The sequence below is a fragment of the Ovis aries genome, chromosome 1 (assembly GCF_016772045.2).
Source record: "Ovis aries strain OAR_USU_Benz2616 breed Rambouillet chromosome 1, ARS-UI_Ramb_v3.0, whole genome shotgun sequence".
Taxonomy (NCBI): Eukaryota; Metazoa; Chordata; class Mammalia; order Artiodactyla; family Bovidae; genus Ovis; species Ovis aries.
In genome coordinates, this window is record NC_056054.1 from 92,053,992 (window position 1) to 92,198,170 (window position 144,179).

Sequence of the window (144,179 nt, forward strand, 5' to 3'; positions counted from 1 at the left end):
TTTCTATATTGGGTTACACCACCCCTGTTTTTGTCTAAGAATGTCACTCTTCAGCTGTATCCTGTCAAAAGGACTTTTCAGTGGTCTAAATGCCTTTAGCAAGTTCCATTCTGTAAACCAAAAGTCTGCATTCTCCCTATAACTAATCATTTGCTTGTATTTTTGCCTTGTCTTAATAACTATTTTGCCTGAAAGTCATGGAGACTCTAGAATCACACAGACCCAGGTCTCCATTGCTCCCTCTTACTGCTGTTAAGTCACTTTAGTTGTGTCCGACTCTGTGCGACCCCATAGACAGCAGGCCACCAGGCTCCCCGTCCCTGGGATTCTCCAGGCAAGAACACTGGAGTGGGTTGCCATTTCCTTCTCCAATGCATAAAAGTGAAAAGTGAAAGTGAAGTTGCTCAGTCGTGTCCGACTCTTCACCACCCCATAGACTGCAGCCTACCAGGCTCCTCCGTCCACAGGATTTTCCAGCCAGGAGTACTGGAGTAGGGTGCCATTGTCTTCTCTGACCTCTTACTAGGCATATCCTTATATAGGTTACTAATCTCAGTTTACTTATTTTCCCCAAAATGGGGACAATAATATCTATAAAGTTGTGCAAAGCATTAAATGAAATAATGTCAATGGACCAACATCTAATACAATCTTTGGCTTATAGTAGGGATTTGTTAACTAGTGACCATTGCTATTTATACCTTACAATGAAAATCTCACCCATGTCATTATTTTGTTTGTTTTATTCTCCTGATTTAATGCCTTCAGTAATCAAATTAAGTTCATAACACCAGGTTTCATAGCGATAGGCCATGCGGATTTGGGCCACATTTGTCCTTCGGATATCATTTCCAGCAGGGCCTTCTTCAAGGTAATTGTTGCCCAGAAACCTTGCTTTCTCCTATAAGAAAAAAGGAAACAGAATGATTGTTGTCAGTTTTTTACCCTGATATGGACAATAATTACATCTTCCACAAAGATTCCTTCCTTATATTAGCTGCAGGCAAGAGGCAAACAATAAACCGCTAAGCACACTCATCCAGTGCCTCAATGTGCATGATCTGCTGAGAAATAAGTGTATTTTATCTTCCTTGCCCACAGGTCCTGGCTGGAGAAAGAATAATTCTTTCTAGACCCTGTCCATAGTAACTGCACATGATTCCTGAAATAATTTTTCAACAAGTGTTTCTTCAACTAAGTTTTCAATATTCAGGTTACCAAATTCCAGACTCAGAAGGATAATCAGTCAAAGGCAGGTCTACCTCATGAGAAATTCCACATTGCAGAACACTATTTCTTGCCACTTCACACATATCACAGGTACTCAGCTTGAAGACTTGTGCAGCAATGGCATATTCTTCCATTAGGGGCTCCTTGGGTTATTTATTTAAAGAGGGAAAGAAAAAGGGATGCATTACAAGAAATAACACACATCCTGCACAAAAGAATAGTGAAATATCATTGATTCAACGTCAAAATTCTAGATGGTAAATAACAGTTCAGCAAAATATACTTGTATTGCTCAAAATTCCATATGTGTACCTTGGTGAAGTGGAATTGCATTGGGTCATCTGTAGACAGTGAGATCATTAGCCCTTTCTGGAGGAAATCTAAAAATGGATTTCGGGCGTATTCTAGAAATAAGCTGTTGTTACTTAATGGCGACATAGCGATGGGAATCTGGGCTAAGAAAAACAAGTATTGTAACACAGGACTCTGAAAAGGAAAAGTGGAAAAAAATATTTTAAAATATTGGAAAAGGTATGCAAACTAGAAATTTTAAAACCCCATGATCTACTTCAGGTTTTGGCTTTCAACAAAATTATCACCTATTCTTTAAATCCTGTTGTAAAAAAAAAGAAAAAGAATAGTTTTTAAATATAAATACTATTTAAAATAAATTTATGAGATCAGTTTTCAGAAACGTTGAGTCAAACCAAATTGTTTAAGTTTTAATTGTCTAAGTTAATGGTCCATCTCAGGCAAAAGAATTCACCATGAAACTTTTTTTCTCTACAAGAAAGTTCTGACTCTCAAAAAAGGCATTCGAAACATGCTACAACATGAAATCTGGCAAAAACCAGTTGAAGGTAGGCCAAGCTGCCTCGCATTTATCCCTTGTCAGAGCTCTAAAATGAAAAGTAGAAGATCTGCATTAACCCCTCCCTGACACTGACTAGCTAGGTGATCTTGAGCAAGTTCCTTCACTTCTCCGGACCACTGTAAAATGAAACGCAGTAAATGATCTCAAAAATATTTTTTGCTCTCCTTTATTTTGATCCCAGTGTTGATAATGACTTGTGACAAAATGATAAGGAGGAAAAAGCTATCCCTCTTGCTCCCACATAAAAGTTAAGGTTGAGAAGAGAGCCTCCAACTCACCTTTTTTAAATTCAGGCCATGAGAGATGTTATCTGCTGTCATGAATGCTGTCAAGAGATGAGTGAGAGCTCCAGCTTCCCCACAATGAGGTCGGAACAGAAACGTGTTCATGCCTCGTTCCCTAGGGAGATGGAACTATTATAGGAATCACAGGTGACTGACCAGAACCTGACAACCATTCTGGGCCTAAAGTGATTTACAGAAAATCTGGTAGGAAAAATTAACACTCTGAAAGGGAGTGGGGCATCCAAAGGATTCAGCAAACCAGACAATTCCAATTCATAATCTTTGCTGCTTTGTCTCTCAGTCGTGTCCGACTCTTTACAACCCCATGGACTGTGGCCCACCAGGCTTCCCTGTCCATGGGGGTTTTCCAGGTAAGAATACTGGAGTGGGTTGCCGTTTCTTTCTCCACGGGATCTTCCCAACCCAGAAATTGAACCTGCATCTCCTGCATTGACAGGCAGATTCTTTACCACTGAGCCACCTGGGAAGCCCAAAAACACTTCCTAAAACACAGAGTTTTTGGAAAAAGAGGCAATATAGGATATGAGGTTATGGAGGAAAGTTAAGATTTGATTACTTGAACAGAAACATCTTCAGTTACCACCCAAAGTTTACCAATATCACCATGTCATTTTTTCTGCTACTCACACTTTAGGGGGGAAAGGTTTCCAGAAAACCCCCTTATAATAGTCCTGTATTTCTTCCTTGCTCAGATATACCAAGATGGGCAAAATGTATGCAATTTTATCATAAATTGCACAGTGATAAGTGTAGATTCCTAAACTTCCAAAGAAAAGGAATTGTGAAAGTTACTGAAGACGCCTAAATGTCCATAGGAAAGTGAAGTCGCTCAGTCGTGTCCGACTCTTTGCGACCCCATGGACTGTAGCCTACCAGGCTCCTCCATCCGTGGGATTTTCCAGGCAAGAGTACTGGATTGGATTGCCGTTTCCTTCTCCAGGAGATCTTCCCAACCCAGGGATTGAACCCAGGATTCCCGCATTGCAGGCAGACGCTTTACCATCTGAGCCACTAGGGAAGACTCAAAATGTCCATACCCCTCCCCAGATAAGTAAGGACACTGAAGAAAAAGTCAAGGGAAATAAATTTCTTCTCTGGGCCAACTGGCAGCATCCCTCAACCACCGAGGGTGCAAGTGTATGAGGAAAGAAGCGTGTCAGATAGATTCTCTTTCCAGTTCTCATCTACTTACTTTCTCAGGCTGTTGAGCACCATGATGTTTGCATACATGTAGTAGGTATAGTAAGTGTAAGATGGGTTCTTTTCCATGGTCCACTCCTGGGGTTTAGGGCTCTTGGAGGAGAACATGTGGCCACTGTGTTTAGACTCATCATCTACACTGTCGAAGCCCGTGATCTGTCAGGAAAAATGAACAGGCAATGGGTTTAGTCTGAATGCAGAGACCCGGCCCTCAGACAGACACTTTCAGCTCCCAGAGGCAAGGACCAAATGTCAGAGATAAGCATCAAGAATTCATCATGGCTAGGTACGCAGGCTGGTTCATGTGCAGCTTTAGGAAGGCCCACAGGGTCATACTTACGTGCCTGAGGAAAACACTGAGGTCTGGGTGAGCCTGAGGGTTGATGGTGGCCTCGAACACTGGCATGAAAACATTCTCCAACATCTTTCCAAAATGTGGAAGGAAGTTCTTAGATCGGAACACATCACTAGAGGCAGGAATGAAGAGAATTTAGGAGGAGATGATTTGGGGACTGATAGTTCAAAGCAAAGGCCAAAGACAAGCAAAGGGACAAATGCCGTGTTTAAGAAAAGACCTAGTGTTTCCATCTTAGGTCCACCCTGGTACCTTCTTCTTGGTTACCCATAAAGAAGGATTCAGTTTGGGTTTGACATTTGTTGTTGTTTTGTCTCTAAGTCATGTCTAACTCTTTTGTGACCCCTCAGGACTGTAGCCCACCAGGCTCATCTGTCCATGGGATTTCCCAGGCAAGAATACTAGAGAGGGTTGCCATTTCCTTCTCCAGGGGACCTTAGGTTTGGCATAGGAGGTATAAATTTCTTGCTGGACCACATGCACCTATACTGTATCTTCTACGAACGCTCTGTGGTAAAAAAAAAAAAAAAAAAAAAAAATTAAATCTTCACAGCTAAGGCCAGACAGAGAATGAAGAACATGGGAACTGTGTCATGAAAGGGTCAATGATTTTTTTGTGCGTGGTATACAAGATGGTGAACATGAAATAAATGCTTATCAGGAACACCTCTGATGTGCTGTAGCCAGAGGCAATCTAACAAACTCTTATACAGCACTCAATATTTGCCACCTACTCTTTTGAGTGATCAGAAGTATTAGCTAATTTAATCCTCATAACAACACAATAAATTAGGTACCCTTATGACCCCATTTTAAAGATGATGAAACTAAGGCACAGAGAGGTCATGAAACTTACCAAAGGTCACACAGCTATTAACTGGTAGAGTCGTGATTCAAGTATAGCCAGCCCAGGGCCAGGGCCCACGCTTCTGACCACCACACTTTACTGCCTCTCTGTCTTAATGATATTAGACAGGAAGTTTTACTCCATTCAAAAGGTTACTCTTTGGAGACTTCCCTGGTGTTACAGTGAATGAGAATTCATCTGCCGATGCAAGGGACACAGGTTTAATCCCTAGTCCAGGAAGATTCCACATGCCTTGGGGCAACTAAGTCCATGTGCCACAACTCCTGAGCCCACATGCTGCAACTGCTGAAGACCACATGTTCTAGAACCTGTGCTCTGCCACAAGAGGAGCCATTCCAATGAGAAGCCCATGCACTGCAGCTAGAGGGTAGCCCTTGCTCTCTGCAACTGGAGAAAGCCCACACAGAGCAACGAAGACCCAGAGGAACCAAGAATCAAATAATAAACAATAATTTTTTTAACTGTTCCTTTTTTTTTTTTTTGGTAAAGAGAGAGGATAAAGCTCTACATTGTCACAGGGCACACAGAACACGGAGGCAGATGGCCAGACAATACATCAACACTTAAGTTAGATAGAAGATCAGTGATATGAATATTCCTGAAGGCAATGAGTAATTAGCAGGTGATAATACCATTGATAAATATTCATTGATTATGGAGAACTTGAGCACTCGTAGATGAGATAATCAGCAGACAGTAGTTGAAGTTCTGATACAAGAAAGCTACACCCCAGTACAGATGTGCTTGGGAAAGAAGGAGCTGGACACAGAGAAGAGGACCGAGAGAAAAGAAACGTATAGTAAACTGTACGTAGTTTTTCTCCTAGCTAAGTTTTAATCATTCTTAGTAAGCTATTTTGTGATCTGCATCAAGTGCCCTGTTTAAAAAAACAACCTGGTTAGAAAACTGAACTGAAATGATCTTCCTAACTCCTGTCTGTGATTAAAAGTGCTAAACCTAGAGTGGACAAAACCAGGCACCCACCGGGGACCCAGCAGAGTGCTGTCAACAAAGCTTGTATCTGTCCAGATGTGCTGCCTGGTCTTTGTTCGTGTGGAGGAGGTCAGGGCAGGTGGGATGAGGCAGGCTTTAGGGTTTCCAGTGAGCGGTTACGTACTAGATCCTGGGGACCTGGATCATCCATGTCATGTTGGGGCAGTAGACGCGGTTTTGGACGAACCAGGTGGAGAGTTTGCTCCACTCCTCGGGACTGCGGCCATAGATGGACAGGCGGGGCTCGGCATGCTGGTACTTGGCCTCCACCAAGTCTGCACCTACCTCCTGCAAAGCCAAGAGAGGAGTCCCTCAGGAGTCGATACCTGTGGGGTCTAGGGAGAGGAATCTTAAGGGTCTAGGGACAGGAACCTTCTTAGGACCTCTAGGTCCTAAGGGTCTAGACCTCTAGGTTTAGGGGACCTCTAGAACAGAGGTCATGAGAAAGGAAGTCAGAGGAGAACTATCAAGGTTAAGATTTAAGGAGAGTGAGAGGGGAGGGGCATCTAGTTGCAATGGAAGACTGATGGGACCTGATGGAGTCCACAGAGAGAAAGCGTCGGACTACATATGATGCGATCCCAAGGCACTGCTGCAAACGAATCCACTTTCATGTGACCCTTATCTCCCGAAACACACATCTCCCAACTGCATCTGTCATTTCTGCCTCCTAATGTTCAAGTGTCATGAAGATCAGGGCAGGTTCTGATCCTGACTCTTCTCGAACTTACAACTCCAAAAGTCTAGAAGAACCAGGGCCTTAATCCCAAATCCACACCCTCAGCTTCTCTGTCCTTGGAATCAAGGTCTTCAAAAATCATTACAGTGGATGTTTCACAAGAAATGACCCCATTCATTTGCGTAGTGCCTGACCCAAGTGATAGCACTCTCCCTCCCCCCTCCTTCCTCCTTCCCCTTCTTCTTCCCTGCTTCCTTCCCCCCTTCCTTCCTCCTTCCTTCCCTCTCTTCTTCCCCCTCCCCAAGAATCAGGCCAGGTACCATAGATCTGGCTGGTTCCCCCTCACCTTGATGATAGTGGCAAAATATTCCCCATTAATGTAATTGTCTGTCTTCAGGTAGAGGTCCCGTAGCTCACTTGCTCCTACGGGATTGTATTTGTCATTGAACTTATCAAAACGTTGGAAAGTCTGACGTCCCTGCATCAGAAAACAAGAACACAAGTATATCCTTATCAGAGCTGCCTGGACACAGAGAGTTAGGGAATGACTGCAAGGAACCGGGGCCTGGTATGAGGGGAAGGGCTCAGGCTCCAAGAATGGAATACAGGATAGCTGACAACGAGAGAACCTTGAAATTGTGCATGGGTTCTTTCTGTCAGCGCGGTAAGCCCACATGGTTAAAAGAGCTCTGAGAAGGGAGTGTTTGTAGGAGAAATGCATGTGGGTTCTGAGTATTAGATGAAACTGACGTTATCAACTTACAGCATGAACATCCAGAGAATCAACAGTCAGGTCGTAGGGATGCATTTTTAATTTAGCAAAAAGTTCCTTTAGGGTCAGATTTTTCTCCTTGGCGCTATAGACCACTCTGTCAGCATCAATTTGGTAAGATTTCTTAATAAAGCGCAGTAGATGTTTCTGGTTCATACAAGCAGCTGCATGGATATGAGTGTCCACCTGTGTGTACATTCAGGTCAAAAAAAACCAACAATCCGTAACGCTTCGTTATTCTGCTCTGTTAGAGGCTACAGTGCCCACAAATCCCGCTGTGCTAAGAGAAAGGAGTAAATGATAGGGGTGTGACCGGACAGTTGGTATAGGTGGTCAAGCAAGAATGAACACGAGCACCTTTTTGTGCCCTTGTAAGAATGTGAACGTTTAGGCTGGATGAAATAATATTGCCTGCTTCTCTTGCATATCTGTAACATCCAGTTTACTTCCTGCATTTGATCCACACAAAATTCTTGGGGACAATTTTCTACCCCTGAGACACAGCTAGAAGTGAAGTAGTTGCCAGAGTTTTCAGCCCCAAGAGGAGAAAGGATTGAAATAATGCATTCATGGTACAGAGATGACACTTATGAGTTAGGTATTTTTATAAGAACAATTTTATAAGTGGAAGTTTTGATAGATTAAGCAATGTGCCCAAGCTTATACGGATGACAGAGCCACAATTTGGCCCCAAATCTCTGTTCATATATTTCCTACCCCCACGTCCTTGCAATCATTTAAATGACCAGAGCACGTCTTTGAAATGTTTGTAGTTGACTAGTTTTCCACAAGGTTTGGATCATTTGATATTCACAATCCTCCTGTGAGCTAGATTGAGCAGATGTATTTTCCAATTTTACAAATGAGGGAACCAAAACTCAGAAATATTTCATCACTTCCCCCAATGTTTTACAGTCAGGAAGTAGAAAGAAAAAGACTAGAATGAAGACCTTTTAAATCCTAGAAGAGTGGCTTTTGAGGTTTTGTTTGTTTTTGTTATTTTGGTTGTTGATGACAAGTATAACTTTTATGGCAATAATGTGGTAACCCTGTCTATGTGGAAAACAGTAGGAAAGGCATTTGCATCTTTTAGACATGATCTATTTGCTTTCACTAAATTCCTCTGAATCTGTAGAAATTTTACATTAATCAGAAAAACAGTATCTTTCTTATCCTGTTCACGAAATAATTGCATTAATGTTTTTGTCCAGGAATGATCTCTGAGCAGCAAACATGTTTACCTTTCTGCAGTTGTAAAAATCCCGATGGGGGTTGTTCTTCAGCTCCTTCAACTCATCCATCTCGTTGAGCATCTGATGGACCTGGAACTTGGAGGAGAGAAACTTCAGGCGCCGATGGGTATAGGTCTTACTGTGAAAAATTAAATCACTAATTGTAAAAAATTTCAGACATTTAAGGAACACAGTCAGTTTCAAAACCATCAGTACCCTTATCACCTTTATCACAAACAATTATGTTTGTTTCCAAATGGAACTGACTTATTCTGCATTCATCTAATTTGAAAAGTGTTGGGTTCCAAGGACTTAGTCTTTTCATCAAAGTTGGACATAAATGATAATGAGGGAAGATTTGGGTTCAAATCCTGGCTTAGCCACCTGTGTGACTTTGGGCAAATTACTCAACTCATCAAAGTCTCAGCTTATTAATCTAGAGGTATAAAAAATATCCACCTCATACAATGATTATGAAGAGTGAAAGAAACAATGCATATGAAGCATTTAATGTGTGTTTGAACATAGTAAGCTCTTCATAAATCCTTAGTCTTACTATCAGTAGTAGTAACAGTAGCAGTAGTTTAGGTCTTAACACTTACACAGGTCCTTGGGCAATTAAAGCAAGTAAAAAATTCATATCATCTAAGAAGGTGTCCAGATTTGGGTAAGGAAGTGGCTTGGGCTCATCTTTGCTGGCTGCTTCTTCATTAGGGTAGACGTAAACCACACCGTCCTTCATTTTGAGCTGATAACCCAGGTTTTCTGGGAGGTTATCTGTTCGGAAAGGGTCTTCTCCCTTCTTCATAGGAGGGGTAAAGACTTTTTCAATGAAATACACAATAATATATCAGCATATAGAATGAATGACCACATAAAAATAGCCAAAATTAAATACTATAAGATTTCATTTGTTTGGAATTCTATATGTAATTATCCAAAGCTAAGCTAAAGTTCATTTTTACATTATTTTTCAAATGTGACTAATGTAGTAGTATAAAATAAGCCTAACATTTCATCTAGTGCAAAAATGATTTTCAAGTTCTTTAGAATGCTGTTTAATTTGCTACACTACTTACAAATCATTTTAATTATTTAATAAACTTGTTTATCAAAGACTTCTTGATAGAGTATTTTATTAACATATGAGATGATTGCATAGAAATAAAAATAGAGTTAAAAAGTAGAATTTGGACTTTTCCCTTATTTAAACCGTCTCTATCGGTCTTTATTTAGAATGGCTATTTTTTAATAAACTTAATTTTTTAGAGTGGTTTTAGGTTCACAGCAAAATTGAGCACCAAGTGCAGAGTCCTCATATACCCCTATCCTCACACGTGCATTCCCACTATCAACATTTTCAGTCAGAATGGTACATTTGTTAGAATCAACAAAGCTACACTGACACATTATTATTATCCAAAGTCCAGAGTGTTTACCTTAGGGATCACTCTTGGTAGTGCACATTCTATGAATTTTAACAAATGAATAATAACATGTATCTGCTCTCATAGTATCATGCAAAATAGTCTCCCTGCCCTAAAATCCTTTGTACTCCATCTAGAGTGGTTTTAATACAAATGGAAATATAAAATAAATTCTAAACATAATTCTTATTTACTTATATTTCCCACTTTGTAAAGCAGATGCAATTTTTGCTAAAGGATTTGAGAAGGGATAATGTGCATGAAAGTCCCCTTCTTTCCACTGCTAACAATTTCAACCTCAGAAAGCTGAGGACAAATTCCACATTGTTATAGCCTTTAGAGCACTCCTTTTACTTTCAGCAAGTATGTGTCCAAGACATCAGAAAATCTGCTGTTTGCAAGTGATGACTAAAAGGTCAGAGTAAGAAAAATAATATAGAAAGAAAAAGCTTGCATATTTTCTACACAAAGCTGAGAGATAAGGAACACGAAAGAAATAAAATAGTACATTACTGTGTCAAATATCAACTTTCAAATACTTGCACTTAAATATACTAGAGATATAAAATGTAATTTAGGAGAAACAAAGGTGAGACAAGCAACCTAAATGTCAATATTATAGAAGATGAACAAACCAATCCAGTTATCAAACTGGATACATGTTTAATATGATTTTAATAATAAAAGGAATTAAAGAGAAGAGGTTCTAGAAGTGGAAATCTTTAACAACATAGTTTGATAGTTAAAAAACCTTAAATATTTGCCTCATCTGAAATTTCAGTTCTAGAAGCCTAATCCTAAAGATAAAAAGCAACTGCACAAAGATGATTTATTAATGATAAAGATGCTTATTGTAACCTTGTTGGAAGTAAATTTTTAAAAGTCAGAAATGTAAGTGCTTAAAAACAGGAATTGATTACATAAATTATGATATAATTATACTATGGAAATTATTAAATTGTGAAATTATTGAAATTTGATTATGTTTAAATATGTACTTAATACTAGACAGAAAGTCAAAAATGAGACATGTAAATAAAATGTTACGGAAAGTCAAAACGTGTAGCTTATTTTTATCCAGAGGGAGGCAGGAAATGATCATGTTTGGGCAATACCTTGAAGGATGACATTGGATCTGGATACGGGGACACATAGTAAAAAGTGAAGGGAAGGGCAGTGGGGCACAGGGAACAGCGTGGAGACAGCACAGGCGCAGGAATGTGCTGAACTAAATGGCTTCCGACCAGAACAAAAAGCTCAAAGGCATAAAGAAGGAAGTTTATAAATAGATTGAGTTGGACACGACTGAGCGATTGAACCGAACTGAGTGTGCAAATCCAAAAATAAATAAGTAATAGACAAATAAAAGATAGATACTTTCCAGGCAGTCCAGTTGTTAAGACTCCACACTTGGAGGGGGCATGGATTTGATTCCTGACTGGGGAACTAAGATCCCACATGCTGTGCAACATGGCCAAAAAAAAGTATTTGTTTAATTTAAAAAAAAAAAACAAAAAACAGTACAGAAGAAAGCCAGATGTGGTGTAGGCCTTGATGCCAGTCTAAAGACTGGACTTAACTTTGTTGGAGGAGGCATTAAAGACTTTTGTCAGGAGAAGGATGTGCTTGGATTTGTGTTATAGTAACTGGTACCAAAGTGAGGATGAACTGAGAGAGAACAAGATTAGCATTTAACAGGGTAATTAAGAAGCCACTGCAATGAGCCAGACAAAGAGAAATATGGGCCTAAATTTAGGCTCGGGGAATGGTGAAAAGAGGAGGTTCTGAGAGATATTATACAGACTGAATCAGATAATTGGGCATTTTGGGGCAGAAGAGAGGATGGAGCTGAAGATGATTATGATACTTCAAACTGTTTATACTTATAACCTTAAGTTTATAAACCATGAACTTATGGTTTAGACTTAAAACCATGGGAGCACATTTAATCATTAGTAGTTAAACCTAAGGGCTTTCCTGGTAGCTTGGTGGTAAAGAATCTGCTTGCCAATGCAAGAGACTTGGGTTTGATCCCTGATCCAGGAAGATCTCCTGAAGAAGGAAACAGCAACCCATTCCAATACTCTTGCCTGGGAAATCCCATGGACAAAAGAGCCTGGTGGGCTACAGTCCATGGGGTCACAGAGTTGGACATGACTGAGCGACTGAACAATAACAAGTTAAACCTAAAACTATATTCCAGAAATTATATAAGAAAATTACTTACCTGGATAGAAGTTCTCTTTTTCTACCCAAGCCTCACCGTCAATGTTCCTCAGGTACTTGGAAGGGGTTTTTGGAAACCTCTGAAATGACTTCTGCATATACTTCTCCCGTATACACAATGCCCGATAAAGACCTTTGCAAACCATTTCAAAATCTTCAACTGTAACCTACCAAGAAAATTTCAGAGTAGCACCTATAAAAATTGCAGAATTGGGTAAGGCTTGCCTTTGGCAAGCTCTCCTGGTGAGCTGGCCCTGCTGAGCCTCCCCTGCCCACCCAGCTGCTTCCCACTTGACTTGGACCCTGGGTCTCCCTCCAGGAGCAGGTTCAGAAGTTTTTCTAGCTCTTCTATTTCTACCAAGGCATATCTGTCCTATGAGTCTTTCCTTGAAGTCCCGTGTTTGTTTTTGGTTTTTGTTAGATATAAGCAATCATCCAGCAAATATGATGAAAAGAACCCATTCTAACACGGAAAATACTTCTTCCTGGTGACAAACATTATAAGTATGCACTTCTGAAGATAGTACCTCAATTGAAAGACAAAGTTGGTCAAACTTGAGAACTCAAACCACTTGCTGGTCAGTGTGGGAAATACTGGGGGAGGAATAAGGTGTCACATGGCCGTCAAACCCTGCCATGCACACACTGCCTTCTGTAGCTAGAGACCGACAGAGCATCATCCTGTAAGAACTCATTCTTTGGGATGGTTTCAAAGAAAATTTAATCTGGAATTACAAATAGAAAGATTTTAGAGTAAAAATTTCTTAGAACTGCAGCAAATTTCCTAAACTGGTCTATTTCTCTTGCCCCATACCTGACTCCCGGCCAGGCCTGGCATGCCCAAGAAGTTGTAATTTGAAATCATTGCATGCTCATAATCAGAGCCTGACGACTTTCTGGGACCAACCCCAACATAAGGTTGCCCCTGATGGTTTGATGTCCAGCTATTGATCCTAAACAGTTGAATTCTTTTTAAAGACCTGCTGACCTTAGCCAGGAGATTCTGACAGGGGTACTAGGTCTAAGGGATCTGCTTCCAAGGGCATGTTTGTTTCTTTGCCGTCTAACAGACTACCGATCAGCTCCTTGAGGACAAGAGCTGGATCTTATTCACCTTTGCATCTCAGCACTTAGCGCACAGTGCCTGGCACAGAGAAGGTGCTCAATGAGGACTGATAACATTGAATTGTTGTTTATCTGGGATGAGTGGCCTTGGGAACTCTAATTCCCCCCTTTATCTCTCTGTTCAGTTATGAAGGTGAAGACCATGGTCAGGTACAGACCATGACCAGGTGAAGTGCAGCTCAACAGTTTAGCCACCTTCAGCCAACAGGTGTAGCCACATACTTGGTTCTTTAAAAACTCTAGGCCAAGGTTTCAGGTGCCTTCCAGCTTTTATAGGAGGAGAAGCTACTCCCCAGCTTCTACGAACCTTGTCCTTTTTCTCATCTTCTTTCTTTTCATTCCTGTTTTCATTTCCACTAAGCACATAGGGATCAAGTTTGTCTCTTAATATTGGTGGTTTTATGGAACTTTGGACTCTTCCAAATTGCTACCAAACATTTCATTTCAATTATCTAGCATCTAAAATTTCTGCCACTTGTAGAGCACCCATGTTACCACACAGAAAACAAATAAACAAAAACAGTGTCCGTTTCATTGCTCTGTCACTTTTTTGGTTTATTTTTAATTGGAGGATAACTGTTCTACAATGTTCTGTTGGTTTCTGCCATACATCAGCATGAATCAGCCATTGGTATATGTGTATCTCCTCCCTCTTAAATTCCCCTCCCACCCCACCCCACCCCTTTAGGTTGTCTCAGATTGCTCTGTCACTTTTAAATATCTTGGGACTGACATTAAGTGGGTCAGTTACATGATAAGAGGGCTTAGGACTGGTCATTAAAACTATATTTGGAGCATAGACTGATGGCTAAACAGAAGTTTCACCAATATGATGCTGATTCTGCAAGCTCATGTGGCAAAGATTTATTAATTGAACAACTGTTCTGGACAGGACAGGCAGATCAAGTTGTTTGCAACATGAGTTTACTATCGCTGTGGCATACTAGTATCTGTTTCAAATAGTAATCTACTGTGTAAGCATCTGCAGTGAAATTGGAGAAGACGGTTGGTGGAAGAACAATAACCCCATGAGAATGTTCTAACCCCTCTCTCATCTTCTTTTCTCAGTCTCTCCATGCTTCTTTCCTCTTCTCCCTCTCTTTCTGCTGAGCTGTTTTCTTGGATTGGTTTATGCTACCTGCAGCCCTTCTATCCATCCAAGTTCTGCTCTGGGTACATGTTTCCACCAAGAGCCTCCATGCCTTCCTGAGGCTCCCTGTCTTGCTCTATGATACCTCAGTGAGACTAGATCAGTAGCTACTCTTGTTGGTTCTTTTGCCAAAATTTGTCCACTGTTTTCTGTAACACACAATATGCAGCCACATTCTACTGCATATTCTCATGGGCAAGCAAATGAGATAAAGGAAGAGAAATTATGTGAGATGATCAAACCAAAATAGAAATATGTCATAGCATGTTGTAAACAACAAGATCCTACTGTATAGCATCGGGAACTATATTCAATAACCTGTGATAAACCATAATGGAAAAAAATATATATTCATATATATATTCATAAGTATGTTCATATATATATATATATATGAATCACTTTGCTATACAGCAGAAATTAACACAACATTGTAAATCAGCAATACTTCAGCAAAATTTTCTGGGCTTCCCTGATGGCACAGTGGATAAGAATCCACCTGCCAATGCAGAGGACACGGGTTCGATCCCTGATATGGGAAGATTCTGCATGCCGCAGAGCATCTAAGCCAAAGAGCTGCAACTACTGAGCCCGTGTGCTGCACCTATTGAAGCCCTTGTGCCTAGAGACAGTGCTCCACAAAAGAGAAGCTACAAGGAGAAGTCTGCTCACCACTATGAAGAGTAGCTCCTGCTTGCTGCAACTAGAGAAAAGCTGTGCAAAGCAATGAAGACCCAGCGCATCCAAAAAAAAGTAAAATAAAATATTTCCCGAATTCATAGCATATTGCTATTGGAATGAGATAATGAAGTATAACAAAGGGCAAGTGAGCTAACACCTTCCTCAAAAGGAAGGGGAGGAAGAAAAGAAGCTGAGACAATCAAGCTGAGTATCTCCCAGCAGCTACATCTGGGAGGCAAGAAGCAACTCACCCCAGAGGCATAATCGCCAGTGATCTGCACTCTCTGAAAATCAGGCACAGTCTGGTAGGTGGGAGACGAAGAAATATACTCATCGATGAGGGACAGTTTGGTGGAAGATGTTTCAGTTTGTGGAACGGACAAACTAATAGTCTTCCGTCCGAAGAAGCGCCTTTTTCTGAGTTTGAAATTGAAAAAGAAAAAGATTTCACTTTATCTTCATTGGGAGTTTCATAGTGATAAATTTGATGTTTTATCATTTTGAAACAATTTTATTTTGAAGACAAACAGTGAAAATTCCATGTGGGCTGGGAGTCAGGAATACGATCTAACCAAATGGAAGGAGGTGTCACCTAAGTGTTCCTCTTCTCCTGGGAATAGTGGGCCTTAGGGAATATGCCAGAAGACTCCCAGCACGACACTGTTCTGCACAGTGCAGAACAGCCAGTCTGGGTGTTGCATTAGCACAGGCCGTGTCACTTAGTACCTGTGCCATTTTGTACATGTCCCTTAAATTCTGTGAAGTTGTCTCTCTATCTAAAAAAATGGTGTATTAACGTCTACTCTATAGGAATTCTGTGAGATTTAATGCCTAGAAAATGCTTAGCACAGTACCTGGAACTTTTAAGTTGCTTACTCAATGTTACTTCCTCAAATCAACATGTCTGCATTAAGTTTCTACTTTGGCACATACCCTGTGTTAGGTCTTACAGGGGATACTAAAGGAGGTGGATTACTGTTCTTTCCTTGAGAGTGACAGTGAAAGTCGCCCAGTCATGTCCAACTCTTTGCAACCCCATGGACTATACAGTCCATGGAATTCTCCAGGCCAGAATACTGGAGTGGGCAGCCTTTACCTTCTCCAGGGGATCTTCCCAACCCCGGGATCGAACCCAGGCCTCCTGCATTGCAGGTGGATTCTTTACCAGCTGAGCCACCAGGGAAGCCCGTTCTTTCCTTAAAGACATCAAATGAAGGGAAGGACAGCAGAACAATCTTTCCCAGTGAAGCTGGCTGGGAAGGGGGAGTTGGGTAGTGAGGGGAGTGCTATGAGGAGGGAGTTCCAAGTAAGTGGTCAGTAGTAAGTTTGAAGACTAAACTGTGGCACACAGCAACAGGTAGTGAGTGCTAGAGTGATTCAAATAAGGGAAAATAGAGTTTGCGGAGAGGGATCTGTTCAGGGAAGGTAGTAACTATGGGTCCGTCGCAAGCATAGGATGGGCAGGACATGAGGGCAAAAATAAAGGGCTGTATCCCTGAGGCCTGGAGGTCAGAGTAGCCAGGGAGAAGGATTCTTGTCAGGGAGCACAGCAGTAAGGTTGACTAAGAACAGAGTCTGAAGATGAGTCTCTTGAGTTCCAGTTTCTACACTGATAGTGTGGAAATTGAATGTGTGCACAGCAGCCATCCCCCACTTTGTTTTGGAATAATCACAGTAATCACATGGTAGATCATTTCCTCTTGCTCAGGTGGATGTGTGTGTGATCAGTTGTGTCCAACTCTTTGCAGCCCATGGACTGTAGCCCACCAAGCTCCTCTGTCCATGGAATTTTCCAGGCAAGAATACTGGGGTGGGTTGCCAATTCCTTCTCCAGGGGATCTTCCTAACTCAGGCATCAAACCCAGGTCTCTTATGTCTCCTGCATTGGCAGGCAGATTTTTTACCACTGAGCCACCTGGATAGGGCTTTGGGTGGATAGGGAGGCTTCAGCTAAAGGCAGATGAGGATGAAGGTAGGAAGGCCACTGTTTTCTTCTTTTTTAGTCTTTGTCACTTTGCCCTAGGATATAGTGTGTTTGTGTGTGTGTGTGTCTGGGTGGATGGGGGGATTTTTAGTTCTGGCAGAGTTTTTCCTCCAAGTTGAATCATCATTCAGAGTGAACCATTGGTCTTGACACTTCCCCTTCCATGTGTCCCAGGGTACGAAGCATTCCCCTTACACCGCTTACCTCCTGCCTTCTGTAGGGGTGGACTGAGCCTCCAGATGGAACATGTGAGCAAACATCTCTTGTTGAGAAATTGGGCAGATATCATCCACATCAAAGGGGGAAATCTCGTGGCGGCCTCCCTCATCTTTGACTTCAGAGGCAAACACTTTTTCAGCAAAGCTACGCATTGCATCATCAATAGCTAGAAGAGGTTTTCATGTGTTAGTCTTCAAGCACTTTCTCAGAGCTCATCTAACGGTTTCTGCTACATGTAAGGCACAGTGCTAAGGACTGCCCTGGAGACATGTCTGCCCTGCTCTCTGACAAGTGTGCCAGAAACTTCATGGCGCTTAATACCTATTTTCTCTTTAGTGGGTTTCTGTGTGGGTAGCTAGGAAATTCATTCTCAGAATCACAAGTCAGATACTTACAGCATGCTTTGAAAGTGAAAGTGTTAGTCTCAGTCGTGCCTGACTCTCTGTGACTCCATGTACTGTACCCTGCCAGGCTCCTCTGTCCATGGGATTTCCTAGGCAAGAATACTGGAGTGGGTTGCCATTTCCTCCTCCAGGGAATCTTCCTGACCCAGGGATTGAACCCGCATCTCCTGCATTGCAGGCAGATTCTTTACTGTCTGAGCCATCAGGGAAGCCCACAGCACACTTTAGGAGGGTCCTAAAGATGGGATTGCAGCCATGAAATTAAAAAGATACTTACTCCTTGGAAGAAAAGTTGTGACCAACCTAGATAGCATATCGAAAAGCAGAGACGTTACTTTGCCAACAAACGTCCGTCTAGTCAAGGCTATGGTTTTTCCAGTAGTCATGTATGGATGTGAAAGTTGGACTATAAAGAAAGCTGAGCACTGAAGAATTGATGCTTTTGAACTGTGGTGTTGGAGAAGACTCTTGAGAGTCCCTTGGACTGCAAGGAGATCCAACCAGTCCATTCTAAGGAGATCAGTCCTGGGTGTTCTTTGGAAGGAATGATGCTAAAGCTGAAACTCCAGTACTTTGGCCACCTCATGCGAAGAGTTGACTCATTGGAAAAGACCCTGATGCTGGGAGGGATTGGGGGCAAAAGGAGAAGGGGACGACAGAGGATGAGATGGCTGGATGGCATCACCGACTCGATGGACGTGAGTTTGAGTGAACTCCGGGAGTTGGTGATGGACAAGGAAGCCTGGCATGCTGCAGTTCATGGGGTTGCAAAGAGTTGGACACGACTGAGTGACTGAACTGAACTGAAAGATGGGATTGGGCTCTTATATGATTAGGACCTAAGATCACCTGTTTCTGGTGGGACTAAGTTTGATTTCATAGTAACCTTGCAGCATAGTTCTTCCCATTAGGTTGGTAGAATTTTTCTGATGGTTTTAAAGATGTGGAGGGATTTCCTTGGTGGTCACAGTGGCTAAGACTCTGGGCTCCCAACGCAGGGGGCACAGGTTTGATCCCTCGTCAAGCCACTAAGATCTGCATGCTGCAGGGCATGGACAAATAAACAAGTAAAATAAAGATGTTGTAGGGTTGTTGATCTTTGGTGTTTTCTTACTAAAGAGAGCCAGTGATATCAGTAGTTTTGAGAAATAAATGTGTACTTTACAGCCTTTCTTCCTCCTAAGACAGAAATTGTGTTGCTGTCACACATCACAACCTCATTTTTTTCAAATCCTGACATCTTGGTGATGTCAGGGGAGGGAGTTACTAAAATTTACTGCCCCGTTTTGGGAATCCCATTTCTTGTGGACATGTAGCTTCCATAATAAATGATCTTTGGAATGCCAAGTTTACTTTTACATGTTGTAATTTTCCCATTCTTACAATGGGTGGAAGAATGATCTTTAGCTTGGCAATGAACAACCCCAAGACTTTTAGGAGAAAAGAGAACCAGTTTTATTGTATAGGGTGGTGATGCCATCAAGTATCTGCTTTTCTGTTAAGTGCCATTCTATTTTCCAGATACCCAGTTGTTTCCGTATGAGTAGTCATTACCTCTGATATTGAGCTGGCCCAATAAGATCTCAGGAAAAAACCTTAATGAACTTTCTAGTCAACGCAATAATTATAAAAATCTCTTGGTACTTCCAGAAAAGAGCAGGGAGCAAATAATGAGAATGGCATACAGTTAGATATTTGGAGCAATAGTAGCAGACAAAAACATTCTTTATGTAATAACAAAGCAAACTGCAGGCATAAAGATAGATCCCCCACTCTTGCCCCATTGACATCTATACAAGTCTCCAAAATGACACATTTTCAATTATAACTTAGGTAAGTGTAATGTATTCAAGTACTGTTCTGTACTTACCAACTCCTACACCTTCGTCTGCTTCAGTTTCCGTATCTATAAAGTGGCAATACTATTACCTACAAACCTTACAAGGGTCTTGTGACATCAGGTGAGATAATGTCTATGAAAACGCTTTTTTAAAGCATTTTTTGAAGGAAAATAAAACACCCGATTAAACTGAATGATATGATTCGGTACCATTGATCAGACAGATATTTGGTATTTCGAATTCGCTTTGGGTTATTAAGAAAGTGATCAATGGTATGGCTTAGTATAGGCTGAAGCATACACTGGAAATGATAGTAATTGACTCATAACTTCACCAACTCTAACAGTCAGGTCAGCCAGTTTTCAAACCTGGCTCGTCACAGCAGAGTAACGGAGAAGCCCACTGTGCTGGCTGAACTTCATGCATCTATTTGTCTCATTAAACTCAAGCACTTCCTGAAACTGAAAAGCATCGTTGGATGCTATGCTTACTGTTTTGGCAAGCGCCATGATCCACGAAGGAACAAACAAAACACCAAGTTGATGCATTTGATGGCCTGAGACTGCCTCCCCATCCCACAGCCAACTGTTTCCCAGAAATAGTATCATTCCTCCCGCAGTGTCACAGGCAAGCACATGCACCTCAAGGATCAATGACAAGCAGAAATCAGAAGAGGTTTCATGCACCATGCAGAGCAAATGGAAATAGGCCTGCTGGCTATGATGATGAAGAGGAGGAGGATGAAGACGAGTGTGCAACTGATTTGTCATGATGGGTCAGTGGCAGAGCTTTGGGAGGCCTCAGGAAGTACAGTATGGAAACAGAGCCCCAAGAAGCAAATCCTACTTGCTTGAGATTTGGCTCTTCCAAAACAAGCATCCATTATTTGGGACTGCACACGTCTATTTGTTTCATGTCTTTAAACACTGTTTTCTACTAAGGTTGTATCTCCCTAAGTCACTATAGACAGTCGAAAAGTAGAAACTCTGCTCTCAAGAAGTAGCTTACATTAACACCAAAAATTATACGATTGATATTTCCTTCCACTAAATCAACCAATTGTTTTACCTTCATGTAACACAGCTGAAATTTGATTCCTAATTCAAGAGCTCTGCCTTCCAAAAATACTTTAGGGAGTGGTGGTGATTAGAGAAAGAAAAAGGTGAAACTGATATTTCAAAAGGTGAGTAGATAAGATTGAGTGACAACCTAATTTATGGGCTCCCTTGGGTTTGTATAGATAATCGCGGAGTTCTTTTTTGAGCATGTTTGAGATAATGGAACATCTGAGTGGCAATGTCTTGAGGTTAGGACATCCACATTTAGACAGAGTATAGGTAAGAGGACCCCCAACTCCAGTACTCTTGCCTGGAAAATCCCATGGGTGGAGGAGCCTGCTAGGCTGCAGTCCATGGGGTTGTGAAGAGTCGGACACAACTGAGAGACTTCACTTTCACTTTTCACTTTCATGCATTGGAGAAGGAAATGGCAACCCACTCCAGTGTTCTTGCCTGGAGAATCCCAGGGACGGGGGAGCCTGGTGGCTTGCCGTCTATGGGGTCGCACAGAGTTGGACAAGACTGAAGCAGTTAGCAGCAGCAGCAGCAGCAGGGAAGAGGACCGAAACAAGAGTGGTGAAGCAGAAGGAACCCTGGGCTACAAGTGGGGAAAAGTATCTGTGACAGCTGGGTGGCCTTGGACAAATCATACCATCACTAGGAACCTCAATGCTCATCATCATAAAAGAGGAATGTTAATAACAACAATGTCCACTTCAGAGACTTGTTTAATAAACATTAAACAAGAAACTGCATAGTACTATGCAGAAGTTGGGGATTATTATTATTAACATGGGAAGTGCAAGACTCTTGAGAAAATGAATATCATGCTTGCTTTTTCACCTAACAGGTCCAGAAAAACATGCTTATTTCTCAGCAGTGCTTTATTAATATGTAGGAAAGATGGGTCGTAGGCCTCTCATCTGCCACATCACATCTCAGAGGAACTCAGAGGCATCATGAGTACTATTAGTCGGTCAAAGGACAAGTCTGATTTGAGATGGAAGGTAGTGTACATAAAAAGTTATAATTTTATTTTAAAAATGGGATTTTATGTTATCTGATCACAAAAATTCACCATGAGAGGGTTTACTAAGGCAGGACTCAGTAGATCCCCTTAGCTAATGTCTAAGCGTCTTTTTCAAAAATGTAGGTTTTTGTGGGTTTTTTTTTTGAGTCAGGAAAATCCATGAGTTCATTTGCTATGCTTTGGAAGATCTATGGTCATTATAAATCTTTGTTGGTTTTCAATGATATCATTAATAAACACTGCTGAAAAATATTCATATTTCTGAATTAAAGAATGGTATCCTTAAAATATTGATACTTTGGCAAATGGCAGGGAAAATAGCCCCAGATACTCACGTTTTCCTTCAGCTGTATGAAGTAAAATAGAACAAGATAAAATACGTGAACAACTTTCAGAAATCATGGCTACTAATCAGTGCTTTGGAATAGAAATAGGTAGGTTGGTACAAGGAAGGGGGGTGGTGGGATGTGTTATTAGAGCTCATTCTTCCGTTTTTCTACAACTTGCTGCCATTAGAAAACCCTGGGGATGTAGTCATCATATACTTCTTCATTTTCTTTTCCTTTCTAACTTCTCTCTTTAAATTTATGTTTATAATTTTAAAGAAGTCCGCTTTGTAAAATGTGATTTTTAAAAACATGATCAAGAGGGATGGAAAATCTTATACCATGCTGGTAGCAAGTAAATGAAAATAGATAATTTGGTAAACAAGTAACACCTACCAAGCAGCTATTTCTGAGAATCTATTCTACTGAAATAATCCTTAGTGAGGAAAAAGCTTAGGTACAAATATTATTGTCAGAGCATATTTATACTTAAAAAGTCATAGAGAACCTAGGGATTGGTTAAGAAAATTGGAAATATTATAGAACCATTTAAAGAGATGTTTAGGAAGAGTTTAGAGTACTATGATAAATGATTAAGTTATCATGTGAAGCCAAAAGGACAGGATACAAAGTCACATGTATAATATAATCTCAACTGTGAGTGTGTTTTTTAATTCTTTACACTTGCAAAGAATATAGTTTGAAAGAAAAACACTAACATGTTAAAAGTGTTATCTTTAGATGATGGGGATTTTGGGTTTTAAAAAAATTACTTCTTTTCTAGATTTTCCAATTTCTCTGAATGAGTGTTTATTACTTCTATTTTTCAGTGAAATTTCTTTTATTTCACATGAATCGTGTATTACTTTTATAATGAAAAAGACTTTTATTATTATTTTGAAAATTATTGTGTGTGTAAACCTGGATTGTGAACCATCAGAATATACAGACTGGGTTAAAACTGCTGTTATTCTCAGGATTTTCAGCTAATAATATTGCTAAAGACATTATTTATGACCCTTCTCGGAAGTGTGGCAGCACAGGTTTTGTTTAGACTAACAGATTAGATAATCAATCTCTTACATGGTTTTCCATCAGGATCATCAAGGATGCTACTACATGGCACAGTTTTAGATTACCTCCCTCCTAAAACTAAACACCAGAAACCCTTTGAAAACCTTGTCTTGTCTCTTCCTGAAGTGTATTAATTAAAAATACTATGAACCCCAAATAAAGGATTCCCAGACCTGAAATGATAGTTAAAGGAACGATTGCATATCAAAAGAACTGAACTCTCCAAACACTTCTGCACACCTACCTGGAAGTTTCAACAGAGGCATTGTGCTGGGATCCTGTGTGCTGGGGCAGCACAGCAGAAAGCAAGAGACACGACACTGGAGGGACGACCGACTGACACTGTAAAACACGCTGACGTTCATTTTATTATTCTGCTTTGCCCCTGTAATTTGACCCTTCTCCTCTAAAAGGAGACAGACGAGCTGTAGACCTATTTATAGCTTTAGGCACTGACAGTGAATAACAGGTGAAGCCTTCAGTGTTTACCCTGGGATTTTAGGCAAGATATCTGTGGTAGGCCAAGAATTGCATTGCAATACTCTCTAAATCTTCCTGCGGATTGGATTCTCTCAACACGTAGTGTTCTTCTCTGACTGGACCACTGATGACTATTTTCCACCCTAGCAGAACACAACGAAGTCTTGCAGGATCTGGAAAGTCAAGGTTCTCAGGATTTCAGTCCTGAGAACAGCCATCTGTGGTTGGTGAATATGCTGATACATTCATCAAGCTCTCAACACACACACACACTTTTGTAAGATATATCCCTGACTTAGCAGAAATTCACCTGACAGAATTTACTTAATAAGTGGTAAATTTACTTCATATCTTTAAAAAAAAGTATTTGCTTATTTTTGGTTGCACTGGGTCTTCCCTGCTGTGCACAGACTTTCTTTAGTTGCTGCGAGCAGGGTTACTCTTCATTGCAGTGTAGATTTCTCATTGTGGTGGCTTCTCTTGTTGCGGAGCACCAGCTCTAGGTGCACAGGCTTCAGGAGTTGCAGCTCGTGGGCTCTAGAGCTCAGGCTCAGCAGTTGTGGAGCACTGGTTTTAGTTGCTCCATAGCATCTGGGACCTTCCCAGATCAGGGATTGAACCTGCGAAATCAACCCAGAATACTTACTGGAAGGAGTGATTCTGAAGCTCTAACAATTTGGCCACCTGATGCAAAGAGCCGACTCACTGCAAAAGACCCTGATGCTGGGAAAGACTGGAGGCAGCAGGAGAAGCTGACAACAGAGGATGGCATCACTGACTCAATGGACATGAGTTTGAACAAATTCCAGGAGATGGTAAAGGACAGGGAAGCCTGGCGTGCTGCAGTCCATGAGGTCACAAAGTGTCAGATATGACTCAGTGACTGAACAACAGCCCCTGCGTTGGCTGGTAGATTCTTATCCACTTTACCACCAGGGAAATCCTACTTCAAATCTTATGGAAACACAACTGCAGCCTAGAGTGCTCAGGTACCTTCACTAAATATATTGTTACAAAGAGAACAACCTTCTTACATACAGCATTTTATAGTATCCAAAGCACTTATCAAATATTATCTATCTGATGGTTCTTAAAACCCTGTAAGGCAAGGAGTACCTTACCTTTATTTTGCAAATGAGAAAATTTAGGCTCTGAGGAGAGATGTATTCTGCCCAAAGCATTCCAATTGTTAATGCAAAGCTAAGGCTCTCTGGACCAAAATCTCATGCTCCTTTCATAATAACACAAAGTCCGGGTTACACCTAAATACAGGAAGATCTCATTTTATAGTGCTTTGCTTTACAAATTGTTTTGTGGCAATTCTGCATGGAGCATGTCTACTGGCACCAATTATCCAATAGCATTTGCTCACTTTAAGTCACTGTATCATATTTTGGTAATTAGTTCCAACTTCATTATTATTATTTGTGTTTGGTGATCATTGATTTCTGATGTTACCATTGTAATTGTTTTGGGGCACCATTAACCCACGCTCATATAAAATGAGAACTTAATAAATGTATGTGTTCTGACTGCTCCACTGACGGGCTGGTTCCCATCTCTCTCCCTCTCCTTGGGCCTTGGTATTCTCTGAGACACAACTATATTGAAATTAGGCCACTGAATAACCCTAATGACTTCTAAGTGCTCAAGTAAATGGAAGAGTCCCATGTCTCTTACTTTAAATCAAAAGCTAGAAAAGCTGAAAGCTGATAGGTCAAAAGCCACGGCCTTGTGTGCCAAACAGTTAGTCAAGTTGTGAATGCAAAGGAAAAGTTCTTGAAGCAAATTAAAGGAGCTTCTCCAGTGAACACATGAATGGTAAGAAAGAAAAACAGCTTCATTGCTAATATGTAGAAAGTTTTAGTCTGGATGGAAGATCCAACCAGCCCAACATTTCTTTAAACCAAAGCCTAACCCAAAGTAAGGCCCTTTTTTCAATTCTACAAAGGCTGAGATTTATTAGGAATCTGCAGAAGAAAAGTTTAAAGGTAGCAGAGACTGGTTCATGAGGGTTAAGGGAAAATAGCCGTCTCCATAACATAAAAGCGCAAGGTAAAGCAGTAAATACTGATGAAAAAGCTGCAGCAGGTTATCCAGAAGATATACCTAAGTATTTAATGAAGGTGGCTACATTAAACAGTAGATGTAAATGATATAACCTCCTACCTCTATAGTAGGTAAAATGCTATCAAATAACATCACATGCTACAGAGAAATCATTCCTGAAAGGAAGAGTCAATTGATGCAGCAAACTTCATTAATGTTTTATTTAATTGCCACAGACACTCCAGTCTTCAGCAACCGCCACTCTGATCAGTCAGCAGCCATACCAACATTGAGGCAAATCCTCCAACAACAAAAAGATTAAGACTCACTGAAGGCTCAGGTGATGGTTAGCACTTTTTAGCAATTAAGTATTTTAAACTTAAGATACGTACATTGTTTTTTAGACATAATGCTACTGCACACTTAAGACTATAAGATACTGTAAACCTAACTTTTACACGCACTGCGAAGCCAGAAAGGTTGTGTGACTTGCTTTATGCGATACTCACTTTCTTGTGGTGTTCTGGAACAAAACCTGCAATATCTTTGCGATGTTTACTGCGACAATTACTGTTAGGTAAATAAAGTCCTTTGGTAGACTCAGCAGAATTTATGAAATTGTAACAGTGTGTATTAAAGACAGTAATATCAGTGTGGAACTTCGGATCTGGAACAGAATTGTGGGCCTGAACTGAATAATCTTTTATCTTTGCTTTCCTACTGAAAGCTGGAATAAGCCTCTTTGTCTGCAAAAGAGACCATTTTGTAGCTTCGCTTTTTGGCCATCCTCTGCTTTCAATCAACAACAGTAGAATACATTACAAAGTTGTTACTGAACCAAAATATTTTTTGTTCCTTTTGAACTCTGTGTGTGTGTGACATTTCCACCTGGATTTCCCAACGGAACTGACAAATTGACATATCCAAACCAAACATTCTCCTTCTCAAATCTGCTTCCCCTTCAAATGACTCTTCTCTTTATTTGCTGCCCTCTAATTTTCCCATTTTTTTGTGTGTGACAGATACCCTAGTTGTCTGTTCAAAAATCATTTCTATTTTTTCTTATTAACAAAAGTTAACTAACGTTGACAAGTGTTATCAATGCGCTCAGCCAGTAAACTATATTGCTAGACTTCTTTGCAGTGAGAGTGGCCATGTGACACAGTCTGACCAATAGAAGAGCAGAATTGCTGGGTCGGCTGCCTGGAAAAGCTGTTTAAAAAAATGGCAACTCACACAGGGCAGTGGAGGAAGGGGATGGTGGGATGAATTCAGAGAGTAACTCTGATGTATACACACCACTACGTGTAAAATAGCTAGTGGGTAGGGGCTATAGGGCAGGGAGCACACCTGATGCTCTGTGATGACCTAGAGGGGTGGACGGGGGTAGGTGGGTGGAAAGGAGGTTGAATAGGGAGAGAATATACGTATACATATGGCTGATTCACTGTGTTGTATAGCAGAAAGTAACAACGTGATAAAGCAATTATTCTCCAATAAAAATAAATATTGAAAAAATTAGTAAATAAAAGAGGCCAACTCAGTTGGCATATGTTTTGTCTTTTGCTCTTCTTCTTCCTGCCTATAATAAGAAAATATTAGGGTAGGGTAAGTGCAAATCAACCGTTGTCGTAACACAAATTACAAGCAGGACAAAAGCCACATGTGAAGAACGCTTGAGCAGAAAGAAAGGGACAGAGTGTCCTGAGGCCACCCAAGTAGCCCTGGACTGCCCACTACCAGACTTCTTAACATATGAGAAAAATAAATTTGTTTTACCCACTGATTAGTCAGGGTTCTTTTTTAGCTACTAGCAACCAATGTAATTCTGAGTAACACGAATGACTTCAAATTCAGATGACTGGAATAGGTTCTAATTGTTTTTCCCATCTTCAATCCAGCAAAAATGCTGCCAGACTATACCTTGATGAAACATAATTTTGATCATTATATTTTCAGTTCAAAAACATTTGCTAACTCTTCATTCATTGTTTCAACAAATTTCTTGGGCACTTAAGAAGACCAAATTTAAGTGGTTAATGTAAACAAGACCTCAGTTCCAATTCCATCTCCTCCTCTTACCAGTAGTGTGACCTCAACTTTTGAACCTAACTAGACACTGCGCTGAGCATTGGCATTTAGTGAACAAGAAAGACAAGCCCTCTGCTTATATTCTGGTACACAATACACAATAAGATAATACTTCAGGTAGTAATGGGTGTTGTGAAACAAAATAAGGTGATTTCTAATGATGAGAGATGGTTTTCAGTCAATTCTATCAATATAATGGAGGACAGGAGTAGATCATTTCTCAGAACTGTTCAGATTGGTAGTATAGATTTTTAGATATCTCCAACACTTCTCTTGGAGAAGGCAATGGCACCCCACTCCAGTACTCTTGCCTGAAAAATCCCATGGACGGATTTTGAGCCTGGTAGGCTGCAATCCATGGGGTTGCAAAGAGTCGGACACGACTGAGTGACTTCACTTTCACTTTTCACTTTCATGCATTGGAGAAGGAAATGGCAACCCACTCCAGTGTTCTTGCCTGGAGAATCCCAGGGACGGCAGAGCCTGGTGGGCTGCCGTCTATGGGGTAACACAGAGTTGGACACGACTGAAGCGACTTAGCAGCAGCAGCAACACTTCTCTATCATCAAAGACTCTATCCATATGAATGGAAGAACTTCTTGAGTAGACTTCCCCATGATTACGGAGCGCTAGCAGCAGCAGCAGCAGAGAGAAAACAAGGTTCCTTGAACCTATGGGACCATCTTTGCTATTTCATGCTCTTATTCCATTGGTGCTTCTTCAGATATTTGTTATAAATCCACCTATTTTACAGTCCAGTCCCTTGTTCATAGAATGCACTTTTTAAAACATTTTATTATTTGGTTGCACCAGGTCTTCGTTGCTTTGTGCGGGCTTTCTCTAGTTGTGGTGAGCGGCGGCTGCTCTGTGCTGCAGTGCGAGGGCTTCTCACTTTGGTGGCTTCTCTTGTTGGGGTTCGTGAGCTTTAAGCACTCAGGCTTCAGTAGTTGTAGCATGCTGGCTCAGTAGTTGTAGCTCACAGGCTCTAGACTGCTGGCTCAGTAGTTGTGGCCCAAGTGCTTAGCTGCTCTGCATCCTGTGGAATTTTCCTGGACCAGGGTGGACCAGGGATTGAACTTGTGTCCCCGGCACTGGAGGTGGATTCTTATCCACTGCGCCACCAGAGAAGTCCCAAGGATGTATTCAAGAATTCATGACCCACCTGAGGAACTGTAATAGTTCAGTATGGTTGGGACTAACGAGCCTCAGACTGAAGTCTGAGAAAATCTTAGCCAGCCAAATGGGGAGCTCCCACAAAGACTGCCCACTGTAGGAATTCAGGATTGAGCAGAACCAGTCCAACTCTATACCCTTACCATGCTTGATCACTGACTGCAGAATGGGTGGGTGCTGAGCATGGCTACAAGGTTGCATGTGAAAAGGTGTGGAAACTGGAAGCTGTTCACCAGGGCCTCTTCTTCCACCTGTGTATTTATCTGCTGTACAACGCAGGATGAGAGATCTTAGTTCCCTGACTAGAGATGGAACCCACGCCCCCTGCAGTGGAAGCACAGTCTTAACCATCAGACTGCCAGGCAAGTCCCAGAAAGACATTTAATTTATTTATCAGTATAGACATTGAAAACACCCTGGACAACTTATACAAGTATTCTGTCTGGGCAGTGGAATGATGGCGATTGTTTTTTCTTTTGTCTTATTTGCAATTTCTACCATGAACAAGTATTTTTATCATTAAAAAAATGAATTTAAAACAAAACATAATCTGGTCCTATTATCATGTATAACCCTTAAATAAAAATGTCCAGATGTCCTCTTAAATGAGACAAATCTTTCTACTCATTCTTTTCCTGTAATTAAACTTGCTTTTTCTTCAAGTATTGGTATATAAATGTCTTGTTTAATTTTTTTAGTTTTTTAGCAAAAGAAAACTATTTTATGTCTTTTAGAAATTGTTAATGTGAAATATTTCAGCCAAATTATGGCTACATTGGTTGGAGCTCACTCTTCCCATCATTTAGAACATTATTCCAATGGAAAGCATTCAGAGTACCAAGTAACAGATTTACAGACTATTTTTTAAAGCTGAGATTTCTTGTATTTTATCGAGTTAGAGACACCTGTAATCTGAGGCTCTACAGGGAGGAGGTAACAGACATTTAACAGCTATGTGCACAGCTTTTGTCCAGAAATCCCTTCTTCTATTCTATAGCTGGTTTCCCTCCCTGCTGCAAAACCTGCAGGGAGCTCCCAGCCCTTTCCAACCTGCTCTTCACCTCACCCCCTTCAATGCCCTCACAGGCACTCACGGTTCAGGTGCCGAAGCGTTCTATAAGGCTCAGGGTACCATAGTAAATGTTCAGGATAAGCTTAATCCTTTGTAACATTGCTTCAGTGGCAGCACTTCTGAGTTCCTCACAACTCTGGTTTGGAATATAACAACCCTTTTAACTGTGGACTTTTTTGGTCACCTTTTAAAGGTGTGTAAAAGTTAACTTAAACCTAAGGGATGAGTTTTAGTTTGGAATATAATCAAATTATGAAATTTTATGGTATTTTACTGGATTCAGCCTCATCTCTTTGTCAGTCATAATTTCCTACACGTGCCTAAAAATGAAGAAGTCAAATTTGTAAGATTCATCCTTTTCCATGAGACAAACTGACTTTGTCTTCTGTCTCTCGAATGGAAAGAAAATTCAGCAATTTGCTTTTAACAAAGCAATCAAAGTGTCAACAGTATACTGTGTTCTGTTAGGAGAACGGGAAGCATGCCCTGGGGTCTGTGCAGTAGCAACAATGCTTAGCACTGTTCTGAGGTATTTGTTTTTTTAACATATATTAATGCATTTAATTTTCACAGTAATCTTTTGAGGAAGTATCATTACTTCCATTTTACAGTTGAAGAAATTCAGGTACAAAGACTGACTTGTCCAAGGTCTCATAGTTATTAAGTGGTAGAGGTGGGATTTAAGCTCAGGATTTCTGGCTCCTGAGTCAGGGCTCTTAACCATGGTGTTATATATGGCCTCGCTCTTGCTTAGTTGTGCAATGACCATAACTGTGCCGAGTGTTTGGTTTTGTACCTAGACATGCAGATGTGACTAGTGATTCCAGCTTGACAGATGGTTGTAGGAGGAGACCGGTGAAGTCGAAGGGTGTTTAAACATTTAATTATGAAATGTTCAAATTAAATCTTGAATGGAAGCCTAAAACGAAAAGATGAAAATGCTCATATTGATAAAGAAATGCAAATAGGACAGTAGACAAAATACCACAGTTTACATATTAATCTGGTGAGAGTTTGAAATTTTGATACGTCCCAGAGTTGCCCAAGGTCTGGGATAAAACATGCTTTCATGTGCTGTTGGAAGGAATCTATTCATAAAACCTTATTTGGAACTTCCCTGGTAGTTCAGTGATTAGGAATCTACCGCCAGTGTAGGGGACATGGGTTCGATCTCTGGTCTGGGAAGATCTCACATGCCGAGGAGCAACCAAGCCCACACACCACGACTCCTGAGCTGGGATGCACAAGAGCCTGTGCTCCGCAACAAGAGAAGCCACTGCGATGAGAAGCCCAGGCATCGCAACCAGAGAGTAGCCCCAACTCACCGAAACTAGAGAGCCTGCACTCAACAACAAAGACTCTGCACTGCCAGAAATCAATGATTTTAAAAAGTATTTGGAGGAAAAGTAAGGCTATACGTATTAAAACAAAAAACACAAGTACAAACAACTATTTTGTGGGAATTTGCTCCATGCCTATGCTGGCAAATATATGTTGAATATAATATCTGATATGAGCAAATCATCAAATAAACAGCCTATATATTTGTCAGTAGAGAGGTTATATAAATTATAGTATTATATACTTTTCAAAAGAAAGATGTTGCTATAAATATGCTGACATAGAAAAGGTGTGGAATTTATATTATTAAGTGAAATGAATAAGGTACAGAACTAGATGGTTTGTGAAAAATTACAAAATTTTCACACACAGAGATGACAGTGTGCATATGAATTATGACTCTGTGCATAAGAATCTGTCACTAAAGATGACAGAACAACAATAACAAAACTTTAAAGTGATTAACTTTGTGTAAAGGTTAACTGCAATTCTACATGTGGTTTCTAATCCTTTTCAATTTTTTAAGGCAGATTCTACTACTATTATAAAATTAGTGAAACTACTTGAAAGATGAGGTCATTTCATACCAAATTTCAGGTAAATTAAAAATTGTCATTCTTGATATTTAAGCCTATAAAAATAAAATATCTTGCTAATATGCAAAAACACAAAACCAAAACACCCCAAATCCCAAAATTGATGAAAATGGAGCCTGAGGTGAAGGACAAGGGAGGAAGAGGAGACCCCACCCACTCAGGCTTTCTCAGACATCTCCTTTATGATACTTCAAGGGCTTTGAGCAGCATGGTTTGAAAACTACAGCTGACCCTTGAACAACGCAGGACTTAGGGGCGCCCACTCTGCACGAAGTTGACAACCCACCTATAACCTACAGTCAGCCCTCAGTGTGCATGGTTCCTCTGTATTCTTGACTCAACCAACCTTGGACTGTGCGGTACTGTAGTACTTACTATGGAAAAAAATCTGAGTATAAGGGAAACTAACTGCCCAGTTCAAATGTGTGTTGTTCAAGGGTTATTATCTGGAGTAAATCCATCTATTTTTATGTGATTTACATCAGTATAAAAAGACCATTCCTCTCTCACATGGCTTTTATGGGAGGTTTAACAAGATGCATGTAAGGACACTTTGAAACTGTGAAGCAATATACAATTTCCTTATTTGAGAGCTTTGACTTGAAAAGAAGAGACTCAGGAAGCAATGAAGCTTGAGACAGGTTCTAGTGCCTCTTGGGTAGCCTTGATTATTCTCTAAAAAATTAGGAAGGAGGTGACCTTGGGCAGTGTCATGTGGCAGCTGATCAGCGAGGCTAGACAAGTTGTGTCTCAGGGAACAATGTTCTCCTTTGAAATAATCACCAAATTTCAACTAAGAAATGTTTGTTTTTGAGATCTTTTCTCAATACAAAATGAATGAGGAGACAGTCTACCTGGTTCACTGCTGTACACTCAGAGTAGCGCAGCATCCAGGCACGTAGTAGGTTCAATAAAAACCTGCTAAGTAGATTAGGAAGGAAAACTCACCAAGCCAGTGAAAAACATCACATGGCTGTCTTACAGTGGAACCTGAACTTGGTTCTCTGAGAGGAAATGTCAGAGAATAAGCTATAGAACCAGGCAGCGACAGGGACACAGACCTTGGTAACTTCAGTTCATAGGCTATGCTAGAGTTTCATTTTGGACTTTAACAACGTGCCATTTTCCCCCAGACAAGTATCACACAGAACTCACACATCTCGAGCTCCTATAGAAAGTGTCAACAGTGCCAATTTTATCACATCCACAGGAGCTATTCTTAGAAGACTGCTTTTCCTAACCAGGATAGTATTTCAGCATTCTGCATCTGAAGGCTCTAGCAGGCAACTGCTCAGTTTCAACCACATCCTCCCTGGTTAGGCATGTAGCTGCCTCTATCTTTAGAAACATTTATCATCACCTTAACCCCCAATACTGCAGGCACTATCCCTTGTTTTCTTTATATGACGCCTACAAACCGATGGCAATCTGTATTTATGCTAGTTTTAAGAGATTAAACATTAAATTGAAAACACCTCCCCTCTCCCCGCTATAGGTTAATAAGTAAACTATTTCGGTGCAAATGCCAAGTAAATCATGAATGCAACGTCTCCAGATAAGAATGATTAATTCACTAGGTCTACTTCCAGTTCCCGAATCTGAACCATTGATACTCCCTCTGGCACTGCAAAGGTTATTTATCTGTAGTTTGGAATGTTCTAGGATGCTCCCGGAGTTCCAGTTTTCCTTTACTAAGGTATAAGACCACACTTCATTGCCCAGAGTACAATGGGAGCATTACAAAAGCATACCCTTTCATTTGGGTACTAGACACTGATTCTCTCCATGCTCTCAAGTCATGGGCTGGACATAAAATCCGAAATGTGTCCTAAGTGGTTTTGCAAAATGATCACTAGCATGACCTCCTGGCCCCTTTACATGTATTTATGGATATCAAATAACTCATGCAACTGTTGGCCTTTTAATGACCTTGAGAATTGCTAGTTCTAAGAATAGAAACCTTAAAAGCACAGAGATATAAGGGAGGTCCCCCTATATTCCAAATAAACAAGTTTCCTTAGCTTTTTCATCGTCTGTCTTTTCCATAGCTTCATTTTGCTTAGCAAACAGCAGCTCTCATCAGTAAGACAATATTCTTTCCTCTTTCTCAGTTATCTGGGGGTCAAATATTAGAACAAAACATCTGATGTGAGGCATAGGTCACTGACTCAGGGGGAAATCTGTTTTAGATATACCAAGTCTATGATTCTGTTTGGCATATACATTTTACAATCTAAAGTATTTATACTCATCCCAGTAGCTAGAAACATTATTCTGTTGCTTAAATTTGGTTCCCATAAGATTAAATCAGTCAAATACTAATGATCCACATCTCTGCCCTTAAATAAAAAAAGTGAAAATAAATTTGATGTCTTTGGTAGAACAAACCAAGGTCCTCATAATCACTGTATTCCGGTATTGACTGAAAAAGTCTAGATTTGAAATCACTCTTTTATATCTCCTAAATTAGGACTGGGAAATCTGTGATATCCTTATTCAACTTCCCTATTTTGCAAAATGAGGAAACTACTGGCTAGAGGAGCAAAATTATAGTTGGAACCCATGTTCTCTGGCTCTCAAAACTACACCAAGACTCAAGCCTGAAACCTCAGAATCTGCAATCCGATTTCTTAGAATTTATCCTAAGGAAAAACCGGAAGATGTGCCCAAGGGTATGTGTGCAGTGATGTTTATCTCAGCACTATTTATAATAGCTTCCCCAACACACTGCCCCCCCAAAACCAGAAATGACTTAACAATCCATCAACAGACAACTAGGTAAATCAATTATAGTTCATTCATATAGCGGAATCTTACACAACCATCAAAAATAGCGCGCACCTTACGGGAAAGGAATCCAAAGGGAGTGGATATATGTACACGTATAGCTGATTCATTTTGCTACACAGCAGAAACTAACACGACATTGTAAAGCAACTATATTCCAATTAAAAAAAAAACAACCACCTACCAACATTGGTAGACTGTGCAACAGCACAAAGACAGATCAAAAGATCCAATGGTAGTTTCTAGCATTTCATGTTAATGTGTGAGAATCTGACATACAGCTATGAATCATACTTGACATACTAAAGCAGGCTCTGACTTATTTTATACTGACAAAATCAGGAACTCAGACCTTCCAATATAGTCCAAACATCACATCCAAAGTCTGAATTTAATATTAACTTTCAATAAAGGCACATCAGTGGCAAAAACAATTATGACTAAGCAAAGAACTTCCAGTTTTTATTTTTTAAACATTTAACAAGGAAACATTCAACCAAATTTTAAAAAATTAGGATGGATTAATTTACAATAAAATAGTCAACTTAAAATACCAGCCCTTTCATTTAGGGCCAAGGAGGCCAATAGTTTCTGTTTGAACAGCAGAACTGCACAATAGACATTTTTACTTTTATTTGATGGCACAGAAATATAAAAGTCATACAGCTTTCACTGAGCTCCTCCCTTCCCCCCAGAGAATTCATACAATTGCTTCTTAGGTCAGTACTCAGGCCTTTAAAAATTATCAGTTATATTTTGAAATATATCTACAATTACTCTGAAAATGAGAACACTTTTAAAAACAATTCTTTTAAGAAACACCTTAAAATAATATCGTGGCACATTAGGTTTCTTAAAGAAACAGCAAAAATGAAAAATAATGTTTAAGAATTATAGTCCCTTGTTTATAGAAACCACCCAAATAAAATAGTTTCTCTAATTAGTTATCCTTGCTTCTTATAATTTATTAGCAGAGATGAATTACAAGAAGCAGAATGCACCCTTTTTTGGTTCTTGGTTGTAGCTGCCAGCTTAAGAGTTCATGACTGTAAATGTAAAGCAAAATATAACCATGCTCACCAATTCTGGAATGGAAAAAAACCAAAGTATCTCTTTAAAGTGTTTCTCTATCCTTGCTTTCAAGTCAAGACAAAAAATTCACAGCAGTTTAAAGGATGATGAAAGACTAAACAGGGGGCCCACTACAATACATACCTAGGATCATTTCACCTATTACACTCCTGAAGTGAACACTGTAACAAGTATGATATTACCAAGTAGCATTCTGTAGTAAGCTGTTGGAACAAGTACAGCACTCAATGGATTCATTTACAGACAGGCATGGTAGCTTTCGGACAGAACACCTTATTTTCACAATCTTGAATGTGCAACCTTTAAAAAACGAACAAACATAAAGTAATATGCAATTTATGACAGCTGGCCAGGCACTTAACTTGGGGAAAGAGACTTTCATATTTTGAGGTAAACTATAATTGTTTTCAGCAATCACAAACATATTCTAAAAACTATAACACACTAACTGAAGTTATTCAGCGTTTAAAAGTTTGTCACTCTATAGTGCCAAAATTCACACCAAAGTGTATAACTTTTTAAGAAGCTATTAAAAGGACATTTTCAAGTCTGAATTTTGGCCCCACTTAGATACTTCTGTGCTTAGAACATACTTGAGAAAACTAAAAGATACAAACATACACCAGTAAAGGGTGCAAGAGCCTAAAATGAGCTACTCCCCCCCCACCTCCCCGCATCCGACATTAGTAAGAGTCACACTGTCACTCACACAGACAAGAGGAAGAGGAGGAAGACAATACAACCGAGTTGACAAGCCTCAGTCTATCCCCAAGGAAATGACAGCGCAATGCTCCAAGAGGAGCAGAAGCAAAGTGGCAGAGAGTTTCTGTCTATGGGTATGGACTATGAAAGCTTCAGAATTAATACCAAGGAGCACAATTCTCTGGATTTTTCATTCTCTGGGTACAGCATGATTTTTTCTTCTCTTCCAAATTCATTTCAAGGCAATGTAGAATTTGCTTAATAAATGACAACTCTTATTAGAAGAGGACCTCAGTAAGTACACATTAGAAGACGAGAACAGAAAGTGGCCATTTTGGAACGATTCTTTTATCAAAAGTTATCCAAGTCTATTTTCATTAGGATATTATCTGCAAATAGAAAAGTCAAGTCTCCAAATTCTCATAATTATTAATTATATTTTCTATCCCTTCTCAAAACGGCAATTTCAATCCAAAGGCTACTTCTAGTTCAGCACAAACTTACCAGCTTGCTACCTGGTATGCCCAGACTAATTATTCAATGTTGTTTTAAACCCTTAAAAGAACGTAAGAATAAAGAATATTTTAAAAATATTGATCTGAGGCATCCTCACTCTCAAAAACTTGAGAAAAAAGATCAGCTTAATTTGATTTCCATGTGGCTAAAAATAGAGTCCAGATAAAGACTTCTAAGCTGACCCTTCTCAGGAAAACAAGTTTTTCCAGTCCTGGTTAAGAATTTGTATTAACCGACTTCTTTCCTTGCAGGACTAACCACACACATCTGGCAAAACTATTAGCTGGAGTTAATCGTGAGCAAATGTGAAAGAATTTCTCTCTCTGTGATGCTAATTGGCTCACTGAAGTTTTGACACTGTGACCCTGGTCTATTAGCACCATGCTTTACTCAGCTGAAATAATTAATCAAGCCACTGCCATGAGGTGACGAACAGAGAAGGGGACCAAGGACAATTATATACATCAATAATTATTAATACCATGATATACAGTGAAAATGTGTCTATTAACATATTTGAGGCATGAAAATCATTGATCACAGCTATTAAATAAAACTGCGTCACACTTTTACAATTTGTGAACACCTGCAAATGTAGACTTCCTGATATGATCCAAATTAAATTACGAATGGAAGTTCATTGAACATTAGATTATCTGTAAGTTAAAAGCAAACAAATTATATGTTTTGCAGGTAGTAAACTACCAAAAAAAAAAAGTGGAGGTTAGGTAAAAATTAAGTGAAATTATTCCTAATCATTTATAGTCTCATCTTTCTCTCGGGAGAGCCCCAAAATAGGTCTCCAGAAAATCAACTTTATAGATGTAAGAAATGGCATCTGCTATCATATTGGTGTATCTTTCCCTCAAAGCTAGATGGGTCACAGACATATCTCAGACATTCATTTTCATGTATAACAGTTTCTGAGACATCTATTCCACTGAAGTATTGTAAAGGAAGTCTACAAGTCACTTCCAGGAAAAAGGCACTTCATCGTGAAAGTTACATTTAATTGCAAGAAAGTTGAGAAGATGAGGGTAGACTCAAAAGCTCAGTATTCATTTTTGTATTTCTAAATACAGAGTAGATGCCAGTTTATAGAATATAGATGATAACATTACAAACAAACCAAAGAGCAACATTAACTATATTCTCAGCAAAACAGTAATTTATGACATTTCTCCAAAAACCAACATAGTTCCAAGTTCAACAATAAAAAGGAAAAAAAAAAAATCACCAGCAGTTGCTACTTTAGAGCTCAAGACATTGTTTTCTACAGAATTTCATGTTTCTACAGTTTGGTTCTCTGTTTCAGAGTATTAATTGCTTTTCAGATGAAAAACCTGGGTGGCAGAGGTGTGTTTGTGTGTGCTGGGGGAGAACCCAGGGTGGAAAAATACTGGGAGTAACAAGAGGTTCATTTCTCTGGTCAGACAACCAAGTGAGGAGGTAGTTATTCTGAGAACTTCTCAAACAGAGAATATTCTATTGATCTACTGAGAGTTGGGGAAATAGCAGGAGCTTCTTTTTGAAACTGAAGATAGCAACAGGACTACTTCTCCTCCAGGGAAGTCAGGACCAGGGTGTCAGTGCAGCTGAAATAAAGATGGAATCTGTATAAATGGCACATAGAATATTGGAAAAACAAAGTTATGAAATCAACATAAATGATAATACATTCATTTCCAAACTTGCCCTACCTTGACAGTGGCTCTTTTCTGATGTGAGAACTTTAAAAGTATCTATGAGAAAAGAAAACACATCATGTCATCATCAAATAGTGATCCTTTACGCTTCTGGTATTATCTTTCATAAACAAAATCTTCTAATTTCTAATATTATTGAAAAGGTAACGCTGTCTGTAAAATAATTACGTGTTTTTAAAACAGTTTAGGCTGCAGTACTCTCAGAAAGGCTGCCAAAAGGAAAGCAGTTGATTTTAGATTTTTAAGTGAGGTGAAACTCTCAGTTAAATAGCAACACAGAAAAGATAACAGCAATACTCCTCCAAATTGCCTAAATAGTACTTATACCTCCATCAAGAGACTATGTGCTCGCTCACCTTGTTACATTACCACACATGGCAACCCCATACAACCTTGAGTGCCATCATCACTGCTGTTGAGTTTTTTCATTCGGTACTGACGTATTTCTCTTACCAGTGTGTAAAAGGCATCTTCAACACCCTATAAAAGAGAGAAAATGATAAAGACAGCTTATACAACCCAAGTTGTAAGCTCTAATTTGTATTTCCTTATGTGGATTTAAAATTGCAATTATTCAATTACTAGCTGAAAAATAGGCTGAGCATTCCTACTGTATCACATTAGCAGGCTGATATACAAACAGCACTTTTTGCAAAAATGACATTCATGCACCTATACCTTAAACAGTAGCTGGTGTTGATGGAGAAAGGACTAATGTTTTAAGTATCTTTAATCAAGGGTCTTCATTTAGAAATACTTGTGCATGTTAAAGCAGGCGTAAGAAAGAAACCAGATCAGAATATTAATAAATTTATTTTGGGTTTAAACTGCAGATTAAAAAAAATAGAAGTCTATTAAAAAATCCAACCAGGGACTTTCCTGCTGGTCCAGTGGTTAAGACTCCATGCTCCCAATGCAGGTGGCTAGGGTTTGATCTCTCATCAGGGAACGAGATCCCACATGCAGCAACTAAGACCCGATGCAGTCAAATTCATAAAAAACAAAACAAAACCAAAACCAACCCAAACAACAAATAATGTAGATCACATCTCTAGCAAAGAGTCCATCAGTCAAACTTTTTCTGTCTTAAGCCCTTGCCAGATGCTGAAAGCTGTACTATACCTGTCTGGTCTTGGCTGAGGTTTCAATGAATGGAATCCCATAGCTTTTGGCCAGTTCATGGGCTTGTTTTGTGTCAACTGTCCTTGTTGGCAAGTCACACTTGTTTCCTACTAGCACCATAGGTACATCATCCGAGTCCTTTACACGCTTAATCTGTTCCCTAAAAGAAGGGAATGTATTATGGTAACATAAGAATAAACTTTTAGGAAGGAATAAACAGTCTGAAGTAAAAAATAAAATCTAACAAACTTCAGCTAGCCCTATTGGCTTCTAGTATTGCGTTTCCCTGTTTTTTGTTGTTTTTTTAAACTACTTGCATACTAAGAAGACTGGTTTACACTTGATGCAATAGCCACAAGGAAGCCAAGTACCAGTTCACTTTCTATCTTGACACAGGCCCCTTTTAGGTTTCTTGATTCTCTGAAGAGCTGGGCTCTGGATTTAACTGGTAACTCAAAATCACACTCTAGATTAAGGTCTGAAGTATAAAAAGTAAAGCTTACTGCCTCCAAATAACTTTTCGAAGATTCCTGGAGTATGACAGTATTTAATGAAAGACAGTCTATCCACTTCTCTGGATGGGTGGTGTCCAAACATTTTCTTCAAACAAAATTACAGCTGGAAGTCCAAGATATAAATTAGAACACACTATAACTGCTCTTATTAACAGCAGATTAAAAGATCTGAAACTCCCAACTGATAGTACTCTCTTCAACGACAAGACACAAGACACAGCAGTGTGGAAACTATTGCTCCAGATTCTCTGGACCAACCCTGTCCAACGGGTATTCTCCTGATGACGGAAACATTCTCCAGCCGCCCTGTCCAGCTATGTCTACCAGTCACATGAAGCTACTGAACACCTGAAAAGCCAGTTGCTAACGTGGGACCAAGGAACTGACTCTTGAATTGTTAATTCTACTCAATTTGAAAAACCACAAATGGCTTGTGTCTACCATACTGCACAGCACTGGTCTAGATTCTCCCTTTGAATTACACACACAATCATCAACTTGAAATCCATTTCACTGGCTATCTACAGAACTGAGCTTGGTTTGGGGTGACGGCAGTACCCTATGTGAAGGGATAATGCAAGAGGGCTTAAGAGGAAAATGATTTGTAGAAATTTAGCAAATATTAGGTGATGGTCAAGTGCTGAGCATTTTATTCAGTGCTTTATTAATTCCAGAGAGAAAATGGAAAGTAGAACAGGTTTAGGGGAAGAAAACCAGTTTTGGACTTGTTTCTGAGAGTCGCCACCTTCATATGGTTCGAGTGTACACCAGGACTCAAGGTTGCAGCAGAACACTTGCATAGCATTTACTCTGTGGCAAACACTGTTCTGAGGGATTCCCATATTTATTAACTAATTTAATTTTCACAGCAACTCTGAGTAAGTACCGCTATCTTCATACTGTTAGATAAGGAGGCTCAGAGATTTAGTAGTTTGTCCCAAACTTCCATGGCTAAGAGATGATGGAGCCAAGCTGCAACCCAGGCAGAGTTTATATTCCTAACCACTACATTATTCTGCTTAAAAAACATAGGTCTAAGAAATAGAAGCCCTGGGTTTTTGGTTCTGGGTCTATTAATAACAATCATGACTATGAAACCTAACAAACCTCCTTCTGAACTTTACTTCTGTAAAATAAGAATGTCATACCAGAATTTATATGGTCCAATGGAGCTTTGAAAGTTAAAGGTTCTGTGCAGAAAGGCCATCTTTACATTCCTTTGTCCCACTTTTATCTTTATCTACCTTCTCCCCATTTGTTTTTTCCTGTTATCGTCTCTGTTACTGAAGAATGTTTTTCAGAGGGATCTTCTGCTCGCGAGATTTCTTTGTGATCTCTCATAACAAAGCCTCTAGCTCTAAATCACTACCATTAGCAAGCCCCATGCATGTATTACCATGCATTCTAGCCAAAGTAGATTATGTAAAACAAATCCCAGTATTAACTTTCAGTAATAACCCCAGGTTCCCAATACCACAACCTAAAAGAAATTCTTTTCATAATTAAAAATCTGTATCTTCCCTAGTGTGGTATCCTCATCCCTACCCCAAAACTTCAGAACACACTTAAAGATGATCCTTTCAGAAAAAACAATGCTCCTAGTACCTGTAGAGGTTAATATCTGCAAATGATTTGCTATTATTGATGGCAAATACACAAAGGAAGCCTTCGCCTGTCCTCATGTATTGGTCTCTCATGGCACTGTACTCCTCTTGTCCAGCTGTATCCAGTATGTCCAACAGACAGGTTTCACCATCTATAACCACCTGTTTTCGGTAGGAATCCTGGGGTGTGGAGGGTAGGAGGGTAGGGAGAGAGGGAGATTCCATTTTTATTAAAAATCATAGGGAATGCAATGCTACTGCCAAGGTTAAATAAACTCTAATCAAGTCCAACTCTGTCTCTTTGCTTTGTCCCTCAAACTGCTAATATATACATAATCACATAGAAAGTACTTAAGGTCACCCTAGGAAGAAGTCCCAAATGTTATATGCCTGCAGAAAAGAAAATATGGTCACTGTTCCTGGAAAAGATGAAGAAAACATGGTAATTCAAAGGATAGTTCTATTGCAGATAAGACTAGAGATTAGGTTCACAGTGTATTTTACTGAAGTATGAACTGCACTTCTCTCGTTTGAGTTGTCTATTGTCAATTTACTCTATCTCCACCAATTATAACTTGCCCTAAGATACAGTGTCTTTTGTGTTCATGATTATATACACAAATATCATTTATTTCAGAAAATAATACCAAACTATTTTTCTCATCATGACAGATCGTCATCATGAATATTTGGGAATATTCATCCCCATGAGTATTTTTCAAATATTCATGAATCAAATTCCTGAAAGTTCCAAACAAGGTTAAGGTACACTAATTCTTTGGGAAGAAAGAGATGCTCAGATCATATTAAAAAAAATCAATTTGGCTCAAACACAAAATTTTTACTTTTTTTTAATGTTTATGTTCTGGGAATTCAAAGAAAATAACCTCATTACACACTAAAGATCTGGCTTCAGAAACAGTGTGTAACACAGTCTGCCAGCCTATTCAACAGCTCCTCAGTAACTTACTGCATTTCAGGACTGTAATATACTTTCAAATTAACAGAGAATTCACATGGCCAAAATTTCCCTGAAGCATGAAATATGGTCAAGTGTATGTGTGTTCTAGGGAAATAAGCAAAATTAAAATGATAAAGATAGGTTTTAGTCAAACTAAAATGGGATAACAGAAGTCAGAGAAGTGGTTATTTCCTGGCAGGACAAGGGGGTTTACTGACTAGAAAGGGGCATGAGAGAACTCTCCTGAGCATTGGAAACAGTCTATATTGTTATCTATGTGATGGTTACATGGTGTACACAAATTTAAAGCCACTGAGCTGTAGCTATAAGACTTACTTTATGTAAATTATCTTTTAACCAATAAAACTTTGAAAAACATCAAAACGTTATAACCATTAATACTAAAGTTGGTAAGCCTAAAATAAAATTTTGCCAAGGACTAATTTTTAAGAATGCCTATATTAGAGATAGCTTGCATTAAACACTTAGTGGTTAGGTAGTACAAAGACCAGGGTGTGGATTAAAATAATCTCTAGAGTTTTACATTTCTAAATTGGATTAGAATAAGATTACAAAGGTTTTAGATACCACTTACTGAAATCAATCTGTAACATGAACTCCTACAAACACAACAGAATCCTTAAATAAGTAATAATTACACTGCATCAGCATCCACAAAAATTTAACATACTTGATTTTTCACATCGCTTGTGTGTCAGGCAAGACAAATTTATGGTACTTTACTAGAGGAAGAGAGTGATTGCTCACTATCACATAACTAAAACTGAAAATAGGATGGTACTCCAAGGCACAGTGACTCAAAATCTCATGTTCTTTCTACCTCAACCCACAGTTTCAGTTGCTTCCAACTATGAAAGAAACACCTAGATCTCTCAATCCTTTTTCTCCTTCCTGCTATTATTCAGATATTTATACTATGACCTGTGTTCTTTTTAACAGAGCTGTCATATGAAGAAACTAAACAAGTTCAACAATGACTTTGCAACAGTTTACAAAACGATAAAAATTGTAAAGTTTTATAAAATCTTCAGCAGCTAATAAAAATGAATTCTTTCCCACAAACATGAAAAAAAAAGCTTAATTTACTGTATTACTAAACACAGAGCCCCAAATTACTTTTTCTCTTCTGATCATTCCTTTAGCTAAAGGGTACGGGGAAGGGAATGGGTAAGACTAAATGGAAACAGAGAGGTACGGTCAGCGGACTACCACTGGGCCTCACCTCTATGGTGGGATCATATTCATCTACAAAGTGGTTCTGGATTAGCTGGATTGTCAGTGCACTTTTCCCAACACCACCTGCTCCAACCACCACCAGTTTGTACTCAGTCATTTCACACCAGCAAGAACCTGTGGGAAAGGAGCAATTAGGGTTAACTGGCGAATCACAGAACTTCAAAGCTTTCTGTAATCAACAGTAACTAAAACCAGAATTTGAAATGGATTGGTTCCGTACACGTTCATCTCCACTTGGTTCTCAAAGTGATTCAGGAGTGCAAAAACACTTGCAGGTTACTGTGGATCTCAGAATTCTGGATTAATCTTCCAGCTACCCTCACCCTCGTTTTCAAGACTTTGGGCCCCGCCCTCAGACTAAGGTAAAGGAAACCCCCCTTCCTACTCCTCCTGTAAATCTTCTGTTTTGGGGGACGGCCGCCAGGCTGTCCCCCTTTCTTGGTACCCCCCGCTCCCCGCCTTTCTCCAGAGAACTCCCTCGTAGGGCTCAAATCGAAGGACACCCCCGCCCAGGGCCTTTGTTTCCAGTTCGTAGATTCCGCTCGATTTTTGGCAACAAGGAATTATCACTAGGCTCGAAAGCTGAACGCTACACACGCCAGAGCCTTACCTCTAGCTCCACTGCCTCCACTTCGGATAGATTACGACCACAACCGGGAAAGTTGTTGGGAGACCCCGGAACCGCCATGAACAGCCCCCACTAGGGAGCGGCACTTCCGGCCCCGCCCGATACGTAATCAGTCTGCGCCCAAGTCCCCGCCCCGGCCACGTGAGCCACTGACCCAGGAGTCACGCGGCAGACCGCACCCAGACCCGCCCCTCCCATACAGGACGTTTTAATAATGAAAGCGCTAGGTGCTAGTGTCTCAAAAATCAGTAAAACTTTATTCGCTTCCATTCTTTCGCCATTAACAGAAAACTGGAGAAAGCAAAATGTTATGTGTTTACAAAGATAAATGGCCTCTTTACCCAGAGAAGATCAAAACCTCAAACGACAACGGGGAAGATAAAAGCACCCTCCCCCACATCCCCTGAGCTGACCCATGTCATCTTAGACAAAGCCTTCAGTCCACTGGCCAGGGACCTTGTATATGGCCAATTCAAGATGAGGGCCAAGAAATCAGACCAATCCGTTCCCGTGATAAAAAGTCGAACAGAAGCTACACCAAGGGTCAAGTGCCTGTATTTTTACAGGACACAGGAACCAGGCGGCTACTTATAAAAAAAACAAGATTCATTTCAGGCACAACTTTTTTATTATTTTTTTCTTTTGTTTTGTTTTGAAATCAGTAAAAGAAACTGGGTCCTATAAGCTGCAGTGATCTAAGCAGCAGCAAGTTTGTGCATTCGTCTTTTTTTGTTTAAATACGTTTAAATTATCACACTGCTGGCACACCTCATTTGCATGAAATTCTGCACCATACATACTAATTGTAGTAAAGTTACCCACCCCCCATGCCAGAAAAAAAAAAAAAAAAAACCTACTCTGGAAGATAATTTTCACTGAAATCTAACCAAACTTCGTTAAGTGGACTGTGACAAGATTATAAATGATATGAAAAATAACATTTTAACATTTGGCCATCAACTTAAGGAAATGGTTTGCCTATACAAATTTTGGTAATTTTTAATATATTCTACCCTCATATGGTCCTCAGAATTAAAGCGTAATAAACAGAAAAGGAAGAAGAATGCAACTGAGTGCTAAGGCAGAAATCTTGCCAGAAGTAATGAAGGTAGAGTATATACTAACTATCAAGTGCAGAATTTCATAGGGCCAACAAGTTAACAGTCTATATTTTTCTCTTACACAGGCGAAGTGGATTTTGCAATTACCAGTTGCGTTAAATGCACCAAATAAAGCTCCTAAAATTGATACTATAAGGCGCCACCTTAAGTTTTCCAGGCTGCAACTGTGCATAATTTTAAAATGGTTTTCTTAAATTTATTTATTTTTTTAAACATAACACGAGGAAGGTGTTAAAACTGGTGTAATAGCTCAATAGAATAAGTATTCCAGATTTTGGGAGGGATGAAGAGAGAGATATTCAGAACCCTTCACCAGAATCCCCCCAACTTGATCATAGTGGATTAATGATGTGCTTTGTGGATGTGGTTAGTCAATGACACCAGCTTGACGGATCTTTCTTTCTGCACCAAATCCCTGTGAAGAAATAAAATTGCAGTTAATGAACCAGGTGTGTGACAATCATGGTACATTCACAATCCCAAAATGTAACATGATATATATATCACATATATGTATATGTGATATTAATATACAATACCAAAGTTTACTCTCTATCACCACCAATTCTTTTACAGAGGAGGAAATCTATAGTAAGCTTTCCTGATCTATTACCTAAACTATGTTCAAAGTATCAGAAATGTTCCTCTTATTGTAAGTAACCTTTATGTTAGGGGCTGACCCAATAGGCAGGAATCCTAACTGATTATGATAGTGATACCTGAAGCACTTTCGTAAATTAAGCCCTTTGAGCTATACTAAAATAGGACCTCAAGTAGTATGTTGGTTTACCAGTTGCCCCCATTTCCCCACTAAAATTTGTATGCCCTCATACCATTGAGTTATCTGGTCCCCTTGGCTGACGAAGAACCATTAGGCGAGGAGCACTGGCATCATCCAGGGTGATATTCTTCAAGCGATTGACCAACCTATCAGGTCGTGGAGCTGCAACAGCCTTGGGGCCCTCGCTATAAGAAAGTCAAGAGATGAGAATAAGCAACACTTGGTGAGAAGTAAGTAAGTACATGCAGAATGTGTCTTCTATCTAATACCCAAATGACTCAGTGTTAATGAGGGGGACTCTTGCCTCACCTAGCCAACTGGCTAGCAAGACAAGACAGACAACTTGGTTTATCTTTTTATTTCCAACTCAAGGTTTATTACTGTGTAGGAGCTGAAAGAATCATTTGGGTGAGGTTCATCCCTAGACTGGTCCACAATCAGAAAGACCAGCTCTGCAGACACATAAAACAGGGTACTGGGTATGAAAAAAAACCATAGAAAAGGAAAAATATGAAGAAGTATTTCCAGAGACTCTTAGCTCCTCTCATGTTAATGGTGTTATTAAAACAAAATAGTGCCAGAAATGGTAAACTATGAAATGTAGACAATGAAGAAATAACCAGAAACTTGCAGAAGCGAATTACACAAAGCAGTGGTGGAAAGTGAAGAAACATGATAAAGCAGAGATTACAAAAGTTAAAAGACAGTCAAAGGAGGTTACTAATGAACAACAAACTCACCAGACTCGCCAAACATTACAAGCACTGCACTTGCCAGTGCGCTGATTAAGAATCACTGAGAATTCCACCTCATCTCCTGCCTGTAGCTCAATGCCATCCTGAACTTCTTTCACGTGGAAAAAGAGCTTCTTGCTATCTCCTACTTCATAGTTAATGAAGCCAAACTGAAAATTTAAAAAGACAGTAGTGTAAAAAAAGACACACCATAGGAGGGAAAAGGAAACTCACTTTGAATGAAGCACAATGCATGACCCTAATTAGAAGGGGATTTATAAAACATGGTGTCAATGCTGATGCTCCAGTTCAGCTGCCTCGTCTGCAAAACTTAGGGAAGAAATGTATCTTTGAAATCACTGCCATTCACTCTAGCACAGCCAGAGTAACGAAGGTTATCTTGTGCCTACATATAATGCATGAACCAAGCTTTTGAATTAAGCAAAATCAGAGAAGTTGTTATTTGAACATATGCTTGTTCTGCTCCCTTCCAAAATCAAGCTGGTTATGGTATTACTAGAAACAGCCATACAAAATGTTTATATTCACTGTACTGAAATTTAAAAAAAAAGTCTTCTCTAAGGACTCACAGATTCCACTGAGATCTTAAGTACCAGGAATAGTTTTGTTTGCCCAAAGTTTACTTTATGAAAACTTCTATATACATGGTTTCTTTCTTTGTGTGGTCTACTAAAGAAGCTCTGAGCTCAAGTATGAAAAACTGTTAATATGTCTTTCTATTCTGGAAGTCTCACTCTGAACTTATTTTCCCCATTATGTTAGTTATTAGTACTACTTTTACTTTCCTTTTGCTACTACTGCCATTTTTAAAATATGGTTTTTCAGTTTATAATAAGCTCTTCAAATCATTGAAAAGGAAGATAAAGTAAAAATAAAAACAAAATGAATGTTGATGGTTCCTGCTTGGCTGAAAAATTTTCAAGGGTTTGGTTACCAACTCATAAAAGGATCGAATTGGATCCAGAGGTATTACCACTTACCTGATCTTTCACACACTCCACTGTAGCCCTACGCAGGGGTGTGATGTTGTAGGCCATAGTCTGTGCATTTTGGCCCAGGACACACAACTGGAACTTGACACTCTCCCCTTTCTGTAGGCAATCCCCTTTGTTGGCCATCCCAACTATGCCAAATGGATAGACCTCACCTTTCATATCCCCTGTAGGGAGAAACAGGTACAAAGTCTAAAAGCTAATATTTCAAAACAGCCCTCTCTGTTGATGGTCCTAATAAATTTATAAATAATTTGCTAAAAATATTATATTCACTAAGATTTTTAATACCTGAAGAATTCTACTTTAAAGCTTCAATAAAATCCTGAATGCTAAATACTACCATGAAAATGAAGGAAAACTTGTAGCTCATTGTCACCGTACTAGCTAATGAACAGCTTTAAACCAAGTTTATAGGGAAAATGAAAAACTCCAACAACACTATCACTTACCATCTCACTACCTAATTTTAAAGCACTGTGGATTGCTCACATGATCCACTGGATTATCTTCTTTCCAAGTGCACAATATGAGCGAGTCAAAAACATTTCTGATCCATACCTACCTGGGCATTAAACAAGCCACGCACAAGCAAAAACACAATGTAGACAAACTTTTTGGCATTCCACCTCCTTTCTTTGTTCTGATTGTGGCGCTCTCAAACCTAAGGCACTTTTCTCCTAGATGGCCCATCACAGTTTTTCTTAATGTCAGATAGTAAATATTTTAATCTTACAGAATCCTGTCTCTGTCACAAGTACTCAATTTTGCTGTTGGCAGTGAGAAAGCAAAGACAGTATGTAAATGAACAGCTGTGGTTGTGTTTCAAGAAAATTTTATTAATAAAAACAAGTCATCTTATTTGCTGAGCTTTGCCCTGGAATAGAAGTTGGCTGGAAGTCAAGGCAGGCTACAGATAAAAACCAGGCCAAAGGGTTCAATCAGCTACCTATCAGTTCACCTGGATAGTGAATTCACTAAATCAACAAAAGTAGAAATGAAGGTAAAAATATCAGATGAAGAAGTAGCTTCAAAATTGGGAATGCATGTAACCATTCTCTTGATGATTACAGAGGCAAGTGAAGATTTTCTTTTCAAACTGAGAGGAACTAAAAACTTTGAGGAGACACTGCCAATAGAGCAAGTCATACAGAAGTATGAGACAACTAGACCATGTGATGGAGAAGGCGATGGCGCCCCACTCCAGCACTCTTGCCTGGAGAACCCCATGGATGGAGGAGCCTGGTGGGCCGCAGTCCATGGGGTCACTAAGAGTCGGATATGACTGAGCAACTTCACTTTCACTTTTCACTTTCATGCATTGGAGAAGGAGATGGCAACCCACTCCAGTGTTCTTGCCAGGAGAATCCCAGGGACGGAGGAGCCTGGTGGGCCACTGTCTATGGGGTCGCACAGAGTTGGACAAGACTGAAGCAACTCAGCAGCAGCAGCAGCAGACTAAGTGATATTGGTAGTAAGTACCATTTATTAAACACTTACTATACTGATTCATACTTAATCTTTATAGAACCTTTTGAAGTTGAAGATATTATCTTCATTTTAAAAATGAAGAAACTGAGTAAGGAAAGATTTAATTTGTCTAAGGTTATACAGCTAGCAAGTGGAAGAGCTTGTGTGCAGATCTAGGTCTGTCCAGCACTGAAACCCTGGTCTTATATCAGGTTAGCTGTCTTCCTAAAAGAGCTGTTCTCACCACCAAGTGGGGAAAATGTGATCTGTATAGTCCCAAAAACTCTAGGCTTGGTGATTTCAGGAAAGTTTTCTTTTCTACAAAACCTTCCTTTTAGACTGTATCTAAAGCATAAGTGTAAGTGTAAGAAGAGTAAGTTGAAGAGTAAGTGGATTAGGGGTTGGGAATGCAAAAAAAAAAAAGTAAAAAGGGAAAATGAAGGAGAGGAAAAAGGGTATTTTGATGTTATCTCATGAGTTAAAGTTAGTTGCCCACACCCACATGGCCCTTTTAAGGGTTTGATAATCATCATGGCATCATAGTTCAATGATGATTTGCTATAAAGTTAACTCATATTTGGAGATGTGCATATATGAGGATACTGGTTTCACAGAATAAAGAAATTCCTAAGAACTCATGTGATAAAAGAACAGGTTCATCAAGGCTAATTTCCTTCTCTCGAATGACCTGCTCTTTCCACTTTACGTTCTTCTGTGATTCCCAGATGGCACAAGATTTATTCTCTTTTTAAATCAAGCTATCATCTTTCGTTGGCATTTCAAACCCTCTTATCAACCTCATCCTTATAGTAATTCTGCTATATTAATCATCCAGTATTCCCTACTGTATTTCTATTGCAAACCCGTTGGTCTTTCTGGTACTGTTTGGAGCAAGCCATTACAGCAGTTCTCAGGGAGTTGTCAAAGATTGGGGAAAAAAAGGCAGAAAAATGAAAAATAGGGAGCCCTGACCTAGAGACAAGTAGCAGGATCCTCACGGTATCCTGTAAGTAACAGACGAAGCAAAAATGTTTATAGAATTGAATAGTTACTAGGACATTTTGTCAACACTGATGTAAATAACCAATGAATAATAGAGGAGAAACAAAATTGTATTAAACCCAGCCAACTGTCAATGTCTGATTATCAACCATTAAATGTATATTTTTAGTGTGAGATTTTGTTCTTAGTCTATTATAACTCAGTCAGTAGCTCACAGATCAGTCATTTATTCACATAAATCCAGGCTGATCTCATTTCCAAGAAAAAAAAAAAAAAAAAGCCAAGCACGGGTAGGAAAATAAATCACTTCTCCTTAATTCAGTTTTTAAGGACAAATGCAACCCCACATTTTAAAATCTTCGACATGCTCTTCTGAAGGTAAGGCAAATTTCAAAACATGATAAAGATGTTCTTACCTTCGTCCACGATCTCAATCATTCCTTGGTACTCATTCTGTGTTGGATCAACACTCCTCAAGGGGCGAATGACTTTACCAGAGTAGATGGTGGGATCAGCTTCCTCAGTAATGCCATTCACTACAAAACAAAAGCATGTATACCTCTTTTGCAATAATTATATGGAAATACTATTTCATAGGATTAAAAATCAAAAATCAAAAATCATCAGGACAAATGTTAATAGAGGGCTAGCTGGTTGTCTACTAGTCTTAAAATACTTCTAAGATCTTATTAAAGATGTTCAAAGAATTAATAAGTATTCATATTTAAACATGTCTCACTCTCTCACCTTTTCCAGGTGACCAGATGTCACCTTTGTAGTGAGGTATTCCCTGGTCTCTAGAAGTAGTGGCAACCCCAATACTTATATACTTCTCCAACTTATTTTATCTTAATATCTTTCTGAACATACTACACATAGTATTTCACTCATCTTGTTTGCCAATTTATCTTATTTCTTCACTGCTGTACCCCTAGTATCTAAAACACAGCATACATCTAGGTATTTGTTAAAGTGAATGAACATTCTTAACTCCCATTTTTCTAGAAAAACATCAAGAGAAAGTGTTATTTGGGGAATTGTATTATATAAAACCCAAAAAGGAAGTTGCAAGAAATCAAAGATTCTAAACAGCAACAATTTTCTGAAGTTCCCATTATTTTTCACATTTGAACTCATTCTTATTTAAATAAATCTTCCAGAGGAAAGCCTCCCTCCCCAACCCCCTGGAGATTATCTTGGGGTTATTTCTGAAAAAGAGATACTGAATTGACAATAAACTCAAAATGACCTAAATAATCTAGAACAGTGGTTTTTAAACTTCAGTGTTCATCAAAATCACTTGAAGGATTTGGTAAAACAGGGTGCCCATCTCCAAAGTTTCAGTAGGGTTGGGGTCAAAGAACATGTATTTCCAACAAGTGGCTAGGTGATGATGCTGTTATCTAGGGATCACACCTGGAGATCACTGACCTAGAACAATAGGGTTTTTGCTCCCTCTCCCACCTTACCCTTCACCCTTTTACCAAAAGAATAGGACTTTGACTGCAGCAGAAGTCACAATTCATTACCTGAGTGTGTTTTGTTCACTTTTTCTGCACTGACTTTGTTGCCTTTTCCTTTGGACAAGCTGTACTCAACCATGTCCCCCAGTTCCAGGCTATCAACATCACCAGAGAACTCACTGCAGGGGAGGGGAAGGAAATGATATTTGAATAAATATTTACCACAAACATCAATGGGAGCAAGCAGCCTTTATTTCTTCTATTATAATATTCATGATGTGCTTACAAACTGGATATGGTTTTAAGCACTGACTCATATGATCTTCAAGAATATCCTATGAAGGGGTACCATTATCCCCAGGTTTAAGAAAATGAAACTAAGATGCTACGAGGTTATTTTCATTCAATAAAAAGATAATAAAAGTTACATAGCTATTAAGTGGCACAGCCTGGATTCAAACTGAAACTGTATGGTTCTAAGAGCCCACACTATGGGCTATGGCTAACCACTATGCTGTAATACCAAATCAAATACACAATTCTCTTGATAGCAACATATAAAACAGAACTCTTTTACTGAAGTAGACAGGGTCCTATACAATGTTCAAAGCAGATATAGGTCTTCCTGTATCTTTTGACCACATGTTTTCTATATAGAGGTAGACAACTGTATATACTGCCAAAATTTTACCAATATGAAATCCTGAGATTAAAAACTACATAACCACCCAATATTAATATTTTTGAATCTAAAACCAAGGAATGGAAGCTCTGAGTTCTTAAAAGGCAATCCTTACCTGTAATGGAAAAAGATTTCCTTATCATGATTGGCTGTTTCAATAAATCCAAAATTATCCTTCAAAGTTGCCACATAACCCAAGAGCCTCTTGGAGTTTGAATTACGACCTAAGAGCCGCACACAAGTTGCAATCTGCTGTCCAGGCCTCTGTTTGTCACTAATACTAAATTCAACCTGTGAAAAATAAGGATGCTTACTATGACATTTCCACACTAACTGGAAATGACAACTCCCCCACACCTTGCTTTCCACTTAAACAGTCCGTATAAATAAAGAAGTATTACTTTTATTTCTCATTCCATTTTTCACAAGGATCAAGTTGTTGCTCTCCAGTGTGTATTCCTTATAGATCTCACTTTCTCTAAAGGAGGTCAATGAGAAAACCAGACATTTCCAACCAAGTACAACAAAAATTAACCGCAATGTAAAAACCTTTGGTATGATTTTACTTTGATGTTTTAACTTTCTTACCAATATGATTTATTTTAAATAAGGTAATTCTTTTGACATATCTAATGCTTAAACACTTAACTCCTCAAAAAGCTTTTAACAAAAGCTTGCTGGACCCTATTCTAATTGAATAAACTGCTTTTAAATAGGAAGATGTTCATATATTAAACTTGTAAGCACAAAAGAATTGTAGCACAACTTGATAAAATTTAAAGAAACCATTTTTTCAGGATTTAAGATTAAGATGATGACCTTTAACTCTCCCTCCCTCTCCTTCCTCTAGTAAGAAGAACTATCTTGCCTTGTCTCCTATTTGAGGAGAAGTAGATCCTTCCACATCCTTGGCTTGAAAAGCAATAGTCAGTTTCACCCCACAATCATCATAAGCAATAATGCCATCCTCAGCCTCCTAGAAATACAGACAGAAAACAATGAAAAAGAATCAAGAACTGAAAAAACAGTATCAACACAATTACAGTTATTATAGAATCCTGAGCCAGAGAACTGGCAGAAATTTCTTATCTAGGGTTCTCTAAAATACATATTTTTCGTATGAATAAAAACATGGTCTTACCTTAACTCAAGGCCAACTCAATCTGCTATCATTTGGTCTTAAAGTCTTATCCTAATTTTAACGTTGAGAGGGAGAACTTACTGGCAGGTCTATGCTAGTTTTCACAGCCAATCAGAAATCAAAGAAAAAGCCCTATCTTCCTGTTAAATTAATTAGTGCTACATTTATAAAGAAACCTTGAGACTTTCTCATCTGTACCTCTATTCCATGAGGAATATCCTTTCCTCATTTATCTCCACCTATTAAATGTCAATGTCCTTAGTGAAGTCGTCCCAGATGCTGTCAGTTTAAGAATTAATTTTTGACAAAGATCCCTTACTGACCTTTTACAGCAGCCATTTAAAATTGTTTGAATTAACCTGTTTCTATACAATTCTCAATCTGTTACTTAAGAGTAAAAATAATCTTATGGATAGCTTCATATTTAGATTCAGTGGGTTTTTTAAAAAATGGGGAGTCCCAATGTATGTTTTGAGTCTACCAAAATTTCAAAGTTTTAAATTTCTTGGATGACAAGCACTATCATTTCAGATGAGTGGTTCTAAACTGGGAGTGATCAGGAGACATTTGGCAGATTCTGGAGACATGTCTGGCTGTCACACAGGGGGAGAAAAGATACTGGCCTCTGGTGAGTAAAAGCCAGTGAGGGATGCTGCTAAACATCCCCAAACACAAAGAACAGCTACCCACCTCCTCCTTCCCAAAGAATTATCCAGCTCAAAGTATTAATATTGCTGAGATGAAAAACTTTGCTTTAGATTGATTCACTGTTCCTATTATAGAGAATTCTGAAAGACTAACACTCCATTATTGTGTGAACAGTGGTTTCCTTTAAAGAGAAGAGACAAACTGCAAAAATCATTTTGATTAAAACTTACCTTTTCTTTGCCTTTATTTGGGCTAGTGGTTTTAGGATTCGAAAAAGTGGCCTCTTTTTCTACAGTGCCCAGAAAACGATGATCTGAATGGGAGTGGAACGAAACCGTGCCCTTGGGAAGTTTTTTAATCCTAATAGCATGATTTCTTTGGGCAGAGAGCATATCCTACAAATGATAAAAAAAAAAAAAGTAACTTAAAACTGAAAAAGGAAGGACCAAGAAAACCGCTCATACTTTTCTCAAAAACTACTCACAGGAACCACAGTAAACTCTACTTCATCTGCAATATGAAGCTGGTTCCCATCCAGAATTTCACTGAAGTGGAAGAACATACGAGCATCACGATCCACACACTTGATGAAACCAAAACCATCTCTCATGGCAGCAATTACACCCTGAAACCAAAATAATACTGGCTGTGAAGACTGTCACAACACTCAAGTTTGGAAGTATCATCACATTAAATGTTAGGAAATTAAATATCCAAATCTTGTATCCACATTTAAAAATTTCCATTTAAATACAAATTCACTGATTTCAAGAAAATAATATCTCAGCAACTGACACTCCCCAGATGCTACTCCTTGGCCAATAAACAGTAGAAAAATTATTTCCGAAGTAAATGTATGCAGCATATTCCATTTAATTTTCAACTGTCAAAAAAATATTCTGTTTAACAAGATGAGGAAACTGAGGTTGAAAGAGGTTCAGCAATTTCCCCAAAGCACATAACTACTAAGTGGCAAATAATGGATTCCAAATAATGCCCAAGCTTTATGACACTGTAACTTCCAGAAATTAAAAATCTACAGAACAATACTTCAAATACCTCAAAAGTCAACTAAAGGCAACTTTATAATCTCAATTTCAAAAATCTTTTGAGTTTAGGCACAGGAGGACTTAAAATTTAGGTTTGAAAAATAAACTATATAAAGTCTCATCCTCATGGTTTTTTCCCTTCATATTAAATTATCAGTTCTGTAAAGGCCTTATATCCAGAATAACTGGACATGACAGATACATGAATAGTTACTGAAACATAATTACTATCAACATACCAATGACTTACATATTGCATATTTACATATTACAGAGATGATTACTCTATAATCAGTCTTAAAGATAGCCTAAGCTACATTCTGACATTTAATCCTCGCTAAATCCTGATGACAACCAAGCTATTCAACAATGTTCTCCATACTGTAAAGCAAAACAGTTCTAAGAAACTTTCTTCTGAAAACACTGCAAATGTCAAACAAGGTCAGCTCTCCTAATGGTTAAAAAAGTCTCAAGAAACTTCAATTTTCATTGAACATATCCAGTCCTACCGACAACACTGGGAAATATTACAGATAGCAGTCCCCAACTTTTTTGGCACCAGGGATCCATTTCATGGAAGACAACTCTTCCAAGGACCTAGAGGTGGGGGGAAGGGAGGGGGTTCAGGCTGTAATGCGAGCAATGGGGAGCAGAGAGCTTGCCTGCTGCTCACCTGCTCCTGTGCAGCCTGGTTCCTAACAGGCTGAGGACCAGTCCACCGCCCTGCTGTAGCTATTAACTCTAAACAGCACCAAATGTATATTACATTTGATAAAACTAATTCATGAAAGCTGAACTTTAAAAATATGTTTGGGCAACACTGGCATCATTTCCAGACATACATTCACTAATAAAAAACTGCAAGTCCTACTGTAAAAACAAAACCTACTTTGTGGAGTATTTTATGGAACAATCTGGAAAAATCTACTTTCTACAATGATGAACTTAAATCAACTCAGTCTTCATATTTAAGGACCAGAGAAGCACGGATTCTCAAGACCTTAGAAATCATCCTCTCCAAATTTCCATTCTAAAACCTTCTTACATCTATTTCAAGGTAACTGGGAGAGTTAGGTGTTAAACCAAGATTGAGTCAATGTCTGTATTCTTAATCACCTTAATAAGGTAACTATTCAATATTGTCATGCCTCAAAGAATTTTCAATACCATATTACAAACTTACATATAACATCATCCCACCTACCTTCCACATTGGATACGAATCTAATAATGTCTAACACTTACCATCTCTCTGGCTTCATTAGTGAACTGAAATGTATTTGATAGAACTTCTATGTTGGTTGCTCGTTCTAATTTGTCACGACGGTCTGTTGAAATATTAAACCTAACGTGGTCACCTTCCAACAGCGTCACCTTGGATTTTGTATCTTTGTCTCCAAAGGGAAGTTCTTTAGGAATCACAAAATCAACTTTGATGCGTCCTGGCAATGGGTCATTCTGATGAGAAGGAAAAACTATTTTAGCTGGAGATTTCTCATCCTTCCTAGTTCTAAGTCAAACAAGAAGAACACACAGTAAACCCATGTTATTTATAATAGATAATTCCCTAAAGGAAAAAAGGTGTTGAAAACCTACGTTCAATTTGAAAGCTTTTGTGTTCTGGGGTCACATGACACAACCATGAACTCATGATACTGCAGTTAAGATCCTGCACTCTGATACTGAGAGATTTTATTTAAGGAAAAAAAAAAAAAACAATCTCTTATGTTTTACATTTCCTTAACAATGATACCACTGGTCTCATCTCTTCACTCCCCCCAGACCCCATACATACAAAAAAGCCCAACTGGGGCCCAAGCACACACACATGAATTGTTTTCCCTCCCATCTAACTAGCAATTTTTTTTTGGCCCCTTTCTCCACATCACCCAGCTAAAACAAACTAATAAACAACATATTCATGAATGTACCAATGGTTCCTATTTAGTTTAATTCTACACATTAAATACTTAAAATTACATTAATTGAATATAATAAAACTTTTGTATAACCACACCATTCTGATGAGGCAAAAGATGATTCTCTTGAAAAAAGACTATTTACCTGGTTTTTACTGGGTACTTTGGGGATAACTTTGGTTACAGTTCCTTCAAAATGTTCAATGCTGATATCTTCAAAAATGACTGTTCCTTGAGGCAATAGTCTGACATCTGTTGCAACTTCTTTACCCTAAACCAGAAGGGAGCATGGGGGGCACACATGTCATTTCAAGTGTTTCATAAATTTTAACTACTTACTTTAAAAGAAGGTCAAAGATCAAGTTATTTAACTATCTTACATTTCGGTCCTTGATTGTGAATTCCACGTCATCTCCAGGCTGTAAGGATTCTAAGTCACCCTTAAATTCACTATAGTGAAAGAATATCTCCTTTACAATATCGCCTCTTTCAATAAAGCCAAATGCCTCCTAGAGGCAAACAAATATGAAAAAAATCATTATGCACTATTCAGCATATATATTTATGATTACAATTTACAATTAAGAAGCCTTTTAAGTGGCAACATTATTATTTGGTAAAGTCTAATATTAATACCAATGAAATGGCCATTTTAAAGAATTAGTAACCAGATTGCTTTTAAAGTTAACATTTTTTAAAGGACAGACAAAGAGGAAAATCAAAAGACTTGGGTTTGAAAGACTTAACACAGCCAAAGGAAAAAACTCAAGTTTGTCAAATTTGATGACACTTACTTTCATGGCACAAACTACTCCCTGATAGCGAGCTTGTTTCTTTTTCAACAGCATAATATTACGAGCACTTACAGCACCAGTACTGGAAAAAAAGAATCAGGTGGGGATGGTGGGGAACAAAGAGGGGTGGAAAATACATTGATCTGGTTAGATATGATGACTTTAGAGAAACAACAGTTTTCTAAGCCCTCAAGACTTTTGCATCATCACTAATATAAGATTTCCTAATACACAATCCTTTTCATATAGCTTCACATGCAAAGGACTTTTGCCCAAACTTCCTAGCTTTTGAAACTGGGCACAAATATATGTAACCATTTTCCTTTTGGGCTGTTGAAAATAAGTCCACAAATTGGATGCCATCAGATGGGGAATGCTAAGGTTTTAGAAAGGCCATTACGTGAACAAACACAGTAGGAATTATGTACTGCAAACAAACATATGGGGAAACAGATAAATAAGAGATGGTCCTGTTTGCAATGAATACTGAATTTGGTAGCTATTTCATCAATTATACAGCAAAGAAACCTTGAGTAAATGCAGTGATTATAGGAGATATTTGCTAAGCTTTAAAAAGTGACATTCACCTCCACTGAAAAGACAGACGTCATATGTTGCTAAATTGTCCCCATCTTTGAGCAGCAGCATGTAAATCTGACAGTGACCCCACTGACTGTAGCCCACCAGGCTCCTCTGTCCGTGGAATTCTCCAGGCAAGAATATTGGAATGGGTAACCATTCCCTTCTCCAGGAGATCTTCCCAAACCAGGGATCGAACTCAGGTCTCTTGCATTACAGGCAGATTCTTTACCATCTGAGCTACCAGGAAGCCCTTAAAGATGGCACAAACTGTCTAAGATGGAAGAGTACTTGTTGGTGTTTTTTTAAAGATCTTCAGACCAAGCTATTGGTCTATTACTTCCCTTAATTCTTCATGGACAAAGTGTAGCCCAATTGTCCTTTTTATTTCAGAAACTTAACAGAGTAACAGAAGATGCTGGAAAAATCCTGTGCTTTTGCAACTCACTACAGTGAAAAGGTCTTATTTAGAACCAGACTTGGGATTGAAATGTCAATTTAAAAGCTGTGTGCCTTTAGGCAAGTTACTTTATGAGAACATACCTCACTTTACACATGGAAGACTTAGCAGGTAAGGCTGTTCTGAGGATTAACAACTGTACATAAATAATTAGTACAAGAGCTTAGCACATTCAAGAGTTTATTAAGATTTAAATAAAGCCCTTTCATTGGCTCCCCATCCACCTCAAGCCCTATTCCCTAGTTTCCTACTTAAGATTAATTCGAGGCCTCAGACTAGAACTACTAATACCCATACCTGTAACTCAATCTGATTTCTTCTAGTCTTACAAGAGGTAAAGCTCAAGGCTAATAATTCTGCACACACTACTGGAACTTTATTCTGTACTGCCATTCAAAGTCCATTCCTAGCACTTTCTCCTATTTTTAAGTTCCCTTTGTGCTTGTATCTCTTTTTTAGTCTAAAGTAAAAATAACCATCACTGGGCTTTCTTAACTACATTTTCCTTAACTGCTTATGCCAAGGAATTCAACAGCTCTATCTCCTGCCTGTCACTAGCTTGTTCAGATCTATACATACAACTACATATTTAATATCTTCACCCACAGACACCTCAAATTCAAAATGCCAAAATAAGCATAATTCTTCTCCCACCCTTTATCTTTCTGCTGTACCTCCTAAGTCCAGTTACTGCTATCATTAGCTGTCTAGTAGCCTAAGCAAGAAAAATGGCATCTGGAACTCCTCTTCCCTTAGATCTAATATACTCCTCTATCAAGTTATTAAACTTGGTCATTTTTTTTCTGTGATTTGAGTTCTATACCCTACCACCCACTGGCCTATCCATATTAGACCCTTATCTTTCATATTAACTCTCACATCTCTGCCTCTTGTCTAGAGCAACCCTACTCTCCAAAAGCCTACCATCCCCACCACTTCCAACAATTGAAACCATACTTCCCCAATTAAAATCCTTCAAAGATTCCTGTTACTAATGAATAAAGTTCAAACTTCATCTTTCTATGATCCAGTCAATTCAATCAACTCAAACTTTCGGCCATTTTGCCCAAACGCTACTTCCTCTACCCAGAATGTTTTTCTCATTTCCCTAGTGACTCCTCATCTCAAAGTGTGCCTCAAGCACTGCTGTTTGGCCAAAACTTTCACTGATCTCCAGCAGAGATCCTTCAAAGTTCTGATCATGTTTTAATTATCCTCCTATTTCTGACACCCTGCATAGTGCTTATCATAGAGCTAATGCTCAGATGTTTAGCTGATAAATAACAATTTAAAAGATCATGAACATTATCCAGATTTACAAGTAAGGTTTTTGACTCACTTCAAACTTCTTACTGCAAAAAGAAAAAATCCAATTAAATGGGAGAAAAGAACTTACTGTTTATTGTTATCAATTACAAAGTTTATTTTATCTCCAGTTTCCAGCTGAACATTCCCTTCAACATCTTCAGGGGTGTAAGTCAGATAAAACACTTCCTGTGAATTAACAAGTTATTATTACTATATTGCAGGATGCATGTTCACTGTATAATGTGATTTACTTTGTTAAATACTTCTTAAACTGGCATTTAAAACCAAATCTCTTAAAATTAAACGACTTTTTGACAAGTACATTAACTTATTCATATAAACACTTTCCCTCCAAGGTGCTGATGACTTCTGCGAGTCCACAGCTGAGCAGCAATCCAACTTCAAAAAGCTTAAACACGTGGAAGCATTTGCCCAGAGGCTGTAGTTACATTTCAAAAAAACAATTTTTATATAAGGCATTCCAAACAAAAAAGCTGGAGTTAGTGCTTAAAAGGAACCAGAAAAAAGATCCCTTCCCACAACCCCCCCAAAAAGTAAGTAAAAGAAGCATTTTACCTTAATGTTCTAACTAAGGTCACACTTGGGCAAGCTAAGACCCTTGGAAGTCCTATGGATTTTTTTTTCTTTTTAAATTTTTTGATTATGCTGCACTCAAAGCCTCTTTGAAACCAAATTTAAAACTGATTTTTAATCAACTGCAGCTTACGTTTTCTATTTTGAATTTTAAAGTACGCTTATAGATCACATGGTGGATCAGGCAAAGGTTTAAGAAAAATACACAAGTTTACCCCATTACGTTCGTAGCATACACTCCCTGTTGGACTCTGACCCGGGGCAGCTGGAGATTTACTCTCTAAGTTGTGAGGAACAGCGCACACAACCTACCAGTCAAAAAAAAAAAAATTTCCATTGCTAATCATTTCAGGAGCAGCACTGTGCAATATAAACTGAATTTTAATATCCTCTATACTATACATAGGGATGCATTTTAATATGATCCACAGAGGATGTCATGCTGCCAAGTTTCAAACTTACAGTACATCAACTGACTGTAAGTATATACTTAGGGTTATATGTAAAAACCCAAATGACTCTTGACCAAATTTTTATTTCAGGTCAAGAAATGCCAGTGCTTCTGATATAATTTTAAAATAGTAACTTTTATATACTATATCTCTCTTGCGTGCAAACTGAGGAGATGGGGTGAATCTTCCTTTTCTAATGTGAAAGATAAGCAAATTCAGGGCCCTAAGAAAATATAAACATCAAAGTCACTAACTTGTCCATTAATTCGTTCTTCAGGGAGGATTTCTTGTTTTATCTTCACCAGTTTAACAGCAATGGGCTTCCCAGTCCGCCGGTCAGATGATACTTCAAATTCAACATCATCTAAAATAAAGAGTGTTATATTTGTTGAACTAATTTGGTAAAATGGTATCTCACTTTACAGTTAAACTTAATGCTGCATTTGAGTTTTTTCTCTAAGTGTAGTCTCTGGACTAATGGAAGCAGCAGCAGCATCACCTGAAGCATAGCAGACAGGTAAATAAATTCTCAGGGCCCACTCCAGACTTACTCAAACACAGACTCTGGGCATCAGGTACAGCTATCTATGTTTTAACAAGACTCGTAGGTAACTCTGATACACACTCATGTTTCAGAACCACTGCTTGAGACTAAGTTAGTCATATCTCAGTCTTAGTTTTCATGGCACTTACACATACTACAAATGGTGCAACGTAATGATATGATTTGGCAAGCTTCCTCCCCCCTCCACCAAAATCCCTCTACACCCTTACTTACTTCATCTGTGAAATGAGGATTAACCAATATAACACTCTTGTACAATATTTGGAATGCCAAATATTCACGTTAACACATTATTGACCAGAGATGTATCAATACATTTTTAGAGAAAGATCATCAACATCACTGTTCAAAGTCGTTAGATCTTAAAATTTATCACAGGTTCATTACACAAGTTATGACTGTTCTTATCATTCATTTTGCTTTTTGTGCCAACCCTGTGTATGTAATAAATGCAAGTTTATCCCTGTAAAAATTTTTTAAATGACACTGCAGAATTTTGAGTGAAGAATGTTTTTGGTGAATTTTACAAAGATTATTTCCCTCACTATCTGAGAGACATATATACAAGTGGCTCAGAAGATGACAGTTCTTCAAAATATAGTTCAGACGATGTGACTGTTAGACCAACAAAAACACAAAAATCCTTAGTGACCGATTCTGATACAGAAAGTGAAAATGAAACTCACGGTGCTGGAGAAGCCTTTACAGGTGTGTCAGGTGTTAACTACTGAACATAATAACCCACTACGTGTTAGTGAAATAACAGAGTTAATTTCTGGCCAGTCAGGATAAAAATATCAGACACTGGTTTCTGCAAAAATCCCTTGGTCAGTAGTGAGTTGACTATTGCGCTTTTTTCTCAAAGATATTTTAAAACACACAGAGACCCTGTAGCTTCAGTCCTTTAATAAGCCATGCTTTTTCCACACATGAAAGTAATTTCTATGGTGTCAGCCAAAATGAATTTCCATATAGTTCAATGGTGACATCGTAAGAGTTGGGTTTTTTTTTTTCAGCTACTACACAAACTAGGACCTGGCAAAACAATTAAAACTAACATTATAAAGTTTAATATTTTACTGGCTTAAAACCTAATAGCCAAACAATCATTATTATGGGGAGTAACAAATCTACCAAGTATTTACTTAAAAAATATTCAAAGGTATCTTTTACTCAATAACTCTTTCATCCCTCAAAAAGATCACCACCACAAGCGAAATCAGGATTCTGCTGATTTATATAGACAAACTTCAGTAATTGGTACAATGAAAAGGCCAAAACCATAGCACTGTCAGGAATAAGTTGATATGCAAGAAAAATTTGGGATCAGTTTTATAAAAAGGAGAACCGACAAATTACCTCCTACTTTTAAGTCCTGCAGGTTGCCATTATACTGTGAACAGTGGAAGAAAAGTCTAGCTTGACGTTCTGAACACTGAATAAATCCATAAGAGGTTAGCAGTTTTTCAATAACCCCAGTTTCACGCAGTGCTGCTGAAGTACCATTGGGGTACCCATTATGTCCATTGTTGTGGAGAAGGTTTGGATCAAAGCTCATCTGTTTTAAAAAGAGAAAGAACTCAATACATACAGATCTGTACATTCTCTGTAGCATACCACGTCTGATTAACAAATCACTAAACTTTTAATATGAAAAGGCAAAGAAAATAAAGGTAATACAAATAAAGGGAAGATTATGTGTTTTTATTACTGAAATGTTAATTTAGCCAATAAAACATTTCAGAGGAAGTAATTCAAATTATTTTGGGGAACCGTCCCAATTTATGGTAGGATTTTCACTTCCCACAAATCAAATTTCTGGAGTTTAAATATTAAGACAAAACAACCACATAAGTAAAATCTGCCTTTAATTAAATTACTAAAACAACATCAGACAAAGGTAACTAATATTCAAGAGATGGAAAACCAAACTACCAAGACATATCATTAAGGAATTTATTAATACTTATTTTGAAAGATAAATAGAAACCTTGATGCTATTTGGTAAGCCATGCATCTTGGAGGCAATTACTTAAGTTAGTAAAAATAAAAGAAACCTTCTATGCAATACTTATTTCAAACTAGAAAATGCATGCATGCTCAGGTCTTTTAATGGAAGACGACTGAAAACAGTGAGTTAGACAAGAGTTTTCTAAGAACTTCAAGACAACAAAAGCTCTTCAATCCTAAAATCATCAATCACTTCATAGGCACAATTAAAAGAAATCTTTTCATTTGTTTCCGACACCTTTGAAATCTCCAAATACTGTCATTTGTTTCTATGATTAGATAAAGCAAAATAAAACACTCTTACAGTAAAAGAGTGGCTATTTAAATGCAATGTATTGGGACCTATCTAATCATCAGATACTGTCTATCACAGTGGGTATTTCATTTTATTTAAGTGAAGCATGACACAGGACAAAATCCCTAGGGAAGGTTAGATCTATCACTGATCTACAGCAACATACCCACATCTTTACAACTAGTTTTAGACCTTTTCATTGAAAATTTGACTCATAAGCACTTTCACTTGTTTGCTGTTGGGCATTAAGAACATTTTTCACTAGGAAAAAAAGACCACTGAAATTATAAAAAGATAAACCCAAGTTTCAAGTAGTTAAACACTGTGTGGGATAGCCAAATCATGCAAAACAAAGCCATCACATTGATGGGTGGTTAGTTCCCGTTCTTTCATGGTAGACACTTTTTGTGCTGGATGTGTGTTAACTCATTTAGTTTTTACAAAACCCCAGGAGAATGTAATACTGTCCCTATTTTACTAATGATGAAATAGACACTGAGATTAAATGACCTGCAAAAGTCAAAGACAGAGGATTCAAAACTATATGCACAATACAGACTCTAAACTAGGGCATGTCAAAAGTGAAGTTACCCAGTGATCTAGTTAAAATACAAAATCTGACTCACTGGCAGGGGTTTGAGATTATCTAATTCTAACAAATTCCCAAGGGGATATCAATGCTTTTGCTTCCTGGACACACTCTGAATAGCAAGCCCTAAACTACCAAACTTACCTTTTAAGACTGAAGGTGAAGGAAATGCTTAGGGAAGTTAGAAAGTGAGTTTGCAGGGTATTTCAATCAAACTGAGTGACGCTTCTTAGTCATGCTCTTAACACAAAGAAAAAAGCTAGAATGACTGCTTCCCTGACTTACAGATCTCTGATACGTGGGGGTCCTCTTTTGTTTTTTAGTCCCAGATGAGGTAGAAGATGAAGATAAAGGTAAAGAAAGTGAAGGAGGGGCTGCAGGAGGGGGATGAGGATCAGATGACACAGTAAAAAGGTTCTCCATCTCAAACAGCTGTGATAACATAACACAATGTTTATAACTAAGTAACAATTTAACACACATTTGACAGTCAACCTGCATATTTTTACCTTTACCATTAGGTTACTCTAGCAAAATAGAAATCATTTAACCAGATTTCTATCAACAAAATAAATTAACATTAACATTAAAAGGTCAAACTGAAATACATTTTTTAAAGCACTTACTTAATCCCTAATCCACAACATTTACAATTTTTAAGATGCTGTAAGTCTGGCAGTTGCTACACTGAGACAATTGAGCCCAAAGTCTTCAAAATGTCTCCCAATGTCTCCCAATGTCTCACACAGAATCCAATATTCTCAATTATTTGTCTCCCTAAAGAAGGTTATACACAGGATAATTCAATGGTGTGTAGGAATCTTAACTAGAATAAATATATTTTGTCCAGAGATAACAATTAGCTTTTTAAATGGTCATTAGGTATTTATAGAAAAGGCTTGGCTGAACTGCTTTGTCAGATCAGATCACAGGTCAAACATAAAGCATTCTGAGGTTGAGTGGAGGGCCTCACAGGAGATTGACAGCGAAGCCCTCATTTATTTACTTTCAGCATATTAAATTTACATTTCCCCAACTAAGTGCACATACAAATTTAGTTATTTGGTTTAATTAAACTGCCCTCACAAATAGAAAAAGTGTTGAGAAAGATTCCTAGAGAAGAATCTTAGACAGAAGATAATGCTGATAAGCAAGCAAAGGCAGAGTACTGGGAGCCAATGCTTCTAATCCGAGCATTAGTTCTTGTACTTCCACATTATGAAATAAATCTCCATTAACAAGATCTGACAAGTCTCACAAAAAACTAAGATCAAGACTGTGATACTTATGCCAGCAATAGTAGTGATAAAACACAAAATCCATACTGTGCCTTAGATATATTAATTCATGATAGTATAAAGTTTTTAAATTAAACACAAACTAAGCATCCAGATACGTATTTTGAGTGAGGCTGGCAAGTTTCTGTTAACAGGTAAACTACTTTTATAATACTACTTATTTTATCTTTGTCCTATTTGTACCACTGCTTTGTAATGCAAGTAAAGTATAATCACACAATTTATAAAAATATACACATGTACATTTTCAAATTAATTTGAAAACCACTATTTCACCATCACTGACTTAGATCATGACTTTCAATCTCTGCTTTTTTCACGTTCAGACTATAGTTCTAACCATTCAAGTAAGAATGCAATGATATGATCTATAATACATAGGCCAGCAAGCTGCAAAACTCATTTTTCTCACCCTAAGGGAAAGTGAACCAGAATCAGAAGGGATTATAGCTGTCATTTCCTTCTAAGACTAAACTGTTCCCCAGGGAGGGTACTGGAATTTAGGCTGTATTGCTTGAGTCTCATCACACTTTTAGATGAATACATCAAAACAGAATTGAAACAGAACGTCTCTTTTCTCCTAGTATCTTAAGTTTTTTCTCGACCCTTTATCCAATTTGAGAACTACTTTTAAAAAATGGAAAACCATGTATTATTGAAGCAACTTTAGATAAGACAGTACATTAACCCTTAATAAAATTCCTAACAGTATACTTAAATTCGTTTTTAAACAAGCACCAACAAAACTTTAAAGAAAACACCATTAGACAAAATGGTAGGTCATTTAAAAAAGAAAAAACATATAAAACCAAACAATTACATAAAAAAAGAAATTCAATGGAAAAAGCAGGTAGCTCAGCAACAGATGCTTGTTTATAAAAAATTAAAGACAACAACAAAAAAGGAGGTGGTGGTGAGAGGAGTGAACCAGTATATAAATGTTATCTGGCTTTTTAAAAAAATAGGTGGAAAAATCTATAGTTGTTCAACTCATAGCATACAAAAAGTATATTTCAGATGAACTGTGTTAAATGTCTTAACAAATATTAAATAAAAATGCATGTATTTATAAAGATTTTGGAAAGGGGACTTTCTAGATTTAAAGTCAAAAGAAAAAGGTGCAAGGGAAAGGATCTATATTCGATTATGTAAGAAGTATAAACTTTTACACTCAAACCTAAAGAGAACAAAAGCACATGTAAATATGTAAGTGTACTGTTAAAGAATTTAAGCAAATCAGTTAAGAATTAAACTACTAGAACATAAGCTTCATGAGAACAGGGACTTTTTGTTCAAAGCTAAATCTCCAGTGCTACAGTGTTTAACACATAGGAAGTACTCATTTGCTGAACTGTGGAAGACAAATAAATTAGTCTTAGAAGATTACTCATTAAAGACAAAATATTTAAGCTTCAATTGTGGCAAGCAAATATTTAGATAAAGCAAATTATTCATTTATCAAACTACCAAAGAAAAGATTTAAAAATATTGAGAAAGTAGGTTAAGAACACGCTAATATTTTTTCATGGTGGTAAACTCGCGCAATCTTTCTGAAATTTAACCACATGTACCAAAACATGGGGGTGTTTTCCTTAATAATTCTACTGCAGGAAACCTATCCTGAGGAAATGTGAAACGTGGACAAGGCTTTAGTACAAATGTGTTCACTAAAATGTTTTAATAACAAATTTCTAGAAATAATCTAAAGTTTAACAACGGGTCAATAAGTCACAGTAATTTATATAATGGCAAAAAATATTTATATGATTTCAACTGGTATTTTAAAAAGGAAAAGACCATGAAAATCTACTTTAATACTCACAGACAAGAAAATACTTGGAGGGTGTTTTAAGGGCACGGAGGTAAAATTGGTAAACGGGAACAGAATCCAGTACTCCCTTCTCACCCCACCACTCCCATTCCTAACCACTGCTATAGGCACTAAACCAGGATGAGTGCCTACAATGTCACAGTGCTGGTCTAGGTTCTACTTGTATAGTAGTGAACACAACAAACAGACATCGCCAAGTCCAAGTTTAGACTTTTTCTTCTTGCAACATTTCTTGAGCTGTTTCTCTGTTTTTGCTAACCTAGTCTGCTTGGCTCGCATTAGTTTAGAAAAGGTAGTCCTTTCCCAAGGGGGAAAGGAATCAGATGAATTGGAGACTGCAATTGACACATTTACACTATCGATATTATATATAAAATAGAGAACTATGAGAACCTACTGGCACAGAAAACGCTACTCAATGTTCTGTGGTGACCTAAATGGTAAGGAAATACAAAAGAGGGGATATTGCTAAATATATTCACTTTGCAATATAACAAATCTAAACATTGTAAAGCAATTATACTCCAATAAAAATTTAAAAAAAAACGAAAATAAACCAAGGTCACCTAATCACAGACAACTGGGCTTTAAGCTACAAACAATAACAACATCCTTGCTTTCACTTTTTCTCAGTAAGTCTTCTCCCCTGCTCCTATTGTAGGAGCACTCCTTACCACTTCCAGTTTGCCACTGCCCGAATGAAATCAGCAAATGTTCAAATAAAACTCTTACCAAAAAAACCCCAATCTATTTCACTGTACAACAGTTTTAGAAAATGACTGTTTTCTTAATCTAAACATACCTTCCCTTAACTTCCTCTGCTCCTTTCAGTTTTCTGAACGCAACTGTTTTTCAGACTAACTGCTGTGTTCTGGGTATGTTCTAAATAATTATCCACTGAGGTACACGCCACTACTTCTCTTATTGTACTGTGACCAATAATATAATACAGACAGTGCTGAGTGATTATGCTTCTTGATTCTGTAGACTAAAAAGTTTCAGTAACTTCATTTAACTAGGAAAAAAAATCCTCTATATTACTTCTTAATAAATCAGTAAAATCAGGTTTTCTCCTCCTATTTCTTATAACTGATCACTTATTACTAAAGAAAAAACAAACCTAATAGGGTTAGTTACTTCATACAAAAAGCCTGGAATGATGCTTAAATATACATGTAACTACTTATTACTAAGTCTTGAAACGGAAGGAGGATAGAATCTGGCAGCACATATGTGGAGACCCCTTTGAAAATCAGTCCATTATTCAAAGTCTTTTAATGTTTATTATGCAATCTATATCTCTACATACTGATCACTATGCTATCATGAGATACTCTGTCAAATCTTACTGAAAATTTTTTATTTTGTGCTCCTGGACTTTTGATATGGACAAAGAGCAAGCTGGAAAGTTTGCACACCTGACTTTGAAAATCAATCACGACATGTGAAGTTCCTGGTCATGGGTCTCCATTAACTACTAGCACACTCCAGCAAGTTACCCTATCACCTTACTCACTGGGGGCTTTAGTTTTCTTTTAATGTTTCTAGCTTTACTTTCCTTCTGTCATCTTAAAACTGTCTTGATCAAAATACTCACCAAAACAATCCATGTCTATCTTTACATGTCAATCAAACTTCTTATAAACCTTATTCTTTTTTGGTATTTTTTAGGGTCAATCCCATTCTTCAATATTTATTCACTCCTAATTATGTACTACTTTAAACTGTCTTAAAACAAACAAACAAACAAACATCTCTTAAACGTGGTTCTCATATAGAGAGTAAACTTATGGTTATCAAGGGAGTAGGGAAGGTGGGATAAACTGGGACATGGGGATTGACATATATATATATATATATATATATATATACACTACTATTTATTGAATATAAAATAGATAACTAATGAGAACCCACTGTATAGCACAGGGAACTCTACTCAATGCTCTGTGGTGATTTAAATGGGGAGGGAATCTGTAACAGAGTGGATATGCGTATACGTATGCCTGATTCACTTTGCTGTACAGCAAGAAACCAATGTAACATTGTAAACCAACTATACTCCAATAAAAATTAAATTAAAAAAAAATCTGTGATCTATTGCATTACCAAATCTGTTTCATTAGCTGCACTCCTTTTAACTGGAATTCACAACTGTACAATGAGAACATGTTTTAATGTCAATATCTCCACTCATTTACCTGTTTGTAAATATTTACTGTATTGGTACTTAGCCTATATCATAAACTAAACTGCTTACTAGAGTAAAAAGAATACAAAGATTAGGTTAAACAAAAAGCATTTCTACTTTAAATCCATTTCTACAATTCATGTCAAGGCAATCAAAGTTCTAGCATCTTGTCTTTTACCCTTCTGAATAAAGATAAAAGCTGCGCAATTTCAATCTCCATTATTTTATCTAACTCAGCACAATTGGTAGCAGTCTAAAATTATTTTTAAAAAGTCAAACGAGGAGGGAGGAAGAAACAAACAGAAAAAGCAAGTGGTAAAATGGCCTTAAAACTAAGTAACTAAATGTCTGTTTATGGGTAATTTAAATAAATTGGTATTACTGGTAGTTCTAAATTAAGAAATAATGCTGGTTCACAGTAAGGTGATTACCACAATTAAGCTTTCAACCTTTAAATAAATTGTAGATACGGGTCCAGGTGCTTTTTGAAACAGTAATGAAGCTTTTGTAAGACAGCAATCTAAGAATGATCTGTTTTCATTCCCCATCTTATTTGATCAATGCATGCATGCTCGGTCACTCAGTCGTGTTCGACTCTTTGTGACCGACGGACTGTGTCCCACCAGGCTCCATCCATGGGATTTCCCAGGCAAGAATACCGGGATGGGTAGCCATTTTCTCCTGCAGGTGATCTTCCGGACCCGGAGATCAAACCCTCGCCTCCTGCACTGCTGGCAGCTTGTCTGCCACTGAGCTGCCAGAGAAGCGTGCATTTTATACAAGGATTACTACCAAGTGCTCCCCGGAATTATCTTCCTTGATCTGCCTTCCTGGCTACCTTTACTTCTTTAAACATTCTTCTCTTTGGCATTTCTTCCTGAATTACCTATAAAGTGATGACTCCTTTCTCAATTCCAAGTCTTTATTTCTGATTTCAGAAAATCTAGAAACTAAAGATTTAAGAAGGAACAACTGCTCTTCACAATCCTACCTCCCCCAAACCACCACTGTTGAGCATTTCATACTACAATATTTCCTCAACTTTAGATTACTATCTTACAAACAAAATAGATTTCCACAAGTCCCCACTTGAACTTCTCTATTTCTATGAACAAAGGTTTCTAACTTGGACAACTGGATAGACTAAATTAATTCCCTCCAGCCTCATTTTCACAATCAACTGGTCACCAGTACTATTATTTCTACCATTAAAACATGCAGTGTCTACCTTTTTCTCAGCCTTTACCCTAGCTTTTATCTTCCCTCCACTCTGTCCACTGTTTGTAACACATCTTCCTATTGTCAACCTATCCCTTAAAAGCAGTACCATTTGTCTTTTAAAGATACACTTGTGAATTTATAACTTTAAAATCTGAATTAATAAACTACTTCAGGTTTGAACTACAAAATCCACTAAGTCCTTGCTTATAAACAGCTGGTATCTCTCCTGAAGAATAAAGCCAAATATAGTGGGCCCTTTAGAACTGTCCGGCAAGCATCCCTTTCCAGTTACTCTTTCTGCCCCATAAAACTGTATTCTCTACTCTGTTCATAACGGACTACTGAATATACATCATGGGCTTTCAGATCTCCCCAGATAGGTTCATTCAGTTATCTCTATATCTCTACCAAAGACCCTTCTCTCTCTTAACAAAGTACTACTCACCTTCAAACATCCCTTTTCCTGCAGATTTTCTTTACCCAAGATTACCTCAAACAAGACTGCAAAGGGCTTTCCTTTCTGAAGCCCTAATTTCTAAATAGTACCAATGGAGTTCTCTTTCTATGAGACCAACAAATTAAGAGACCTGCATATATGAATAAATATCATCTTGGGTGAAAAAAATCCCAGTTCTGGCCATAAATATTGTCCTCATCTAAGAAAAGACAATTAAGTTAAATAAAATAAACTAGTGTTGATATTTTCAGACGAAGAGTTGAAAAATATAAACTGTTTTCAGAATACTTTTAGAAGCGAGTAGATTAAGATTTTATACTTAACTAAATAACTAGGAAATCCAGAATTATAAACTAACTCTTGCCAATAGGAAATGATAAACCTACCTCGCAGTGATAATCAAATATTGCACTTTCAGTAGTATTTGCTGATTCTTCTTTTTCAGCAGACGTTTCAAAGAATGAAAGTTGCTAGTATTAAAAAAAAAAAAAAAAAAGAGCGAGAGAAAACGATCTATCAAGCTAATAAAGAATACAACTGCTGCTGCACCGGGCAATGTCACAGCACAGCACTGAAGAAAACAAAGACTACTAGCAGCGTTGGGAAGTGCTCTTTCAAAGCTGTTGAGTAGGCACAAACTTCTTGTTTCAGATCAAGTGTTGTGTCTTCAACTTAAGTGTACTCTTCTTTGGTCTTGTTGGTTGTTTCGAGGTTTGTTCCTTGCCTGATCTGAACTTGAAGCAGCAGTTTCAGGTGGTAAAGTCTGTTCTGTTACACTTCATACTAGAGATAAGAAATTAAGACATTAAGTAAAAATAGAAAAGCTCATCTCATTAACTTAGAACCAAGCAATGCAGAAAACTTGGAAGCATGCACATTCATCACTTAAGCAATCTCTCAAGTGTTAATGGATACCTTTTGTGGTATTGTACACTCAAACCCTGAAATTATTTCACATTCTTTATTGATATGCCCTCCCCACAAATTCAGTTATATAATGTTCTACTTAATGTAGTGTTTTATAACTACCTAGCACTGTATTATGAACTGTGGACAATACGAATTTCCTGTCATCAGAGAATTTATACTCTTATTGAAAAACAGAGTTACACATGAGAAAAAAATTAGATCATAGGACAAAATGTCCAAAATTAATTTGCTCAACTAATTTATGGATATCTACTACTAACATACTATTTGAGAAATACTATTTATGGTTTATTCATCACTAGCTGGGCATTAAAGCTACATGGTCAGAGGCTTTTATAGAGGTGGCATTATTTCAGCTTAATTAGGAGAAATAGGCAGATTTTTGAGAAAAAGAAAACAGTTGAGTATCCTAGGCATAAACTATAACATAAACCAAACCAGAATATGCAATTAAATCATAAGTCTCTTGAGAGCAGAGACCATGTATTTGATTTTCTATACCTGATTTTCTATAGCTTTATTTGTGAATGACTGTTACAAGTGTGGTTTGTTGTTTCAGAGGAATCAATAGACTAGCCTGGCTAGAACAGAGTGCTGGGTTAAAGTGAAAATGAGATATGGTGTGACAGATGTATCAGAGACAGATTATGAAGCATTTCAACTTGATATATAACAAGAAACAGAGAGCGTTAGTTCTTGATGAAACAGTATGAAGTCCTGAAATCCTATGAGATGACTTCATGAAGGAAACAGACATCTCATTTGAGTTGTTGCCATAAGCAGGTAAGAAATGTCTTGAGAAGAGAAACAATTGAGAAGAAAACAAAAGAGAAATGAAATGTCTATTTCACCACAAAATAGTGCTTTTATTAGCTATACAAAAATGATTATTTTGCAGTGCCTCAAATGTCTGCTAAAATGTCACTGTTAACCAAAATGACATACAGGGAAAAGTAAAGGAGGATTTGGTTTTAGATATGTGGAGAAATGGACAGTATATTTGAAGAACATCAGAAATCAGAATGACTACAAGGTGAGGTCAGAGCTGGTAAAACAGCTTAGAGGAGGAGAGCTCAATACTAATCACCAGTAAATGCTACAAACAAAGTTATTTAATCTCCCTGAATTTCAGTTTCTACAATGCAAAATGAAAAGTCAGTAACAGCTGATCTACCGCCACTGGGTAAATATTCCATGACTTTATACTGTTAACTTCAAATATCAAATGTTACATCTGTTCAATCTTTCAGTTTTATTTGGATCATTCAGCTATTACCCAGACCAGACACTTCTTTGAGCAATAGTTCTCAAATCACTGGGAAGCCTATGTCCAGTCCCCACTTAAACAGTAATCTGACTGGCCTGCCTCAGGGCCACTTCTGTAATGGCCCTCGAGTCCTCCCTCTCCGTCTACACCCCCAATGGTGCAAGTCTTATCAATGTTTCAAGCTATCTTTTATATTCATCTTTTGTTCTCAATGACCGATTTATCCAGTCAGACAACACATTTGCTAACTTCAGTATCAACTCTTCCCACATTCTGTCATGTAACACTACCAGACCGACTTACCTAAAATTCCAATTTCATCTCACTCATCTCCTTCAACAAAAACCTCAGTGATTTTCCCAGCACTCTAAATGGGAATTTCTTAATCCTGACTGCAAATCCAACGCACCCGGACAACTTGGGGTGGGGGGTGTGCAGGGAATCGAAGCCTGGATCCCAACATCAGATTCGAATTTAACTGGGGTTAGGTCCTAGGCACTGGGATATTTTCCTCCTCCACCCACTTCCCCAAGGTGTTTCTGACTTCCAGCCAGCATTTAACCACCACCACTCAAGGTGTGTTTTGTTCTACTTTACATCTTTCTTCTGCTCTGCAATTCTTCTAGATTGGTGCATTTTCCTTCCTAATTCTTAAAACGTAACTCTTGGGAGATTTCTGAATTCTAGTCTTAGTGCATATGGGTCTTGCCACAAAGTATATATTTTGTCATCTTAAATGTTACAAAAAAAAAAATCCCTTCTTGACCATTCTAGCACAGATTATCTAATTCCCACTAAAGGAGGCATTAACTCCCACTGCTGGCATCATTCTTTTTGGTACCAAATCATTTCTGCACTTGGTTTACAGGTTTATGTATCGTATCCCTTTAATATGCTTCAAATTTCTGAAATGATAAAGAAATGATAAACAAACTCAAGTTTATTTCTTTACCACAGCCCACTTTAGCACCTTTAGTTAGGTACTGCTAACTTTCCACAGCAGAAACTAATACAGCAAAAAGACAATGATAGATAATAAGCAAAAGACAATTCAAGTTGGTATACTGTTCTACCAACTGCAAAAAACTTTGTTTTTACTGAATTGGATAGTCTTAATTATCCAACCAAGAAGTAACCTCTTCTTTGAAAAAAGACATCCACCTGGAATTGAAATAAACTGGCTATTCACTCATGCCAAGATTATTAGATTCATGGGTGGTACTGACAAATAATTTTGCTTTAATCCTAAGTGTACCCCCTGCCCCCCAGACACTTGCTATACAGAGCACTAATTTTAAAAACTAGGGGACTTCCCTGGTGGTTGGTCCAATGGTTCAGACTCTGCTTCCACTGCAGCAGGCGTGGGTTTGATTCCTGCTCAGGGAACTAAGATCCCACATACTGCAGTGTGGCCACCCCCCCCCCCCAAAAAAAAACCCCACAAAAACTAAGGAGAAATTTAAATGTGGATCTGAGAGTCTTCCTGACCACTAGGTAATTAACTTCTTTCCCTTTGCTCTGTATGGGAACACTATCACCACTAATTATCAACAACTATGCCTTGCTGTTTTAGCAATTAACGCCAAATCTTTTACTTGAACTGAAAATCCAAACAGTCATGCCCTATTTCACCTTCCTTAAAATTATCATCACCTGTCTTGTTATTTACTGTCTCCTCTAGTTACCTGCTTTATCTCAAAGAGCTAGCTGAAGCCAGGCACATAGTAGGTACTAAAATAATACATATGTTGAACCAGTACATTTTTACAGCATTACTTCATCTAAAATGTTATCATATAACCTAGTTTATCATTTTGACAAATTATACTCAAAGTCTGTACAGCATTCACTCGGGAAGAATGTTTAAGAAATGATAAACCAGTCCTTAATAAGTCTCTCCACCTAATCCACTCTATTCAAATTAGTTTCATTGAAAACAACAGCAAAGACCCAAATAGACAGCAGGGAACTGAAAAGGCTATCTGCTGATTTATATGACCAATACTCAATCCTGCCTTAACTCCGAAGTTCACAATTCTTTTTTTCCCCTCACTTCATATTTCTTGATGCAGTAACTCAAGACAAGTTTAATTTTATGTAAGTTTTCAGTTTCACTTTGGGATCTAAGGAAAGTGATAAAAATTCAGATAACTACCTACCTCAAAACAATTTAAGTCATCACCATGTTGAGTGGAAATAAAAGAATATCAAATTGCTGCAACTATCTTTTTGTATAGGTTCACTGTAGTAGAAACAATTGTGATTACTAGACACTTACAATTATACCCTCCCATCACTTAACTTCTTTTATATACACTAATACTTTGAAATAGGACAAACGGCAGTGTGGAAAGAAGCTGAAGAAATGCTCCAGACACAACCATGAGAACAGCGCAGACCAGCACTGTCCAACAGCAATATTGTACAAGTCATATATGGATCTTAAAAATATCCTAGTAATCATATTAATGCTGAGAGAAACCAGTGAAATTCATTTTAATTAAGTATCTTATTTAGCCAAATCCAAATGTCATCACTTCCCACAGGCAACTGACATGTTTTTAACATTCCTTGAAATTGAATGCTTATTTTATATTTCAGCACATTTCAATTCAGAACTGTGCACAGTTCAAGGGCATGAAGGCCACACAAAGCTAGTGGCTACCACACTGGCCAGAGCAGGAATAGACTAATTACGGGAAAAAGGCATTGGCATGCCCAATAAAGCAAAAGCAAATGTAAGGCCGTTGGCCAAAGACCTTCGCTGATAAAAGCAGCAGTACGTAGCAAACCTGCCCAGAGAAAGAGCTTGCAATAGGCAGTTTACACTTACTATCATTACATCCAAGAAGCAGAAGTCCAAACAACTAACTGGTTATATACCAGCAGCAACTGCAAACCAATGGATAGTCCACAGGTTCAATGTGAATTGCTGAATTTATTTTCAACTATACATTAATGTTTTACCTCAGTATAAAAGGACATATAATCCTCCCAAAATAATCTTTCAATGCACCATACTCCATTTAATACCTCTAAAATAATGTAGCACAAGAGAAACATCTAAGTAAATGGAAAAAAAGTTTTGAATCATTCAGTTTTTTAACTAGACACTCACACATGCAAGCAGAAAACACTCCAATACAAGACAAAGAAATTTTTAAAAATCGTAATTTGGCAAAAGTATTTAACAGCAAGAAATGACGAGATTCAAGAAAACAAGTTACTCCCAACACAGCTATGTCACCACTGAAGACATTCCAGCTATTAAGTCTTAAAGAATAGTTATAATTCTTCTAGCTGTAATTCTCTATTATGAAAAATTCTACAAGTTAGAGCTCTCCATAAGACAGTCTGGGTTAAAGATCTCAAAGTAGTTCCCACTTTGTTTTTTGAGAAGAAAATGATAAACCAATACCTTGTATTTTACAAGATCAAGATTTTTATTTTGTAATACAGTCCTCAAGTTCAACTCCTTAAAAATGTGTCCACAGAGCATTTCCATTTTTAAACTACCTTTTTAAAAGTATGGTCCTCAAAACAATGTGAATGAACTTAATGCTAATGAACTGTACACTTGAAAAAAAGATTAAAACGGTAAATTCTGTTCGGTATTTTACAATTTGAAAGAAAAAAATAATCTTAAAAATGTTGGCCCTACGTCGTGTGTAAGTGGAGAGAAGGGAAAATAGGAGTAAGATAAAGCAGGACAAGTCAGTTTTCACATTCTCATTTTTTATTTGGTAGGAATTTACCAGAATTTTCAACCAAACTCTAAAGGTCATACCTGTTAAGTCAGAACTTATTTACAAAAAAGGAAAACCTATCTTCTGCGCCTCAAATGCTTTGCTTTTCAACTCAGCTGCTATAAATACTCATCTCGATGGTAAGCATCCAGAGCAGCTGCAAAATCACTCAAACCACTACCATCTCTTTTATTTCGGGCCTATGGCTAAAAGGAAAAAAACAAAACAAGGTTGAAATTTTTTCAAGATTTTATGACTCAAGCCTATGCCTCTTTAAGTATATAAACCCCCTCCTGACCCACACCATGAATACCCAATATTGGTTAGTACCAAAATGACACGAAGGCATTATACTGGCCCTCAATGTAGCATTGAAAATGCTCACCTTCTAGAAACTCAAAATGAAAATTACTCAGCGTTTTTAAACAGAGTAACTTAATATTTGCGCCAATAATTTGATCTCTACATTTTACAGATTAATAGCTCTAGTCAAAAGCTGCCAGTTCACACCATCCTGATAAAAAGCTTGATCTCTCACAGGAAATATTCCAAGATTTAACTATCACAGGATCTCTGGGCGTCCTCTCCTGCTTTATTATCTTGTCTATCAACTGTTTAAGACGACCACATTCTTTCGCTTATTGTAGGTGCAAAACAAGGAAATTACCTCGGACAACAACGTTCAGCCTTTTGTATTTGCGGAATGAAGGCTGTTTTAGAGTGTTCCCTGCCTTACTTGTAAGTTAAGCAAGGGAGGAGCTATCCGGGTGTTTCCACAGGAAAATCTTAAAGCACAAAGAACTAAGATTTCTTAGTGGCAATAAGATTTCCTACTTAGGATAGAATGGTAAGAACCTCAAAGTGTCTGCGACCAGAGCTCTAAAAAAACTACACAGAATGACGAAGTCAGCCTTTCATTGCACAATATGGGCCAAGCTCTTACACCATAAGAACCAGAGAAGGTGGTAAGACGAACGCCACTGAGCTCTCAAAAGAGTTTGTTTTAACCCTAGAATTAGCGGGGTGAGAGCCCTGTGCCTAAGTTCAGAGGCCGGTTCTCTTTCTCAAGAAGCTAAAGGAGAGGGTTAGACGGGGAAGCTGGGGTTGAGACCGAAGATAAACAGCTCCGGGTGAATGGCAATAAAGATGACACTTTGGCTGGGCTAGCGTGCCAGAAGTGGCCGAAGAAAGGAGGTGTCTCTAAGCAACTTAGATGGAGCGGGGTCTCAGTTCATACACAAAGGAAGGGCCACTGCCGCACTGCGCTCTGGTACTGGTAGGCAGATCCGCAAGCAGGTGATGGCTAAGAAACTATAGTGTCCACAGTCAGAGTAGGCCGCTCTCCTCTGCCTCCGGCTCTTCCAGTCTCACACAAAGGACCGCGCCACCACCCCCTCGCCCCGCCCGCCGGGACTTGTAGTTCTCGTTTCTCCCACCAAGCAGCAGAGGGGGAAACAGCCAGACTACAACTCCCAGCAGCCTCCGCGCCCGAGCCCCGCACCCCTGCCTCCATCTTGGCTGCGGTCGGAGCCTCCATTTTCGCTCCCTCCCCCCACTTTAGACACCAGCACCACCACGCGCTGGCGCCTGGCCTCCAATCTTCACTTCGGCTCTACAGCCTGATGTGAGGCCTAGACAGTTGAATGGGGGACGGGTGGAAAAGCCCGGGGTGGGGATTCAGGGCGAGATGTTATCTACCCGGAGCTCTAGGAGTGCCCACCCTGACTCAGAGGTCTCTCCCATTTGTCTTGATTTTTTCATCCGCCCTTAACTTGGCTTCCTGCTACCCCCAATTGGACCCTGAGGTCGTACTCACCCCAACAGCTCAGCGCCCCCTCTCCAGCGCCGCCATAAGCAGCACGGCCCGGTACGTAGGAATAAATCTCGCTTCTCTCGCGAGAGTTGCAGGCTCCGAGCGCGTGCACAGGAAGGGGAGGGGGAGTGTATCCTTAGTACGCCTGCGCACGAGGGCTGAATGACGCCAGCCAGTGCGCTGTGCTTAACCACAACGGAGGTGGTGTCTAAATTCCTCTAGATCTCCTCCCCCTTGAGCTGCGGAAATCAATCTCTGTTTACTGACTCCACTGGGACGCACGGGGCGGGGTGTCGGGTGACTTTCAGTGTCTCTGATATTTGCAAACTTGAATATGCTTTAGGCTGCGAGACCAGGGTGAACCTCCAGGGAGAACAATTTGGAGGACGTATCAGAAATGTCATATAAAGGATTTCTCTTTCCTCAGCGATAATCCAGAAGTTCCTAAACCGCAGTTTCATTTTTCTCACAGTGGAGGCTTTCTTGTCTGCTACATTAGACTGGAATTTTATTTAGTATAGAGTTAGAGTTTTAGCAAGCTAATTTGAACACCCTGAGAACTTTATCTCCCATGAACTATGTTGCTTGCAACAGACAGTGAGCGAGGTATCATGGCCATTAAACTCCTTCAACTGACCTTTCTAGTTACTGGAAGGTGTTCATAGTGTGATCCAAGGGGCTGAATTGGTAACCAAAAGGTTGAAATCTGGGTAAATGGATGATTTATCTCATAAGGAGAGAGGGTAGGAGGGAAATGTTAATTCTGGCCACAGAAAAGTTCAATGAATTATATACCTTGCCAAAGATCAGGCAGTCCCCTTTGGTGAGAGGAATGCTTTTCACATTCTGTGGCTCTCTCACTTGAGAACACTGAATAAAAAATGACCAGTCATGCTTCTGAGAATTTGCCCACCCACTTTATTTTCCCTCTCAATACTTATTTGTCCTGCATCTTATATGTGTCGTCGCTGGGATGTTTAATACTAACAACAAATGGACATTGTGGTGTCCTCAAGGAACTTTCAGTCTAGCATCATTTAATCACAAAACCAAAATCTGAACATACACATTGAAATAACTGCAATGAAGGAGAGGTGCACAGTGTTATGAGAGTATGTAACCTTGGATTATAAGAGGAGGTAGTATCTTACTTCCGATGTTCAAAGATGCTTTCTCCAACTCTTCTGCTATCCCACAAGATGCCCCTTCTCTTTGAAGCTTCCCCACCCCCACCCCCAGCCCCACCCCCCAGCTTTCCCAGGCTGCACTGTCAATGCTTTTATGAAAGCTCACTCTGTTTTTGCTAGTTTATACTAGCTAGTGATACTTCAGAACAGGGCCTGTGACATTCATCTTTGCATCGCTCTATCCTGACAATGCCTGACAAAGACAACCTTCAAAAGTTTGTTGAATGAATACCACTGAACAACAATGTAAGAAGTTAGAAAGTGGAGTGTTCTGTTGGGAAGTACAGAATGTAAATACATCAGACTAGCTGTTTTGTTTCCTCTGTCTGAATCTTAACTTGAGATTTCTCCACCCCAGTAATAGATCCATTTGGATATTCTAATCTAATGTTACAGAGAAACTGCTCTGGGCTCTTGCACTAGAAATAAGGTCATGTGAAGCCGGGCTAAAAGTAGAATTAGGTCTCAAATATCACAGCAATGGAAAATGTAAAAAATAGTAGTCTCACTAAATTCTATAAGTACAAATCCTATTAATGAGAATAAACTCTCAATTTCTACCATCACACGTAACTTCTAAAGATCTTAAACCATGTAAGACCTGAAACCATTTTATCGTCTTTATTCTGGTACACCTCAATTGCCTTTATATTCCCCCTTGATCCATAATTAGTATCAAATTATATTTAAGACAAATGCAAATATGTATAAACCCAGAAGCATATATTTTAGCTTCCAAGCATTAAAAAAAGTAACAGATGGAGTAATTTGATTTAAACCACTGGTTTAAATGATTTAGTCTTTCTACAAGTACTACTCATAGGTTTCATTTTTAGGTAGAGAGAGGTTTCATTTTTAGATCACATTTTAAGGCAATCATATTTATTCAAATTAATTTTGAAGCCAAATAAAAAATACAAAATGTTTTCATGTTTATTTTTTTTTAACTGAAGTTAATTAAAGCACAAGCTTGTGAAGTTACTTGGAAAATCATTTCCTATACAAAAGGATAATCACAGATTTGGGGAAGATATTAAGTCCATTAAGGAATAATAATCAGAATTTTATTCAAAATTTCAGAACAGGAAAACACAAGTTAGAGCAAAAACTTTCATAAAGAATATTACTTCTATAGGAATGCAAATAAGACTTAAGAACCCCAAAATCCAAAACTTTTATTCATCAGCAAGCCCCCAAACAGTTAAAGTGATTTTTTGAGAATAACATATAAGAATAGCAATTATTAGAGCTTAAATAAGAATAGGGCGAAAGCTTAATATAATGCTTCCCTTTAAAATGTCAACATTGCATTTAACAGAAGAATTATGTGGACAAGCTAAGCTCCACACTAAAAGTAATAACCATAACATCTGTCAATTAGCCAGAGAAAAGCATAGAGCAAAGCCTTTTTCAAATTTAATTAAAAATAAAGCCAATTGCATTTAGAATAAAATCCATACTCTTTTACCATGATCTGCTGCTGCTGCTAAGTCGCTTCAGTCGTGTCCGACTCTGTGCGACCCCATAGATGGCAGCCCACCAGGCTCGCCGTCCCTGGGATTCTCCAGGCAAGAACACTGGAGTGGGTTGCCATTTCCTTCTCCAGTGCATGAATGTGAAAAGTGAAAGTGAAGTCACTCAGTCGTGTCCGACTCTTAGCGACCCCATGGACTGCATCCTTCCAGGCTCCTCCATCCATGGGATTTTCCAGGCAAGAGTACTGGAGTGGGGTGCCATTGCCTTCTCTTTACCATGATCTACAAGGCTATAAGTGAACTAGTCCCTGCTAAGTCTGTAACTCCTGATTCACTGTGTTTCAATCCACTGACACCGCATTATAAATTTGTTCAGACTTCAGAATTCTTACCTTTTCTCTTGCCTCTGCCTGGAATGCTCTTTCCCTAAATCATTAGATATTTGGCACTTTCTCATCATTCAAGCCCAAATGTTGCCACCTCACAAAGATCTTTTCTAAAGTAAAAGTGCCCACTATTACTGTTACTCTCCATATTACCACTATTACCATTACTCTTCATAATATTAGCTTATTTTATTGTCTTTCAGCTCAGTTCAGTTCAGAGACTCAGTCATGTCCGACTCTTTGCAACCCCATCGACTGCAGCATGCCAGGCCTCCCTGTCCATCACCAACTCCTGGAGTTTTACTCAAATTCATGTCCATTGAGTCGGTGATGCCATCCAACCATCTCATCCTCTATCATCACCTTCTCCTGCCTTCAATCTTTCCCAGCCAGCATCAGGGTCTTTTCCGATGAGTCAGTTCTTCACATCAGGTGGCCAAAGTATTGGAGTTTCAGCTTCAGCATCAGTCCTTCCAATGAATACTCAAGAGTGATTTCCTTTAGGATGGACTGGTTTGATCCCCTTGCAGTCCAAGGGACTCTCAAGAGTCTTCTCCAACACCACAGTTCAAAAGCATCAGTTCTTTGGCCTCAGCTTTCTTTATAGTCCAACTCTCACATCCATACGTGATTACTGGAAAAACCATAGCTTTGACTAGACGGACCTTTGTTGCCAAGTAATGTCTCTGCTTTTTAATATGCTATCTAGGTTGGTCATAACTTTCCTTCCAAGGAGTAAGTGTCTTTTAATTTCATGGCTGCAGTCACCATCTGCAGTGATTTTGGAGCCCCCCAAAATAAAGTCTGTCACTGTTTCCACTGTTTCCCCATCTATTTGCCATGAAGTGATGGGACCAGATGCCATGATCTTAGTTTTCTGAATGTTGAGTTATAAGCCAAGTTTTTCACTCTCCTCTTTCATGTTCATCACCAGGCTCTTTAGTTCTTCACTTTCTGTCATAAGGGTGGTGTCATCTGCGTATGTGAGGTTACTGATATTTCTCCTGGCAATCTTGATTCCAGCTGGTGTTTCATCTAGCCCGGCATTTTGCATGATGTACTTTGCATATAAGTTAAATAAGCAGGGTGACAATATACAGCCTTGAGTAGTCCTTTCCCTATTTGGAACCAGTCTGTTGTTCCATGTCCAGTTCTACCTGTTGCTTCCTGACCTGCATACAGATTTCAGGAGGCAGGTCACGTGGTCTGGTATTCCCATTTCCTGAAGAATTTTCCACAGTTTGTTGTGATCCACACAGTCAAAGTCTTTGGCATAGTCAATAAAGCAGAAGTAAATGTTGTTCTGGAACTCTCTTGTTTATAACATGTATTTCTTTCCAAAATTAACACATTTGTGAATTTAAGTTTTCATTGCCCTACTTCTTGAACAACAATGTAAGCTTTAGTTCTGTGTTTGTTTCTTTGTTGTATCCTCTAAACCTAGAATTGTGACTGAGATAACAGTAAATGCTTAATAAATATTCATTGAATGAATGAATTGCGCTTATTTAACTAACTCTAAGAATACTCTTGAGAATCCCTTGGACTGCAAGGAGATCAAACCAGTCAATCCTAAAGAAAATCAACCCTGACTATTCATTGAAAGGACTAATGCTGAAGTTGAAGCTTCGATACTTTGGCCACCTGATGCAAAGAACCAACTCTTTAGAAAAGACCCTGTTGCTGCGAAGGATTGAGGGCAAAAGGAGAAAGGGGCGACAGAAGATGAGACGGTTGGATGGCATCACTGACTCAATGGATGTGAGTTTGAGCAAACTTGGGGAGATAGTGAAGGACAGGGAAGCCTAGTGTGCTCATTGGGTTACAAGGAGTTGGGACACAACTTAGCAAGTGAAGAAAAGACAGTATCGATTATGTGGTACATCGTTATTATGTACCAGCAAGAGAAAGTGTTGCTCTTTTCACTCTGACATAGAGACTCCTTGGAAGTCCAGTGTTTAGGACTCTGTGCATCCACTGCAAGGGGCATGGGCTCTGTCTCTGCTTGGGGAACTATGACTCCACAAGCCATGCTAGCACAGCCAAAAAAAAAGGCAGTTCACTATGACATAATAGTTTTATTACTTAGAATTTTGTATTTATTAAAATAGCTCTTTTAAATTTATTTAGATGTAAAATAATCAGCTTCCAATTAAATAAATTAATTTACCAAAAAAGTTATTTAGACCTAGTTTCTTTTTTTAATCATGTGTCACACTTGTGTGTATATAAAGTAAAAAAATAAATAAGCAAAGTAAATAAATTAAGGCATTCCTAAAATTGCTTTACAGAGTCCAGCTCTTCTGAATCTCCTTCTTTTTAGTAATAAAATTTAACATATTTTTAAAATGCCATACACTGAGAAAACATAAAGAAATAAAAAACCAGCAGACTAGGAAAATATATATTTGGTACATATTAAACTGACAATGTTATCATGAATATATAGTAAATTAATACATATCAAATGATAAGAAAAAAAGCAGAGGAAAATGGAGGAAAAACTCAAATGTCTATATTTTAAAAATCTTTTTATAGGCAGATAAACATTTGAAATTATGCTCAGGCTCATTAGTAATGAGGTGAATGCATATTTGTTCTGAGATAATTTTGGGCTCACAATATAGTTAGAAATATAGCACAGAAATTTCCCATAAACCTTTCACCCAGTTTTCTATTATGTTAATCTTACCTCGCCATAGCAGTTTTGAAAAGTAAGAAATTATCTTTCTTTTTTATTTTTTAAATTATGAAAATATGGTAACATTTACAGGAGCCTTGGAAAATACAGAAAAAAGCTACACATAGTTCCACTATATATTATAGCTGCTTGTTTTAAGTAGATATATGAAGATTTTTTGTGGGAGTTTCCATATGAAACTCTCAGAATTAATTGAATGAATGTACAGAGAAGTACAAGAATATAGTAGACCTGAGAAGCATTAAGAACCAATTCGAAATAATTAAGATCTGCAAAATTTTCACACAACAGTAGGATTAAAATTCTATTCAAGTTCCCTAGTTTATAGACTATAAACTAGGAGACACTGGAATATATCCAGAGACATAAGACCAGGTGCAGAAATTTCCTGGTCTAAAGATATTGAAATCTTACAGAGTCTGTTCTCTTATTACTGTGGACTTATGTTTGAGATTAGTATCAAAAGATATTTGAAAATAACCTACATATTTTCAAGTGCAGTGAGACATTTACCAAGAGAGATCTTTGATTTAGCCATTGAAAGCCTCACTGAAAATTAGAAGACTGAAAAAACAGTGGGTGATTGCAGAGAAGAAAGCACTTAAATGAGGCATTAATATCAAAGATACTTTAAAAAATCCCTTATATTTGGACATTAATGCCCACTTTTAAAGGAGGGGTATATCTAAGAAGCCATAACAAGGAAAATTAGAAAAGTATTTGTAATAGATTAAAAGTGAAAAGAGAATTTAACAGAATTTGTTACATGCAGCTAAAGCTGCTCAATGCAATTAAATACAATGTGGAGTCTTGAATAAGGTATGAAAACAGACACTAGCATAAAATTTTATGAGGTTTGAATATAATCTGTACTTTAATACTGTATCACATGTTAATTTCCTGTTTTTTTTTAAACAATATTATTCTTTATATTCACAGAATTGGATTAGAAGTTTCAAGCCTCATTCAAATTTTGTTTTTCGATCACTGGCATAATAAGCTTTCTAGAAACGTAAGAAATTAACCTTGACACAATAATACTAACTACAAAATTAATTTGGGTTTCACCAGTACTCTTGCCTGGAAAATCGCGTGGAAGGAGAAGCCTAGTAGGCTTCAGTCCATGGGGTCGCAAAGACTCGGACACTACTGAGCGACTTTATTTTCACTTTTCACTTTCATGCATTGGAGAAGGAAATGGCAACCCACTCCAGTGTTCTTGCCTGGAGAAACCCAGGGACGGGGGAGCCTGGTGGGCTGCCGTCTATGGGGTCGCACAGAGTCAGACACAAAGCGACTTAGCAGCAGCAGCAGCAGCAGTTTCTTTAACATCCATTTTCTCTCCCAGAATCAAATGCAGGATCCCACCCTACACTTGATACTATAGTTACCTCCATTCTGTGGCATTTCCTCAGTTTTTCCTTCTTTCATGAACTATGTTTTGAAACAATGTTGGTCAGTTATTTTGAAAACTTCCCTCAATTTGGTTTTGTCTGATGTTTCCTTTGCTTAGATATTATGCATCACTTGAAAGAATGTTACAGAGGTCATGTATGCTTCTCATTGCATCCTCAGTTCAGTTCAGTTGCTCAGTCATGTCTGACCCTTTGCGACCCTATGAATTGCAGCACGCCAGGCCTCCCTGTCCCTCACTAACTCTCAGAGTTCACTCAAACTCACGTCCATCAAGTCGGTAATACCATCCAGCCATTTCATCTTCTGTCATCCCCTTCTCCTCCTGCCCTCAATCCCTCCCAGCATCAGAGTCTTTTCCAATGAGTCAACTCTTCGCATGAGGTGGCCAAAGTATTGGAGTTTCAGCTTTAGCATCATTCCTTTCAAAAAACACTCAGGGCTGATCTCCTTTCGAATGGACTGGTTGGATCTCCTTGCAGTCCAAGGGACTCTCAAGAGTCTTCTCCAACACCACAGTTCAAAAGCATCAATTCTTCGGCGCTCAGCTTTCTTCACAGTCCAACTCTCACATCCATACATGACCACTGGAAAAACCATAGCCTTGACTAGACGGACTTTTGTTGGCAAAGTAATGTCTCTGCTTTTGAATATGCTGTCTAAATGAATGAAAAAAAATGAAGTTGCTCAGTCATGTCCGACTCTTTGCGACCCCATGGACTGTAGCCTACCAGGCTCCTCCGTCCCTGGGATTCTCTAGGCAGGAATACTGGAGTGGGTTGCCATTTCCTTCTCCAAGAGATCTTCCCAACCCAGGGGTCTCCTGTATTGCAGGCAGATACTTTACCATCAGAGCCACCAGGGAAGCTCATGCTGTCTAGGTTGGTCATAACTTTCCTTCCAAGGAGTAAGCGTCTTTTAATTTCATGGTTGCAGTCACCATCTGCAGTGATTTTGGAGCCCTCCAAAAATAAAAATCCGACAGTTTCCACTGTTTCCCCCATCTATTTCCCATGAAGTGATGGGACCAGATGCCATGATCTTAGTTTTCTGAATGTTGAGCTTTAAGCCAACTTTTTCACTCTCCTCTTTCATCAAGAGGCTTTTTAGTTCTACACAGGGCTTATATGATGTTGAAAGTATTATTAGTGATGTTTACCTAACCAATTGGTCAGAATGTTGTCTGCCTGCATTTTTCATGGTAAAATTACTGTTTTTCCCTTTATAATAAAAAAATATTGTGGGGGAGATACTCTGAGACCATGCTTGATTGAATAGTGTCCTCTTAACATACATGTGTACCCAGAATTCAGAATGTAGCCTTATTTGGAATAGTATCTTTGCAAATAGTCAAGTTAAAATGAAATCAGAACTAGGGTAAACCCTAATCCAATAACTAGCATCCTTAGAAGAAAGAAATTTGGACACAGAGACATATAAGCTTGGAGGCAGAGATTGCAAAGAAGCATCTAGAAGTCAAGGAATGCCAGGAGTTACCAGAAGTTAGAAAAGGGGCATGGGACACATTCTTCCTCAGAGCCCCCAGAAGGAACTGACCTGCCAACACCCTGATTTCAGACTTCCAGCCTCAGAACTGTGAAAGAATAGGTTTCTGTTGTTTGAAGCCATCCAGTTTGTGGTTATTTGTTATGGCAACTCTGGGAAACTGATACAGACTATGCAAATATCCTTTTTCTGATTGAACTTTAGTTCACTCATTTTAGCATGCATTGGTGGATCTTGCTAATAAATCTTTTTTTTTTTTTTGGTCTCATAGATGTGCAGGTTTTTCTACACATTATTATTCTGGGGCCACCAAGAATACTGGTAATGTAGCATTTCATTGTTGTCTTAATGCTGAGTATGTAACGTGTGCTCAGTCCTGTCCGACTCTTTGCAGCCTTATGGACTGCCAGGCTCCTCTGTCCACGGGATGTTCCTGGCAAGAATACTGGAGTGGGTTGCCATTTTCTCCTCTACTGCAGGGATTGAATCCCGGTCTCCTGCACTGGCAGGCGGGTTCTTTATTGCTAAGCCACCAGTTGTTGTCTCCACAATTTTATTCCAAGCTTCCAAAAGCCACTGTGGTAGGCAGCATTTTAAGATGGCCACCAAGATTCCCATCATTTGGTACATTTGCCTTCTATAATTCCTTCCTCTTGAGCATGGTCTGAGTTTGTAGATGTTAGAGGATATCACTTATATCTCCTTAATGGCAAAAGGGATCATTGTAGATGTAATTAAGGTATCTCATCAGTTGGGTTAATCAAGAGGGAGCTTATTCTATGTGGGCTTAATAATGTGAGGTCTTATAAGGGGGTCTAGAATTGGAAGACAATGAAAGTCAGAGATGATCTTCTGTTGGCCTTGAAGGCCTCTGAGTTCTACACCTGCAAGGAAATGAATTTTGCCAACAACCATTTAAGTATGGGAGAGGGACCAGAACCTTAGATGAGATGCTAGCCTTGGATGATACCTTGATTTCAATCTGGTGAGATTCTGAGAAAACCCAGTTGAGCCCTGTGTGGACTTCTGACTTACAGAACTGTAGGATAATAAATAGCTGTTGCTTTAAACTGCTAAACTTGTGGTGATTTGTTATATAGCAACAGAAAAATAAGACAACCATACTCCTAAATTCTTATGCACTCTTGATTTTACAAGTGTTAATGAAAAGTTCACAGAAAACAGCTAACCCTCCACTCCTTTTCCAAATAGCTCTTAGTCTGTTGACTGAACTATCAAGTGCTTGCCTTTGTCCAGTCATGCCGCCAGAAATGCAAATCAATTTTCCTTATGCTTAGAATCAACTAGACCACAACCCCTACATGTATAAGACATATCCCAATTTCAGAGACATTAAAGTATGAAATATAAATAAATCTTAGGATCAGTAACATAAAAAAACATATTTCTAGGAGGCTAGACAAAATGTGAACTGTAGTTCATCAAAGCTCTGAAGGTTCCACCTCCTCTTTAGCATTCTTGAAGAGCGACAGAAAAAAAGCATCATCTGTTTTCCACTATGCATGTTAGTGAATAATACTCCTTAATTCACCTTGAAAGTTGACATGTGACAACTTCAAGTGAAATAATTACAGAATATGAAATACATTTGCTTATAGTGAAATGTGTATAACATCAGTAAGGTATATGGAGGGAGAATTATAAAGTAGGAGACAGTATCAAGGATTTTTTAAAAAATGTACAATTTTATTATTTTATCTGTATGTATCCCTTCAAAATATACTGTAGTCACATGATTAAATCTTATACATCAATGAAAATGAATGACAACTATATACAACACAATGAATCTTAGAAACATAATCAAGAGTGAAAAAAAAAAAATCCCCATAGGCTACTATGCAGTTTGATATCACTTTCATAAAGCTTAAAAAGGAACAAAACTAAAAATGTCACCTCAGGGTGAGATACATGTTTCAGGTCTTTCTACATGTGACAAAACTATTAAAAAGAGGGAGCAGAGGGATAGAGACAGAAGAGGAGCTCAAATAAATAAATGTGACAAATGGGTAATGCTCTGTTTCCTAAACTAGGAGATTAATTATTATGCTTGGTAATTTATATGCATGTCACATCCTTTTGTAAGTAAAAAATTACATTAAAACATTAAGTGTAAAATTATGTATAAAGTGCACAAAATTTATATTCAAAAGGTTGCTTTTTAAACTATGCTTATTTATCAGTTAGGGTTCCATACTTAATTATAGTCAATTCAGGTTAATTTTAACAGTGACATTAGTAAAAGGTAATACGTAATCCTCAGGATCTCTGGATACCCTAAAAATAATATTTAGAGACTATACAACCTCTATAATCACTTCAGATAATAGCTTCAGTGAAGACCCCATCATCTCCACTGTTGGGCAGAGACACTGAAGCTTACACCATGGACTTTGCTGACACTGGATACTGAGTGTTGTCAGTGCAGCTATTTTTTTGTTGCTTTCTGTGGAGCTGGATGTAGAAGCCGGTGATGTTTATCACTGCCTTTACTCAAACAATTCTGCATAGCTCTCCCTCTTTCTATCACGAACTTTTAAGGCAGAGCTGTCTTCCCTGGCTGCAAAGAGGCTGGGAAAACAAGTATCTGACACTTTAAAATTTGTCAAGAGGGAGTAAGGTGCTGCCTCATTAGGTGATAGGTTCCCTAACTATAGTGCGAGTTAGGATAATGGGCAGCCAGAAGAGAGATGACAGGTATCTTCTGCAGCCCATTCCTTGGCCATTCAACACAATGGTTAAAAACTATTCAGTGTAAAGACTGTCGTTAGCTGCTGTCTAATATTCTTTCCTAACAGAATACTGATTTTATCTGGGGCAGCTATGTACCCAGCCTCCTTTGCTGTTAGAAGTTAACAATTTAACAGGTCAGGCAAATAAGACAAAGGAAACTCTGTCTGGTATTTCTGGGAAAGCTTTGCTTTTCCTCATAAAAGAGAATAGGTATAGCTGGCATAGGCTATTTCCCCCCTCCTTTTTTTTTTTTCCTGCTTTCAAACATGGACATGACTTCTGGCACAGCAGCAACCTTTCTGCAACATGAAAATAGTATGAAAGATGAAAAACATGCTAATGAGGCAGATTTGAAAGACAAAACCACACCATTTCCTGTATGTAGTCAGTATTGCTAAGCACTGATTAAACACTGTTCCTTTCAGTTGCATGCACACACTGGAAAACAGATGACAATTAGGTCTCATTACTGAAAGTGAAAGTGAAGTTGCTCAGTCATGTCTGACTCTTTGCGACCCCATGGACTATAGCCCACCAGGCTCCTCCATCCATGGAATTTTCCAGGCAAGGGTAATGCAATGGGTTGCTATTTCCTTCTCCAGGTTTCAATTATTAAATTCATGATATTTTCTAGTATGTGGGCTGTGGTGTTTCTTTTGCACTATTAATAAGAGTAGATTTTGCTTATCAAGAACCACTTGAATTCTGAACAGTATTTGGCATTTAAAGGAATCTTAATGATTAAGAATGTTTCAAGTCTGCATTTGAATCTTGGATTCTGTTTGAATAACCTCCTTGTGTACCTGCCTATCTATAAAATGAAGTACAACTGGAAATGGAGATTTTACAATAACTAGAAAGGACCCAGCTTTCTAGTTCTCCTACTTATTTTTGTCTCTCAGTTAAGTTCAGTCGCTCAGTTGTGTCGGACTCTTTGCGACCCCATGGACTGCAGCACGACAGGCCTCCCTGTCCATCAACAACTCCTGGAGTTTACTCAAACTCATGTCCATTGAGTCAGTGATGCCATCCAACAATCTCATCCTCTGTCATCCCCTTCTCCTCCTGCCTTCAATCTTTCCCAACTGCTGCTGCTAAGTCGCTTCAGTCGTGTTCGACTCTGTGCAACCCCACAGAAGGCAGTCCACCAGGCTCCACCATCCCTGGGATTCTTCAGGCAAGAACACTGGAGTGGGTTGCCGTTTCCTTCTCCAATGCATGAAAGTGAAAAGTGAAAGTGGAGTCCCTCAGTAAGTGTCCGACTCTTTGTGACCCCATGGACTTCAGCCTACCAGGCTCCTCCGTCCATGGGATTTTCCAGGCAAGAGTACTGGAGTGGGTTGCCATTGCCTTCTCCGTCTTTCCCAGCATCCAGGATTTTCCAATGACTCAGTTCTTTGCATCAGTTGGCCAAAGTATTGGAGTTTCAGCTTCAGTATCAGTCCTTCCAATGAACACCCAGGACTGATTTCCTTTAGGATGGACTGGTTTGATCCCCTTGCAGTCCAAGGGACTCTCAAGAGTCTTCTCCAGCACCACAGTTCAAAAGCATCAATTCTTCAGCATTCAGCTTTGTTTATAGTCCATCTCTCATATCCATATATGACTACTGGAAAAACCATAGCTTTGACTAGATGGACCTTTGTTGGTAAAGTAATGTCTCTGCTTTTCAATATGATATCTAGGTTGGTCATAACTTTCCTTCAAAGGAGTAAGCGTCTTTTAATTTCATGGCTGCAGTCACCATCTGCAGTGATTTTGGAGCCCCCCAAAATATAGTCTGTCACTGTTTCCCCATCTATTTGCCATGAAGTGATGGGACCAGATGCCATGATCTTAGTTTTCTGAATGTTGAGTTTTAAGCCAACTTTTTCCACTCTCCTCTTTCACTTTCATCAAGAGGCTCTTTAGTTCTTCTTCACTTTCTGTCATAAGGGTGGTGTCATCTGCATATCTGAGGTTATTGATATTTCTCCCGGCAATCTTGATTCCAGCTTGTGCTTCTTCCAGCCCAGCGTTTCTCATGTTAACTCTGCATATAAGTTAAATAAGCAGGGTGACAATATACAGTCTTGATGTATACAGTCCTTCCCTATTTGGAACCAGTCTGTTGTTCCATGTCCAGTTCTAACTGTTGTTTCCTGACCTGCATACAGGTTTCTCAAGAGGCAGGTCAGGTGGTCTGGTATTTCCATCTTTTGAAGAATTTTCCACAGTTTGTTGTGATCCACACAATCAAAGGCTTTGGCATGGTCAATAAAGCCAAAGTAGATGTTTTTCTGGAACTTTCTTGCTTTTTCAATGATCCAACAGATGTTGGCAATTTGATCTCTGGTTCCTCTGCCTTTTCTAAATCCAGCTTGAACATCTGAAAGTTCACGGTTCATGTACTGTTGAAGCCAGGCTTGGAGAATTTTAACCATTACTTTGCTAGCGTGTGAGATGCGTGCATTTGTGCAGTAGTTTGAACATTCTTTGGCATTGCTTTTCTTTGGGATTGGAATGAAAACGGACCTTTTCCAGTCCTGTGGCCACTGCTGAGTTTTCCAAATTTGCTGGCATATTGAGTGCAGCATTTCACAGCATCATCTTTTAGGATTTGAAACAGCTTCACTGGAATTCCATCACCTCCACCAGCTTTGTTGTAGTGATGCTTCCTAAGGCTCACTTGACTTTGCATTCCGGGATGTTTGGCTCCAGGTAAGTAATCATATCATTGGGATTATCTGGGTCATGAAGATCTTTTTTCTATAGTTCTTCTGTGTATTCTTGCCATCTCTTCTTAATATCTTCTGCTTCTGTTAGGTCCATATCATTTCTGTCCTTTATTGTGCCCATTTTGCTGAAATGTTCCCTTGGTATCTCTAATTTTCTTGAAGAGATCTCTAGTCTTTCCCATTGGATTGTTTTCCTCCATTTCTCTGCATTGATCACTGAGGAAGGCTTTCTTATCTCTCCTTGCTATTCTTTGGGACTCTGCATTCAAATGGGTGTATCTTTCCTTTACTCTTTTGCTTCTCACTTCTCTTTTTTTCACAGCTATTTGTAAGGCCTCCTAAGACAACTATTTTGCCTTGCTTTTTCTTGGGGATGGTCTTGATCCCCTCCTTCTGTACAATGTCATGAACCTCCATCCATATTTCTTCAGGCACTCTATCAGATCTAATCCCTTGAATCGATTTCTCACTTTCACTGTATAATCATAAGGAATTTGCTTTAGGTCATACCTGAATGGTCTAGTGGTTTTCCCTATTTTCTTCAATTTAAGTCTGAATTTGGCAATAAGGAGTTCATGGTCTGAGCCACAGTTGGCCCCTAGTCTTTTTTTGCTGACTGTAGAGAGCTTCTCCATCTTTGGTGCAAAGAATATAATCAAGCTGATTTCGGTATTGATCATCTGGTGATGTCCATGTGTAGAGTCTTCTCTTGTTTTGCTGGAAGAGGGCATTTGCTATGACCAGTGCGTTCTCTTGGCGAAACTCTATTAGCCTTTGCTCTGCTTCATTCTGTACTCCAAGACCAAATTTGCCTGTTACTCCAGGTATTTCTTGACTTCCTACTTTTGCATTCCAGTCCCCTATAATGGAAAGGACATCTTTTTCAGGTGTTAGTTCTAGAAGGTCTTGTAGGTCTTCGTAGAACCATTCTACTTCAGCTTCTTCAGCATTATTTTGTCTCTACAGGATTCTCAAGTTGTAAATAGCTCCTCTTCTGTACTCAATGCATCCTTTTATTTATCACATTTGCCCCCTCTACCAGATTTTTCTTTGGAAACACTCAATTTTTTTGTCAATTTGTTTGACATTCTCAAACTCATGTCCTTAGAAGTTATCTGGGATGATCATTAAAAGACAAATTCCTAGATTCCATCCCCCAACTTCTATTTTAGGTTAGTGAACCACATTTTGAGGAACACTGAAATAGACTTTCAATGTTTGAATCAAATTATGCATATGATACTAATAAAAGTTCACAGACAGAGGAGCTTGGCGGGCTATAGTAAATGGGGTCACAAAGAGTCAGATATAACTAATGACTAACACACAATAAATGTAGGTATCAATAATACTTAATTTTCAGGATACTTCCAAACTGTTTTAATTTTACATTTTGACTTGTAATCATGTAACTTATGATTTCTAACTATGAGGAGATCTCTAACACCATTTCAGAAATAACTATTTCTGGTTATACTAATTATAATGTGATAATTAGGAAGTATTTATGAAAAGCCCTAATTGACAGTTTTCTATATAAGTGAAAATAAACCTTTGCACTTTCTAATAATTTGACTCATTACTGAGTTATATTAGCTGTTATTCTCAAAATGAGATTTTTATTAGAAAAGGTAAGTTTGTACTAAAATTTGGAAACCAGTCAAGTTCCTTCATCAACTGCAAAGTAAACTTTCATACACAAACCAAAGTCAAGATCATTCTTTCTCCTCTTTAACTACACACTATTTTCATAGTATTAACACCAGCTAGGCTCTATATTATATAGGGTCTTGAGAGGTGTTGAGACTCAAGCTTCAAGTTTTTGATTTGCCAAGGGAAAAGTTAGCATTTAGATTTATCCTGATATCTGAGACGTAAAGAACTCTATAAACATCTCTAAAGGGACATAGAGCAGATAAAGGGACACTATGTTATATTTTAATGGGTCATTTATCATTTTCACCAAAAATTGGCCATGACAGCTAACAAATGGCATTTTTCTGCCTCCTGAATGGAACTGTGGGACACGGTGGCACTTAGGGCATACACTTCAAGGCAAATAAATGATCAGACTAAAAATTTACATACTGTTAGGAAATTAAATAAGAACATCCACACTTTGGGTGGAAATGCTTTTCAAATTGTTTGCAAGACTCTGAATAGAAATTTGACAAATTAAAAAATGACATATACCAATTCGTTATAGCCTACCACTGTAGGCAAAGTCTGTTAGTATTACTGGGATCAGATGCTTTTAGGATATCTTGGATAAATTCTGTTGTTTTAATTGGTGTTAATTCTTTATGGCATTACAAAAGAAAGTTTACACCACTCAAAGCACTAACAAAAATCTTTCTAATGATGTGTCTGTCCCATGCAGTATAATGCTTAGGGTAACTGAGAAATATTGACAGATTTAGCATTCATTATTTCAATTATTTGGTGGCAAACCTAAATTGATAGGATGACATGAGTAATTTATAAATTTGAAATATGAGTAAACTGAGATGGGGGAATGAAATGACAAGTGAGCCTAGCTGATCACTCAGCATTTGACTCTCAACACAGCTTTCAGAAATGAAATAAACTCTCATTAAGTGATAAAACTTTGCTTCCTTGTGAAAAGTGGATCTTAAAAAAAAGCCAACTATTAGTACCAGTGATGAAAGACATCCAAACAAGTGATGGTTCTTAATTACAAATGGTTCTTAATTACAAGTTATATATAAATTAAACTGCAGAATGTAGTACCTTTAACTATGATGTGAATAAACCTATTATATATTCTTCACACTGGATAAACTATCCAAGTTGAAGATTTCCAAGTAGGACAAAACTGAAAAATTGACTAATAATATCAAACAAAATAAATAAAATTTATTTTCAGCATCTGAACTAAGCACATGTATGTGTATACACATACACAGGACAAATTTTTCAACATTCTTTGAACAATATGATGATTATACTATCACTGGACAAAAACAGCTGACTTACTTTCAAGTATATTTTGTGGGGACTAGCAATAGGTTCTCTCAAGAGTAAAGACACCAGGCCATAAGGTGCCAACTCTTAGCACCAGAGAGACTTAAAACTTCATAAAAGGTGAATGATGTTACAAATTAGAGAATCTATATTACAAATTTAGAGAATCTGCCAATCAACTTCTGTGGAGCTGTATTATTTTTCTCAAATGGAAAAAAATCCAGGTTTATGCCAAATAGACTTAAAAAGATAATCTGTGTTTAAGATTTTTTAGAATTGCAATTTATAATCTGATATAAAATAAAACTGCTGGCTTATAACAAAATGCTATAAGTTTCAGAGATATGAAAGAACAAAAATGAACTGAAAACACAGTTTATATAAATCAAGGTCCCAGAAAGGAGAATTAGTCTCTTACAGAAACGAACAGTGAAACTCAGTGTGTATTTTTACTAACACACCTTAAAACTATTTTGTGGACAGCCACTTTCGACTGCAAATTGTAAACTGCCACTTGATACATTTAATCAACATTAAATCAAGTCTGAGGCAAGACACTGAACGCACAATACTCGAATAGCGTTAGTAACTTCCTTCCTTGATAAACAACCTCCATTATTCAGAAGTTGAATTATTTGATGGCTTGGGAAGCAGTGTCCACTGAGCTTTCCTTCCTGACCTGAAGAGACTCACTGCTGATGGACAATAATTCTCGAAGTTCCTTATTTTCAAGCTGGGAAATAAAAAAAGAGTGTATGTTCATTTCAGGTATTCTGTCAAACCATATCAGAACCCATTGTTTGCGGCTTGAAACAGAAAGTATTTTACTTTTAAAAGTTTTAAAGAAACAAAAGAACTGAGAAGTTCCTAAAACTCTTATTTATTCAGCTACAAGACATTTACTGAGTAATTTCCACATGCCACGTGTTAAGACTACACATGAAAAAAACAGGGTCCCGCTCCACTAGAGGAATTCACTGCTTGTCAAAATCTTTATGATTCCCACAAGTTTTACTAGTGTTTCTTCTATCTTTCAAATCCCTAATAATATTTTCATTCTGCTTAACCTTCTCTCCTCGATGTCCTATAGTTTTGGAGAAAGCAAGGAAAGGGGGAAAATAATTACTGGGCACATAGCCAGGTTCCGCATGGGTGTCTTACATATATTATCTCATACAATATGCAGGGGAGGCACTGATGTCTGCATCCATGTTCTCTTTGCGATGAGGACACTGGCTCCCAAAAACCTGCCCATATTCAGAGAACCTGCATGTGGTATTGCTGGTCTCAATCTGATGCCCACATTTTTTCCACTTAAAGTATTAAGTAAGACTTGTCTCACATTTCCTTAGGGCTATTTCCATAACTGAAGTAAATTAGGGATGGCATAGATAAGGTCATTCTGTCATTTTAACTAACTCCTATCCTAACTGGGTCTTTGCCACTCCCCTTGATTTCCAGATACGGCAGTTTGCGCTCTTCATCCTTATTCTCTCTGCAGGAAATTCTGATAAACCACAGCATTCTCAGGTTTCACCAAGACATACCCTGTATCTCTCTCCTCGTATTTACATACCATTTCATACCAAAAAAAATTATTAGTCTTAATGCTACCATTAGACTCTGAGGAGGGACCCTGTCTTTTTCTCTCTGGTAATTTTCAAAGGGCCCAAGGCAGAACTTATAATAATGAACATTCAAATCATCTATTGTAATGTTTCTCCTTAACAACTGTATGGACCCCATAACACTCCAGGCCTTTCTTTGTAAATTATTCCCATTTTAATCAAAACATTACCTTAAAACAGCTTTAAAAAAAAGTCAAGACTTTAAAATAAAAATTGATTAAAAAAAAAAATCAAAACTAAAAGACCTGTAACATAGTCTGCAGTCCCTTGGTTTTGTTTCCCAAAGGCAACCACTTTTAATATTTTTATCTATTTCTTTAGGTGTTTACTTCCATAATTCTAAATAATATGTCTTGTACTGCTATTTCCTGATCATCAAGTTTAAACAGTATCTATTTGAGTTCTTTTTACAGCAAATGAGGGACTTTAGCTCACCTGTAATCTGTCCCTTCCACTCCCTTTACCCTCTCAGTATGATATATCAATTTCTAGCCAATAAGCATTTTCATTGTTTGCTTCTGAATACATTTCCTTTCTTCAAAAGGGTATGGAGGATGTTTTAATTTTAAATCAGACCACAAAGGAAACATCAATACACTGCAGTGATATATAATGATGTCATACCTTTCAGACTCTGAAAACTCCCTAAGACACTGTGAACCTAAAATAGCAATAATCTTACCTCTAATTGCGCTAGTTTTTCCTGAATCTTACAAAATTGGTCATCATCCATTTGAACTGCTTTCCTCATCACTTCTCCCATTTCACAGATTCTGTCAATCTGATTCTCAATTTCCTGTGAAGATATTCAGAATAAAAGAGTGAAAAAGTCATTTTTTAAAGCAGATATGAAGTTCATGAGAACATGCGTATTATGATGTTAAAAATTCATTTAATCTGTGATACAGAGGTTACAGTAATTTCACTACAATCTAAGTCCTCAGAGGTAAAGCCATAATAAACTTATCTTGTGATATTCACAGATAATTCATTTTCAGAAGATTGACTCTAGCCTAATCATCCACTAGATGTTGGACGCTATCTCTAAATGGCTGTTTAATTTAAATGCTTTTATTGGCAGGAAGCTTGCCACATTCCAAGGTACCTTATTCTATCTTTGTACATATCGCTTAGCAAGCTTTTCATATAAGCTAAATTCTGTCTTCTTCAAGGATCAGGTTTTTCTCCTTTGGACCACAGATGAAAGTTATTCACATATTTAAAAGATCCCTGTTCCCTATGACCTTAGTTAGTTAAACTAATTAAAATGCTTTCGATGGAATCTAAGATGAAACTTATCTTCCATAAATTCCACTGTAGCAAATAGTGAGGTGTCAATCTATTAATTTAGGATTAAATAATATAGTACATGCAAACATACAAAGACAACTCTAAAGCACTCTACAAACTTAAGAACAATTACTGCATCTCGCAAAATAAACCATAAGCAACGAGAGTATAGAAACTATGCCTTTTTTTTTTTTTAAACCGTACTTCTCTCTCCTAACAACATAGTATGATGCTATGTTTACTGACCCCCCTGCTATGTGACAAGTACTATGTTAGGGATAAAAGAAATTCACACTCCTTACAAGCAAGGAGCTTACAGTTTAGTGAAACATACCATAATAACAACTCAAGTATTTACTGATTACCTTTAACACTAACAGGCTTCCCTTGTGGCTCAGCTGGTAAAGAATCTGCCTGCAATCCAGGAGACCTGGGTTCAATCCCTAGATTGGGAAGATCCCCTGGAAAAGGGAAAGATTACCCACTCCAGTATTCTGGCCTAGAGAATTCCATGAACTGTATAGTCCATGGGGTCCCAAAGAATCAGACATGACTGAGTGACTTTCATTTTCACTTTAACGCTAACTGACATTGTTCAGTGGAAAAACGTAGTGTTCATTAACATCTTGAAGAGAGATCTTGGTGGAGGGATGAACTTGAGTCTTACTCAGATAAAAGGCCCTTTACCCCCTTTTTTCTACTCATATCTTTACAAAGCTATACTAAAACCTACAGCAAATGTGGTAAACATGAAAGGAAAACAAGTTTACTTCAAAAGCAAGCACATGATCTAAAACAATGTCAAGATTTCAATTCATTTAGAATTTATCCATCAAAGTTTCTTACTGCAGAGTGAGACTGGTGAGCTTTCAGGACTGGTTCAGCATCCGCTGCTTTTTTAGCAACCATTAATTGTAACATCTGTTTTCGGTATTTGCTCATGATGAGTTCCAAAGCATCCTGGTGTTCCTCCAAGGAAACCCATAGCTCTATCAAAAAACAAAATAACTTGGCAGTGATGTCTGAGATACCTCCTAAAGCCAAACTCAAACAGCTGGATTTTATGACATGCGTGAAATACTATGAACCCAAAGATGTAAATTGGTGTTTAAGTCCACAAAACTCAACAGCCATGGTCTATGCAAAAAATATCTTTCCAGGCAGCAGCAGCAAAATCTGGTAGAATCAACATGGGATGTGGCATCAGAAGACATGAGTTTAAGTTCAATTCTGTGAATTACTAGATTACTACTCTTAAATCATGTAACCTCTCTGAGCCTATTTCTTATCTGCCTTGTAATAATAAAAACCTGGCTTGTCTACTTCAAAATGAACATATGAGAATACATATATGCATTGCATGATATATGTGAAAGCCTTCTATAAATTTATATACAAATAACTATTCATACTACTATCATTAACAATATATTCACCAAGCCCAAGAATATACACCTGAGGATTAAATTAAGCTCTTCCACCTTGCATAAGAACATAAAAATCCCTTCAATCTTAGCTTTAATGTTTATTTCAATATTTAAACATTAAATCTTAAACCCTTGAGGATATTAACTCTTCCGTTATGCAACCCTCCATCTCCAGACACCTAACAAGCCATGCAATAATAATTCAACTCTACTAAGCACCTGTTGGATAAGCTGTGTTTAAATACAAAATCAGTCAGATGACCTTTAAAAGAGTAATGTAATAAACTTTACTGCTACTGGGTCATCACAGGCTATGGCAAAGTGAAAAGTGAAGTCGCTCAGTTGTGTCCGACTCTTTGCGATCCCATGGACTGTAACCTATCAGGCTCCTCTGTCCATGGGATTTTCCAGGCAAGGGTGCTAGAGTGGATTGCCCACTCCATTATTCTTGCCTGGAGAATCCCATGGATAGAGGAGCCTGGCAGGCTACAGTCCATGGGGTCGCAAGAGTCGGACACGACTTAGCGACTAAATCACCACCACAGCATGTGCACTTTTGTGACTTGCCATTTTTGCAAGAACTTTTGAAATATTACTGGATATGAGAAAATCATTACACACAAAAAGGCCTGACTAACCTCTGTTTTCCTGCTGCAAGTCTCTAATCTGTGTATTCTCTTGGGACAGCAGAATGTGAGGTTTGTATTTGGACATGTCCTTTATATCGGATGCGTCCTCTTGATACTGGACAAACAAGAGACAAACTAATCGCGCTGTAAACAGAACAGCCGCAGATGCAACTGAAGAGGTAGGAGGCAGAACTCCAGGACAGCACTGGCAGCCCCGACCCCACAGTAAAGGTCTCACAGCCACCCTCTGGGCCCAGGAAAAAACTCCAAGCCGAGTTTCCACTTTACCTCATCCTCCGCCCCTCAAGTGCCCAGAACCCGAGGGCACGGGCCCATACCCTCTGCCTGACCTGGTCCGGAAGCGCTGTCCCCGCCTCCCGCATAGCGGCTACCCGCCGGTGCAGAGCCGCTGACTGATCCACCAGTGACTCGGCGGCCGCATCGTGCTCCCTCAGCCTCTCCAGTAGAGTCTTAGCGTCTGTCAGAATCTTCTCGATGGTGCAGCTCATAGCGACCCCAGGACCGCAGTCAGAACACCGCTCACCGGTGCCAAGGACTCAGCGCGTCCCTGAGCAAGTCTCAGCGTTACAGACGTCACTTCCGGGTACGTTTAAAGGAGCCTCGGCGGTAGCTGCGATATGCGCTTGCGCAGTGGCAGCCTCCGTGGCTGGTGACCGTCTTTAACCTGTGGCTTCCTCGCATCCTCGCCCTGTGCAAGGGCCCCAGAGGACTGCCCTTGCCACGCCTTTGGTTTCCTGTTTCCACTGCCTGGTGGTCAAGTTGTGTTAAGCCTGGGCTAGTCTTGAGTTTCTCCTGTTCCTACTGGTTTTGATTGATGTGGATTATTCTTATCACCGTTAAAAATTTTTTTTCCTCTAATGTGGTAAACACGCTTTAAATTTATCATCTTAACCAATAGTATTAAGTACGTTTAAGTTGTTGTGCAGTCATTACTATCATTCATCTGCAGAATTCTTTTCATTTTGCAAAACTGAAGACTTGAGAGTCTCTTGGACTGCAAGATCAAATCAGTCAATCCTAAAGGAAATCAGCCCTGACTATTCATTGGAATGACTGATGATGAAGCTCAAGCTCAAGTGCTTTGGCCACCTGATGCTAAGAACCGATTCACTGAAAAAGACTCTGATGCTCAGAAAGGTTGAGGGTGGGAGGAGAAGGGGGTGACAGAGGATAACATGGTTGGATAGCTTCACTGATTCAATGAACATGAATTTGAGCAAACTCTGGGAGATGGTGAAGGACTGGAAAGCCTGGTGTGCTGCAGTCTGTGGGGTTGCAAAGAGTGGAAAGCTACTTAGCAACTAAACACAACAGCATTAGACTTCAACTCCTTATTCTGCCTTCCTCCCAGCCCTTGGCAACCCCTCCTCTACTTTCTGTCTCTACGAATTTAACTACATTAGATACCTCATACAAGTGGAATCATAGAAATCATAATTGTCATTTTTGTGAATGGCTTATTTCACTTGGCATAATGTCCTCAAGGTTCATCCATGCAAGCAGAAATTCCTTTCTTGTTAAGACTGACTAATATTCATATATGTGTGTGTGCATATGTACAGGCTTCCGTGGTGTCTCAGTGGTAAAGAATCTGCCTGCCATTGCAGGAGACTTCATGTTCTATTCCTGGGTCAGGAAGATCCCATGGAGGAGGAACTGGCAACCCACTCCACTGTTCTTGCCTGGAGAATCCCATAGTGGGCTACAACCCGTGGACATGACTCAACAATGACAGCTATTGATGGACCCTTGGGTAGCCTTCATCTTTTTGCTGTTGTAAATAATGCTGTTATGAACACATGTATAAATATCTGTTTGAATCCCTCCTTTAAATTCTTCTGAGTGTATATCCAGAAGTGGAATCACTGGGACATGAGTTAATTCTATTTTAAAATTTTTGAGGAATGACCAAACTGTTTTTCACAGTGGCTGCATCATTTTACCAACAGTACATAAGGGTTTCAATTTCTTCACATCTTTGCATACACTTGTTATTTTCTGTTTTCTTCAATAGCCATTTTAATGGGTGTGACGTAGAGTCATTGTCTGCTTACTTATCTTTTTCTATTTTAGCTCAATTATTAAATGAAAATAAATATAACCAGAACAGCAATTAGTTGTGCTATTGTATTGATTTATGTTTACCTTGTCAAGCTTGTGTGTTGAGCTTTGTTCTTTTTCATTGATTACTTTATTACTGTAAATATTTTTGAAAAGTCTCGTTTCAGGCACTGTTTAGTGTCTGGAAATACAGCAGAGAATGACGCAAAGTCTTGATCTTAGGGAGTTTATATTCTAATGGGAGAAAGCGTTCAAACTCTTATAAATAGTTGAAGGTAGTAACAGAATTAGGAACCCAGTGAAAGGGCAAGAGTGCCACGACAGTAGTGAGAGGTCAGAGAAGGGAGTTGGAGAGGAGAACTGACTTTTTACCTTCGTATTCTCAGTATGTTCTGGAAGAAAATCTGCCTACCACACCTCCTGTAGATAATACGGCTGGCCCACTTAACCCACCGTTGCAGAATTTGCAAACAATATTTTAATATATTCTTTTACTAAAACCACAATTCCATGCAATTAGTGCTCTCCTACACTTTCCCTCACCATCTGAACCACAGCCTTACAGGACATTTACCTTATGCAAAGGTGAGGTGCCAAGTATGCACAACAGTCAGTGGCCCATAGGAGAGACAATCTAGGGGAATTCTATAATTCTCTTTTTGCTACACTCATACGATCTGTTTTTAATGAAATCTGGAAGAAGACTTTTTAGGTCTATTCAAAAGCCACCAAAGTACTTAATCAACACTTTTGAATTCTGCCTCTTATTATTCTATCCTGTGGAAGGTTTTTCCTATTGCCCTTCTCTGCTCTGTCTAGATCTTGTCCTTCCCCACGTTTTCCTGACCTGGGAAACCTAAGTTTGGAAGATATTCTTGCCTTTTGCTTCTATAGGGCTTCCCAGGTGGCGCTAGTGGTAAACAGCCTGCCTGCCAATGCAGGAGACTTTAGAGACACAGTATGGATCCCTGGATCGAGAAGATGCCCTGGAGGAGGGCATGGCAACCCATTCCAGTATTCTTGCCTGGAAAATCCCATGGATAGAGGAGCTTGGTGGAACATGGGGTCCCACAGAGTCGGACACTACTGAAGTGACTTAGTAACACAGCGTAGCATCGTAACCATCTCTAACACCTGGTCTGTAGAAAGAGTTATATCATAATTGCTATCAGTATTGACAGTAACACCGATGTTTATTAAGTGCTTACTCTGCACCTGTCAGTATTCTAAGGACTTTATAGTGATTCAGTTATATAAGCCTCACAATTACCACGTGTTAGATTTCCTCTGTGAAAGTGTGAAAGTATTAGTTGCTCTGTTGTGTCTGACTCTTTGTGACCCCATGAACTATATATCCTGCCAGTCTGCTCTGTCCAGGGAATTCTCCACTCAAGAATACTGGAGTGGGTAGAAGATCCTTCTCCAGGGGATCTTCCCGGCCCAGGGATTGAACCTGGGTCTCCTGACTTGCAGGCAGATTCTTTTACCTTCTGAGTCACCTAGTAACCCTAGATTTCCTTTAAACAATGCCGTATGCATCAGAGAGCTTTAGTGTTACCTAGCGAGCACAAAATTTTCTTTTCAGATTTGACCACTTTCCCTAAATCAGCTTTTGATTATACAAGTTCATAATTCCTTATTCAAAACCTTGGGACATGATGTTTTCTGAGATTCAGAAAACTTAATACTTTAGAAAGGTATTCAGATCCATATACTGTATATCACTTAACACTAGGGTTTGAATGAATTATGTGTATCTTTTGCACATATATTGCATTTTAATAAAACTGCCTACAGTTAAAAGTTTTCTTGATATTTCCAGTCTTATGCTTCTCTATAACATAATATAATTATTATTTTTCTTTAGGAGTGTGCATGTTTTTGTTATAAGTATTTCCTTATAATAACTTTGGAGGACAGTCCACAACAGGAGCATGAAGGTCTGAAATTCTTTTCACTATTACCTGGAGGAAAGGTGTGTAAAAGAAACTGGACTGCATCTGACAACAGTGTCTGAGTAGAACAGTCAGTGAACCACACATGGTCCTAGTTAAGACTGAATGAGTCAGACTTGGAAACTATACTGTCAACTATTATGGATTGATTTTCTGGAGCCAGGGTCCATATCATACTTAGCATGGGGGGAAACAGAAGATCGTTTCTGAATTCAATCCTTGTTCCCACTATCAATCATCCTTAAGGAGAAAATGTGGCCCCTAGGTAGAGGTCAACCTTTTCTCTGGCTGGGTCTGAGAAAGAGTGAGAGCTCATGGCTTGGAAAGGAAAAGATGATGCTAAGTGACCCCTGATTTTGAGAGGACAGCTGCCATTCTACAACTCTGGCCACAGAGGGATAAATGAGAGAGATCACTGGTAGGAAACACTCTGGCATAAAGTATTGCCAGTAGATTCTAGGGCAATGATAACTAAAATTTTGTTTTCTATGATCATCTTTTCCAGTGTTACAGTCCCTTTTATCTTTGGGTCAGTAGTTAAATTTATGAACATTTCATGCAAAGATGGGGTCGATAAAGGACAGAAATGATATGGACCTAACAGAAACAGAAGATATTAAGAAGAGGTGGCAGGAATACACAGAACTATACAAAAAAGATCTTCATGACCAAAATAATCACGATGGTGTGATCACTCACCTAGAGCCAGACATCCTGGAATGTGAAGTCAAGTGGGCCTTAGAAAGCATCACTATGAACAAAGTTAGTGGAGGTGGTGGAATTCCAGTGGAGCTATTTCAAATCCTGAAAGATGATGCTGTGAAAGTGCTGCACTCAATATGCCAGCAAATTTGGAAAATTCAGCAGTGGCCACAGGGCTGGAAAAGGTCCGTTTTCATTTGAATCCCAAAGAAAGGCAATGCCAAACAATGCTCAAACTATCGTACAATTGCACTCATCTCACATGCTAGTAAAGTAATGCTCAAAATTCTCCAAGCCAGGCTTCAGCAATACGTGAACCGTGAACTTCCAGATGTTCAAGCTGGTTTTAGAAAAGGCAGAGGAATCAGAGATCAAATTGCCAACATCCGCTGGATCATGGAAAAAGCAAGAGAATTCCAGAAAAACATCTATTTCTACCTTATTGACTATGCCAAAAAGCCTTTGACTGTGTGGATCACGATAAACTGTGGAAAATCCTGAAAGAGATGGGAATACCAGACCACCTGACCTGCCTCTTGAGAAACCTGTATGCAGGTCAGGAAGCAACAGTTAGAACTGGACATGGAGCAACAGACTGGTTTCAAATAGGAAAAGGAATATGTCAAGGCTGTATATTGTCACCCTGCTTGTTTAACTTTTATGCAGAGTACATAATGAGAAACACTGGGCTGGAAGAAGCACAAGCTGGAATCAAGATTGCCAGGAGAAATATCAATCACCTCAGATATGCAAATGACACCACCCTTATGGCAGAAAGTGAAGAGGAACTAAAAGCCTCTTGATGAAAGTGAAAGAGGAGAGTGAAAAAGTTGGCATTCAGATGCTTTATTTATGGGGGCTCCAAAATCACTGCAGATGGTGACTGCAGCCATGAAATGAAAAGATGCTTACTCCTTGGAAGAAAAGTTATGACCAACCTAGATATCATATTGAAAAGCAGAGACATTACTTTACCAACAAAGGTCCATCTAGTCAAGGCTATGGTTTTTCCAGTAGTCATGTATGGATGTGAGAGTTGGACTATGAAGAAAGCTGAGCGCCGAAAAATTGATGCTTTTGAACTGTGGTGTTGGAGAAGACTCTTGAGAGTCCCTTGGACTGCAAGGAGATCCAACCAGTCCATTCTGAAGGAGATCAGCCCTGGGATTTCTTTGGAAGGAATGATGCTAAAGCTGAACCTCTAGTACTTTGGCCACCTCATGCGAAGAGTTAACTCATTGGAAAAGACTCTGATGCTGGGAGGGATTGGGGGCAGGAGGAGAAGGGGACGACCGAGGATGAGATGGCTGGATGGCATCACTGACTCGATGGACATGAGTCTGAGTGAACTCCGGGAGATGGTGATGGACAGGGAGGCCTGGCGTGCTGTAATTCATGGGGTCGCAAAGAGTCGGACAAGACGGTTCACATATTGCTGAAGCCTGGCTTGGAGAATTTTGAGCGTTACTTTACCAGTGTGTGAGATGAGAGCAATTATGCAGTAGTTTGAGCATTCTTTGGCATTGCCTTTCTTTGGAATTGGAATGAAAACTGACCTTTTCCAGTCCTGCGGCCACTGCTGAGTTTTCCAAATTTGCTGGCATATTGAGTGCAGCACTTTCACAGGATCATCTTTTAGGATTTGAAATAGTTTAACTGGCATTCCATCACTTCCACTAGCATCTTTCAGGATTTGAGACAGCTCAACTGGAATTCCATCACCTGCACTAACTTTGTGTGTAGTGATGCTTCCTAAGGCCCACTTGACTTCACATTCCAGGATGTCTGGCTCTAGGTGAGTGATCACACCATCGTGGTTATCTGGATCATGAAGAGCTTTTTTGTACAGTTCTTCTGTGTACTCTTGCCACCTATTCTTAATATCTTCTGCTTCTATTAGGTCCATGCCATTTCTGTCCTTTATCGAGCCCATCTTTGCCTGAAATGTTCCCTTGGTATCTCTAATTTTCTTGAAGAGGTCTCTAGTCTTTCCCATTCTGTTGTTTTCCTCTATTTCTTTGCATTGATCACTGAGGAAGGCTTTCATATCTCTCCTTGCTATTCTTTGGAACTCTGCATTCAGATGCTTGTATCTTTCCTTTTCTCCTTTGCTTTTCACTTCTCTTCTTTTCACAGCTATTTGTAAGGCCTCCCCAGACAGCCATTTTGCTTTTTTGCATTTCTTTTCCATGGGGATGGTCTTGATCCCTGTCTCCTGTACAATGTCATGAACCTCCATCCATAGTTCATCAGGCACTCTGTCTATCAGATCTAGTTCCTTAAATCTATTTCCCACTTCACTGTATAATCATAAGAGATTTGATTTAGGTCATACCTGAATGGTCTTGTGATTTCCCCCACTTTCTTCAATTTAAGTCTGAATTTGGCAATAAGGAGTTCATGATCTGAGCCACAGTCAGCTCCCAGTCTTGTTTTTGCTGACTGTATAGAGCTTCTCCATCTTTGGCTGCAAAGAATATAATCAATCTGATTTTGGTGTTGACCATCTGTGATGTCCATGTGTAGAGTCTTCTCTTGTGTTGTTGGAAGAGGGTGTTTGCTATGACCAGTGCGTTCTCTTGGCAAAACTCTATTAGCCTTTGCCCTGCTTCATTCCGTACTCCAAGGCCATATTTGCCTGTTACTCCAGGTATTTCTTGACTTCCTACTTTTGCATTCCAGTCCCCTATCATTGGTTAGTGCACAATAAAGTAATAGTAGCTTATATTTTTAGAACATTCACTATGTGCAATGAATTATCTAAAGGCTTCTTGATAAATAACTCTCACAACAATTATATGTGGTAGGTATTATCATTATCCCTACTCTAACAGAGAAGGAATGTGTAATTTTGTCTTACTTTTTATACGTTTTAGAGACAAGGTAAGAGTTGGGAGTCTGGCTTCAGAATCAATACTCTCTACTACTACACTGTAGTGTGGTATCAGGGTAGGGTGAGTAGTTAAGTGTATTTCTCATTAAAAAAGGAGGTAAAATCAGGTGCTGACAGTGGTGGGGCATGGTCATTAAGTGATGCAAGTGTTTGGAATAAAGCAATTACTGAAGGGAATCAGAGGTATATACCATTTGTTTAGTGCTACATAAGAAACTACCCCACAGCTTAGTGGCTTAAAACAGTAATCATTTATTTTGCTCACTAGTCTTCTGAGTTGTCTTTCTCATATGGGTCAGATTTGGCTGATTCTAGTTCGTGATTGGTTGGTCTAGCTGGTCCTGGTATACTCACATGTCTGATGATAGGCCTGCTGTCAACTGGAGTGATGGTGGTGACTGGTCATTGATCTCTCATCCTTTAGTAGGCTAGCCATAGCTTGTTCGTGTGGCTAGGGAATAACAAGATCAATACGAGACCAAATGTGCAAGTGTTTTCTCACCTCTGCTTACTCATGTATACCACAGTGTCTCACTGGCCAAAGCAAATCATGTGGCCAGCCCACATTCACAGGATGGAGAAATACACCCCACTTCTTTCTGGGAGGGAAAAGATGGAGTCCATTTTTACAGTCTACCGTAGAAGATTTGTAATCTCTCATAGAAGGAGAGGTTCCAATGGTTAAAAATAAACGAGAGGTGTTAGAGGTCTGATTAAAATTAGAAATTATACTTGTGTGATGGCACAGTCTCCATGATTTTACAATTTTCTATAGTGTGGTTTGACTTCTTAGAGACAAATTGAGAATGAGGTCTTTGGGAATCAGTGATGAGGACCAGCTGAAGAAGAAGGCAGTGGGTCTGGGGGGATGGTATCTCGTGGATGGACTTATATGTAACTGAAGTGGGAGTGGTGCTTGATAAAGGCAGAACCATCCAGTAGAAAGCACCTAGCAGAGACTATGGCTTTTACTGGGATAGGAGGGGCAAAACAATGTGAAACCAGAGTCTTTGGTCCTGTCTGTTATCACATGTAACACATTCTTTGTTGTTGTTTAATTGCTAAGTTGTGTACGACTCTTTGCAACCCCATGGACCATAGCCCACCAGGCTCCTCTGTCCGTGGAATTCCCATGAAAGACTACTAGAGTGGGTTGCCATTTCCTTCCCCAGGGCATCTTCCTGATCCAGGGATAAAACCTGGATCTCCTGCATTGGCAGGCAGATTCTTTACCGCTGAGCCCAGGGAGTAAGTGTTAGTCGCTCAGTTGTGCCCTACTCTTTGCGACCCCATGGACTGCAGCCCACAAGGCTCCTCTGTCCATGAGATTTTCCAGGCAAGGATACTGGAGTGGGTTGCCGTTTCCTTCTCCAGAGGATCTTCCCAATCCAGGGATCGAACCCCAGTCTCCCGCACTGCAGGCAGATTCTTTACCGACTGAGCTACAAGGGAAGCCAAGCCCAGGGAGTGGACATCCATAAATATAAATGTGAATTTTGTTAGAAGACAGAGGTCCTGTAAGGGCAAGTGGAGACAAAGCTGGTGATACATTAGGTTTTTAAATTTCACACACAGTATAAACCACAATTCCCAAGAAGATAGTGGCTTTAATTTTTGACATATTTCAGAAAGTTGAATGAAGTAAGCATGCTTGCTTTCTTTTTCTTTTCTTTTCTTCCCACTTGTGAATGCTGTGTGTATGTGTGGGGAGTACTGGCAGGGTTATAACTAGCTTTGTTACTCTCAAATGAGGTAGTAATGATTATGTAGTTGACTTCCTTCTCTGGACTGATGCCAAAGTTTCAGCTTTTCCATTTAGAAGGTTGTATATGGTTTTAATAAAGGTTTAGAATTGTAATGTGCAGTTTCTAAACAATGTGAGCATTTTCCAGATATCATTAGATGTCATCTTTTTCCTTTAAAAAGTGCTAGAGAAATTCTTTGGTGAATTTGATTTAATGGAACATCTTTGTTAGAAAAACAAAACAGCAACAAAACTTAACAAATGTATCTATCAAAAAACACAAAATACCTATAATAATATTCACAAAAAATAAACATTTTTTGTTTAAGAATGAGCACTTTCTGTGTTTTAAGCATGCAATAAACATATACAGCGGCTTCCCCAGTGGCTCAGTGGTAAAAGAATCTGCCTGCAATGCAGGATACGTGGGCTAAATCCCTGAGTTGGGAAGATCCCTTGGAGGAGGGTGTGGCATCCCATTCCAGTATTGTTGCCTGGAGAATCCCATGGAAAAAGGAGCCTGGTGGGCTACAGTCCATCAGGTCACACAGAGTTGGACTCAACTGAAGCGACTTAGCACACACACACACACACACACACACACACACACACACGTGCACACACAAACATTTACAGATATTAGTACATTTACTTTCACAACATCCCAGGGTTCTTGGGGTAGAATACTAGTGGGAAAAAAGCCTGAGAGAGAAAGAGGGAGGGGGAGAATGAAAGAGTGCTCTGGAGATGTAGACATGGCTAGGACTAGGATGAGGCAAAAGAGATGTCCAGGTCATAGACTTCAAGGAGGTACTTTATTCTTAGATTCTTGCTTGAGCCCCAACGTGAACACCTCCTTAAATTTTTTTGCCCTGGACACCTCTCTTGCCTCATCCTAGTCCCAGCCCTGGATCTTCAGGAAGAGTCCACCTAAATTCTTTAGCCAAAAACTGATTAGCATAAGAATATTAGGAAACTGCCTGAGGCTGGAGAAAGAACCATATAAAAGATTAGAGGGAACAATGCTGGAAATTCCCGGGTCAGAGATGAGGGTAGTTTATTACTCTCTGCAATAACAAAAGCCAGAGCATCAGCACTTTAATGCTTCCCCACAAAGTGATGTAAAAGGGTCTGGATGACACCTGCACATGTGGTGGGTTTCTATAGGAAAATCTGGAGTTTAGGGAAGGTGAATATCTTATAAATGGTAGTAAGCATGCCTTCCTTTTGGTCTGGAAGGAAATGCTATCTTATACTTAAAGGTTGTTTTCTAGTCAAACACCTTTGAAAAGATGGTATGAATAAAGGGAAGTAAATGCATCAGTTGCAAGATGTGCATAAACGTGAGAGACCCTTGGAGAACTGCCCCTCAACAACTACCTCCTGGTATTATTCCAAATATATAGTATTTCTAGCCTAAGAGGGGTCATACCAGGAATAGCAAATTAGTTAATGAAGCTAAGAGCTAATAATAGGAAGCAGAAGGCTCTGTGGTGAAGAATTTGAGCGTATGCCTCCCCATAACAACCCTACCTAACGATTAAAAATATTTTTTAATATAGTGCTTGCCCAAAACAACTGTGGTCACCATGCATGCTCACTCAAAGATGAGCACAACATTTCCTTATACGTTTGTATATTCTCTACAAGAATTCTGAAGAAATACTGACCTACTTATTATTTTTAAGTTATTTGTGATTTCTCATCATAAATATAAATATACTTTCCTATGACTTTTTAAATTTTTGATTTTTCATAAAAATTTTAAAGGTTATATTCCATTTTCAGTTATTACAAACTATTGGCAATTTTCCCTGTGTGGGACAATACATCCTTGTAGCCTCTCTTATACCCATTTCCTCACCCCTACCTACTTTGCCCCTCCCCTACTGGTAACCACTAGTTTGTTCTTTATGTCTGAATTCATTTTAAAAGTAAAATTTGATAAAAAATAGTAAATATTTATAAGATGATAATTAGCTAACTGGAATATTTAATTATATGATTTGATATATTTTGTTTTAATAATTAATTGAATAAAGCATATCATTTACCTGTGGATTTTAGTCAATGTATCTCAAAATATTTGGGAATCTCCCAAATATTCTATTTATATATATTATCTGTTCAGTTCATTTCAGTCACTCACTAGTGTCTGACTCTGTGACACCATGGACTGCAGCACGCCAGGCCTCCCTGTCCATCACCAACTCCTGGAGTTCACTCAAACTCATGTCCATCGAGTCAGTGATGCCATCCTTCCATCTCATCCTCTGTTGTCCCCTTCGCTTCTCGCCTTCAATCTTTCCCAGTATTAGGGTCTTTTCTAATGAGTCAGTTCTTCACATCAGGTGGCCAAAGTATTGGAGTTTCAGCTTCAGCATCAGTCCTTCCAATGAATATTCAGGACTGATTTCCTTTAAGATTGACTGGTTTGATCTCCTTGCAGTCCAAGGGACTCTCAAGAGTCTTCTCCAACACCACAGTTCAAAAGCAGCAGTTCTTTGGCCTCAGCTTTCTTTATAGTCCAACTCTCACATCCATACGTGATTACTGGAAAAACCATAGCTTTGACTAGACGGACATTTGTTAGCAAAGTAATGTCTCTGCTTTTTAATATTGCTATCTAGGTTTGTTACAGCTTTTCTTCCAAGGAGCAAGCATCTTTTAATCTCATGGCAGCAATCACTGTCTGCAGTGATTTTGGAGCCCCAACAGATAAAGTCAGCCACTGTTTCCCTATCTATTTGCCATGAAGTGATGGGACCAGATGCCATGGTCTTAGTTTTCTGAATGTTGAGTTTTAAGCCAACTTTTCACTGTCCTCTTTCACGTTCATCAAGAAGCTCTTTAGTTCTTCTTTGCTTTCTTCCATAAAGGTGGTGTCATCTGCATATATGAGGTTATTGACTTTTCTCCCAGCAGTCTTGATTCCGGCTTGTGCTTCCTCCAGCCTGGCATTTTGCATGATGTACTCTGCATAGAAGTTAAATTAGTAGGGTGACAATATACAGCCTTGACGTACTCCTTTCCCTATTTGGAACCAGTCTGTTGTTCCATGTTTACTCCTAACTGTTGCTTTTCGACCTGCATACATATTTCTCAGGAGGCAGGTAAGGTGGTCTGGTATTTTCGTCTCTTGAAGAATTTTCCAGTTTGTTGAGATGCACATAATCAAAAGCTTTGGCATAGTCAATGAAGCAGAAGTAGATATTTCTCTGGAACTCTCTTGCTTTTTCAGTGATCCAATGGATGTTGGCAATTTGATCTCTGGTTCCTCTGCCTTTTCTAAATCCAGCTTGAACATCTGGAAGTTCACAGTTCACGTACTGTTGAAGCCTGGCTTGGAGAATTTTGAGCATTACTTTACTAGCATGTGAGATGAGTGCAATTATGTGGTAGTTTGAACATTCTTTGGCACTGCCTTTCTTTGGGATTGGAATGAAAACTGACTTTTTCCAGTCCTGTGGCCACTGCTGAGTTTTCCAAATTTGCTGGCATATTGAGTGCAGCACTTTCACAGCATCATCTTTCAGGATTTGAAATAGCTCCACTGGAATTCCATCACCTCCACTAGCTTTATTTGTAGTGATGCTTCCTAAGGCCCACTTGACTTCACATTCCAGGATGTCTGGCTCTAGGTGAGTGATGACACCATAGTGATTATATGGGTCATGAAGATCTTTTTTGTATAGTTCTTCTGTGTCTTCTTGCCACCTCTTCTTAATATCTTATGTTTCTGTTAGGTCCATACCATTTCTGCCCTTAATTGTGCCTATCTTTGCATGAAATGTTCCCTTGGTTTCTCTAATTTTCTTGAAGAGATCTCTAGTCCTTCCCATTCTATTGTTTTCCTCTATTTCTTTGCATTGATTACTGAGGAAGGCTTTCTTTTCTCTCCTTGCTATTCTGTGGAACTCTGCATTCAAATGGATATATCTTTCCTTTTCTCCTTTGCCTTTAGCTTCTCTTCTTTCTTCAGCTATTTGTAAGGCCTCCTCAGACAACCCTTTTGCCTTTCTTTTTCTTGGGCATGGTTTTGATCACAGCCTCTTGTACAATGTCAGGAACCTCCATCCATAATTCTTCAGGCACTCTGTTGGATCTAATCCCTTGACTCTATTTCTCACTTTCACTGTATAATCATGAGAGATTTGATTTAGGTCATACCTGAATGGTCTAGTGGTTTTCCCTACTTTCTTCAATTTAAGTCTGAATTTGGCAATAAGGAGTTCATGATCTGAGCCACAGGCAGCTGTCTATATTATACATATATATGTAACATATATAAATATGTATTACATTTATATTTAAAAGAAAAATTCTCACTATTTTATACTTATTCATCTGTTAAATTCAGAATATCCCTATGTGGGCCAAAATACCCAATATCTAATGCTAAGTCTTATTAAGAAAAATAGGCAGTCCGATGGGTTAGTGCACTTTGTTTTTTTATTAGAGGAGTTTTCTCCCAAACTGGTATTTTCATTTATGCTTTTGTTTGATGCTTTGGAAATATGACCCAGGGGAAAGTATCATGGTAAAATTTGGATTGGATGAGGAATATATACTCCTTTTATAAACTAGGATAATTATTATTATGAGCCTAGGCCCATTCTCACACAGATCAATAGTAAAAAAGAGTTCTTGAAATTGACTTCTCAAGAACAAACATCCTTCAGTGATATAAGAATGTCTTATGCATTTCCAGGGGTATCAGTATGCTGGTTTAGGACTGATGACTTAATGATGTACCCTCAGAAACATCCTTTCTTTTGTGAATAAAATTTTCAGTTGACTGAATTTTTCAAACATATTTTCTATCTCCTTCCCTTTTCAGAAGTTTGACTTTTCCTTGATAATATTGATCTTTTTGAACCCCCTTAAGAGGTGACTGACAGTAATTATGAAAAATAATATGTAGGTTCCTCAAAAAATTAAAAATAGAATTATAATATGATCCACCAATTCCACTTCTGGGTAGTTATGTGAAGAAAAAAACACTATCTGCACCCCCATGTTCATTGTAATATTTACAATACACACTGTAGCCAAGATATAGAATTGACTTTAGTTCACTGACAGATGATTTCTTCATCAAGTATGAATGAGAACCTTGCTGGGTAGAATATTTTTGGTCATAGGTTTTTCCCTTTCATCACTTTAAATATGTTGTGCCACTCCCTTTTGTCCTATAGAGTTTCTACTGAAAAAATCAGCTGATAGTCTTATGAGAGTTCCCTTGTATATGATTCTTTGCCTTTCCTTTGATGCTTTTAGCATTCCCTACCTTTAATTTTTAAAAAATATTTATGTAGTTGGCTACATCAGGTTTTAGTTGCTCCATGGCCTGCAGGATCTTTGCTCCCTGACCAGGAATTGAACCCATATCTCTTACATTGCAAGGTGGATTCTTAACCACTGGACCTCTAGGGAAGTCCCTATCTTTAATGTTTGTCAGTTTGACTACAATGTGTCTTGGTGTGTTCCTCTTCATGTTAATCTTCATAGTCAGAGGAATGGATAAAAAAAAATATGGTATATGTATACAATGGAATATTATTCAGTCATAAAAAAGAATAAAATTTTGCTTTTTGCAACAATATGAATGGATCTTGAGGCCTTATGCCAAATGAAATGTCAAACAGAAAAAAGATCTCATTTATGTGTGGAACCTAAAAATGAACAAACAACCAAGCAGTCAAAAAACATTCCCAAATTCACAGATACAGAGAACAGATTTGTGGCTGTTAGAGGTGGGAATGGCATATGAGTGAAATTGGTAAGTGTGGAAAAAGATTACAAACTTCCAGTTATAAAATAAATAAGTCTTGCAGTCTTGTAACTGTAGTTAATAGGACTATATTGTATATTTGAAGGTTTCTAGGAGAGTAGCTCTTGAGGGGTCTTATCACAAGGGGAAAATGTAATTATGTGTGGTAATGGGTATTGACTGGACTCAGTTTGATGATCATTTCAATATATATATATATATATGTATCAAATCATTATATTGTACACCTAAAACTGAAAGTGTTTTATGTCAACATATCTCAATAATAACAACCAATAAGAACCATTAAAAAAAAAAAAGAGGTGGCTGCTCTCTTTTGGTCACTAGCTCTCTCGTAGTTCCATGAAACATGTTATCTAATCTGATCACTGATCTGACACTTTCACTCTTGCATATTTGCCTGAGATCCTTCAAGGACTAAATAAAATGCCTTTACTTCTTCAGATCTCAACTCAATCCTTCATCTGGGAAGTTTTCTGAAATCTCTCAGTTTTGGTTAGTTTCTTTTATTACATGCGGTCATAAAACTATGTTTTTTCACACATTTATTTTATTTATAGTGATGTTTCATCAATATGATTATGAGATTACTTTGTTTCCCCATAAGACAGTAATCTCCACTAGATCTGAGATAATGTTTATTTTTGCTGTTACTGATTCCTGGCACCTTCAGAATGCCTGAAAAATAGTACGTGTTCAATAAATATTGTGGAATGAATGAATGATGCCATCAGGTCCCCTTGATCAAGTTCCATTAGCTTGAATTTAAAAGCTCCTCAGTTTGATTCTGATGGTTAGCTGAACTGAGAGACCATTGCATTACATATACTAGAAAGTCCTGTTTAACATCCTGGGGTAGCAGATGGCAATATGACACAAGAAAAGCATGCTACCATTTATCAAGTGCTGTGTCCACCAACATTCTTCGATATTGTGTGTGTGTGTGTGTGTGTGCACACTCAGTCATGTCTGACTCTTTGTGACCCCATGGATTATAGCCTGCCAAGCTCCTCTGGTTGCCATTTCCTTCTCCAGGGGATCTTCCTGACCTAGGAATTGAACCAGTGTCTCTTGCATCTCCTGCATTCACAGGCCAGTCCTTAACCAGCTGAGCCCCCAGGGAAGCCCTCTTAGATGCTAGCTAAATAATAAAATTCTGGTTGATTTGAATGGAAAGTCATTTGTTTTAAGCATATTGGTTTGCTGAAAGATCCACTAGGAAGACTGGAAAATCAACTTCATAGTTGTGCAACCACTTGTCTAGTGAGAGTATTACAACCACCATCTTTATTACTAGGTGCTTCAGTTTGTTCTGCAGAGAGTTTTTAAATATGTCTACTGTAGTTGCTCCTGTAACATTGTTTGCAGTTTCAGCTACTACCATGGAGAGTTCTGTGCAATCTTTGCTATTTGGAAGAATGAGAGTGGGGGAAATATCTGGTCAGTTGGGACTAAGTCATGGGCCCATGTTCTCGCTTCAGGGAAGGCCGCATTTTTAGTTTACATAGTGAAATCTGGGCTCCACCCTTCGAAGAATCATAAGGAGAGGAACTTTTCCAAACAGTGAAAAGTTTCAGGTACCAGGTATCTAGAAAGAATGATAAATGTCATCTACAAATGTCTGGGCTTACCTTGTGGCTCAGCTGGTAAAGAATTTGCCTGCAATGTGGGAGACTGGTTTGATCCCTGTGTTGGGAAGATTCACTGGTGAAGAGAAAGGCCACCACTCCAGCATTCCAATCTAGAGAATTCCATGGACTGTATAGTCCATGGAAATGCTTATTGTGGACTATGCTAATTATTTATTTCTTCCTCTGCTGTGTCCTTATAATTTTTTGTCTGCTTAGCACTTACTATGTTCTACCCTGTAGAGTAGTTACCTACATACATGTCCTGCTTCCTATCAGAAACGATTTATATTTTATTTATCTTCTGTTTTAGTAGTCAGAGAAGTGCTTAGTTTATAGTCAAGTGGCAACAAATTTAGGGCAGTCATTAATATTTGTTAAGAACTCCCTATTTAGGTGTGCTGTAATTGAGCTCAATCTTGCCTGGAAAATCCCATGGACAGAGGAGCCTGGTAGGCAGCACTCCATGGGGTCGCACAGAGTTGGACAGGACTGAGTGACTTCACTTTCACTTTTTCCTTTCATGCATTGGAGAAGGAAATGGCAACCTACTCCAATACTCTTGCCTGGAGAATCCCAGGAACAGGGGAGCCTGTTTGGCTGCCTTCTATGGGGTCGCACAGAGTCGGACACGACTGAAGCGACTTAGCAGCAGCAGCAGTGGCAATTTGTGATTAGAGGGCTAAAATATTCTAATCTGAAAATTATTTTGTTATTGTTATTTTGGCCTCATGGCTTGCAAGATCTTAGTTCCCTGATTGGGGAGTGAACTCACATCCTTGACAGTGAGCACAAGGACTCCTGACGACTAGACAACCAAGGAAATCCCTGAAAATCCTTTAATCTAGAGTGTTCATGTAATGTTTAATAAACCAGTTCCTGATACTGTCAAATCTATAATCTTGAAATTCTGAAGATTAAATGATAATGTGTTTCTTGAACAATTCCCTCTCTGACACTTTAGTTTCACTAGTCGTAAAAAATTAGAACTATATTGCTGCTGCTGCTGCTAAGTTGCTTCAGTCGTGTCCGACTCTGTGTGACCCCATAGACAGAAGCCCACCAGGCTCTTCTGTCCCTGGGATTCTCCAGGCAAGAACACTGGAGTGGGTTGCCATTTCCTTCTCCAGTGCATGAGAGTGAAAAGTGAAAGTGAAGTTGCTCAGTCGTGTCCGACTTCGCGATCCCGTGGACTGCAGCCCACCAGGCTCCTCCGTCCATGGGATTTTCCAAGCAAGAATACTGGAGAACTATATTAGTTAACACTAAAACAATAGTTTACACTGTTTTTCCTTCTAATGCTTTTACTTTCTGTCACGTTTATTCTTTTTAGGCTTACTATGCATTGTGTCAAAATAATACAAATCCATTCTGGCAGGACTCAGGAGGGCTGCTAACAAAGAATTACTTGATTTAGTTAAAAAACAAGAAAGAATAACTATCCTCCTTCATAGATAATTTTCAATATACCCATTCTAACTCTGGTACTAATAAAAAAGGAAATGCCAAGTATTTGTAAGCACTACACAAAAATTTATAAGCATTACATAAAATTTTATAAACACTATGTTAAAAATGTGAATTATATTTTATCTTTTCAGTTAGAGCCTGAGTGGATCTGTTAATACCCCATTAAATAAAATAGGCTGATAAAGCTAAAACAAAACTAAATGGTCTGCACAAACCATGTGCATTTCTATAACATTATGCCAAATAGGATATTGATTAAGGATAAAGGGGAAGCATAATGAAAAGAAGTCTTAGAAAACTTAATTCTGTATTTTAAAGTCTATTTATACAAAATATCTGACAGCCTAAAACCAAAGGTGAATTTCCAGGTAAAGACTGTGAGTATTATAAACAGTGACTTTCAATTTTTCTCTGATATTATTCAGCTCTTTAATCCACACAAAGGAGATTTACCTGGCTGTTTAAACCAGGTGATTTTTTTTTTCCCCTCAAAATGAGAACCCTTAAGAAGTTGTCCTATACCTTTGCCACTTTGGAGGAAAAATAATACTTTTTTCTCTGAAGATTTTCACTAGTATTATGAGAAAATACTGGGCAGCATTATTTTAAAAATTCTCTAGATAGGAAAAATTTCCCACCTTTGAAATTGAGATTGTTATGATAATTAATTTTTCATTGATTATTTTATTAATAAGATCTTTTAAAATGTACAATATTCTATAAAAGCTGAGTGAAGAAATGTCATAAAATATTATTTAGTGTTAATTAGAAGCCATACATTTTTGGAGCTGTTTCTTCATAAACCAGTGCTAATCAATAAGATTTTTTTAATGTATTAAGTATAAGTTATAAATACATAGAAATGTCCCTACTATTATCTACAATTTCTGTATTCTGAAAGGACTGTACTATTGATACATTAATATACTAGAAACAAAATGAAGAGGAAAATATTTTAGAGAAAGTATCAACTTTGGGTTCAATAGGCATTTATTGATTATATCTTATGTGCAAGTGAATGTATTAAGCATCAGGGAAATAAAAATAAGCATGGTCTCTGTATATATATGATTAATTCATTAGATAAATATGAATAAAACCAATTTATAGCCCAGGAAGTAAAAGCACTAAAAATAGATACATAAACTGTCAACTACCAGTGCTCAGTTTTCCTCCCACAAAATAAGAATAAATAAATCTTGAATTCAAAACAGAAGGTGTAAAATAATGAAGTCCTTGATTGGGTATTTTGACTTGCTTTAAAAAAAAAATGCGAGAGGCATTACTTTTTTACATCTTTACTTTCACTCCCTGTATAGTTAACTCAGCTGTTTAGTGTAGCTGCCATTCATCCTTAATTTATTTGTTTATTCAAATCAAGAAATATTTATTGAGCATTGATTGTGAGTTAGGCCCTGTAATGGGCAGTAGGAATGCAATAGTGAAGAAGATAGCTGCAGACCAAGAGTCCAGTGGGATAGTAACAGAAAAAGATCCTTAACGGAATCAGCCTAAGAAGCCGTTCCTTCTCCATAGCTACAGACTGACGCCTTAATCAGTTAAGTGCAATTGTGAACTAGAGAAGAAACTCAAAGCACAGGTTCAACTGATGATCAGCCACTAGCATCATTTATATATATATATAAAGTTTGCATCTCATCATTATCCCTTATATTTTGAACTAGCATTCTAGTTTTTTGCCTTATTTTTCTAATAGTCTCAACTCTATAAAATATGAAGACTTGGGGGAAAAAAATTACATGATTGGAGCATATTTTCCTATAAATCACTTACAGCTTTCTGGGAGTCTCATTAAAATCCAGTAGAACAATCTTTCGGAGAAGGCAATGTCACCCCACTCCAGTACTCTTGCCTGGGAAATCCCATAGATGGAGGAGCTTTGTAGGCTACAGGCCATGGCATTGCTAAGAGTCGGACACAACTGAATGACCTCACTTCCACTTTTCACTTTAATGCATTGGAGAAGGAAATGGCAACCCACTCCAGTGTTCTTGCCTAGAGAATCCCAGGGACAGAGGAGCCTGGTGGACTTCTGTCTATGGGGTCGCACAGAGTCGGACATGACTGACGCGACTTAGCAGCAGCAGCAGTAGAACAATCTTTTGGAATTGAATAGTTAAATCTAATTTTGTTTATGGTTACACAAACTGATAATTTTGCTTGTACACTGTCTTAAGCATATCATAAACTGTCTCCCATGCTATTTTTTACTCAATCAACTAAAAGTTAAATAGAATAAGAAAGTATTCTATTCAAATAGATGTATCTAAAGGCTTGATTAAATAGGAATCTGACTTTTATAGCTTATAGACATAAATAAGCTGCTAAAAATTCTATTTTTCATATCAATGAAAAGTATTGTTAAAAGAATTATTCTTGTTTAAAAGAGTTCAGATAACTACACCAAGAGAAATGCTGTAGGTCTTCAATATTCTTTCATAATAAATGGAAAACAACAACAAAATAACTTGGAAAGTCCTATGATTAGTTGCAGCAGCTTTTAAAGAGCAGCTTTTAATGTCAATGTATGGCAAAACCAATACAATATTGTAAAGTAATTAGCCTCCAATTAAAATAAGTAAATTTATATTAAAAAAAACTGAGAAAAAAAGAGAGATGTTATTTTGCTCAGATCCTATTCTTTGTTTAAATTTTCTTTGACATGCATTTTATAAATCATTAGAGGTTGTTCCTATTTAATTAATGAAGCTGATGATGGTTAAATAGTAAAGTGGGGGTAAACAGTTTAAACCCAGATCAAGGATGAAAAGCCAATTATGTAGAAATGATCCAGCTGTACTAAATATGATTTCCTTTTACTATTAAAAAAATCTCAAAAATGTTTTAAAACACTTGAGGAAAAAACCCCAAACCACCAATCTTGTAACTTTCTTACTGTTTTATTTAGGATTGAAAGCCACATGTAGTATAGTTTTCAAACCCAATAGAACAATTCCAAAACACAAAATGAAATTCATTTGATCTTAACAGAAAATGAAAATCACTGCAACTTTGAGACAATCTTTTAGTTTGCTTAACATGAACCTCAATTATAGATTAGGGACTTTCTTGTTTTTAAACTGAGGTAAGATTCATGTCACAAAATAGTAACCATTTTCAAGTGAACATTCCGGTTGCACTTAGTACATTTAGTGTTCTGCAACTAGCACCTCTAGTTCCAAAGCATTTTCATCACCCCAAAAGGAAAGCCCATACCCACTAAACTATTACTTCCCATTCACCTCACCCCCAGCTGCTGGCAGCTACACATGCATGTTCTGTCTCTGTGGATTTCCCTATCCTGGATATTTCATATGAATGGAAACATACAATATGTGACCTTTTGTGTTTACTTTCATTCATTTCATAATATTTTTTGAGATTCATGTATGTTATGGCATATATCAGTATTTCTTTTTATGGCTTAATATTTCATTGCATGTTTACTTTATTTCATCTGTTTTTGTACACCACACAGCATGCAGAACTCCCCCAACCAGGGATCAAACCCATGCCCCCTGCAGTGGAAGTGCAGAGTCTTACCCACCAGACCATCAGGGAAGTCCTCATACCACAGTTTATCCATTCAATTATTGATGGACATTCATATTGTTTACATTTTTGGCTAAAATGAATAGTGATGCTATGAACATGTATTTATTTAAGTTCTTATTTTTAATTCTTTTGGGTATGTACTTAACAGTAGAATTGCTTGGTTAGGTAGCAATGCCATGTTTAACTTTTTTGAGGAATCACCAAATGATTTTCCATGAAAATGCTGAGTCATTTTACGTTCCCATAAGCAATGTAGGAAGGTTCTAGTTTCTCTGCAGGCTTGTCAACATTTATTTTCTGTTTGTTTTTTAATTATTATAGCTACCCTAGAGATGGTGATGTGGTTTTGGTTCGCATTTCCGTGTTAACTAATCAAGTCCTTTGCCCACTTTTAAATTAAGTTTTTTCTTTTTGCTGTTGTTATGAGTTCTTTATATATTATGGATACCAGACCATTATAAATGTATGATTGCAAATGTTTCTAACATTCAATAGATTTTCTTTTCACCTTACTGGTAATGTTCTTCAACATACAAAAGTCTTTAATTTTGGTGAAGTTCAATCTACCTATATTTTTTTTGTTACTCATAGTTTTGGTGTCATATTTAAGAAACAATTTTTAAATCCAGGATCATGACAATTTATTCCTATGTTTTTTTATAAGAGATTTATGGTTTGGATCTTGATGTTTAGGTCATTATCCATCATCACCCATTTTTGAGTTGATTTTTTTGATATGATGTGAAGTAGGGGTCCAATTTCATACTTTTGCAAGTGGATGTTGAGATGTCCCAGCACTATATGTTGAAGAAACTATTCTGTCACCATTGAATGGTATTGGCACCCTGTCAAAATCATCAGTGTATGGGCTAAAGACTGGCTTTCAAATTCCTTCAAAACCAAATGGACTTTTCCATCTTACAAAAAAGATTCTGAAAAATTTGATTCCAGACTAATGGGGGAGTGAGGATTTTCCAAGTATCATAACAGGATGTGGTAGTAAAGAAGATTTCTGTAGTAGAAAAAGCATCCTCTTTAGGCTACTTAGGGTTTGAATCACACCTCTGCATTTACTTGTCGTTGATCTCAGACAAATAATATTATCTGCTTTTACAGGACAAGGTCTAGAAGTTCCTTAGTTGAATTAATCATTGTGGTGCTCATCATTGGTATGATGCCAAGAAAATGCAGTTATTGTTTCTGAGCATTGTTCTTTAATTGCAGTGACAACTGGTGGGGGAGGGGGTCCACTGGATCTTTTCTCCACGATAAAATGTCTTGTATAAGAAAGAACATTGGTATTTATTTTTTTATTGCGTGTGCTGTTTCCCCCACACCTTCCACTCAGTGTTGTGTACTCATACCCTTATGAAAGCCAATTGTGTGCACCTCTTTCTAACTCTATGTTTATATGACATCATGTTGATAGCTTAAAATTGGCCATGCCAGAAGTGTATATGGGGTTTCCCAGGTGGCTCAGTATTAAAGAATCTGCCTTACCCACTTCAGTATTCTTGCCTGGGAAATCCCATGGACAGAGGAGCCTGGCAGGCTACAGTCCATGGGGTTGCAAAGAGTGGGACATAACTGAGTGACTTAACTGCAGCAGCAGCAGCAGGAATACATACACCAAGCAAATTATCAAATGTTACAAATCAACCTTTTTTTTTCTTCTCCAGTAAGCTTGTTTCACTACCTCATCATTGCTTCCACTACTGCCTCGTCTTACCAATTTTTAACAACTCTTTAAACTCAATTTAAGTGAAATCTCACTCCAGAAATCTTCATTCACTTCCCGAGGTCATGTACCTCCTGTAAGGTCTGGAGCTAGAATAGGCGAGGTTCAGAAAAAGAACAGGACTGGCACTCTACAGGAACAGATCACCTTTAATGAGGTGAGAAGGGGCAGCTGTCAGGTTAGTGAGCTGCTGCACTTATGTAAGAAAAGAGTAAACATATATAGGCATGTATGTAGAAAGCTACTGTCTTAAGGGGGCCTGTTCTTTTCCAAGGTTGCTGGGAGTAGTTATCTCTTAAATGGCTGGGGCGAGGAGTTCTGGAGATCGGCCAGAGGCTGGGTCGGCTTGGAGCTGAGTGTAATCAACCTAATGTCTATTTTTTTCTTCTGGTGAGAAAGTTCTGGAGGGGAGTTTTAACTCCAGGCTACCTTGAGCCATGCAACTTTCCTTCATTCCAGACCTTAAGGAATATATATAAAAAGAGAAAGAGATGTGGGCACCATTAATGTTCAGGGCTTCTTCATGCTGATAAATGAGGGTCAGGGGTTTGTAGTCTGGGAGGAAGGAAGTCCATGGGCCATAGTGTTGACTTTTTATTCTTGCTGTCAGAGTTTCAAGCAAAAGAACAGTCTTGACTTGGGCTCGAGAGATGGCCCAAATCCGTTCCTGGAGAAAACTTTGAAAGAGATTGAAGAGACAGGGTCCAAATAAGAGGAATAAAATGATAAGTACCAATGGTCTCAAGAAAGGGAGTAACCAAGGGAGGGCTTGTTGGAACAGGTTTTGGGGTGTAAAGGTTTTGTAACTGTTTTTTGCAGCGTTCAGTTCTGTCTCTAAGTTCTTTGATTCTGCCCTGGACTATACCCGTTTCATTAACAAAATAGCAGCAGTCCCTAGAAAAAGGCAGGTCCCTCCTTTTTCTGCGGTGAGAAGGTCCAGGGCTCGCCTATTTTGTAGGGCCACAGAAGCCAATGAGTTAATTTGCCTTTGGGCTGAAATGAAGGACTCTGCTACTTGCTCCATATCCTCAGTAAGTTCTTGGGACAGTTTGTAGTTAAAATGGGCCGAGGTCGAGATGCCCCGAATCTCGGTGTCCAGGGCTGCTGCTATGCCAGTCCCAATCAGGAGGGGGGCTATGACAGCTCGTCTTTTTCTGTGGGAAAGTTTTCCTTGGGGGTAGAGTAGACTATTTGTTTTACCTCTTCTTTGAGGAATGTCTCCAGAGGGTAATAGGATAGAAACGTATGTTGATTTTTTTTATTTGCAAAGGCAGTTTAAGAAATTTGTATCATGCACAAAACTCTTCTACTTACCACAAAGCTTTTTTACACTTTCTGTATTCATCACTTTATTTGCCCATTCATAGGACAGCCATCTGTAAAGCCACACTTCTTTTTCTCTTAATGTACCACACATAGAACTTTCTTCTTGGGTTTCACTTTCCACAAACCTTTTTTACTCTCAGAGATCTCACAGTTTTCTGCCTTAAGATTTAAAAGGTCTCTTTGCCCTCAATTTTTTTTTTTTTTTGGCTTGAACTTGTACTAATCTGTCTAAGGCTGACATATCAGGCAAAGTGAGTTGTCTATTTCAATAATGTGATAAGAGTTAACTACAGGCTTTTGTCTAGGCATGTTTCTGTTATATCAGGGTTGGAGCTGTTGCGTCAGGAACAGTTGTAGGTTATGAGTGTCCAGGTCATTCAGCGTCTTCTTGGTTGGCTGACAGAGGTTGTTGCTGGGTGAATTTTAAGGAGGTGGGTCCTGTGAGGGAGACCTGATAGGGGTCAGTTAAGGAGGGCAGCACAGGATCAGAAGTGACCCGTTTTAGGCAAGAGAGGTGTACCCAGGAGGTGACCTTCTCGAGCCTAGCTGCAGTTGGGGTAAGCAGGATAATTTTGAATGGTCCCTGCCACTTTGGGGTTAGGTCACCCTGGGGATTATCTGACAGATAGACCATGTCCCCAGTTTGTAAAGGGGGCAAGGGGATTTGGGGGGCAGGGGCAGGCAGGTTGTGGCTGATGTATTTCCAGAGGGCATTGCGGAGTTCTGCCAGCAGAGGGGAGTGTAGGAAGCTTGGTATGGGAGGAGGTTCAGGGGGGAGTCCAGGAGGGAGCATAGGCCTTCTGTACATCACCTCAAAGGGGCTCAGCCCCAGGGGCTTTCTGGGCAAAGCCCGCACTCTGAGGAGAACAATACGCAAAAGTTTAGTCCAATCCAGATTAATTTGGTAAGAGTTTCTTTATTCTATCATCCTTTCTACCTTTCCTGAGGACTGGGGACGGTATGGAATGTGAAATTTCCAGGGTATCTGTAAGAATTGGACAAGTTGTTGGGTGACCTAGGATGTAAATTCCAGGCCCTTATCAGGCTGTAGGGATGAAGGCAGGCCAAACCTGGAGATAATTTCTCTGAGGAGGATTTGAGCCACACTGTGGGCTCTTTTGTTTGTAGCGGGAAATGCTTCTACCCATCCTGAAAAAGTGTCCACAAGGATCAGGAGGTATCTGAATCTCTGAACTGAAGGCATATGAGTAAAGTGTATCTGCCAATCCTGTGCTGGGAGGCTGCCTCGCATTTGATGGGTTGGAAATGATGTCGGTTTAAGGTTGGAATTGGGATTAATTCATTGACATGTTTGACAGGAGCAGGTAAGGTTATCTAAATATTGTTGGCCAGCAGTGGATATGGGGAAGTGGTTACGGAGGAACTGTTGGAGTGTCTTGGATGAGGGATGGAAGAGTGAGTGTAGATAAGAGAGGATTTCTCTGGTGGTGGGAGGGTCGGATGCGGTCAGGGCTAAGATGACAGGGGACTGGAGGGAGGGATGGGACAGGGCTATCTCCTTTGCCTTCTGGTCTGCAGCATTGTTGTAGGCTGATATGAGACTTCCCTTTTGATGTCCCCTACAGTGGAGGATGGCGGCTTTGTTTGGTAAGAGTGCTGCCTCTAGAAGTTTGTAGATCAGGTCTGAATTAATGGGGGATCCCTTTTGGATTAGGAAACCTCTTTCTCTCCATATTAGGATGTTTGAGTGAAGTATGTTATAGGCACATTTGGAGTCTGTGTGGATGTTAACCCTTAGATTTTTAGCCAGAGTTAAAGCTCTGGTAAGAGCTATCAGTTCTGCCTGTTGGGAGGTGGTGGGAGGTAGCAGAGGTGAAGCTTCAATTGTCTGGGTTCCGTGATTGTGACAAAGGTCCCCCTGGATGATGGGAAGGGTGGGGATTTTTGAGAGCTGCCATCAACAAACCAGTGTGGGGTGTCTAGGTCTAGAATGGGCTGATCTGTTAAATGTTGGAAGGGGTTGGGGGTAAGATCTACTGTTAGGCTGCAGCTATGTAGGAGAGGGTCTGTTGCAGAGGATGTGTGTAATAAGCTGGCGGGGTTAAGGGGAGAGCAGGGGGAGAATGAGAGCTGAGGGCCGAGGAGAAAGGCGTGTAGGACCTGTACCCTGGAAGGAGGAAGGGAGAGGAAAGCCCGATGTGATAGTAAGTCTCGGAAGGTGTTTGGAGAACAGACTGTTGAAGGGGCGTGTCTAGAGAGTTGATTTGCTTCGGGTACGAGGGCTGCAATCGCAGCCATGGCCTGTATGCAGGGAGGCCACCCCTTGGTCAAGCTGTTTTGATAAATAGGCTATGGGAGTCCAGGTCTCTCTGGCCCACTGATATAGAAGTTCCAGGGTGTGTCCTTGGTTGGAATGGGCAAAGAGAAAGGTCTGGTGTGATCTGGCAGGTGGAGAGTTGGCACTCGGAGGAGGCTTTGGGTGAGCTGGCAAAGAGGATTGGCCAGTGAGGAAGGATTAAAGAGGGGCTCATCCACACATCCTTTAGTTGCCTCATAGAGTGGCTTTGCAATGAGGGGGAAGTTAGGGATCTAGATACGGAAAAAGTTGAGGAGGCCAAGGATAGACAGGAGCTCCCTTTTCATTTTTGGAAGTGGACAGTTAATTAAGGCCTGGATTCTATCTGGGGGCATAGTTCTTTGTTGGTGGGATATGGAGAGCCCCAAGTAGGTAACATTTGTCTCTACTTCTTGGGCCTTGGATTGGGACACCCGATAACCCCAGGATCCTAGGGCCCCAAGGAATTTGGCAGTATGTTGGAGGCAGAGTTTTCAGGTTGGCCTACAAAGGAAGAGGTCATCTACGTACTGGAGGAGATGACTCGGGCTAGGTTGAGTGTCTGTAGGTCCTTTTGTAAAGCCTGTCCAAAAAAGTGGGGGCTGTCTCTGAACCCCTGGAGGAGAACTGTCCATGTTAGTTGGGAAATGTGACTCTTGGGGTCTTGCCAGGTGAAGGCAAAAAGGGGTTGGGAGGAGGGTGGAGGAGGATGGTGAAAAAGGTGTCTTTGAGATCTAATACTGCGAAGTGGGTTGCAACTGGGGGTATGGCAGACAGAAGGGTATAAGGATTAGGGACTACTGGGAATGTCGGTGTAATAGCCTCATTGATTTTTCTCAGGTCCTGGACCAGTCTCCAAGAGTTTGGTCCCTTCTTTACTGCCAGAAAAGGGGTGTTGTATGGTGAATGGGTAGGAATTAGGATAGAGGCTTGAAGAAGACGGTCTATGATAGGTTTAAGTCCCTTGTGGGCCTCCGGGGTGACAGAGTACTGTTGTTGGGTGATTATAGTCGAGGGGTCTTTTAGGGTAATGTGGACTGGGGGATGATGTTTGTCTATGGATGGGTGATCAGTGCCCCAGACTTGGGGGTCTAAGGTGGGTAGATCCAAGGGAAGGTCAGGGGTGAGGGATAGAGACTGTCCAGGTACCATCTGCATGCAAAATATAGAGACTATATCGAGGAAGGTACGGTAATAAAGACCCCCAGTTTGGATAACAAATCTCTCCCTAGGAGTGCCATTGGGCACTGAGGCATTATGAGGACTGAGTGTATGAGGGTTGATTTTCCAAACTGACAGAGTAATGGAGGGTTGATTTTTGGCCTTAGGGGAACTCCAGAGACCCCCTTGATTGTGAGTTCTGAGTCTTGAGTTGGGCCAGAGTAGGAAGTTAAGAGACAGAAAGCAGCTCCAGTGTCTACTGTAAAGGAGGTCTTTTCCCCAGCCACTATCCCGTCCACCCTAAGTTCTGAGTTCGTGTCTGGGCCACGGGCTGGGCCCTGGAACTTGGGCCCCATCATTGGAACAACTCTTGTAGGGCTGGACTGGGGTTCTGGGGAGAAGTGGAGATCTCCTCCGGCATGCCAGGGTGTCCCTGTGGACACCCCACTCTCCAGGTCTGGGAGGTGGGGACCTCCCCAGGGGTGCCAGGGCATCCTTCGGGACAGTCCATCTTCCCGTGTCCCCACTGGCCACAGGTCTGGCATGCTTTTGTTGGGGGCCATGGGTTCGGGCATGCCTTTGCCGTGTCCTGACTGGTTGCATCGGAAGCAGGGTCTGGCAGGGGAGGGTCTTAAGTCCCAGTCTGGGATGACTTGGGCCTGGCTGATCTCTTCCCTTAATTGCTGCTGCCCGAAGGGCATATTTAGCTTTTCTCTCTTAGCTTCTTCTTCTCTATTTTTAAACACCTTGAAGGCTCCTTCTAGAAGGTCTCTTTGGGGGGTCTCAGGGCCCTCCTCTAGTTGTCGAAGCTTGCGTCTAATGTCAAGGGCGGACTGGCTGATGAATTGAACATGAAGGTAGAGTAACCCATCAGGGGTGGTGATATCTAGGTTGGATACTTCTGTACTGCCTCTGTGAGGCGTGCCAAGAATAAGGCTGGATTTTCGTCTGTCCCTTGGGTGATTTCTCTGACTTTATTATAACTGACATGGATATAAGTATTTTTCTTCATTCCTTCTAGAAGACAAGTAATCATATGATTGAGTCTCTTGATACCTGGGTCGTTGGGCTGGTAAGTCCAGTGGGGATCTAATTGAGGCACCACCTCAACAGCAACTGGGCTATCCTGGTCTTGGTTATGTAAGTGATGGGCATGGGCTTTTGCTGCTTGCCAGATAGGGTCTTTTTCATCTGGGATGACAGTGGCATTTAGGATATAATATGTCACTCCATATGAGGTTATAGGCCTGGGAGAGTCTCAGGAATTCTTTTCTGTATCTGGTAGGATTTTCAGAAAATGATCCTAACTTTTCTTCTATCTGGCTCATATCTGACAATGAAAATGGCACGTGGGGCCCTCTGGTCCTGCCACCTCTCTCAGAAACATATGTTGGATACATGACCGTATGGCAGGAGGGGAGGGAAGAGGGGAGGGGGAGTCAGGGAGATGGGGTAGCGGGGTTGAGGGGGAGTCAGGAGAGGTTTTGGAATTGGATGAGGGGGAAGGAGAGGGTTGGCGGGGTGGCGGATACAGAGGGGGCTTGTCTGCTGGGTCAAACTCTGGGGGTGTGGAAGGCTGTGACCTGCAGTTAGTTGAAGAAGAGCCCTTTTGTTTGGGAGGCAAGGTACATAGAAGGACCTCATGGGTGGAGCAGTTTTTGCATAGGGAAGCCTGCTCTGAAGGGCCCAAAAGGCTTGGGCATATGGGACCTCTGACCCTTTTGCCATTCCATTTGAGGAAGTTAGTGAGATCTGATAAAATATTGAAATTGAAAGTCCTGAACTCAGGCCAGCAGTTTTGGTTGTCTAATTGGTATTGAGGCCAAATCTGTATACAGAGTTGTTTTAAGCGGTTAGCTTTGAGTTCAGTGAGAGGGAGTGGCTTGAGAGTTTTGAGAACACGGCCAGAGGGGAATCCTTTGGGACAGATTGGCCAGACTCCACAACTGAAAGGCAGGCAGAGGCTCCTGTTGGGAGCTCAAGTCATCACCCCTAGTCGCAATAGGAGTTAGGAGAAGAGAGCTCTGTGTCGAGGCGGAGCATCCCCTACCATCGTCTTCAGAGTGGCCTTAGGCTGGGGGTCCCTGGGACCTAGAGAGGACTAAGTTTTAGGGTGCCTCTAGAAAACTGTCCGGATTGGATCTTACCTTAATTTAGGGGCCAGCTTGAATGGAGTGTTGCATGTAAAGCGGTCGAATGGCAAAAGGCCTCTGTCCTGGAGTTGGTTGGTCTCGCGAAAAAGAGAGTGTAGAGAAAGCAGGAAGAGAGAGAGAGAGAGGCCAATATTCCTCGGGGTACGTGGAAAACAGATAAAGCCCTTACACAGGACTTGTACTGCTCACGAAGGCACAGGGCGTCCTCTCGAGGAGGTCTTGAAAGCCTGGGCAGAAAAGTGAGCTCAGCAGGCTTCCATGCTCCGATGAGCTGGCCGTGGAGAAGAAGGAACCTCAACTCGCCCCCCGCACCCCACCCTGGGTTTTGGCACCAAAAATGTAAGGTCAGGAGTTAGAGTGGGCAAGATCCAGAAAAAGAACGAGACTGGTACTCTACAGGAACAGATCACCTTTAATGAGGCAAGAAGGGGTAGGAGTCAGATTAGCGAGCTGCTGCACTTAACTAAGAAAGAGTAAGTATATATAGGCATGTATGTAGAAAGCTATTGTCTTAAGGGAGCCTGTTCTTTTCCAAGGTTGCTGGGAGTAGTTATCTCTTAAATGGCTGGGGCAAGGAGTTCTGGAGATCGGCCAGAGGCTGGGCCGGCTTGGAGCTGGGCGTAATTAACCTAATGTCTATTTTTTTCTTCTGGTGAGAAAGTTCTTTGTTTTGCCTAGAATGGTGGGGAGGATGTGGAGGGGAGTTTTAACTCCAGGCTACCTTGAGCCGTGCAACTTTCCTTCACCTCCTGTCTTCCTTCATAGAAACTAGTACATAATTTTACTGCCTCTTCGAGGACTTTTTGAGGATCAAATTCTGTATCAATCAAGATTCAGTCCTAGAAGCAGAACTGGGAATTTTAAGTGATCTATTATAGGTAATAAGTTGATAGAATTGTGAAGGTGACTAAGCAAGTCCAAAGTCCACAGGCAGGTTATCAGGAAGGGAACGTCATAAGCAGGCTAGAACCTACCAGCATGAATGTTTTGGAGTCTTTCTTTTCACTCTCTTTCCTTTTGTATCGATTGTCTCTCCCCTCCTCACAATGATCATTCTCATCATTTACAAACATAATTTTTTACTTCATGTTAAGAGCAACAGCAACAATAATACAAAGTGAAAAGCATCCCTGGACCTTACAACTCAATCTAGATACCATCCTACTTCTCTGCTCCTCTTCACAACTACAGTGAAAGTAAAAGTTGCGTCTAACTCTTTGTGACTCCTTGGACTATACAGTCCATGGAATTCTCCAGAATTCTAGAATACTGGAGTGGGTAGCCATTCCCTTCTGCAACCCAGAGATCTTCCCAACCCAGGGATCAAACCCAGGTCTTCTGCATTGCAGGCAGATTCTTTACCGTCTGAGCCACCAGGGAAACCCTTCACAAGTAAATTTCTGGCCAAATGAATAGAAAATATTTCTATCCATTGCATTTTGCTACCTCACCATCTCCCATTCACTCTTCAGTCCCCTGTAATTTGGTTTCAGCCTCGCTATCCCATACATTAAAGCTGTTGTTGCCAAGGTCATCATGGCAGGCACTTTTGATTGCTTAAAGCATCCATTCTCAACTGCTCTTTCTTTTGTCCATTTTCACTGTAGAGGCTAGACAACTTATTAAATAAATTTTCATCTTCCTGGAGTTTCCCCTGAAGTTCAGGATGTCTGTGTTACATAGATCTGACTAATGAGATGCAAAATAATTCTGAGGGAAGGGGAAGTTTTTCTACTCTTGGTAAAGGGCATATGGTGCTGGCACCACACCTTTCCTTTTCTTCTGCTGTTTTGTACATGAGTCCAGAGCAATGACACCCACTTTCCAGTCACGAGAGAAAGTCCAAGGGAATGACAAAGCAGCAGGCTCTGATGACTGGCTCCCTAATACCTTTAGCTGCTTACATCCAGACTTTTTGTTGTGTGGGAAAAATAACAGACTCCTATTTGGGGTTTAAGTGGATTTTTTGTTTCTTGACTCTGAACTCAATTTTAATTAATTCAATCATCAACTACTTTCATGCTGCTAAATTCAATGGAAGTTTCTCTCTTTATCTTATTTATCTTCTCTCAGTAGCATTTTACTCTATAGAATACCTTCTCCATGAAACAGATATTTCCATTTATGTCTTTGATGCCTCTTTCGTGGTTTCTCTATTCGCTTTTTAGCTACTCAGTCTATTTTGTGAGTTCACTTTTCCCAAAGCAATACTTAAATATTGGTGTTCCTCAAAGCTGTGCACAACTACTTGTTTTCTTCCAAGGTGATCTTATATAGTTCAACAGCTTTAAATACCATCAGTATCCTGGTGACTTCAAGATTATTACCTTCAGTATTGACATTTCTAAATTTCAGCTTCATGTATGTAATTCTTTGCTTGACATTCTAGATGCTTCATAAACATTTTAATCTCAACATGTCCAACATTGAACTACTGCTTTCTCGTAAAAAGCCATGTCTCTTCCACTCTTATACATCCTAGTAAACAGTAATGTAATCTGTCAACCAGAAATATGGAAGTAATCCATTTTTCCTTATTTCCATCATCCTTAGTGTGGTAGGTAGTATGGATTGGCTCACTTAGTGTCCACTGCAATTAGCTATTCCCTGTTTTTCTCTACTTTAGAGACTCAAAAGTAAAATATCAATTCCCTAGCTTCCCTTGCAATTGAGTGGTCAGTGACATAGATTTTTTTTTTTCTTCAGTGACATAGTTTTGATTAAGGAAATATAGATGGATGTTTCTGGAAGTGCTTAACTTTCTGAATAAAGTATCACTAAAAGAAAAATTTTGCAACTCTATCTTTCTTACTGGAACTTATCTCCGGTACCTAGAAGTACCACATCCATCTTGTGACTGTATGGTTCAAAGTCATATGTTATTATGAAACAGCAAAGAATAAAAGGATCTTAGACACAGATGAGATTTATAGAACTGCTTACTCTCAGACTTTTTTTTGTGTGGGCAGGGGTGAGGGGGAAGCCTCTACTTAAGTCATTGTAGTAGAGTTTTCTGTTTGTTGTTGTTTAGTTGCTAAGTCATGGCCAACTCTTTTGTGACCCCATGGACTGTAGCCTGTCAACCTTACCTGTCCATGGGATTTCCCAGGCAAGAATACTGGAGTGGGTTGCCATTTCCTTCTCCAGGGGATATTCCTGTCCCAGGGATCAAACCCATGTTTCCTGCTTCTCTTGCATTGCCAGAAGATTCTTTTACTACTGATCCACCTCGGAAGCCCAGAGTTTTCTGTTATTTGTAGCCAAATGCAATTTCTGACTGTAACCACCCAATCCATCAGCAAGTCCTATGGGTTATACAACAAAGTATATCTTGAATCTGCCCTCTTATCTCCTAATCCATATCACCACCATCATCTTAGTCTAGGTTACCATCATCTCTCACCTGGTATACTGTGATAGTCATCTTAATGGTTACCTCACTTATTTTGCTCTCCTCCCCATATATTGCATCAGAATTATGTGGAAATAAAATTCACTCATTCAGTACTTAGTTAAGAATAGAGAAGAATTGCTTTAGCTTAACAAAGAGTGTGTATAAAAATCTTAGCTGACATCACACTTAATGGAGAAAAACAATGCTTTCTTCCTAATTTTGGAAGAAAGGTAAGCATGTCCACTCTCACCACTCTTATTGAACACAGTACTGGAAGTTCTAGCCATTTTAATAAGTCAAGAAAAAGAAATAAAAGACATACAGATGGGAAAGGAAGATATAAAACTATTTCTCAAGAAAACCAAACTATTTCTCCTTGCAGATGATATGATTGTCTACATAGAATATTTCAAGGAATAGAAAAATCTCTTTAGAGCTAATAAATTCAGCAAGGTTACAAGATACAAGAACAACAGAAAAGTGCAATCATATTTCTATAACTCAACAATGAAGTAACTACAATTAAAAACAATACTACTTACAGTCATTCCAAAGAAAATGAACTACTTATCTATTTACTTTGCAAAACATGTACAGGATTTGTATGCTGAAATTTGTGATGAAAGAAATCAAAGACCACCCAATTAAATGAAGAGAAATACCATGCTCATGGGTTGGAAGGCTCAAAATAGTAAAGATGTCAATTCTCCTCAAACTGATCAGTAGGTTTAGTACAAGTCATAAAAATCCTGGCAATTTTTTTTTTTCGTAGAAATACGCAGGGCTCAGCTGGTAAAGAACCCACCTGCTAATGCAGGAGACATAAGAGCTGTGGGTTCGATCCTTGGGTCGGGAAGATCCCCTGAAGGAGGGCATGATAACCCATTCTGCAACAATATTCTTGCCTGGAGAATCCCATAGACAGAGGAGCCTGGAAGGCTACAGTCCATGGGGTTGCAAAGAGTCAGACATGACTGAGGCAACTTAGCATGCATTTTGAAATTTATATGAAAAATTGCCTCAGCACATGTCCCAGAATAACTAAGACAATCTTGAAAAAGAAGGGTAAAGTGGGAGGATCCCTCCACTAAAAATCACATTTTTCTAGCTAGCTACTGCAAAAAAGTTGGGTATGGTAGTGGTGGAGAGATAGATAAATTAATTGACAGAATAGTGAAACCCAAAATATACTCACACATGTATGCCCAACTGAATTTTGACAAGGTGCAAAAACAACTGAACAAAGGAAAGGTCACTTTTTCACAAACAGTGCTCAAGCAATTGACCACCCACTCAGTATTCTTGCCTGGAAGTCCCACGGAAAGAGAAGCTGGCAGGCTACAGTCCATGGGGTCACAAAGAGTCGAAAACGACTGAGAACTGAACACAGACAATCAAAACAAAACCTTAAACTTCATATCTTATAAAAATAGAAGCTAAAAATGAATTCTAGACTTGAATGTAAAACTTAAAATATGAAACTTTAAAAAATATATATAGAAGAAAATTTTGGGAATCTAGAGCCAAGGAAAGAGTTCTTAGACTTAATACTATTAGTATAATCCATAAAAGGATGAATTGATAAATTATGCTTCATCAAAATTAAAAACTTTTGCTCTGCAAAAGATTCTGTAAAGAGGATGCAAAGACACACTACAGATTAGGAAAAATATTTGCAAAACTACATTTGCAACAAAAGAGTACTATCTAAAATATATAAACAACCCTGAAAACTCAATAGTAAAAAGATAAACACTTCAATCAGAAAATAGGGAAAAGGCATCAACAGACATTTCCCCAAAGAGGATAAACAGATGGCAAAAAAACATGTGAAATGACATTCAGTATGATTAGCCACGAGAGAAATGCAAATGAAAAGTGAAAGCTACCACTATACATCTATCAGAAATGCTAAAATTAAAAATAGTGACAATATCAAATTCTGGCAAAGATGCAGAGAAATTGGATCATTTCTATATTGCTAGTAGAAATGTAAAATTATACAGCTATTCTGGAAAACTTTGACAGTTTTTTATAAAATACAATATACAATTATAAAACTAGAAGTTATATGTTTGGGCTTTTACCTCAGAGAAATGAAAACTTATGTTCTTATGTAAAACTGTACATGAGTGTTCATAGCAACTTTATTTGCAGTAGCAGAAAATGGAATTAACCCATATACCCTTCCAAGGGTAAATATTTATACTGTGATATGCCCATAACTGGGCTTCCCTGGTGACTCAAGATGGTAAAGAATTCGCCTGCAATGCAGGAGACTGGGTTTGAGCCCTGGGGTGGGAAGATCCCCTAGAGAAAGGAATGGATACTCACTCCAGTTCTTGCCTGAGTAATTCCACGGACAGAGAAGCCTGGAGGGCTATAGTTCATGGGGTTGCAAAGAGCTGGACATGACTGAGGGACAAACACCTTCACTTCTTCACCCCTATAACCACAGACTACTACTCAGCAATGAAAACAAGCGAACTATTTATACACACAACAACTTGGATCAACCTCCATGGAAATACTGTTGAAGGAAAAAAGCCAATCATAAAAGGTTACACATGGGCTTCCCTGGTGGTCCAGTGGTTGAGAATTGCCTTGTGATGCAAGGGGCCCTGGTTTGAACCCTGGCCTGGGAGGATCCCACATGCTGCAGAGCAACTAAGCCTGTGTGCCACAGCTGATGAGCCTCCACCCTAGAGCCCATGAGCTGCAACTACTGATGCCCTCACACCTAGAACCTGAGCTCCATGACAGGAGAAGCCACCACAATGAGAAACTCATGCCCTGCAACCAGGAAGCAGCTCCCGTTCACTGCAACTAAAGAAAGCCGGAGCGAGCAACAACAAAGGCCCACCACAACCAAAAATAAAATAAATTAAAAAAGGGTTACACAATGTATGATCAATTATATAACATTTTGAAAAGACAAATTTTTAGAAATTGGGGACAAATTAGTGGTTGCCAGAAGTTGAGAATGGGAAGATGGAAGAGGGAGGAGGGTGTGGTTAAAAATTGAGGGATTCCTAATATTGGAACTATTCAGAATCTTGATACTGTGATGGGTTCATGAACCTACAAGTGATAAAATTGTACAGAATTTAATTCATATGTGTAAATAAGTGTAGATAAAATTGGGGAACTCTGAATAAGGTGTTTTTTGTCAATGCCCATATACTGGCAGCTACATTGTACTACAATTTTACAAATTGTTGTCACTGGGGAAAACCAAATTAAGCACATGCTCTCTCTGTATTATTTCTTAAAACTGCAAGTAAATCTACAAGGATCTCAATGAAAATGTCAATTAAAAACAAAACATCAAAAGAAAACAAAACAAAAAATATACTTCAGATGGTGTCTTTTCTGCTTAAAATCCTTTAGTGATCTCCTATTATGCCCAGAATAAAATTCAGACTTCTCTATTAAGGCTGTTATAATCTGGTTTTAATTTCTCTCCAGTCTCATTTTGTTCTGTTCATGTCTTCTGTCACCATTCACCACACTGGCCTTCTTTAGATGTACACAACTAACTGTATGTTGTTCCCACTAAAACACTCATCCCTCAACTTTTCCTATGGCTAGCTTTTCCTTATCCTTTAGCTCTTGCTTTGCATGTCACTTTCTCAAAAAACCTTCCCTAATGAGAAATGCTGGGCTGGAAGAAACACAAGCTGGAATCAAGATTGCCGGGAGAAATATCAATAACCTCAGATATGCAGATGACACCACCGTTATGGCAGAAAGTGAAGAGGAACTAAAACACCTCTTGATGAAAGTGAAAGAGGAGAGTGAAAAAGTTGGCTTAAAGCTCAACATTCAGAAAACGAAGATCATGGCATCTGGTCCCATCACTTCATGGGAAATAGATGGGGAAATAGTGGAAACAGTGTCAGACCTTATTTTGGGGGGCTCCAAAATCACTGCAGATGGTGATTGCAGCCATGAAATTAAAAGACGCTTACTCCTTGGAAGAAAAGTTATGACCAACCTAGATAGCGTATTGAAAAAAAGAGATATTACTTTGCCAACAAAGGTCCATCTAGTCAAGGCTATGGTTTTTCCTGTGGTCATGTATGGATGTGAGAGTTGGACTGTGAAGAAAGCTGAGCGCCGAAGGATTGATGCTTTTGAACTGTGGTGTTGGAGAAGACTCTTGAGAGTCCCTTGGACTGCAAGGAGATCAAACCAGTCCAGTCTGAAGGAGATCAGCCCTGGGATTTCTTTGGAAGGAATGATGCTAAGGCTGAAACTCCAGTACTTTGGCCACCTCATGCGAAGAGTTGACTCATTGGAAAAGACTCTGATGCTGGGAGGGCTTGGGGGCAGGAGGAGAAGGGGACGACTCAGGATGAGATGGCTGGATGGCATCACTGACTTGAAAGATGTGAGTCTGAGTGAACTCCGGGAGTTGGTGATGGACAGGGAGGCCTGGTGTGCTGCGATTCATGGGGTTGCAAAGCGTCGGACACGACTGAGTGACTGAACTGAACTGAAGTAAATGATGTTCCTAGTTACGCAGCAAACAAGTGGGTTGGATTTGTAACTTTTAAGATTTTTTAAAGTTGATAATGTAACAATATTAATATTTTTTAATGGCATGTATCTATAAATAGAGGCCAGCTGTGTATTGAGTGACACAATAAAAAGAGTAAATTTCAAGAAATTTCCTCATTTGTGCTTATTAAGTGATATCAATGAAACATATGAAAATGAATAGAATGCTCTGTTGACAGAAGCCTGTGTAAAATTTGAAAAATACATTCTACTTTCCTTATTTTAAAAATATCAATATATCTTTAAATACCTTGCAGTGACATTATGCTAATATCACATTAAGTCTAGACTATTATTATAAACCAGGGAAGTACATATAAAAATTTTGTAGCTGTAAAGTTCTAGATGAATCTTTTTTTATTGGCTGCAGCCACACTGCTTGCAGGATCTTAGTTCTCTACCAGAGATTAAACCCTGTCCACCTTGATGCTTTTGAGCTGTGGTGTTGGAGAAGACTCTTGAGAATCCCTTGGACTGCAAGGAGATCAAACCAGTCCATCATAAAGGAGATCAGTCCTGAATGTTCATTGGAAGGACTGATGCTAAAGCTGAAACTCCAATACTTTGGCCACCTCATGTGAAGAGTTGACTCATTGGAAAATCCTCTGATGCTGGGAGGGATTGGGGGCAGGAGGAGAAGGGGATGACAGAGGATGAGATGGCTGGATGCCATCACCGACTCGATGGACATGAGTTTGAGTGAACTCTGGGAGTTGGTGATGGACAGGGAGGCCTGGCATGCTGTGATTCATGGGGTCGCAAAGAGTCAGACACGACTGAGCGAATGAACTGAACTGAACTGAACTGAACCACTGTGAAAGTGCTGAGTTCTAACCACTGAACCACCAGGGAATTATCAAATCTATTTTTTTTTTGTAAAACTAAACAAGGAAGCTGATTGTCAATGAATTGTAATATATCAGATATAATCAGGGTAGAATTGAGGGTATGAGTGGTCAGGATGATACGAATAAGTAAAAAGTTTGAATCATTGAGCATTTGAAATTGTATTTTTTTAATACAGAAACTTATAACTCTGCTTATAAGCAGAGGTTAAAATTGGGAATTATATAAGCAAGAACATTTCATAAATTATCCCTAATATTTGTATGTTAATAGTGAAAGAATTGAAGTTCTAAAAAAAAAATGTGTTCTCTTAAGAAACAAATGTTCTGGAACTTAGAAGTTAAGCAATGCTTCTAAAAAATAACAAGTACTTATATGTTTGTTTTGCTATTTCCCTTTCCTTTTTTAATACTTATCCTATCATTTCTTGAGGAAAATGGTTTACATATTAGGGTGAAGTAGTGAAAATTGACCTGGAACTGCATCATTTCCAGCTTCATGTAGTTTTTTTTGCTATTTTTTCATGTAAGGTTGCTAGTAGAGTATCACTTCTTTCAAGTATCACTTCTTTTCCTATTTTTGAAATATCTTAGAGTCAACACAAATGAATTATAATGCAATGACTTATTTTTTGGTTCACTAATAAAAAAATCTCAGATACAGGCCTAGTATTTTAAAAAGTAAACAAACCTCTATGTGAGATGACTTGGAGATTTTTATCAGGCATTCTACTCCATAGTAAATGAAAACTTTTGAAGAATTCATCACCGGTATTTGAGTCTGAAGTCAGAAACTGGAGGTGGACAAGATCAGATGCCAGGAAAAATAGAGAATGTATACTGAAGTTGAGCCATGGTTATGTGAAAGTAAAACTGGGCAGGACTGAGACAAGAGTGCAGAGTCAGATACAGATACAGTGAGTCAGCAGATCAGAGATGGTGTAACCAGGAGAATGGAGTTCAGTGGTAGAACACATTTGTAAACTTCTGTTCAGTTCAGTTCATTTCAGTCGCTCAGTCGTGTCCAACTCTTTGTGACCCCATGAATCACAGCACGCCAGGCCTCCCTGTCCATCACCAACTCCCGAAGTCTACTCAAACTCATGTCCATCAAGTCGGTGATGCCATCCAGCCATCTCATCCTCTGTCGTCCCCTTCTCCTCCTGCCCCCAATCCCTCCCAGCATCAGAGGATTTTCCAATGAGTCAACTCTTCACATGAGGTGGCCAAAGTATTGGAGTTTCAGCTTTAGCATCAGTCCTTCCAATGAACACCCAGGACTGATCTCCTTTATGATGGACTGGTTGGATCTCCTTGCAGTCCAAGGGATTCTCAAGAGTCTTCTCCAACACCACAGTTCAAAAGCATCAATTCTTCGGTTCTCAGCTTTCTTTATAGCCCAACTCTCACATCCATACATGACCACTGGAAAAACCATAGCCTTGACTAGATTGACCTTTGTTGGCAAAGTAATGTCTCTGCTTTTTAAACTTTGTAAACTTGCTTCTGTACAAACGTCTTAAAGGACTGAGACTCTAAGTCTGGTATTCAACAGACTTTATATATGTAAGAGACATTAAAGAAATCATAATGAAATTATTTATAAATCCTATTCAACTGCTTGGATTTTCACTGAGTTTCATCTTTGCTACTAACTATCCATGAGAACTTGAACAAGGAATAGTATCTATTTATGTTGCAGTTTTTCTTAGCCATAAACATGAGAGAGTTGGACTAGATGATTTGTACACATCTAACATGCAACATGCAACATGTTAGATGACTGACTAGCATGTTGCGGACATGACTGAGCGGCTTCTCTTTCACTTTCCACTTTCCTGCATTGGAGAAGGCAATGGCAACCCACTCCAGTGTTCTTGCCTGGAGAATCCAAGGGACGGAGGAGCCTGGTGGGCTGCCGTCTATGGGGTCGCACAGTCAGACATGACTGAAGTGACTTAGCAACAGCATCTGTCTAAATTAAATATGAATGTTAATTTCATTGGTAACTTTATTATTAAACTATTAATATTAGTTTTAGATATTAAAAAAATAATGATACTCTTTTTTGAGATCCTTAGATTTCACTAACAGTAAATTAATTTTGCAAGGTGAATAAGACAATTGTTATTACTGTGAGAGTCAAACTGTAAAAAACATTTTCCCCTGAAAATAAAACAATTAATTCAGTAGATTACACAGTAATTTGATTCCTAAAGAATGACAAGTTAATTTTGTACTGTAGTTGGACTTGATATTTGATGTGATAGGTCACTTCACAGTGATGTTTACTTTTGTATGTTAAAAATTAAACTTTCTAAAAATAAAGAACTTATTGATAAGCTATTTTATATTTTGAAGCAATAGATTGTATGTAAATTCAGGCCACTTGAAATAAATTCTAATAAAGATGTATTCAGGGAATTATACTTTTGTTGAAAACTCTGTGATGACATAATTATGAAAATTATGTCAGATTATGGACATAGGTACAAAAATATTTCTATATCCCTATAGAATATATAAAATATTACTTTCATATTTATGAATTTTCTAAATATTTAATCTATTTTCTCTTTTTATTTTATGCTGT

At 38.9% G+C, this 144,179-nt stretch overlaps 4 protein-coding genes across 14 annotated transcripts; all 4 read right to left on the minus strand.

The window, feature by feature from the left end:
• Positions 1-731: 731 nt before the first annotated feature.
• Positions 732-23,394, minus strand: AMPD1 (adenosine monophosphate deaminase 1). 4 transcript variants are annotated; one of them, XM_004002357.5, is made up of 16 exons: positions 23,298-23,394; positions 21,989-22,000; positions 17,306-17,486; positions 15,369-15,534; positions 12,163-12,328; positions 9,111-9,330; positions 8,518-8,647; positions 7,268-7,462; positions 6,851-6,982; positions 5,950-6,113; positions 3,950-4,076; positions 3,602-3,765; positions 2,383-2,503; positions 1,543-1,716; positions 1,263-1,373; positions 732-901 (listed from the first exon to the last, which is right to left on the minus strand). In XM_004002357.5, the coding sequence occupies exons 1-16, from the start codon at positions 23,317-23,319 to the stop codon at positions 743-745; spliced, it is 2,244 nt and encodes a 747-aa protein (XP_004002406.2). In that variant the 5' UTR covers positions 23,320-23,394; the 3' UTR covers positions 732-742. The 4 variants fall into 4 exon arrangements, with proteins under 4 accessions (XP_004002406.2, XP_004002407.2, XP_060269227.1 ...); XM_004002358.5 differs by lacking the exon at positions 21,989-22,000; XM_060413244.1 differs by lacking the exons at positions 21,989-22,000; positions 23,298-23,394 and adding an exon at positions 21,132-21,736 and having other exon boundaries at positions 17,306-17,846.
• An 11,682-nt stretch (positions 23,395-35,076) lies between these two features.
• NRAS (NRAS proto-oncogene, GTPase) lies at positions 35,077-44,841 on the minus strand. The gene is made up of 7 exons (XM_004002359.5): positions 44,728-44,841; positions 44,104-44,231; positions 41,901-42,079; positions 39,781-39,940; positions 39,015-39,138; positions 38,653-38,694; positions 35,077-38,547 (listed from the first exon to the last, which is right to left on the minus strand). The coding sequence occupies exons 2-5, from the start codon at positions 44,212-44,214 to the stop codon at positions 39,019-39,021; spliced, it is 570 nt and encodes a 189-aa protein (XP_004002408.1). The 5' UTR covers positions 44,215-44,231; positions 44,728-44,841; the 3' UTR covers positions 35,077-38,547; positions 38,653-38,694; positions 39,015-39,018.
• CSDE1 (cold shock domain containing E1) lies at positions 35,077-80,230 on the minus strand. 8 transcript variants are annotated; one of them, XM_004002363.5, is made up of 22 exons: positions 80,172-80,230; positions 72,799-73,195; positions 65,700-65,846; positions 63,880-64,078; positions 62,210-62,319; positions 61,719-61,811; positions 60,998-61,095; positions 58,563-58,644; positions 58,149-58,277; positions 57,914-58,039; positions 57,095-57,307; positions 55,285-55,425; positions 55,031-55,195; positions 53,880-53,987; positions 53,127-53,302; positions 52,396-52,508; positions 51,283-51,402; positions 48,383-48,561; positions 47,388-47,551; positions 46,700-46,832; positions 44,728-46,281; positions 35,077-44,231 (listed from the first exon to the last, which is right to left on the minus strand). In XM_004002363.5, the coding sequence occupies exons 3-21, from the start codon at positions 65,835-65,837 to the stop codon at positions 46,234-46,236; spliced, it is 2,535 nt and encodes an 844-aa protein (XP_004002412.1). In that variant the 5' UTR covers positions 65,838-65,846; positions 72,799-73,195; positions 80,172-80,230; the 3' UTR covers positions 35,077-44,231; positions 44,728-46,233. The 8 variants fall into 8 exon arrangements, with proteins under 8 accessions (XP_004002412.1, XP_042108881.1, XP_004002411.1 ...); XM_042252947.2 differs by having other exon boundaries at positions 78,397-80,230; XM_004002362.5 differs by lacking the exon at positions 65,700-65,846.
• Positions 80,231-90,522: 10,292 nt separating this feature from the next.
• On the minus strand, positions 90,523-102,855 carry SIKE1 (suppressor of IKBKE 1). The gene is made up of 5 exons (XM_004002365.5): positions 102,617-102,855; positions 102,276-102,381; positions 101,057-101,199; positions 99,603-99,716; positions 90,523-98,025 (listed from the first exon to the last, which is right to left on the minus strand). The coding sequence occupies exons 1-5, from the start codon at positions 102,773-102,775 to the stop codon at positions 97,924-97,926; spliced, it is 624 nt and encodes a 207-aa protein (XP_004002414.2). The 5' UTR covers positions 102,776-102,855; the 3' UTR covers positions 90,523-97,923.
• Positions 102,856-144,179: the final 41,324 nt, after the last annotated feature.

What these genes read in the sequence shown, in the direction of transcription:
- AMPD1 (XM_004002357.5), bottom strand. Translation starts at nt 23,319, where the DNA reads ATGCCTCTGTTGAAACTTCCAG. An exon ending in CTGGCGATTATGCCTCTGGG is followed by an intron (nt 12,329 to 15,368) that starts GTGAGTTGCTTC and finishes TTTTCTTGGTAG; the next exon opens with GTTACAGTTGAAGATTTTGA. An exon ending in ATTTTTACAACTGCAGAAAG is followed by an intron (nt 7,463 to 8,517) that starts GTAAACATGTTT and finishes ATGTACACACAG; the next exon opens with GTGGACACTCATATCCATGC.
- CSDE1 (XM_004002363.5), bottom strand. Translation starts at nt 65,837, where the DNA reads ATGGAGAACCTTTTTACTGTGTCATCTGATCCTCATCCCCCTCCTGCA. An exon ending in CCCCCACGTATCAGAGATCT is followed by an intron (nt 64,079 to 65,699) that starts GTAAGTCAGGGA and finishes TTTTTAAAACAG; the next exon opens with ATGAGCTTTGATCCAAACCT. An exon ending in TCACAATCAAGGACCGAAAT is followed by an intron (nt 58,040 to 58,148) that starts GTAAGATAGTTA and finishes CTTCTGGTTTAG; the next exon opens with GGTAAAGAAGTTGCAACAGA.
- NRAS (XM_004002359.5), bottom strand. Translation starts at nt 44,214, where the DNA reads ATGACTGAGTACAAACTGGTGGTGGTTGGAGCAGGTGGTGTTGGGAAA. An exon ending in AATATGATCCCACCATAGAG is followed by an intron (nt 42,080 to 44,103) that starts GTGAGGCCCAGT and finishes TCCACACCCCAG; the next exon opens with GATTCCTACCGAAAACAGGT. An exon ending in CCTCAGCCAAGACCAGACAG is followed by an intron (nt 39,139 to 39,780) that starts GTATAGTACAGC and finishes TCTCTTTTATAG; the next exon opens with GGTGTTGAAGATGCCTTTTA.
- SIKE1 (XM_004002365.5), bottom strand. Translation starts at nt 102,775, where the DNA reads ATGAGCTGCACCATCGAGAAGATTCTGACAGACGCTAAGACTCTACTG. An exon ending in CTCACCAGTCTCACTCTGCA is followed by an intron (nt 99,717 to 101,056) that starts GTAAGAAACTTT and finishes ATATCTTCACAG; the next exon opens with GAAATTGAGAATCAGATTGA. An exon ending in AAAAACTAGCGCAATTAGAG is followed by an intron (nt 98,026 to 99,602) that starts GTAAGATTATTG and finishes TTTATTTCCCAG; the next exon opens with CTTGAAAATAAGGAACTTCG.